General features: G+C 41.3%; 1 protein-coding gene across 1 annotated transcript; it reads left to right on the top strand.

Annotated features, from left to right (window-relative positions):
- The first annotated feature begins 32875 nt into the window (after positions 1-32875).
- On the top strand, positions 32876-134539 carry LOC136876161 (cytochrome P450 4C1). Its single transcript, XM_067149880.2, has 11 exons — positions 32876-33065; positions 45333-45442; positions 48094-48184; positions 73820-74005; positions 77104-77173; positions 92616-92742; positions 96891-97064; positions 102646-102714; positions 108436-108604; positions 121143-121322; positions 127025-134539. The coding sequence occupies exons 1-11, from the start codon at positions 32894-32896 to the stop codon at positions 127183-127185; spliced, it is 1509 nt and encodes a 502-aa protein (XP_067005981.2). The 5' UTR covers positions 32876-32893; the 3' UTR covers positions 127186-134539.
- The last annotated feature ends 9640 nt before the right edge of the window (positions 134540-144179 follow it).

Genomic DNA, 144179 nt, shown 5'->3' with positions numbered 1-144179 from the left:
ATTATAGAATGGCTCACTGTATGTCTCGCTGCAGTGAGCCGATAAGGAGCCGTGCGTATCTTGTGTCTCACTGAGCCGGCTCGTTCACGATTCTTTCGGTGTGCCATGGCTCACTGTATGTCTCGCTGCAGCGGTAGCTCGGCTCTCCGCGTGAGCCGAATAAGGAGCCGTGTGTTTCTTGTGTCTCACTGAGCCGCGCTCGTTCACGATTCTTTCGATGTGCCATGATTCGCTGTCTCGCTGCAGCGGAAGCTCGGCTCCCCGTCAACGTCCAGTGAGTGCGCCTCTCAGCACTGTCCGCTGGGAGTAAGTTGAATCGTGTGCCGTGAGCTCGCCGTTCCTGTGAATCGATTCACTCGGACACTTGAATGAATCGATACACTGCTTCGAATCATGCATTCATTAGCCAACACCACTAGCATGGCATGGCGTGAAGTGGTGAACACCGAGGTTTCGTGATTGAGACTTATTTCAAAAATGCCGACTCTGTTAACACAACACAGCGTTTGTTTCGCATACACTTTGGCTTAGGACGACATGAGAAAGTTCCGAGCAGGAACAATATTCTGTTATGGGTAAATCGTTTGAGAAAAAGTGGCTTGAGTGTGAAAACGAAGCCGCCTCGTAGGCCTCTTAACGTCCGAACATCAGAGACCGTCCGTGCAGTGAGACGCGCCGTTACGCAACCTCCTCAACGTTCGGTGCGTAGGCATTCACGTGCTCTGGCACTCTCGGATCGCACCGTGAGGAGGATTTTACACGCGGACATAAAGTTCCATCCGTACAAAATGGTGGATGTTTAGAAACTCAGTGAACGTGATTGGGCCAACCGCAGAGCGTGTTGTGAGACTATCCTGGAAGCTGTAGCAGCTGACACCAGTGTCCTGGCAAGTGATGAAGCGCACTTTCATTTGCCAGGTTACGTTAATGAACAAAATGTTCGGTACTGGCCCGCAACCAATCCTCAACAGATCCATGAGCGACCTCTCCACAGCGAGCGTGTTGCTGTTTGGTGCGTTGTCGCTGATTTTGGAATTGAAGGCCGTTACTTTTTTGATGAAGAGGACAGAACTGTAACAGTAATATCGGATTGTTACGTACAGCTGTTACGCAACTACCTGCAGCCGACACTCACCGACTTAGGGAATCCTGCTGTGTGGTTCCAACATGACGGTGCCACTGCACACACAGCCAGGGCGTCGATTGGTCTCCTCAGAGAAATATTTCCAGAACGTCTCATGTCCTTACGGGGTGACGTTCCATGGCCAACCCGTTCCCCTGACCTCGCCCCGTGGGATTTCTTTCTCTGGGGATATTTTAAGGATCGCTTCGTCAGACGTAAGCCGCGAATACTAACTTACATGACCTGAAAGCTGCCATCCGTAAAGAAATCGAGGCAATACCACAAGACATGCTCAAGCGAGTCATGCGGAACTTCAGGGAGAGGCTTCAGAGGTGCATAGAACAGGACGGTCGGCATTTGGATGACATTATTTTCAAAACCTAGTGTGTATGTGGCGCAAATGGCAAACACTATTTCCAACTGTGCAATAAATCTTTAAATGGCTTGTTGCGTTGCCGAATTATTTACGTTTTAAATTTGTCGGGTATTTCTGCCACATTCTGTATTTTTGCTAGATTTGATTGTTTCGAAATAATTGAAGAAAGTATATTGTACACTTTTTATGGACACACGGATATTTACCGAGGGTCCCAGTATGAAAAAATAGACGTATTCTGCGTCAAACTGTCGATAGTTTTAACGAATTTGGAGATAGTCGAGGTGGATGGCCTTATTTACCCATCCTGTATGTAGACCTGAAGTGAACAGCTGAGATGAACAACCCTCTATACACCGGCGACCATTTATTTTGTAGTCGCTTACAGCTGTTCCCCTGTAATCCCAGCTATTATATTTAATCTGAGTGTGGTTTTATCCACTCGCTAATCCTCTCCAAATGTGGGAGGGCGGAGCGTGTCCTCTCGACTTCATTACCCCGCTGGATGAATACGCATTCAATTCATTGCCCACTTGTAATTATGTGTAAGCCACAAGGGACGGCAACAACCACACTGCACTCGTAAATCCACCCCAATTGTAATAACAAACCACTAAACACGCCAGAATAAACAAATCAAAAATATTTAAGGCCTCTACAAGATATGTACTAAACTAGTTCAACTAGAAGTCCAAAGAGTAAAATGCATCAGAAACTTGGGTTATATCAGGGATCAGTATTTGGCCCATTAATCTTATAGTTATAACAAACATGTTGGTTTAAGGTATCTATAAAGATACGTATTATTTCCCTTCGTTCATACTGTATAATAACTCTAGTAATGTGCCTACCAGAAACGATAAACGAGACCATTGTAAGTCAGTGAGAGATGAGTCAACTTCAAAATGTGAGGGAACAAAGTTGGTTTCTCGACAGCGGAACGTGAGAATTGTGATTCATATACCAAGTAGCTCCTATTGGACTCGAAAAATAGACCAAATTGGTATGTTATCTGAAGGACTTCTTCTATCATTTTATGGTTTTGAGGAAAAAGCCATACTAATTTCAATAATGTTAATAATACATATGACCTCACCTACTATGAGCAGTAGTGATGGGACATTCGATTCATTTTACTGAATCGATTAATTTGATTCCGTTCACGTTACTGAATCGATACAGTGATCCGATTCACGGCACTTTAGTCACCGCTCCTACTGCATCCGTGTAGTATGTACCGGTAAGACAGCAGCAACAGCATTCAGTGCTCGCAGCTGCCATCTGGGCTATGAACTCCTTTCTTATAAAAAAAATGCTAGTCACTCTAATACATCGAAGGTTTCCGGCGACGCAGGGTGGGAAAGGTTAGGATTAGGAAGGTAGCAGCCATGGTCTGAATTAAGGTACAGTCCCAGCATTTCCTGGTGTGAAAATAGGCAAACTACGGAAAACCATCTTAACGGCTGCCGACGGTGGGATTCGAACCCATCATCCCCCGAATGCAAGTGCATAGCTACGCGATACTAACCGCACGACAACTCGCTCAGTCATTTTTGAAAATATGTATTTTTCTATCACCTGAGGATTTTTTTAAATCGTCATATTTTGTATAGGCTACCCGAGATGTAGAGTAGCCCGCTGGTTTTCTGATTCAACATACTGTTGGTTAAGTTATTGCGTCTGTCCACATATGATTGAAGTCTTGAGCAACGGTGTGACATATGAACTGAGAGAATACTGAGCCGTTCTTCCCAATATAAAACAGGTACTATTGAGTGGTAATGAGCATGATTCATAGTCGTAGGGCAGGCTAGGGTCGAGTTTAATTGTCAAATGTCAACTAAGTTATAATACTAAGATTCATTAAACTAATAAATGGTATAACCGAATAGCCTACCTACTTACTAGCTACTTCAGAATTATGTTTTGACTACCTTTTTAACACTGCAAATAAATCCATCTATTATTTAAACCTCCCTGTAAGAAGAGGACAGTGAATGCAAATGGGTATTATTTTCAAATGAGCTGAGTCTGAGCTTGAGAGTCCATTATAGCATACGATTCTTTCAGTGTAGCATGGCTCACTGTATCTCGCTGCAGCGGAAGCTCGGCTCTCCGCCAGTATCCAGTGAGTCGATAAGGAGCCGTGTGTATCTTGTGTCTCACTGAGCCGTGCTCGTTCACGATTCTTTCGGTGTGCCATGTCTCACTGTATGTCTCGCTGCAGCGGAAGCTCGGCTCTCCGCCAGTGTCCAGTGAACCGATAAGGAGCCGTGTGTATCTTGTGTCTCACTGAGCCGTGCTCGTTCACGATTCTTTCGATGTGCCATGATTCATTGTCTCCCGTCAACGTCCAGTGAGTCACTCAGCATTGTCCGCTGGGAGTAAGCTGAATCGTGTGCCGTGAGCTCGCCGTTCCTGTGAATCGATTCACTCGGACACTTGAATGAATCGATACACTGCTTCGAATCATGCATTCAGTAGCCAACACTAATGAGCAGGCATTTTGATTTTAATCTTTTTAGGCTCCCTGCCGATTTTTATTTTAATCCCATACACATTATTTGTGCCGCGTTTAACAGTGTTTTTACAGGTATGCTGTAGTATAGTATTTGTATTTAACCTGTGTGTTCGGCAGACTGGAGAACATTTAAGTTGTAAACTGAGTCGACCTTGGAAAGTATGGCTTCCTTCTTAACAGATGTCATAGATTTAATGTGTGATCGGAGGCGGCCTAATCGAGGCAGTACTGAGAGAGATGGCTACGCGGTTCTGGATGCGTAACTGTGAGTTTGAATTCGGGAGATAATGGGGTTCGAATCCCACTGTCGACAGTCTTGAAAATGTATTTCCACTGTTCCCCATTTTCACACTTGGCAAATGTTGGGAATGAACCTTTATTAAGACTACGACCATTACTTTGCATCATCTGGTCTTGTCCCGTTGTTTAGCAGCCAAAAACCTTCAATGTGTTAGTGCGAATTTAAACCAGTAGCAAAAATAACATACCGAGGCAGTTCACCTAGAACGACATGCAGTCGATTCCTTTTCAGGAAGTAGGAGAATTTAGAAACAAGACTTCCACATTTGGAGAGATGTATAACCCTAGGTCTTACTCAGTCTGCAACAGAAAGGAGATCAGCAAAATTTTCCCAAGTCAAAGGTGGCTATCCAACCTATCCCTTTTAGTGCCGAGGTTATGGATTGTAGAAGACTTGACCTTATACGACTGTTTGGCTGAATGGTCAGCGAACTGCTCTTCGGTTCAGAGGGTCCCGGGTTCGAGTCCCGGCCGGATCGGCGATTGGGTGTTTATGTCTGTCCCAACACTCCCCTCTTCGTATTCAGACAACATACCCCATTACCAACCACCACACAAACACGCAATGGAGATAATATCCCTCTATACAGGGTTGGCGCCAGGAAGGGCATCCGGCCGTAAAACATGACCGAATCCACATGTTCGGCGCAGTTCGCACCCGTGACCCGACTGGTATGGGAAAAGCGGTGGAAGATGAGGTATTTACTTTCCACTCCTCCAGGAGCCTTCATGGCCTGTATAGAGATTGCTTTGATGAATTTCTAATTAATTTTGCGTATTAAACACCTTAGATATCAACAGTGATCTTTTTATATGCCGGCTTCGAAAATGTCAAGTTGATTTTTTACGTACTCAGAAAATCTGACTACATCTGCTGGATTTGACTCTCGACCTTGCAGTTCGGAGTTTGACACTCCATCACTGATTTACAGAGAGAGAAAAGTTACTGTAGGAGCAATAAATCGCTAGCACCCCTAAACGAATGGGTGAAATGGAATGAATCCCAAAGGTTGTGAAGAGTTGAAAATGAATGTAAAAATAAACGAGATTATGGATGTATATGGATATGTTCCGCTATACCACTTAACCAAACTTCGTTCACATTTGACTTAGTCTAAGATCTGGAAACAAATACTGTGGGTTAGACACCCCTAGGGGAGGGAGTAAAATGTAAAAACAATCGAAAACGACCTATATTGCTGTCGAATCCATAATTATCGGGGTTGCTGAGATGAATAGTGACACTCCAGTTACAGTCAAAGTTCAGTTCCCATAGGTATAGGGGTTGAGAAGAAAAAGAATGTCCAGAGTGGCCGAGATCATAGGTGTGTGTGTGTGTGTGTGTGTGTGTGTGTGTGTGTGTGTGTGTGTGTGTGTGTGTGTGTGTGTGTGTGTGTGTGTGTGTGTGTGTGTGTGTGTGTGTGTGTGTGTGTGTGTGTGTGTGTGTGTGTGTGTGTGTGTGTGTGTGTGTGTGTGTGTGTGTGTGTGTGTGTGTGTGTGTGTTCCAGCATAGCTCTCATCCTAACTTGGTACACATTTGAATCAATATCTAGAAAAAAATTACTATGGATGTGAGACACCCCTAGGGGTGGGGATTGTAAGGGGATGACTTGTAAGAATAATCGAAAACGACCAATAAATACCCATAGTTTTCGGGGTCGTTGGGATGTCGTCCAAGTACAATCCCATCGGCATGGGGACTGAGAAGTGATGAAAACAGAAAACACCAAAAATAATCAAGATTATGGATATATGTTCCAGCATAGCTCTCAACTAAGCTTGGCACACGTACGACTTACTATCTGGAAAAGGAAAAACATACTACGTTCAGCCTCCATTGGGACGAAAGCTGAGATGAGGTAAAAAGTAAATAGTCTAAAATGACCAAGATGAGTGTTGAATTCACAGTTTTGGGGGTCGCAAGGCTGATTGGTGACAGTCTTAATGACAGTTGGTATTGTGTACACCATATCCATAGCACGACGGGTAAGTAATTGTAATTGTAATACATATCTTCATTTCCACCATAGTACATACCATCGGTTAGGTAATAAAGATAACAAGCCACTACTTCCCCGTATGTCTAAATTTACAATCTATTAAATCTACTCTGTAGCATCCCACGCATGCGCGGATATCCAGCACCACATGTAAGATGCTACCTTAACTACAGTCTACACTAAAATCCTAACTAGGTATTCTACTGCATTAACTAAATTAAAAGAACTGGCTGGTCGTGGTATCTCCCCTGGTAAGGAAAACTGCCCGTCCAACCCGAGACACCATTCCCAGCCCCGCCTTGTGTAGTCAGATATCGGACCTCACAAGTAACTAGCTGGCAATGTATTTTCCTCCCATTCTTTGCGTGCCAGATCACATGAGGCGGAAGCCAGTCCATCATGTGACCACGACGGGTAAGTACATATATATTATATTTTCAAAGGATCAAGTATTTTCCGGTCAATTCGGGCTTCCATAAGGACAAAGTTTTACTCGAAAATGAACTAATCTAAAACTCTAAATCGAACATATATAAGTAACTCTAAAACTACATAATAAATCGTAAAATATCAATCATCGTCTCAATAAAGAATTCTATAAAAATTCGCTTCACACATAATTAACAGGCAATATAAATCTCCGTGGCTCAGGTGGCAGTGCACCGGCCTCTCACCGCTGGGTTCCGTGGTTCAAATCCCTGTTACTCCATGTGAGATTTGTGCTGGACAAAGCGGAGGTGGGGCAGGTTTTTCTCCGGGTACTCCGGTTTTCCCCGTCATCTTTCATTCCAGCAATACTCTCCAATATCATTTCATCTGTCATTCATTAATCATTGCCCCAGAGGAGTGTGACAGACTTCGGCAGCCGGCACAATTCCTATCCTCACCGCTAGATGGGTCTTCATTCATTCCATTCCTGACCCGGTCAAATGACTGGAAACAGACTGTGGATTTTCATTTTCATAAGTCTTAAAGGTAAACATTCAAAAACTATCCGGGCAACGCCAGGTACTAGCCTACAGCTAGTTGTTTATAAACATGCCATAATTTTTTAAGTATTTACTGAATTTGAACGAGCATTTTCAGGTTTTCTTAATTTAAAATATACCAATCATCTCCTAAAATTTCGTATAAATCGAACAGAAATTATAGAAAGCTTAAATTTCAGTAGGGCTCCCTCTTAGTAGGTTAAACTAAACGACTGTACGACTGGTATTCACCTGGTTAGCCTTGACCAAGAATAAGCCGGCAGTTTCTGGGCTAACTTCGTTATATAATCAATCAAGATATGATTGTCTTCAGTAGCTGCAGAACTCTGCAGAATCCCAGATGCAGTATCTCTTTATATCCTAATTATTATTATTACATTATGGAACAAAGCGAGTTCCGCAAAGTCGAATCTGGTTCCTAATAAGATCTCCTAATAGATTCGTTCGCCTCAATTCTGCGAGACTGCTTGTGTCTTGTAGGGTGTGGGTGCTCGCATCGCAACAAAAGCCTGGAGTAAGAACAGGGTTAGCGCAATTACCCGTTCTTCACATGTGGGTTTCCTTTGTTAATGAAACTCGTGAGGAAATAATTCGTCGCCTGTCATCATCGTTTCACAAGTTCAATCGAAGACTACATCCGAATTGTTTCCCACAATAAAATATGACGTCCGAATTGGTTTCCACATAATTATTCTTTTTCGAATCTGTTCCCAAGGAAATAATTAGTGTCCGAACTGGATCCGAAAGTTCGCCCCATTGCATCAATATTTTACTTCTCGCCTGAACAGACTTTGGACTGTCAACATAAGGTAGATCTGTTTAAAGATGTCTTTAGAATTGTGCAGCACTTCAGCCATTGGCTTCGTCATTTTTAATTGTTTATTTCTGTACTGACTCTAACTGTGGCACGGACAGACCCATCATTTTGTTTTAATGGGGCATGTTATGGAAGAATAGAGAACATGATACTACACCTAGCCTACGCAGTTTCTTTTAAAGTCTGTTTTAATTTTGCTGGGATAAGTGGCTCAGACGGTTGAGGCACTGGCCTTCTGTCCCCATCCTGGCTCAGTCCGTTGGTATTTGAAGGTGCTCAAATACGTCAGCCTCACGTCGCTAGATTTACTGGCGCGTAAAAGAACTCCTCCGGGAGAAAATACCGGCATCTCGGCGTCCCCGCAAACCGTAGAAGTAGTTAGTGGGACGTAAGGCAAATAGCATTATTATTATTATTATTATTATTATTATTATTATTATTATTATTATTATTATTATTATTATTATTATTTACACATGTTTACACAAGTGTCATTGATGCCCTATTGAACTAAAATAGTAAACCCTGCGAAGTTTTTGCACTTCACCACTTTTGTATTTCCTTTTAATAATTACTGATGGGCACGTTTAAGTTATTGAATATCTCAGTAAGAAATAATGTATTAGAAATCACTGCACCGAATCAGAACACACAACCGAGTGAGTTAACCATGCTGTTTGAGTCGCGTAGCTGTGAGCTTACATTCGGGAGGCGATGGATTCGAATCCCACCGTCAGTAGCCCTGAATATGGTTTTCTGTGCTGGAGTTGTACCTTAATTAAGGTCACGGTCGCTACCTTCCCAATCCTACTAGGCCTTTTTCATCCTTGTGTTGCGGACAAACTTCGATGTGTTAGTGCGAGGTTAACCTTTAAGTGCACAGCATTGCATATGTGCAAACGAGAATTTACTTGGTTGTTATATCTAATTTATGATTTTACTAGCCATGATTCAGTAAGGTTGTAGGTTGTACCCTGTAATTAAGCGTCGCATAACAGGTTGCTAGGAGAAAGCAACAAGGAACTTGAAATGGTGCCCTAAGATGTAACGGGACGCCATTTTAGCCCCAGCTAGAGACAACGAATGGCATGGCTACCTATTATCAGAACCATTAGAGAGTAATTCTTTACTGTTGCCATTCGTTGTTCCTAGCTGGGGCTAAAATGGCATCCCGTTTACATATCAGGGCACCATTTCAAGTTCCTTGTTGCTTTCTCCTAGATACCTGTTATGCGACGTTTCATTTCTCCGTTGTCTCCCGATGAAGAAATGCAAGGTTCCTTTCGAAACGCGTTGACTGTGTGTTATAATTAACTACACGGCATAAGCCCAAAAATATACCTCATGAATACTTACACGGGCCGTGAAAGTCTAAATGATAATATTATTGTTCTGTTTACCCTCCAGGGTCGGTTTTTCCCTCGGACTCAGCGAAGTATCCGACTTCTACCGCCTCAAGGGCAGTGTCCTGGAGCTTCAGACTCTGGGTCGGGGATACAACTGGGGAGGATGACCAGTACCTCGCCCAGGCGGCCTCAGCTGTTATGCTCAACACGGGCCTTGGTGGAGGATGGGAAGAGTGGAAGGGATAGGCAAGGAAGAGGGAAGGAAGCGGCCGTGGCCTTAAGTTAAGCACCATCCAGGCATTTGCCTGGAGGAGAAGTGGGAAACCACAGAAAAGCACTTCCAGGATGGCTGAGGTGGGATTCGAACCCGCCTCTACTCAGTTGACCTCCCGAGACTGAGTGGACCCTGTTCCAGCCCTCGTACCACTTTTCATATTTTGTGGCAGAGCCGGGAATCGAACCCGGGCCTCCGGGGGTGGTAGCTAAACACACTAACCACTACACCACAGACGTGGACCACGGACCACTGCTGTTACCTAGCTTTATTCAGGAGGTCCCTGAAATAGTAGAGCAAGCCAAACTCCAGCTCAAATTATATTGTCTGGCTGACACAACACAGTGAAACCGCTATCAAGCTGCATAAAAAAACGGCCGCTGCTTAAAATCGAAGAATCTGCCACATTAGAGACCCACCAATCAGGGTAAACCTGTACAGCACTGGCTATGAAACGAAAGCATACGTAGTTTGTGGCTTGTAGAGATCACTGAGATCCGATTTCTAGATCGACGCATAACACATAAACAACAAATAAAGCAGGAAATTGTTTCTAGTCCGCCTCTGTGGTGTAGTGGTTAGTGTGATTACTGCTGCCCCCGGAGGCTATGGTTCGATTCCCGGCTCTGCCACGAAATTTGAAAAGTGGTACAACGGCTGGAACGGGGTCCACTTAGCCTCGGGAGGTCAAATGAGTAGGGGTGGGTTCGATTCCCACCTCAGCCATCCTGGAAGTGGTTTTCCATGGTTTCCCACTTCTCCTTCAGGCAAATGCCGGGATGGTACCCACCTAAAGACCACGGCCGCCTCCTTCCTTGTCTATCCCTTCCAAACTTCCCCATCCCCCTCGTCTCCCCCCACAAGTCCACTGTTCAGCATACCAGGTGAGGCTGCCTTGGCGAGATACTGGTCATCCTCCCCAGTTGTATCCCCCGACCCATAGTCTGAAGCTCCAGGACACTGCCCTTGAGGCGGTAGAGGTGGGATCCCTCTAGAAGGTAAAGGATAAGCCCGTTAAAAAAAATTAAATATCGTATGACGTTAACTGCCGGAAGTGTCCGAGGACATGTTCGGCTTGCCAGGAGCAGGTCCTTTGATGTGACTCCCGCAGGCGACCTGCACGTCGTGATTAGGATGAAATGATGATGAAGACGACTCATTCATCCAGTCCCCGTGCCAGCGAAATTAACCAATTATGGTTAAAATACCGGACCTTGCCGGGAATCGAACCCAGGACCCCTATGACCAAAGACCAGCACGCTAACCATTTAGCCATCGAGCTGGACATAAACCCGTTAATAACATACCTCATCGCTAAGTAAAGGTTATGCAATGCGACTTGTTGAGTGTACTTTTATCATATCTCCCCGTGACCTATAACACTGTCAGATTTAATTAATGTAAGTTTTCGTGCTGAAAAAGCGGCTCTCCTTCGTACGTTATTTACTATGGTGACGCTGACAACCGCCTTAAGAGAACTGACAACATCCATGAAGAAAAACGGCTATACATCTGGAAACATAGCAAGAGCTGTGACGATCAAGGAGCCTAATAAGGATACTACAAATCAGGATTTCAGAAGAAAGAAAAATGTATGCCTTCCTTATGTGGCAGGTGGGTTCGATTCCCGGTACTGCCAGAAATTTAAGAATGGCAGGAGGGCTGGTATGTGGTTGGAATGGTACATGCAGCTCACCTCCATTGGGGGAGTACCTGAAAAGAGCTGCACCACCTCGGGATGAGGACACGAGTTTGCTTGCTTACTGACATAATAGGGCGCATTCTTAATAAATACAATATAATTCCAGTTTTCACCACAGACCGAAAGCTCGAATCCCTGTTTCGACTAGTCAAAGAAAAACAACCCCTTGGAACACCGGGCGTCTATGAAATTCCATATGGTTGTGATCGCTCAAGTGGCATGGCAAAAAGGCTTGTTAGCACCAGGGTGAAAGAACACATCAGGTCAGTCAAGAATGTCCTCTTCCATCCTCCAGAGAAAATGCTATAAGACAGTCTGTCATAGCAGAACAGTTGTCGACAGTTCCTGGACGCGCTGTGCCAAGGTGGTGTTATGCATGTTTTTGTGGAGAACAGGTCTCCATGTATTCGATAATTTGAAGCCGTCTTCCCTGTAGGGATATGAACCACGGAACTCAGCGGTGAGAGGCCCGCTCGCTGCCGTCTGAGTCACGGAGGCTGATTCTAGTTATAATAATTTCAATTTCCTTCTCCAGGATGTCCATTGCGGTTTCGCTGAATTCATTCTAGGTGGAAAAAGTATTCTTCACTTTTTCTGTCTTAATCTGTTTACCCTCCAGGGTCTGTTTTTACCTCGGGCTCCGCGAGGGATCCCACCTCGACCGCCTCAAGAGCAGTGTCCTGGAGCGCGAGACATTTGGTGTGGGATACAACTGGGATGGAGGATTAGTACCTTGCCCAGGCGGCTTCACATGTCATGCTGAACAGGGGCCTTGTGGAGGTATGGAAAGATTGAAAGGGACAGTTAAGGAAGAGCGAAGGAAGCGGCCGTGGCTAAGTTAGGTACCATCCCGCCATTTGCCCGGAGCCCGGAGGAGAAATGGGAAACACGGAAAACCACTTTGAGGATGGCTGAGTGGGTGTGGTGGTTAGTGTGATTAGCTGCCACCACTGGAGGCCTGGGCTCGATTTCCGGCTCTGCCACAAAATTCCAAAAGTGGTACGTGTTGTATGTCCGGCGCTCCCTTCTCGCTCCGCCAGCCAGCTACACGCGCGCCAAGTGTCATTCTTCTAGCCTCAACGCGCAGCCCTCAGTGCGCGTGCCTGAACTGTCGTGTGTGTACTATAAAGAGGAACTCCCAGCCTGTCCGGATGCCCACTTGCCCCGGTGTCCAGCTCCAGAATACACCCTACGTCGAGCACGGAGGCTACTCCTCTTGAAAATGTGCTTCGACCAGGTGGACTGAATTTCTGGCAGTACGAGGTCTCACCTCTGGTCACCGCTCCTCTGCCTATTCCGCTGCCCATATCCAGTCATACTATTACATACCGTTATATTTCCCTCATTAATGCAAGCTCCCTTGGTTTCGCCAAGTAAGAATTCTTCCAACATTGAATTTGCTTTTATGAACTCAGCAAGGAAGGACTTTCCAAAACATTTATGTCAGTACTTCTGATAGTTTTCGACTATCGACTTTTCATATCAAGGACTATCTTTTCGAGATAGAAGTGGATGTAAATACTGCAAACTTGTATATAGTGTACAAAAGATAGACTCTTTCTCAGGATTCTTAATTCATTTTGCTTCAAGTTAAATTTCAGTTTTATTTGTGTAAATAGTGTATTTTGCATTTGAAGCGAATAATAAAGTTGTGTTTTGTAAATCTCAACCTTGGTTACAACACAACTCTATGGCGACGAGGTAAAAAAAAAGAAGAACGCAACAAACACTCCAATTCATCGGCCCCAGTCACCAACTCTGTGGCGACAGGATAATAACTTGCAATTCATCCACTCCTTCACAACGAGGTACAACCAACTCAGTGCCCTCATACACTTAGACATTGGCGACGAAGTCAATCAGTGCTCAGTGTGTCGCCCACTCAACAGACATTCCACAGCTCTCTGTCGTGCGCTCCACCTGTGTGGCACGCTCCAGCGTGTTTGCTTGCTCTCTCTCTCTCACTCCCAGCATATACCGGTCAAGGTCGCGCCTACAACCAGTTCTGACACACAGCTCTCCTTGCTCTTTATTGCACACATCTCGCAATGGCTACAGCTGAGCAACTCGCTACGGTATTCCAAGCCTTACAGCAGCAACAACAACAGTTTATGCAACAACAACAGGCAGCATTAATTCAGGCTATTCAAGCTATTTCTGTCTCTACACAGCCATCAGCTATTCCTCCGTTTTCTGCTTTTGATCCGGCTAAGGAAAAATGGTCAGTTTATTTAGCACGCTTACAACAGCATTTCATCTGCCATTCTGTCACAGATGATCAACGCCGCCGAGCACTATTTCTTAGTTCGGTTGACAATGCTACGTGTGAATTACTACGTAAATTAGGTCCAGAAGAAAACCTTTCTGAGGTACCATTCGCACAGCTCCTGGCCCGTCTCACTGAACATTATGCCAAAGCTCCTCACATAGTGGCTGCTCGCTATAAATTTTTTCAGAGCAGAAAGCAACCCCATCAGACACATACTGAATGGATAACTAAATTGCGTGGTCTAGCTAAACCCTGCCAGTTCATATGCTCCAAGGACGGTTGTGGTTCACCCTACACTGATTCTCTCATTCGGGACATGGTAATTTTACATACTCCTGAGGACAAGATACGTTTTGACGCTGTCAAGCAGAGTAACCCTTCTTTAGAAGACGTCCAGCGTATTGCTACGGTTTATGAGCTTACTACCAAGACTGCCGCAGCCATAGCTTCTCCACACGAAGTTGCTCAAGTCTCGACTCAGGCCCGCAAGTCCTCTGCTACAGTAAACCGTCCAGATAAGGCTCTCTCTACCAAGCATTCTCGCCAGGTTCCCTCTCGTAATGCTACAAGGAAGCCCAATGCTAAAAGCACCTCGAAACTCCTGCCTTCCTGCCGAGGCTGTTTCAAGCATCATGAACGTCGTGACTGTCGTTTTTTCAAAGCCACTTGTGAACGATGTAATAAACTTGGACACATTAAGACTGTATGTCGGAGTTCGCTCCGCCCTGCTAAGACTCCTGCAGCACGCCCGAAGCATATACAGCCCCGCCAAGACATGGAAGTTGATCAGATCAATCTTATTCTTCCCACAAGGAATTCTCACAAGATCATCGTTCCTCTCTCATTCTCTACTCGATCTGTCGATTTTCAATTAGACACTGGATCACCTGTCTCTATTATTAACCTGGCTACCTACCACGACTTAGGTTCCCCTTCATGCTCTCCAGCTGACATCCAGCTTGTGACGTTTAACAAAAAGAAAATTGACATTAAAGGTCAAATCCAACTTCAGGCTAGTTATAAAGGAATTCAGAAGGCCATTCCTCTTCTCGTAGTTAACAACTACACTGCATCCAACATTATGGGCATGGATCTATTTAACTTATTTGGTTTCCAGATACATGACAACATTAACGTTGTATCTACATTGCATCCTACTTCTGACGTTACCGATCTCCTAAAGCAGTTTCCTGACGTCTTCGACTCTCAGCTCGGAACAGCAAAAGACTATACAGCTCACATACAGCTGAAATCCGGAGCTAAGCCTCGCTTCCTCAAAGCACGTCCAGTACCCCTAGCACTTCAAGACCCGGTCACGAAAGAATTAGAAAGATGGATACAAACTGGAATTGTGGTACCAGTTACTTCTAGTCAATGGGCTACTCCACTAGTGGTAATCAAGAAACCTGATGGTAATGTTCGACTTTGTGGCGATTTTCGATCTACAGTCAACGCACAACTCGACACAGATATCTTTCCTATTCCACGTCCTGAAGACTTATTCCGTCGTCTCGCTGGTGGACAATTCTTCTCTCGAGTTGATCTTAAAGAAGCATATCTCCAGCTACTTTTAGACGAAGACTCTAAGAAATTTCTAACACTCAACACTCCTCTCGGACTGCTCCAGCTCCAGCGGCTCCCATTCGGTGTTTCATCCTCAGCGGCTATTTTTCAGCGCTATTTAGCTCAACTCACTGCCTCCATTCCCGGTTGTGCTAACTACCTGGATGATATTATTGTTACTGGAAAAGATCATCAGGAACATCTAAACAATCTACGCCTCCTTCTCCAGAAATTAAAAGACAATGGCCTACGAGCGAATCTCGCTAAATGTACATTCTTTCAGCCTCAACTTCACTACCTAGGACATATACTTGATAAGACTGGAATTCGCCCTAGTGCACAGAATGTCTCAGCTATCGTCAACATGCCAGCACCTCAGAACCTCAAGCAGCTCCAGTCCTTCATAGGCAAAGCGAACTACTATAATAAGTTCATTCCCCGCTTCGCTACAGTGGCAGCTCCATTAAACGCTCTACGTAAAAAAGGTGTTAAATTTCAATGGACTCCGCAATGCCAACAGGCATGGAAAACCATCAACAACGCCTTAATTCAAGCTATACAACTCACTCATTTTCAGCCCGACAAGCTCATCACGCTAGCTACTGACGCTTCAGACTACGGTGTCGGTGCCGTTCTCTCCCAGAAGGATCGTCATGGACGGGAACGCCCCATCGCTTTCGCTTCGAAAACACTTAATGACCATCAACGTCAATACTCACAGATAGAGAAAGAAGCTTTAGCCATCATCTTTGGTATTCGCCGTTTCAATGAATATCTCTATGGCAACCATTTCCTGATCATTACTAATCATAAGCCTCTCGTACACTTATTCCATCCTGGTAATAAGATCCCTGAGAATTCCCTCAGAAAGCTTCAAAGATGGTCCATGTTCCTTTCTGATTATTCCTATCAGATTGTCTATCGAGCCACATCCCAGCATTGTAATGCTGATGCCCTCTCACGCTTACCAGTTGGTCCTGATACTGCCTTCGATTCTCAAGAATCTGAATGTCTTCAGTTGGACATAGAACTTGAAGATACTGTCTCCAGTTTTCCTATTGATGCTACCTGCATAGCTAAAGCTACGGATAAGGACAGTACACTTGCTACTGTGCGTACTTACATCCGCAACGGTTGGCCTCTTCAGAGCAATCTTCCCGCCCACCTTGCACCTTATCATCGTATGCAGCATCGTCTCACGACTCGTGCTGGAGTCGTACTCCTAGAAGCAGGCACCATCTTCCGAGTGGTTATCCCACTTAGCCTACAGAAACAAGTTCTCGAATTATTACACCAAAGCCATTGGGGTATATCCCGAACGAAGCAACTAGCACGTCAACACTGCTACTGGCCCGGTATTGATGCCGCCATCGAAAAGCTCATCCGTCATTGTGAACAATGTCAACTGAATCAGAACGCCCCGTCTTCTGATCTAGCTTCATGGCCTCCTGCTACTACTCCATGGGAACGAGTTCACATCGATTTCGCAGGTCCTTTCCTCAATTCCATGTGGTTAATAGTCATCGCTTCACTATCGCACTTTCCATATGTAGTGGATATGCATTCGACTACTACGACCGAAGCTACCATTCGTGCTCTACAGAAAATATTTACTACAGAAGGCTTACCTCAAGTACTCATTTCGGACAACGGACCTCAATTTACAGCTACTGCTTTTAAGAAATTTTGTACATATAATGGCATTCGTCATATCCTAGCACCGCCTTTTCACCCTCAATCTAATGGTGAAGCTGAACGCTTTGTACAAACATTTAAGAGAAGTAAGAAAAAAGCTGTCTCTTCAGGCTTAACTAAAGACCAAGCCTTGCTCCAACTCTTAAGCAACTACAGAACTCTGCCCGGCGCTGATAATATCACTCCTGCACAGAAGCTCCATGGACGACCTCACAGAACTTTACTTTCTCTGTTGCAGCCTCTTCCGGCCCAGTCTCTGACCTCACCAACGAAGTTCTCAGTCAACGACAAGGTCTACACCCGGACATTCAGGTCAAACCCACTCTGGATACCTGGAGTCATCTGCAGATCTTTGGGTCATCGTCTCTACGAAATACAGACTACGGAGAAACGTATCTGCCGCCATCAAGACCAGATACGTCTGCGCTACCGCCCATGTCCAGCTATTGATTCTATTGCTCAGCCAGATAAGTCTATTGCTGAACGAGCTTTAGACCATTTAATAACAATGGGTTCCTTTCAGGACGAGACAGCGCCACTCCGCCCGGTCCCCGCTCCGGACAATCCAACAGAGACATCAGCAGCTCCGGCCCAGCATCACAGCCGCCGCCAGCGCCGCCGCCGTTTCACGCCGTACCGGCGTATTTAGGAGGGGAGGGTGTTGTATGTCCGGCGCTCCCTTCTCGCTCCGCCAGCCAGCTACACGCGCGCCAAGTGTCATTCTTCTAGCCTCGACGCGCAGCCCTCAGTGCGCGTACCTGAACTGTCGTGTGTGTACTATAAAGAGGAACTCCCAGCCTGTCCGGATGCCCACTTGCCCCGGTGTCCAGCTCCAGAATACACCCTACGTCGAGCACGGAGGCTACTCCTCTTGAAAATGTGCTTCGACCAGGTGGACTGAATTTCTGGCAGTACGAGGTCTCACCCCTGGTCACCGCTCCTCTGCCTATTCCGCTGCCCATATCCAGTCATACTATTACATACCGTTATATTTCCCTAATTAATGCAAGCTCCCTTGGTTTCGCCAAGTAAGAATTCTTCCAACATTGAATTTGCTTTTATGAACTCAGCAAGGAAGGACTTTCCAAAACATTTATGTCAGTACTTCTGATAGTTTTCGACTATCGACTTATCATATCAAGGACTATCTTTTCGAGATAGAAGTGGATGTAAATACTGCAAACTTGTATATAGTGTACAAAAGATAGACTCTTTCTCAAGATTCTTAATTCATTTTGCTTCAAGTTAAATTTCAGTTTTATTTGTGTAAATAGTGTATTTTGCATTTGAAGCGAATAATAAAGTTGTGTTTTGTAAATCTCAACCTTGGTTACAACAGTACGAGGGCTGGAACGGGATCCATTCAGCCTCGGGAGGTCAACTGAGTAGAGGTGGATTCGATTCCCACCTCAGCCATCCTGGAAGTGGTTTTCCGTGGATTCCCCTTCTCCTCCAGGCAAATGCCGGGATGGTGCCTAACTTAAGACCACGGCCGCTTCCTTCCGTCTTCCTTTTATATCCCTTCCAATCTTCCCATCTCCCCGCAAGGTCCCTGTTCAGCATTGTAGATGAGGCCGCCTGGGCGAGATACTGGTCATTCTCCCAGTTGTATCCCCCGGCCCAATGTCTCACGCTCCAGGACAGTGCCCTTGAGGCGGTAGAGGTGGGATCCCTCGCTAAGTCCGAGGGAAAAACCAACCCTGGAGGGTAAACAGATTAAGAAAGAAAGAAAAGACAATTAAGTGTGATTTTCTAATCCGCGATAAGTGTAAATTGTATGTGTTTCCACAAAATAAAAGTGAAATCACATTTTCCTGAGACATTCTCGCGTATGAGAAGAAACTATATCCATGATGAATGTGTTCGCTGTGGGTCTGAAGGTCTCAACGCTGACAATTCAGCCAACGAGCCGGGCAGCCGTAACGAATTGAACTGCATACAGAGTGTCCCAGGATAAATAGTCAATATTCAGAGATATGACAGAAACGATCATTTGAAGCTAAAAAAAAAAAAAGTCATGTGGGTTACTGTAGTCACATCCTAGTTCGTGAACCTTGGGCAACGACTGAGTGGCCTAGTAAGTGGTCCTGAGAGTCGGGATACCAGTTGCTATGGAATGGGAGTGGGCATCTCGGACATATTCTGAGTCCTGGCCATCCTTGTGCTCAGGCGGCTAGGACTATACAATTCACCGGTGGTCCATAACCCGTTAGAGGAAAGATCCTCACTTGGACTATGTGCAAGTAGGGTAGCATCCTGCTTCATGAATTTACCGAGCTCAGAACATTTTAAGCAAGCCTCGGACCTATGGGAGTAATGGAGTCGCACTCCCATTTGACAGGCGAGGGACTCCTTGGAAACAACTTGGCGAACGAAATGGAATTCGATGGGGAGCTATCAATATTAATGGGGCTTATGGAAGAAAGAAAGTAGAATTGGCTGAGTCAGCAAAGAGGATGCATCTGGATGTGCTAGGAGTAAGTGATAATCGGGTAAGGGGAGATAACGAGGAAGCTATAGGAGATTATAAAGTGTACTTGACGGGTGTTAGAAAGGGAAGGGCAGAGTCTGGGGTAGGGATCTTTATCAGGAATACCATTGCACGGAACATAGTTTCTGTTAGGCACGTAAATGAGCGAATGATGTGGGTAGATTTGTCAGTTGGAGGAATTAGGACAAGAATTGTGTCCGTGTATTCACCATGTGAGGGTACGGATGAGGATGAGGTTGACAAGTTTTATGAAGCATTCAGTGACATCGTGGCCAGGGTCAACAGCAAGGATAGAATAGTGCTAATGGGCGATTTCAATGCGAGAGTTGGGAATAGAACTGAAGGATACGAAAGGGTGATTGGTAAATGTGGGGAAGATATGGAAGCTAATGGGAATGGGAAGCGTTTGCTGGACTTCTGTGCTAGTATGGGTTTAGCTGTTACGAATACATTCTTCAAGCATAAAGCTATTCACCGCTACACATGGGAGGCTAGGGGTACCAGATTCATAATAGACTATATCTTAACAGACTTCGAATTCAGGAAATCTGTTAGGAATGTACGAGTTTTCCGCGGATTTTTCGATGATACAGACCACTATCTGATCTGTAGTGAACTAAGTATCTCTAGGCCTAGGGTAGAGAAAGTGAAATCTGTCTGCAAAGGGTAGAAAATCTCCAGGACGAGAACATTAGACGGAAGTACATGGATATGATTAGTGAGAAGTTTCGAACAGTAGACAGTAAGCAGGTTCAGGATATAGAAAGTGAATTGGTGGCAAACAGGGATGCTGCAATAGAAACAGCAAGGGAATGCCTAGGAACAACTGTGTGTAAAGATGGGAAAAGGCGAACATCTTCGTGGAATGATGAAGTGAGAGCAGCTTGTAAACATAAAAAGAAGGCTTATCAGAAATGGCTCTAAACAAGGGCCGAGGCAGACAGGGAGTTGTACGTAGATGAAAGAAACAGAGCGAAACAAATAGTTGTTGAATCCAAAAAGAAGTCCTGGGAAGATTTTGGTAACAACCTGGAAAGGCTAGGTCAAGCAGCAGGGAAACCTTTCTGGACAGTAATAAAGAATCTTAGGAAGGGAGGGAAAAAGGAAATGAACAGTGTTTTGAGTAATCCAGGTGAACTCATAAAAGATCCCAGGGAATCACTGGAGAGGTGGAGGGAATATTTTGAACATCTTCTCAATGTAAAAGGAAATCATCCTGGTGGTGTTGTGAACAGCCAAGTTCATGGCGAGGAGGAAAATTATGTTGGTGAAATTATGCTTGAGGAAGTGGAAAGGATGGTAAATAAACTCCATTGTCATAAGGCAGCAGGAATAGATGAAATTAGACCTGAAATGGTGAAGTATAGTGGGAAAGCAGGGATGAAATGGCTTCATAGAGTAGTAAAATTAGCGTGGAGTGTTGGTAAGGTACCTTCAGATTGGACAAAAGCAGTAATTGCACCTATCTATAAGCAAGGAAACAGAAAGGATTGCAACAGCTATCGAGATATCTCATTGATTAGTATACCAGGCAAAGTATTCACTGGCATCTTAGAAGGGAGGGTGCGATCAGTCGTTGAGAGGAAGCTGGATGAAAACCAGTGTGGTTTCAGACCACAGAGAGACTGTCAGGATCAGATTTTCAGTATGCGCCAGGTAATTGAAAAATGCTACGAGAGGAATAGGCAGTTGTGTTTATGTTTTGTAGATCTAGAGAAAGCATATGACAGGGTACCAAGGGAAAATATGTACGCCATACTGGGGGACTATGGAATTAAAGGCAGATTATTAAAGGCAATCAAAGGCATTTATGTTGACAATTGGGCTTCAGTGAGTATTGATGGTAGAATGAGTTCTTGGTTCAGGGTACTAACAGGGGTTAGACAAGGCTGTAATCTTTCACCTTTGCTGTTCGTAGTTTACATGGATCATCTGCTGAAAGGTATAAAATGGCAGGGAGGGATTCAGTTAGGTGAAAATGTAGTAAGCAGTCTGGCCTATGCTGACGATTTGGTCTTAATGGCAGATTGTGCCGAAAGCCTACAGTCTAATATCTTGGAACTAGAAAATAGGTGCAATGAGTATGGTATGAAAATTAGCCTCTCGAAGACTAAATTCATGTCAGTAGGTAAGAAATTCAACAGAATTGAATGTCAGATTGTGATACAAAGCTAGAACAGGTCGATAATTTCAAGTATTTAGGTTGTGTGTTTTCCCAGGATGGTAATATAGTAAGTGAGATTGAATCAAGGTGTCGTAAAGCTAATGCAGCGAGCTCACAGTTGCGATCAACAGTATTCTGTAAGAAGGAAGTGAGCTCCCAGACGAAACTATCTTTACATCGGTCTGTTTTCAGACCAACTTTGCTTTACGGGAGCGAAAGCTGGGTGGACTCAGGATATCTTATTCATAAGTTAGAAGTAACAGACATGAAAGTAGCAAGAATGATTGCTGGTACAAACAGGTGGGAACAATAGCAGGAGGGTACTCGGAATGAGGAGATAAAGGCTAACTTAGGAATGAACTCGATGGATGAAGCTGTACGCATAAACCGGCTTTGGTGGTGGGGTCATGTGAGGCGAATGGAGGAGGATGGGTTACCTAGGAGAATAATGGACTCTGCCTTGGAGGGTAAGAGAAGTAGAGGTAGACCAAGACGACGACGGTTAGACTCGGTTTCTAACGATTTAAAGATAAGAGGTATAGAACTAAATGAGGCCACAACACTAGTTGCAAATCGAGAATTGTGGCGACGTTAAGTAAATTCACAGAGGCTTGCAGACTGAACGCTGAAAGGCATAACAGTCTATAATGATAATGTATGAATGTAATTTGTTTTTAGGCTAGTGGCGCCTACGTATGTGTCTTACCCACCCAACCTCTTTGACGAGTTATTCTAGCCCAACCTTACCTCGTTGCTTTCAACCTCTTTGCTCGGGATGTCTTTATCACACGTGGTGGCTAAACATTTTTAAATTTGGAATTGGCATTACGTCGCACCGACACAGAGAAGTCTTATGCGACGATGGGACGGGAAAGGCCTAGGAGTGGGAAGGAAGTTACCGTGGCCTTAATTAAGCATTTGCCTGGTGTGAAATTGGGAAACGGCGGAAAAACATCTTCACGGCTGCCGACAGTGGAGTTCGAACCCACTATCTCCCGGATGTAAGCTGGCTAAAATGTCACACATTTATACACATGAAGAACAAGCAGATATGCTGTATGTTTGTGCTCCTGCTGCTGTCGAGGAATACTGTCGGCGCTTTCACACGTCGAATACCTGGTCGTAGAATGTTTACCACAGTTTTCAGCACATTGCGTGAAAAACAGGTATTATTTCAAGTTCCCATTCTTCTTCTGAACATGTAGTTCAACAACCAATGCAGAAACACCAACACATTGTTGAGATGGTGCAGTGTAGTCCTACTACCAGCACACGGCATCTTTCTGCACGCCGGGCTGAGTGGCTCAGACGGTTAAGGACACCACGTACTCTTACACGATGAAAAAGTAGATTTTTTGGCATCACTTTAATAAGTATTTTCTGGGTTTTGTGCTAATGGTACAGCTATGATTCTTGTAACATATAAAAAGCAGTATATTCTGAGCTGTTTATGACCATGTAGTACTACTTTTCTTTTATAGGATGTGTGAAATGAATAAAAATTTGGACAGATACGTTTTTTTGTATAAGTTACTTCAGGTACACATTTCTCAGTTGTTTTTTATTCAAATACTCTCAAATTTTGTTCACATACAGGGAATAGACGTTGGCAGATGAGTAACCACTTTGTTTCATTATTACTGGGACAGAATGCAAGAAAAAAATTCCGAACGCTTTCTTTTCAAATTTATTCAAAAACATGTATCAATTTTTCTCTTCCCAATCCAGGCCTACTATTTTTTGGAAATGAAAATAGGTTAACGTTCAATTACTCCATTAGGCAAGTTAATGTACAAAAAATTAGCCCTCTATCTTAAATGGTTTCGTAGTTATTGGTACCTAAACATGAAAAATGAGTATTAATGGGAAACAGCTGGCAAAGTTAAAAGTATATTTTTCAGAGAGTTACCTGTATTTTAGAACATCCCAACTGCAAAATCATGATCTTTCTCCAGTTCTGATTCTTCCCTCTTCCTATTTCTATTCCTATATCTCATCCTGGCCTCTTTGGTGATCTGTTCAGCATACTTTTTGGCATCTCGTGCTCTCCACCTTGTCAACAGTGATGACACTATTTTTTATGTTAGGTCCACATTTTATCCCCAAGTTCTTCAATACATTCATTCCAGCTGTTAAAACTCCATTGAAACAGATTACTGCATCTAAAACACTCATCTTGAGAGTATCATGCCAAACGAGAACATTTTTTGGTGCTCATCCCCAAATACAATGGTTCAAACTTGCATTAGGATTCTGAATGCCAAAATGTAAGCCAGGATAGCCAACCAAGGAATTCATGCATTTTTCAAGATGCTAAACAGGGGACCTTCTGTGTTATGTTTAATGATAACCAACAGTACACTGATGACATTTAAAGTAGGCGTGACGCTTGGGACGCTTATTTAGAAAACACGAATTAACTTGGCAGGTCCGATCCTGGCTCAGTCCCGTGGTATTTGAAGGTACTCAAATACGTCAGTCTCGTAACGGTAGATTTACTAGCACGTAAAAGAACTCCTGCAGGACTAAATTCAGGAACCTCGGCGTCTCCGAAAACCGATAAAGTAGTTAGTGGGACGTAAAGCAAATAACATTATTATTATTATTATTATTATTATTATTATTATTATTATTATTATTATTATTATTATTATTAATTATTATTATTTTCTTTCTTTCTTTCTTTCTTTCTTCCTTTCTTTCTTTCTTTCTTTCTTAATCTCATTACCCTCCTGGGTTGGTTTTTCCCTCTGAGTCAGAGAGGGATCCCACCTCTACCGCCTCAAGGGCAGTGTCCTGGAGCGTGAGACATTGGGTTGGGTGATACAACTGGGGAGGATGACCAGTAATTCGCCCGGGCGGCCTCGCCTGCTATGCTCAACAGGGACCTTGATGGGGGATGGGAAGAGTGGAAGGGATAGGGAAGGAAGCGGCCGTAGCGTCAAGTTAGGTACCATCCCGGCATTTGCCCGGAAGAGAAGTGGGAAACCAAGGAAAACCACTTCCAGGATGGCTGAGGTGGGAATCGAACCCACCTCTACTCAGTTGACCTCCCGAGGCTGAGTGGACCCCGTTCCAGCCCTCGTACCACTTTTCAAATTTCGCGGCAGAGCCGGGAATCGAACCCGGGCCTCCAGGGATGGCAGTTAATCACACTAACCACTACACCACAGAAGCGGATTATTATTATTATTATTATTATTATTATTATTATTATTATTATTATTATTATTATTATTATTATTATTATTATTATTTTCTGCAAGTATCAATGTCCCATTATATTACATGCGGAAAACTTGTACCCCATTTCAAATCGTCAAAGAGGTTGGGTGGGTAAGAGACATACGTGCACGCCGCTAGCCCAAAAACAAATGCACATTAAGTGTGTTCTATTTCGGAAGCAATTCGGAACAGGGCATATGTCCATATGAAGTTTTTGCTTCAAATGATCGTTCCTGTCATATCCCTTAATACCGACCATTCCTCCAGAGACACCCTGTATATGGCTTATTTGCTGGAATAACTACGCTATTGGTTTACAGTTTTCAATTTGCGCTATCTTAAGCGTCCGCCCGATTATCCGGCCGACCTAGTGAATAACATCGCATTGTACTGTTGTTTTCTCGCTACTTAACTTGTATATTATTTTTTAAATTGTAATTTATTGTAATATTGTTTGATCGCTGTTTAACTTCCACATTTATTCGTTTCATTAATTATAAGTGATATCCATGGTATTGAAAAGAATATACTAAAATCCCTGACTTCGCCACCTTATGAAAAATAAATTAAATAAATAAACGACGGCTTCGTAGGACGAATTGAGAGCATCATTTCAGTACATAATAGAACAAACCATCTGCCAACTTCATGAGTTACAAGAGCTAGGATTTATATGTAATACTAGCAAATGTGCACGTGCTTCGCTACGGTATTCTACATTGTAACGGATATCGAAGTAAATTACTGTACATGCAGTGAAAAAGATTTCTTTTTAATTGCATGTCGCTTAGCATTATCCGTGAAACAGCATGGGGAGGTCCCAATACGTTGTTTCCAATGTAAAGTATGAATTGCGGAGTTGTGATAATAACAGCAGGCTCACTTGCCTACTGCCATTCACAATGGAGTTGGGAAATTTACATTATAATGGCAGGCCCCATTGCCTACTGCGCGGACACAATCAATTTGGGGAGTTTTCGTTTCAATGGGAGGCCCCCTTTCCTACTTCCACACAGATTACAGTTGAGGATCTTTTATTATAATGGAGGGAAACTTCCCTACAGCCAGTCAAAACTGAGTTGTGCTGTTATAATTATAATGACAGGCCCCTTTTCCTAATGGCAGCCAGCTTACTGCCAGTCACACCGAGTTCATGAGTTTTCATTAAAATAGCAGGCCACTATGCCTAATGTCAGTCACATGGGTACATTTGTTCATAATGGCGGGCACCCTTGCCCACAGCCGGTTACGTCTCAAAACTCACGAGTTTCAAAACTCAGGGGCTAAAATTAGTTACAAATAGTATCAAAACTCACGATTACAAACTGCTAGCTGAAGAAAGTATTCCAATGAGTCTCAAAATTCACGACTGTGGATAGCAGATGCTTGCGATGACCGCGGGGGGATGAGGTGCCGGTGACTCGTGCTTCCCTTACGACAAGCAGGGGATACTGTGGAAGTTATTCTGCCACACCAACCCACAGGGGAAGAGTAATGGCTTGTGAGTGAAAGAGACCGATGTGTATTATTATTATTATTATTATTATTATTATTATTATTATTATTATTATTTCACATAAATTTATATAATAATGACGTGTGGCCTCCGGAGAGGTCTGGTGCAGGTCTTTAGAATTGACGCCGTACAGGTGACCTGCACGTCTGTGAGGATGAGGCCCTTCCTAAGATGAAGGCTAATGCTGAAGACGGCACAAACACCCAGTCCCCGAGTCATAGGAATTAACTAATGAAAGTTAAAATCTCCGACCCGACCGGAAATCGAACCTGGGGCCCCCTGGACCCTTTGGGCCAAAGGCCAGCATGCTAACAATTTATGCATGCAGCCGGACGACATAAAATTAAAGTCCGTATATTGCCAGTTGCTAGTTAAAAGAAACTATCAGGTGGTAGTACTGGGGCTTAGTTCCATTTTGCAGCCAGAAGGCGACATTTACTTGAATAAGGAACTTTATTTAGAGATATTAAAGATCAAAACAGTTAATTCACTCATTTAGTTCCAACAATTGCATATTTATTCGGGAAAAAATGCGTATTTCTATTTTTAGTAAGAGTTCATCTCTTCGCTTATTTCAATAGATTGTGTACCCGACACACTTAAACTGAAAAAAAATTACTCATGACGCATCCGATTATTCTGTGCGATATAACTGAATGATGTTTGAAACTCATTCGATTATTTAAATAATCGGATGGAAGTTATTCGGTTATTAAAAGTATTCCACTCTCCCATGACTAATAGGGTGGACATTTACCCATTCAAAGAAGAACTGGCCCTGCTCGTGAGTTTTGAGACTGGCCCAGGTACAGAAAACTGTTCTTACTAATCCTCTTCCTGGAATTCGTGAATTTTGGGACTCGTGAGTTTTGAAACTCGTGAGTTTTGAGACGACACGCCACAGCCAAACACAATCGGGTAGGGGACGTTTGAACGAAATTGCACTCTCCCTTGCCTTCTGCAAGTGAAATCGAGAAGGGAATGATTCTTTCCAATGGTGGGCCCTCCTTACTAATGCCACTTACACAGGAGTTGGAAAAGGACTCCATGCCTACTGCCAGTTAAAGTCGATGTGAGAAGTACTGATTACAATAGCAGACACACCCTTTCTTGATCGCTACAAATCGTCATCAATTTATATCGACTTACATAAGCATATGCATGTTTTAAATATTGCAGACCTTCATTAACAGATTAACTGCTGCTAAACGGTACGTCATATCGACAAACGGATTGTTCCATGAGACGCCGTATTTAGCGGTCTAAATGACTGGTCCTATGATATTTCCTCTATCTCATCTACACGTTCTGTTTCGAGCAACAGATTTAGGAACTGCTGTTGTTTTTTTGGTTGTTTTGTACTCGTACCCCGTACCTGTGACTGGCGAAGGGTCCAGCACGTGACCAAAAATGTATACAGACCTGAGCGCTGTGTAACGTCATAGCGCGGCAACCATGTGGCTGCCTTTGCTCTACAATGCAAAGTAGAGATAAGATCTTACCGGCAGACTAACAATTATGGAAGCGCGTCACCCTCAGGAAGAGCTGGACATTTTGTCGTTTTTTCATTTATGACGCACAGCTGTTTACTGACGCTACAAACCGAAAAAGTTACATTACCAACTGAAGGAAAAGCCTACGCCTATTTAAACATACATTTTCATTGAACTGTAAAATATACAGTCTTGCATTTTACTTCAGGGCATCAGAGATCGTATTTTGGTTTCTTTCCAAGGTCTTCAAATCTAGCTGGCATTTGATATGTTCTGCAGAGTCTGAGTGCTTATGTAAACAACGTGTTATGTTCAAAAGGGCTGAAAAACCTGTTTTTATTCCAAACATTATTTTTATCGCTAAAAGGCAAGCAGGGCCAACAAAACAACTTCTGTAGAGCTGCAGAGGAGCACAACCATGGAAATTCCTTAAACCACGATCGTTTGAAACTAAAATTGTAAGATTTACCGGATTATTTCACTTCTTTTGTAGCACAAATTTGCAGTTGTTCAGTAGGACGACCAAAACGTAGAACTTAATTCTGATCTTCGTTTCTCCAACGTAAAAGTGGTGTTTCTTATAAAATACACACTATGTCATAAACATTATACATGTTTAAACAAAACAACAGAACACTAGGAATGAACCACGATGCGTAAATACTCGTACTTCACACAGGATGACGCAGGGAAGACGAAACATTCCAATATTCCGGCAACTTCACTTGCACATTCCGCTATGAGGAAAGTACGCGGGTGACGTCACGGTTGTCATGGCAACGCCAAAGCCAAGCGGCACTTGGGAGGTAGAGCTAGCTGCGGAATCTCTCGTCTTCACTCAGTCTCACGCGCCGTACTGTGGGTGGCCGAATGCCGGCGCTTTCGTGAGTTTCCCTAGTTCTTATCAAGTGATGCGAGATCTTGGTGCTCCAAACGCCGTAAAAAAAATTTCTTTCCGTAAAACCAACAAATGTCATAAGAATAATATTTTTTTAAATCATTCTGGTAAAAACAAATGATGAAGTGGCACTTCACCTACTTTACATGAAAAGCCGCCTCTAGGACAGATTGGGTTAGAAACGGTGAATAGAGTGAAATTTGGGTTTGTCTCACAGTGCATTACTTTTCGGATAAATATGTGACAGCTACAAACATAGCATTTAGCTCACATATGGCTACTGTGTGTGCCAATGATCGTGTAGAATTTGATCATTCTATCTTTCCTATAAGTGATTCAAAGTATGAATTATACGTATAAGAAGTGAAAAATTTACTTTCTGTTGAGAAATAGAGACAAATCTAACATAAAAGGGATAGAGATACGACAAAAATCATAGGACCAAAGTTGTAGATCACTCCAATTTGAACGGAGATTGTGCCATCCGTTTTGTGATATGACTTACCGTTTAGCCACGAAATACCTCGAAACGAAGGTCTGCACCGTCATTAGAATTACCTCGATATTTCGATGAAAAAAAATGAAATGGCGTATGGCTTTTAGTGCCGGGAGTGTCCGACGACAAGTTCGGCTCGCCAGATGCAGGGCTTTCGATTTGACTCCCGTAGGCGACCTGCGTGTCGTGATGAGGATGAAATTATGATGAAGACGACACACACACACCCAGTCCCCGTGCCAGCGAAATTAACCAATTATGGTTAAAATTCCCGACCCTGCCGGGAATCGAACCCGGGACCCCTGTGACCAACGGCCAGCACGCTACCCATTTAGCCATAGATCCGGACGATATTTCGATATTCTTCGGGGATAAAAAGTTAAAAATGTAAAGATCTTGGAAGTTTTCCGCCAGTTACAGGCTAAAACGTCCAATTTTGCCAATTTTCAATTTTCCAGCTCGTCTGGCGGATTGTGCCGCATTCTTGATTTTGGTGAAGGGCGGTAAAAATTAGGACTTTCAGGAAAGTAAAGGCAAAAAATATGCAGATGTTCATTATTACCCTTTATACGGATAGCTGTACAAAAATTTCGTCAAAATAATCAATGTACAGACACACGGTCGTTACAATTTTGTTTATATAGATGGATAACCAATCTGCTCCACGTACAACACATTTGGGCTATGTCCGCTGGACTTAGCCTGAAAAACCAACCGTTCATGTTATCTCCCTTATTAATCCTCCTGTCGAAATGATGCATATGAGAAAAAAGTTTTAGAAATTGATTTCCAGTAAGGTTGCTAGATTTCCATTAATTTTGTATGTGCATGTTTTGCGGGAGTGCAAAATCATGGTTTCTTTTTCGAATAAACCACCAGTAAATTTAGGTATACAGAAATAATACTGGCCCTAAAACCTACCCAAGGACAGGTGGATTCTAAATATAGAGTTTGGTAGAAATATATCCAGTAGTTTTCAAGTTATAAACATTCAGACAAACAGACAAACCGATAGACTCCAACGACACCAACGCTAAAAAATACGCAGATGGTCATTATTACACCTGAAACAGATAACTGTAGGGAAATTCTCCAAAATAGTCAATGTACAGACACACGGTCGTTACGATTTTATTTATATAGAAAAATGGCTAAATCTGTACAATTATATGGCCTAAATGTTTTCAAATTTTGGAGTGAAATATGGGCTAAACCTTTTCAACATGGTGAAAAAGAATGTAAAGGCTGCCAGTGCTGTATCAAATTTTAATACACATAAAAAAGAAAACATAACAGTCACAAAAATAAAATAAAAATTGTATTTAAATCACAGAGCACTAGCATTTTGGTACAGGTCACAGCGGGTTGAGTGAGAAGGCCAAATCCAACAAGAAAGAAGAATGTGCGTAGAACAGAAATGTCTTTCCATATTTCATAGAAATATTGTACCGTAATTCGGTTTCGAATTATTGATGCTAAAAAAATTCATTTTGAATTATTTTGTGGCAAAAATAACTTTGAAATTTTAATATATGGAAGATATTTGAAATAAAACATTTAAATTATGTAAATATATATTAGTTTTCCGCCAAGTATCCTAATTCATAAAGATATGACAAAATGTTAATTGTAAAAGCAAAGCAAAGTCACCTCCGTAGAGGCCATGAAGGCCCTTGGTGGAGTGGAAGGTAAAGGCTTCCACCATTGTTAATCTCGGCACGTGATGGGGTAGAGTGGTTAGCTCTACGCCCGGCCGCCTTTGCCACCAGGAATTAACCTGGTACTCAATTTTTGGTGTAGGCTGAGTGAATCTCAGGTCCATATGCACCTCCGGAAGTGGAAATCTCGTTTCTTAAATTTTACGACTTCCTGACGGGGATTCGAACCCACGTCCTTCCGGGCGAACCGAGCACGCCTTTACCGCCTCGGCCAGGCAGACCCTAAAATATGAATTGTACCTAATGAAAATGTTTGTATATACATAGAAATCCCAGCCCCATTAATTAATATCAACAGTCATCATCATCATCATCATCATCATCATCATCATCATCATCATCATCATCATCTGTTTACCCTCCAGGTTCGGTTTTTCCCTCTGACTTAGCGAGGGATCCCACCTCTACCGCCTCAGGGCAGTGTCCCGGAGCTTCAGACTCTTGGTCGGGGGATACAACTGGGGAGTATGACCAGTACCTCGCCCAGGCGGCCTCACCTGCTATGCTGAACAGGGGCCTTGTGGAGGGATGGGAAGATTGGAAGGGATAGGCAAGGAAGAGGGAAGGAAGCGGCCGTGGCCTTAAGTTAGGCACCATCCCCGCATTCGCCTGGAGGAGAAGTGGGAAACCACGGAAAACCACTTCCAGGATGGCTGAGGTGGGAATCGAACCCACCTCTACTCAGTTGACCTCCCGAGGCTGAGTAGACCCCGTTCCAGCCCTCGTACCACTTTTCAAATTTCGTGGCAGAGCCGGGAATCGAACCTGGGCCTCCGGGGGTGGCAGCTAATCACGGTAACCACTATACCACAGAGGCGGACATCAACAGTCAATTAGTAAATTGTAAACATTTTCATGTAGCCTATAGGTACTTATTAACCGGCCCCGCGGTGTAGGGGTAGCGTGTCTGATCCTACCCGGAGGCCCCGGGTTCGATTATCGGCCAGGTCAGGAATTTTTACCTGGATCTGAGGGCTGGTTCGAAGTCCACTCAGCCTAGGTGATTACAGTTGAGGTGGCGGTCCCGGTCTAGGAGACCAAGAATAACGGCCGAAAGAATTCGTCGTGCTGACCACACGACACCTCATAACCTGCAAACCTTCGGGCTGAGCAGCGGTCGCTTGGTAGATCATGGCCCTTCAGGGCTGTTGAGCCATGAGGTTTGGTTTGGTATAGGTACTTATTTCTTACAGCTTCCATACTTCAAGTTGTTGTTTGAAGTTTTCATGGAAGGGCGTGGTTTTGATTCCTTATCAGGAAGTCGGAACATTTAGAAATATATCTTCGACTATCTGGATTCTATCAAAGACTGCTGCAGGTAATTTGTTCCAATACCTTATGGTCCTGTATCCGCGTGCTGGTTTCTGACCTTAATTTTATGCTTGTGATACCTTCTCGATAAGTACGAGGGAGGTTCCAACCTATTCCTAATACTACTCCAGGCAATCCTTTTCGTTTAGCTAAAGACCACACAGGCGAGCTATAGTTCTTCTAAGACTTTCCCAGTTAATGACATTCCTCCTATTCCCGTTTACAAAACGCACCGCTCTTCTTTGAAATCTGTTTCTGGTTGAGTTGGCACGAAACGTGCCACCAGAGATGTTTTACATGCCGATATCGTGCGACATGGATTGCTGAATGAAATACTTTCTGTCCTTCAAAATTCTGACCTCCTATGCCGAATTTGAACCAGCAATTTTGAAATTCTGGGGCTGTTGTCACTCAATGCAGTGCTCTGAAAGTTTCCATCGAGATACCCACAAGTGATCTGAGATAAGTTGAGATGATCATGTTCTTATCTGTTACGCTATACTATCACATGCTCTTATTGCATGAAGGTCAGATAAGAGCAGTTGACCTTCCTTCATCCCACTCTCACCACGATGTTGCGCTATCAGGTCTTCAGTCGCCTTCAAGATGTTGTTCTTGGTGCTGGTGTTTGCTCCTTTGATCCTCTTGCTTATTTTGCATTTCTTCGTGCCGTACCATTTTTGCTCGCTACGAACCAGAATACTCTCTAACAAGTTACCAGGATTCGGAGGATATCCTTATTTTGGAAGTGCATTGGAATTCATCGTTCCTCATGAAGGTGAGACTGAACACATCATGTTTATCATGCTTCAATGCCCACGATGTCTAGTATTTAACCGTATTTACTTGGAGCGTGCTGGCTATCCCATGAGGGCAGTGGATAGACCGGTACGGGGGCGCCGACTACCGGAGGATGTAGGACCAGTGTTGCCAACTTATATTTTCAATGAATATTGAATTTTCACGACCGCATTGTAATCGAAACCGACTTTCAACCTAAACGCACTCTACAGTGTGATGGTAGTAGTACCAGACCTGTAGCTCAGATACTTTCCAACAGAACAAAGATGGCCTAGGCCACCATAGCTCAATTGGTAGAGCAACCGACGCGAAATCGGGAGGTTGTGGGTTCGGATCCCACTGGTGTCTGGTTGGCCATTTTTGTTCTGTACTTAACATCTCTTTAACACGTACTAAAATGTACGTAGCACGACCTAATAGGTTGAAAGTCGGTTTCGATTATATTTTCAAGATCCTAAAAATACTACTAAAAATCCGCTAAAATTCCGCGAAGAAATCCGATCTCAAATAATGAGCAATAAAAAACGAGCAATAATAATAATAATAATAATAATAATAATAATAATAATAATAATAATAATAATAATAATAAATGTCTACACTCACCTGATCAGTGAGTTTCACTGGGGTTAACCTCCTGCCTCCGAGCCGCCGAGCTAAAACTTGTAGGCGTTTTACTGCCGGGTGCAAACTAGGTGAATCCCCTACCTCAAGGGCCACACACAGATAGGCCAGTTTATGAAACGGTCTTCCTTCATAGCATAAATATGAAATGCTACTCTCTCACAGTTTCATTATCTGTCGTCATTCGTCAACTAAGAGATAAGTACCCTTTCCCCATGCACTACAAATTGATGATACCATGATCTCATAACATCAAGTCCAAATAACATATTTTCCTTATGTGACTGCTAGCTCCTGACAAGAAATACGAAATAGCTCGGAGACAGACTGGAGTACATTTTTTTTAAACGTGAAATGGATTAAACATTAAATTCCGCAATAATAAATCTAGAATTCCGCCAAAAAACCCGCTATCCGCTAAATGATATATTTCTCAGCCGACAGTCTTCTAATTCCGCCAAATTTAGCGGAAAATCCGCTAAGTTGGCAACACTGTGTAGGACAGAGATGGCAAACCTATGACACGCTTACCACTAGGTGACACATGGCATGTCAGATAACATACGAACATGTAACAAATAGGTCAAAAATCTTACAACATAGCATACTTTAACACTGCGCTTTAATAAAGAATTATGTATCCAATTAATTCTATGGACATAATTTTACAACTTTTATTAGGTTAATGCAAAAATGTACCTCATTCTTAAATTTAACCTCTTTTGTAAAACGAAATTTTTAGTGACGTTTGCAAAATAAAATCATGAACCATTCAGTCGAATGGATTTATAAATAATGCAATCTAATACCTAAATTAAGTCAAATAAGGAGTTTCATGGTGATTTTTATCACGCTAACCACTACACCACAGAGGCGGACATATACGTCAGTACAAGGCCGTACCCAGAAATTTTTTCGGAGGGGGTTAGTATTTCGGGGAGGCTTCTGAAAAACAAACTACAAGTTTTGTAACAAATATGATTTACTTGTAAACAGAATTTATGGAAAGAAATGTTTGAAATAGTTTTAGAGTAGTATCTTTTAAAACTCAACGGGTTAGATAGAAAGATAAATTCATAGCGGTTCGGTGGACAGAACACGCTTTAACACGTGTGTGCAGTGCGACACAAAGATTTGTTTAAAAGTGGAGAAAACAACATAATTCACTGTAAGTATTAAAACTATTTAGAGGTTCGATTCAGTTTTGAAAATCTTCTAGCGGCTCGATGACATGAAACTATTTCTACATGCTTACTGATATTGATTTTGATGGTGCAAAATGTAAACAATCCGTTTATCTCACCAAAATTATTATGTTTTCAGTAAATTTGTTTACATTATTCACAGAGAAACATTTAAAGATGGCACAGATAATATAGGTTAAATTCAATTGTTTATTTCGGAAATTCTTATTTTTATAATATTTCTGAGTTATTGTAAGCTATTTCAAACCTTGGATATGCCGTTTAAATTTGTCAAGTTGACTTTTATTTCGGAGGGGTTTTGAACCCCCATAACATCCCACCTGTGTAGGGCCTTGCGCCAGTAGGCCTAAATACCAGGGACGTGCTGGCTCACAGGGACATGTCCCAGTGCATTCTCCTCTCATGGCGTCCTCGGTGCCCTGCGCTGTCGGCCTCATAATGCAATGTAAAATATTCCTGTTGGAGAAAGTATTAGATTTACGAAAATTTGGGATATAACCAAATAATCGTAAAATCACTTACGTACTTAAAAAGCAAAATATATGAATATACTGAATTAATGTGGGGCTAATTGATACGATTAATTCGGTGCAGAAAACGGTACAAACGCCTACTGCATTTTGTACTTTTTATTTCATGATGTGTTCAACAAATTATAGCAACGAAATTCGTGATGTTATTTATATCTCCCTCTCTCCATATTTAAAAGTGTTTTGCAACACCGACATTTAGAATGAAAAAAATAAATTAAAATGGCGTACGGCTTTTAGTGCCGGAAGTGTCCGAGGACATGTTCGGCTCGCGAGCTGCAAGTCTTTCTACTTGACGCCCGTACGCGACCTGCGCGTCATGGTGAGGATGAAGTGATGATGAAGACGACACATACACCCAGCCCCCGTGCCAGAGAAATTAACCAATGGCGGTTAAAATTCCCGACCCTGCCGGGAATCGAATCCTGGACCCCTGTGAACAAACGCCAGCACGCTAACCATTTAGCCATGGAGCCGAGCATTTAGAATTAATGTTTCGAAATAAAAAAAATGAACTTTCTCATCTCAGGTTTTAAGGTTTTAAATAAGTAAACACACAATAGTCAGGATTACGTCGACAATTCTGACTGTGCTGTGAAAATAAGGAGGGCCAAACAATTCTAATGAATTCTAATGAATTAACTACATCCCTTATTCTAATGCCAACGGTCGTAGCCGTGTTGAAACACCGGATTCCGTGAGATCTCCGCCATAAGACCTATGTGTGTCGGTGCGACGTAAAGCAACTAGCAATAAAAGCCAATTGTAAAAAAAAGTATTTATCTCCTTTTCTTTAAAGAAAGGCGATCGGCGGATGCAGAGGGGGGTCTCGGCCCAATAGTGGCTACGGCTGGTCCGTGGTCCGACAGCTCTGCACTAGGATCGACCAACCGAACAGAGGAGGGGTGGCCACTGCTCTACCGTGGGGCTGTACGCCTCTGTATTCGGGAGACGGAGAGGGGCTTATCCCCGCCGTCGGCTGTCCTGAGAGTGGTTTTCCATGGTTTTCCATTCTCATGCACACGAGCGAATGCCGAGACAGTTCCTAGTATAGCCCACGGCTGCCAACCCTCTCACCTTCTCCGATACAAATCTCCCGGCCTGAGAGACGGCGTTACCGTCTAGGAGGCCCGCCTCCCCCTTCATGAGAGGAATGAAAACATTTAGTAGTAGTAGTAGTAGTAGTAGTAGTAGTAGTAGTAGTAGTAGACGAAAGGCAGGTGGATAATTCTGGATCTTAGGCTATCCCCTTACCTTGATGGAAATGGTTGGGAACACTTGCACGGAACCAGCTCCATACGGAGCTAACTTGACAGAGTGCCAGATCGGGTATGAAACTTGTCCGCTATGACGTGGGGCAGTGTAAATCACTGTTTTAATGTTGAAAACATTTCTTAGAAGACAAAGTAGGAGTCACCATACTAGGAAAAAATGTAAAATTAAGCAATTTCCTCAATTATGCCATTAGCTGAAGGGCTAAAGGGCCGGGAAAGGTATCAACTTGTAAGACTTAGATAGCTCTATAAAAATAAAAATCGCATTCGCTTCAGTGCGGCCAGTATCCAGAATTCGGGAGACAGTGGGTTCAAACTCCACTGTCGGTAGCCCTGAAGATGGTTTTCCGTGGTTTCCCATTTTCACACCAGGAAAATGCTACGGTTGCACCTTAATTAAGGCCACGGCCACTTCCTTCCCACTCCTAGCCCCTTCCTGTCCCATCGTCGCTATAAGACCTACCTGTGTCGGTGCGACGTAAAGCAACTTTTTGTCCGACTCGTTAGCTGAACGGTCAGCGTACTGGCCTTCGGTTCAGAGGGTCCGGGTTCGATTCCCGGCCGGGTCGGGGATTTTAACCTTAATTGGTTAATTCCAATGGCACGGGGGCTGGGTGTATGTGTTGTCTTCATCATCATCATTTCATCCTCATCACGACGCGCAGGTCGCCTACAGGTGTCAACTAGAAAGACACCTGGCGAGCCGAACCCGTTCTGGGATATCCCGGCACTAAAAGCCATACGACAATCGAAATATCGAAAATTACTTCCAGCCTAAATGCAGTTCCGGAAAAACAGCATAAATTCGCTTGTTTCTTTACTTGCTTTCTTTTTTATTCAAATCGTAGCCAAATTAACTTACATAATTCTTTCTGTAATGTGTTCCTTGGTTCAGTACCCTCGGAGTGTTTTTTTTTTTTTTTTTTTGTTTTTTTTTTTTAAATGTCCACACCGAATACAGTTATAAGGACTTCAGTGAAACTCTGCATTGACTCACATTAGCGCTGGTAAACCAAACCAAACCAAACCCTATGGCACTACAGCCCTTGAAGGGCCTTGGCCTACCAAGCGACCGCTGCTCAGCCCGAAGGCCTGCAGATTACGAGGTGTCGTGTGGTCAGCACGACGAATCCTCTCGGCCGTTATTCTTGGCTTTCTAGACCGGGGCCGCTATGTCACCGTCAGATAGCTCCTCAATTCTTGTCACGTAGGCTGAGTGGACCTCGAACCAGCCCTCAGGTCCAGGTAAAAATCCCTAACCTGGCCGGGAATCGAACCCGGGGCCTCCGGGTAAGAGGCAGGCACGCTACCCCTACACCACGGGGCCGGCACATTAGCGCTGGTAGTGGTAGACAAAGGCAAACTGCTAATCTAATCGACTGGATAACGATGATTAAGAAAAGGATTGATTTTTTTTTAGGAATAAATAAATAATAAACTCTCATACTTTAAATTATTTACCTATAATTCGTATCTCATATCCCTAGGATTTTTCCAACACTGAATTGCTTGTCTATCCACTGTTCAACATTAATAATATTAGAAGGAAAGTTAAATGATCAAATCTTACCTGAAATTCCTTTTAGAGGAGAGATGTGTTCATTACGATAGCCAGGGACCCACCAACCTGCCTGCATTGGAGTGCAGGCTAAATTTATAGCAGTTGAAATTGAAGCTGTGTTTGTGCACTGCTTGGCACATTCTCTGAATCTTTTATTACAGGATACCCTAAGAGGAATACCGGAATGTCGCAGTGTAATAGAAGTGATGAAAGATTCATTCAATTTTGGGAAGGCTTCTCTCAAAAGGGTGTTGTACCTCTTCACTCATTTAAAATCTGATGATATTGGGATTCTTAAACCATTCTGCCCTACTAGATAGAAAGAAATGTATCTTGCATTGTCTATACTTTTAGCCAACTATACGGAACAGGAATTGTTTCATACAGATTGTAAGGATGATACATCTGATGGAGGCTATAAAACAGTGATGGCGAACCTATGCCACGCGTGTCACATAGTGACTTCGGTGGCATGCCACATGAACATAATAATGTTTTTATATACGTCTTGTACTACAGACAATACACATCTTATAGTGTTACACGTATCTAAAATCTAAATACTAGTTCCCTCCTGACGTACAAAATGGCAACACTGCTAGACTGATAGGTCCGAAAGTCAAGTGACATAAGTGTCGTTTTCTGGTGGTTTTGTATACGGACCTCGCAAACATGTTTTCGGTGCCGAAAAGAACAGAAACTTAACAAAGGTAGTGACCGGATTTTTCAAGAACAGTGGACAAGGGAATTCGGACTGATAGAATGATGTGTTCCCTGTGTTTGAAAACAATTGTATCCCTCACATTTAATCTAAAGCGACATTTCGAGACTAATCATTCAAATGTTTGGTCTATGCCAAATGCAGAAAGAATAGAGTTCGTGTCACAAAATATCGAACATTACTCAAAACTAACTAGTTCTTTCGTATCATCTTTTCGGCCAAGGAATAATATCAGTGCGGCTGTTTCCATCTGTTTCACTGCATAGCACAGCATGCATGAGAAACCGCTTCCTGACGGTGATTTCTTGAAATAAACTTCCTTATGGATGCCCGACACATTATTTGAAAACTTCCTTAACAAACAACAAATAACTAAGAGAATGAAAGAAATGCCAGCCAGCTGAACTGCTGTCAAGGATAGAATAATCAATCAATCAATACTGATCTGCATTTAGAGCAGTCGCCCAGGTGGCAGATTCCTTATCTGTTGTTTTCTTAGGCTTTTCTTAAATGATTTCAAAGAAATTGAAAATTTATTGAACATCTCCTTTAGTAAGTTATACCAATCACTAACTCCCCGTCCTATAAATGAATATTTGCCCCAATTTGTCCTCTTGAATTCCAGCTTTATCTTCATATTGTGATCTTTCCTACTTTCAAAAAAAGACACCACTCAAACTTATTCGTCTATTAATGTCATTCCACGCCATCTCTCCGCTAACAGCTCGGAACATACCACTTAGTCGAACAGCTCGTCTTCTTTCTCCCAAGTCTTCCCAGCCCAAACTATGCAACACTTTTGTAACGCTACTCTTTTGTCGGAAATCATCCAGAACAAATCGAGAAGTGAAGAAGTTTCGGAGCAATCGAAAGCTAATTTGGATAACTCCCAGATGTATGCAGTACAGTATGTTTTGATGAAAGCATGGCTGTGACCTTACAAGCAAGGATAGCTGCGCGCCCCTAACCACGCGGCCAACTAGCCTGCTAATAATATTTAATGATGAAGTGTGTTACAATGGGAGCTTATTATTTATTTATTTACAAATAATATTATGAATTCTCAAAACTTACACATTTAAAAATGTATTTTTGCAGTATTTGCAAAATAAGACCCCGGAATTTGGAAAGGAAGTCACGGGGCTGGAGGGGGCGGGGGGGGGGGAGGTGCTGGGTGTTGTACGTTGTAGCCATTCCTTAAAGGAAAATAACAAATGGCACAATCAACAGTTTAGAATAATAAACCATACGTAAAGTGGCACACTAGTTGAAAAAGGTTCGCCATCCATGCACTAAAGCAAATGATTTTTTTAATGCGACGCAAGGATGGGAAAGGGCTAAGAATGGAAAAGTTTCGGTCGTGGTCTTAATTAAGGTAAATTTCCCAGGATTTCCTGGTGTGAAAATGGAAAATCACGGAAAAGCCTCTTCAGGTCTGCCGCCAACTCCGAATGCAAGCTCACAGCTAGGCGACCGTAACCGCACGGCCAACTCGCTGGTTTATGTAGAACGAGATGACACATCTCATTAAATTGAATGATTCACTGACCGCCCCCTCCCCCCACCCCCGCCTCCTGTCACTAAGAAGCAACTTTGCTCTCTCGGTCGCCGGTTGAAGGGTGGGCTTCGGCTGGTCCGAAGGCTCTGCACTCCGACCGACCAACCGAGCAGAGGAGAGGTGGCTGCGGCTCTGCCGTGGCTCTACGCTTCTGCATTCGGTAGGCGGAGAGGGGGGTTGGCCCTTACCGTTGGCTGTCCTGATAATGGTTTCCCGTGGTTTTCCATTCTTCTGCACTAAGGCGAATGCCGGGACAGTTCCGAGTATAGCCCACGGCCGCCCACCCTCTCACCTTCTCCGCACATCTCCTTCACCGTAACCATTCTCCTGGCCTGAGAGACGGCGTAACTGTCTAAGAGGCCCGCCTCCCCCTTCAGGGGAGGAATGTAAACATTTTAGTAGTAGTACTTTCCTGTTTATTATTTTCGTAACGGTAGAACTAGGAAGGATATTGTTGGATATTCGGCTTTACAGGTTTAAAACTGTAACCATACCAGCTGGGTGGTACATTCTGCCCAAGTGAACCAGCAAAAGTTGATAAAAATAGCCCTAGGCGGGGTAAAAATATTGAGTAGCCTAAGGAAAATGCTGAAATCGCCACAGCATGTTGTGGGCCACCTTCTCATGTCCATTACAATGCTACCTTTCTCTGTGTCTCAGGTTACACTTCAATCTCGCATTCACTCTATCCTCCTCTCTCCAAAACCTGCCTCGAACCAGCGGAACAAAAGCAGTCTTCTTCTCTGCTTTGTTAACACAGTGGGGAGAGAAGTGGCCGATGTATTTCGAAGAATGTTGTTCTCGCTAGTAAGTTACCAACCCCCTCATTAACTTGATGGTTCACTGCCACCCCACACATCCCTCCTGTCACTAAGAAGGAACTTACTTTCCTATCTCGGTATCCCCTGCCTGTCGTAAGAGATGACTAAAAGGGACCCCAGGGAGTCTCAACTTGCGAGCGTGGGTTGCGACCACGGGGCTCTTAGCTGGGTCTTAACATTACTTCCACCTACTTGTGCCAGGCTCCTCACTTTCATCTATCATGTCTGACCTTCCTTGGTTAACTCCTGTTCTTTTCTGACCCCGACGATTATTAGAGCATTCGAGGCCTAGGGAGTCTTTCATTTTCTCGCCCTTCGTGGCCTTTGTCCTTCTTTGCCCGGTACTGCATTTTTCTATGCGTCGAATCCCTTCTTTTCCTCTCTCTCTCTCTCTCTCTCTCTCTCTCTCTCTACCCCCTGTGGGTGGGGGACGCAGACGAAAACTACACCCACGGTATGTCCTGCCTGTCGTAAGAGGCGACTAAAAGGGACGACCAAGGGTCGATGACATTAGAACCATGAGACTACTTGTGATTAGTACCATTACGTGCGGAACACCATGGATCGACGTTACTTACGACTAGTACAACCTAGCGAGGAAAACCATGGTTCTATTTTACATAGGAGCAGTATCGTTGTGCGGATCTGGGCGTTGCTTGTGATAAGTGTCATCGTTTTCCACGGCCGGTTCCACTGTATTCAGAATAGGTCTGCGTTACCTATGAACGGTACCACTTTATGAGAAACACCATGGGTCTACATTGTCTGTGATCCCACTATGCGAGCAACATCACGGGTTTGGCTGGCGCCCTGATTAGTACCATTATGTGAGGAAAACCATGGGTTTGCGTTGCCTGAAAATAGTGCCATTATGTGAGGAACACCATGGGGTCCTGTTGCCTGTGGGCATTTCCATAATGTGTGATACACTGTGGATCTACATTGCCTATGATTACTACCACTATGTGAACAACACCATACGTATTAGTCTTGCTACTCGCTAGTTACTTTACGTCGCACCGACACAGATAGGTCTTATGGCGACGTGGCCTTAATTAAGGTACAGCCCCAGCATTTGCCTGGTGTGAAAATGCGAAACCACGGAAAACCATTTTCAGGGCTGCCGACAGTGGGATTCGAACCTACTATCTCCCGAATACTGGATACTGGCCGCAATTAAGCGACTGCAGCTATCGAGCTCGGTATGCGGTATGCGTATTAGTGGCTTGTGAATAGTTCCACTAAGTGAGGAACAGCACAAGAATACCGGTGCCGTGATTAGTCCCACTATGTGAGGAACACCATAAGTCTGCGTTGCTTGTGAGTAGTACTCGTATGTGCGAAACACCATGAGTTTGTGTTACCTGTGAGTGGTGCCTTCTATAAGGCCATCTAGGTAATCTACTTTGTGTTGATGTTATGCAAAATAGTTTGGTTTTCAACTGTGAGATACCTCTACCATCGGTCTAAGTGCCCCCTCTGGCAGGATCAACGATAATTAATTCTTACGGGAAAGTTTATTTTTACTACTGGCTAACCTTGGTTTTTGAAGATGGTTTTGTTCATGTATCAAAGTTGTGAACACTTTCACTGCTTCCTTCTTCAATAGCTACCAACCAATAAGAAATTGGTAAATATTTTCGTTAGCCAATTCAAATTGGGGATGTGTACTGAAATCCAGCCTATCTGTAAAGGTTCTGGAAACTTCTCCTCGAGATACTATAAAAGCTGGGTGCTTTAGCGCCATATTGTCATCTTCATCGCTCCAGTTTAGTGAGTGTGGCGCGTTCTTCGGGGGCAGGAGCCACGGTCGGCGTTCGGAAGGCCCAGCAACTCATGGTAATGGCAGAATTTTCATAACATGTGATTGCTCCGGCAGATAGCTTGAGGGGAAGGTTCAAACCTCTTTCATTTTCTGTAAATTTCTAAAGCTGTTGATTTAAATGTACAATTTTCGGCCGGCCCGATGACTCTGTTCTATTCTCTATTGGGAAGTATGTAATGTAAGAGAAAAAAGAGTGATTACTCTCTCTTCCCATTCAACTTGGTATGGAGTGACTAAAGTTTCTAATCATCTTAAATTCTTAACACCCTTTGGAATGTAATGTTTCTCATTTAGTCACGCCGGCGTGGAATAGGCTTAGCCTCTGTATCTTTGAGCCATAAGCCCAATTAGGATTTTAAAATATTTAGAAGGAGTACAAGGGTTTCGCCTCCTAGCCTTTTGTTCATGGCCAGTCATGTTCAAACTTTTTCCTTTTTTTTTTTTTTTTTTTTTTTTACATTAAGGCCATTTAGTATGGGCACTCATTGCCCCTGTTTATGTTTCTGGAAAAGAAAGTGAAAAACTGTTGAGCAGAAGATAAGCCGAAACCAGGGCTGCGTGACTGAAAATGCCTTATTTGAAGATCGTCAGGTATAATCTTGTGCGCTGTAAGAAACTTATGCCTCTGAGAAGCTGGACTATATTAACTCTTGGAGCTCAGACTCCTAGGCTATGTAAATTAGTGGGGCAAACATGCTGTTATAAATAGTGTACCTGTTCAGGACTATAATGCTCATCCCCTTGTATACTATCATGTTGATAATTCTATCAAGTTTTGTACCTGATATTTTGGACTTAAATAAGTCATTGTTGTTGGAGCTGACGAGATCATTATAAGTTGTTATTGTTCATTCAGATCTTCTATTTATCAAATTTTAAATTTAAAGGAAAGGAATAAAATTTCGAATTTCATTGTGTTGACTTATGTTCTAGTTAATTCCTTGTCCGCCCATTCACCCCGGCAGCTTTTTACTACTCTGTGATCCACGAAATTCCCGTAACAAGTACTACCATGTGAGAAACACCATGAGCCTCCGTTACCTGTGATTAGTACCACTATAGGAGAAACACCATGGTTCTGCTTTACGAGCGATTAGTACCATTATGAGGGGCCGTTGACCTGGATTTTGGACCCAGTTAGATAATAAGTATCATCCCATTAATTAAGGCATTGTGAATTGGATCCAATGATGGTTTATGTTTTTTTCATCATTCGTCTTAGATTCTAGACAGTGGATACATTTTGAAGTTTTATTTTTCATTTCGTTCACCTAGTACCATTATGGGCTAATGACCTAGTTGTTAGGCCCCTTAAACAACAAACATCATCATCATCATCATCATCATCATAAGTTACACGGTTGCGTTGCTGGTGTTATTGGGAATAGGTTTTACGTAGGTATGTCTGTAAGAGTAACTGAATAAAGCGTGTGATTTTTCAATGCAGACACGCTATTATGTGTGAGTGCTTGTCCTAATGCAACACGATATTTCAGGGGAACACAGGATCCATCAGGTTTCGAACATTAGTCGTCTGGATGGAAAACAAGCAGCAAAGTGACGGCGCCATTCGTTCGTTCGTTGGTTCGTAATCTTTTTAACCTCCAAGGTCGGTTTTTCCCTCGGACTCAGCGAGGGATCGCACCTCTACCGCCTCAAGGACAGTGTCATGGAGCTTCAGACTCTGGGTCGGGGATTCAACTGGGGAGGATGACCAGTACCTCGCCCAGGTGGCCTCACCTGCTATGCTGAACAGGGGCCTTGTGGGGGGGGGGAGTTTGGAAGGGATAGACAAGGAAGAGGGAAGGAAGCGGCCATGGCCTTAAGTTAGGTACCATCCCGGCATTTGCCTGGAGGAGAAGTGAGAAACCACGGAAAACCACTTCCGGGATGGCTGAGGAGGGAATTGAACCCCCCTCTACTCAGTTGACCTCCCGAGGCTGAGTGGATCCCGTTCCAGCCCTCGTACCACATTTCAAATTTCGTGGCAGAGCCGGGAATCGAACCCGGGCCTCTGGACGGCGGACGACTGCGCTATTCACGCCCCCAAAATAAACTTAGAACATTTTAAACATGTTGTAGCTGTTAACATTTAAAGTGAAGGAACTGTGTGTCTATGTTTCAGATTTATTGAAAAAAGTACGTGAGGTGTATCACTCAAACCGCCCACCATTGTACAGATTATGGTTTGTCGGACTGCCAGCTGTATTTCTCAAAGATCTGGACTATATCGAGGTAAGGTTGATTACCAGTTATGTCTGCCATATTTCCTATTCCCCCCACCCCCAGTGATTAATCTATATTACGTACTTGGTCAAAAACTAAATTATCAATGGCATGCTAGTATTGTATATCTTTACTAGCTGCTGAGCCCAGCTTTGTAGTGATGGGTAACTTGTAAATGAGTCGGTTTTTTTTTTTTTTTCAATATGACTGTTGTGTTGACTTTATATCGTTTTGTGACTATTAGGTTCTCGTTTTTTATTTTGTTCTTAACTGTTTCAGTGTGGAGTACTGAGTTAAATCATTTGGTTGATCAATGGAATGTGTTTCAAATCTAATTATGTTTAGGGCTCTACGTCAGTGGTTGGTTGCTTTATGTTGTTTTCGATATGACGTTTATGGCAGTTGAACTGGAAACATTTTTCTAGCAGATTTATTTCCTTGTTTGAAAGGTAGTGTTTGATCTTTCTTTTGCCGATACCGTCATTCTTCGAAAGTTCAGTCCTCTTCCTTTTTCTCCTCTGATCATTGTTAATAAATGATGGTTACACAGTTTTACTTAATTTTTGAAACAACAATTACCACCACCTCGGTCATTTGTGCTGCGATAACTGAAATAATTTAATGCTGCCACACGTGAGAGACAGGTAGAGGTCGGAAGTAAGTGAGTAAAACTAATCGAATTACTTCGAATACATTTTTTAGTAATGTTTCCTTATAAACATTGCCATTTACAAAATGTAACTTTTACTCGTGATTTATTCTTGAAATAGAAAGAAAGGAAACAAATTATGAAGAAGGTAACTTTTCATTTTTACTACAGCAGAACTAGTAGTTTCATCACTGCTGGATGAGATACTTTCTTACATCTCGAATACATCAAAAGACATCAGACGAATCCTACAATATCCATCACTGTTACGAATGTTCGTAAAATGAAACACGGGTATTCCTTCAAGTGTGAAGAATGCCTTTTCAGCAAATGTAAAGTTATACTCTGGTTTAGCAATGAAAATTTTAAGGCCCAGATATTCTGTTAAGCAAATAAGGAAAATTATTTTAAATATTAGAAGTTGGTAAATAAAATTATAGAAAAATAATTTCGGAAGTTCCAAGATACCATGTTTTGTCTCATCTAGTCATGATAGCCACTTACTGTATCCATGTAGTAATATTGTTTTCTTTGTAAGCTTTAGTATCATTCAAGCCCTATGCGAAAACAGCGACAGTGATTTTCGTAAGACTGGCGTTTTGTGAAGTTTTGTGAAGTAATTGTAATGTTACTGATTACTTGTTGAAAAATAATTATAAATAAAATAATTAAAATTATAAAATAATTAAAATAAAAATTATTATAATTTTCAGGTAACTGTAATTCAAGCCACTTTTTCCTATCATTGGGGTCATATTACCAGAGATGGGTAGTCCCATGATTCTCTTGAAAAAGTAGCATTTCCTTCAATTATCAAAGAAATCAAGAAAGTTCCATGAGCAAAGAACTGCAATCACAGATAAGGCTATTTGCGCATGATGTTATACTCTATAGAGCAGTAAATGAGTCGCAGGATTGTGAGCGACTGCAGGGGGACTTAAACAGTGTTGTGAGATGGACAGCAGAGAATGGCATGAATGTGAATGGGATGAAAAGTATAAGTTTCACCAAGAGGAAAAGTCCTCTCAGTTTTAATGATTTGTTGATGGGGAACACTGTTAAGTACCTAGGTGTTAATATAAGGAATGATCTTCACTGGGATAATCATATTAACGAGGTTGTTAAGAAAGGTTACAGACCTCTTTACACGGTTATGAGAATATTTAGGGGTTGTAGCAAGGACGTAAAGGAGAGGGCGTGTAAAGTTTCTGGTAAGACCGAAGTTAGAGTATGGCTCCAGTGTATGGGACCCTCACCAGGACTGCTTGATGCACGAACTGGAAGAAATTCAAAGGAAACCAGCACGGTTTGTTCTGGGTAATTTCCGACAAAGGAGTAGTGTTAGGAGAATGTTGAAAACTTTGGGCTGGCAAGACTTGGGAGTAAGGAGACGAGATGCTCGACTATATCGTACGTTCCGAGCTGTCAGTGGAGAGTTGGCGTGGAATGACGTAAGTGGAAGAATAAGCTTGAGTGGAGATTTAAACATAGGAAAGGCCATAATATGAAGATGAAGTTGGAATTCAAGAGGAAAAGCTGGGCCAAATAATCATTTATACGACGTGGAGTAAGGGATTGGAATAAATTATCAAGGGAAATGTTCGATAAATTTGCAAGTTCTTTGAAAATGTTAAAGAAAAAGCTAGGTAAACAATTCATAGGAAACCTGCCACCCGGGCGACAGCCCCAAATGCAGATTGATTGATTGATTTGATTTGATTTGATTTGATTTGATTTGATTTCATTTGATTTGATTTGATTTCATTTGATTGATTTGATTTGATTGATTGATTGATTGATTGATTGATTGATTGATTGATTGATTGATTGATTGATTGATTGATTGATTGATTGATTGATTGATTGATTGATTGATTGATTGATTGATTGATTGATTGATTGATTGATTGATTGATTGATTGATTGATTGATTGATTGATTGTGGTGAGGAGCAGTGTATCAATCTTTTTATTTATTTTACGAATTCACAGCATTATTGTATTTTTTCTAGGCTCTAATGAACAGTCGTGTCCACATCACGAAGGGACTCGATTACTTCCTGCTTCATCCATGGCTCCGACAAGGTCTTCTCACCAGCACAGGTTTGATCACTGTAATAAAACTTGTAACTGTCTTCAACTTATCCTAGTTATGTCTGGGGTCACTGCAGCCACCCACACTCACTTTCGTTTTGTCCAGGTGCTTAACGCCGGATGCTTTCCCTAACGCTACGTGATTTTTGAGGTAAAATTTCAACCCAGGATCTACCAGGACTCCAACCTCAGTCTTCCAGGTGGGAAAGCAGTAGCCAAGCCACTGAGCTAATCAGGCCTCCAGTGACGACATTATGTCGCCTCCAAAGAGGCCTGGTGCAGTTCGTTGTCACTGATGCCCATGGGTGACCTGCGCGTCTGATAGATTGATATGTGTGTGTGATGATAACGAGGTAGGGAGAGGGTGAAAGCGGTGCTGCCACATAGCCTACTCCTGTCAATAACCTCAAAGGGTCTGCTGAAGCTTTAATGTCTCCATCTGACGGACGTCAATATCAACAGTGTCATATGCCTTCATTCAATGCGAACATTGCGGAGATGTTAAGAATTGAACTCAGGCTTTTGGCGCACTAACTAGTGATTAGAAATTACACACCACCACTTCTCCTACCCTGCCGGCCAACAAACATTCTGATGGTGAAAACATTTTCCACCAACGGGAGTCGAACCAGTTAACCACGGTGTCAGACCATTTTTTACATACGTGACGCCTTAACGTTCATGGGGACCAGGCGGGCTGCACTCCCAGTAATAAAACTTATGTTAAAATCAAATATTGAAACAAGACTCCAGTATCAGAACAATGTTACGACGCACTGAATTCGGGCTGCGACTGAACACCCGAAAGGCTTAATATATCGAATGCAGCCTCCGAACGCATAGAACCATCCGCATTGGTGGAGACGAGCTGAAGAAAGTGGAGCGATTCAAATACCTCACTTCTCCCTTATGCAATGACGGTGATGGTCCTCCAGCTGCGAAGAACTGAAGTGGACTTACCTCATTTCGTGCGAAAAGTAATGAGGTCTTAATTATGTAATGAAGATGACCCTTGTTTGCTTCCAGACTGAACTGAATACGGTGTACCATATTTTGGTAAGTCCTTGCCTGGAAAATTGCGGTTTCTGCCTAAATCTATTCGGTAATATTCGCTTTTAAGGTGTCTACGATTCGCAGTTTGTTCTGGTAAACTCTCCATTTCATAATGGCATGTGGTCTCCAGACAGGTCTGCCTGCAGATCTTTCTAGCTCACGCCCAGGTGGCATCTGATCGGGCGATTATAGTTTAAGTGATCTGGTCGTCGGAAAAGGACTGAATTTCAGCCATGTGTTGTATGTCTCTCCGTCATGCTGGAAATATCCAACGGAGAGTTCCTCGTCTCGAATTGATTTGCAAAGGTGTTGAAGTTTTTCATATATTCAGCTGTTACGATGGTAGTATTGAAAAAGATTCCACCAATTTTGGCCTGCTGGGACATCTCACACCAAACACTAACCTTCTATGAATGAAGGGATTCTACATACATAACCTAAATATTCATTTTAATATTTTTGACTTCAAGATACAAAAAGGTGTCCGGCAAGGCTGTATATTCTTACGCATCACTAGAGCTGCGCTTGAGAAATGGGATGATGAATTTCCTCCTGGTAGTAAGAAAATATCCAACCTACGTTATCAAGAAGATAATGCACCCATTACCACTGATGAAACGAAAATGGCTGAGCTCATGGCTCAAGTCGAATATATCGGTGTTCGAATGGGACTACAAATTAGAAGACTTGGGAGTAAGGAGACGAGATGCTCCACTATGTGGTACGTTTCGAGCTGTCAGTGGTCAGTCGGCGTGGAATGACATAAGTAGAAGAATAAGGTGGAGTGGAGCTTTCAAAAGTAGGAAAGATCGGAATATGAAAATAAAGTTGGAATTCAAGAGGGGTCATTTATAGGACGAGGAGTAAGGGATTGGAATAAATTATCAAGGAAAATGCTCGATAAATTTCCAAGTTCGTTGAAAATATTTAAGAAAAAGTTAGGTAAACAATTATAAATAAATGTAAATATGAGATAAAAAATTAATAGCGAATCTGCCACCTGGCCGACGGCACTAAATGCAGTTGATTGATTGATTGATTGATTGATTGATTGATTGATTGATTGATTGATTGATTGATTGATTGATTGATTGATTGATTGATTGATTGATTGATTGATTGATTGATTGATTGATTGATTGATTGATTGATTGATTGATTGATTGATTGATTGATTGATTGATTGATTGATTGATTGATTGATTGATTGATTGATTGATTGATTGATTGATTGATTGATTGATTGATTGATTGATTGATTGATTGATTGATTGATTGATTGATTGATTGATTGATTGATTGATTGATTGATTGATTGATTGATTGATTGATTGATTGATTGATTGATTGATTGATTGATTGATTGATTGATTGATTGATTGATTGATTGATTGATTGATTGATTGATTGATTGATTGATTGATTGATTGATTGATTGATTGATTGATTGACACAAAAATAAATTATTGTCCATAAAGTCGAGGAATCAGCCAGCACAGATATCTTGAAGGAATTGGAGAATGTCTCAGAAATGCTGTCTATACCTTGATTCAGTCATTTCCAGTTCCTGAGTTTAAAAAAAACACCTATGGCCAAAAATGTAATGACGAATTTGTCCCTTTTGTAGAAGGATCGCTATCTTCTCACCACCGAAAATGGGAGTACTATCCAGTCTGGTATTTTCATTTTCCCTCTATGGCGCTGAATCGTGGACTCTTCGTGCTACAGATCTGAACAAAGTCGATTCTTTTGAAATATAGTGCTGGCGAAGAATGTTAGAATGTTACGCATACATTGGACAGCATTTAGCACTAATGATGCCATTATAAAACAGCTCAACGTCAGAATCAGATTATCATCAGTACGTAAACAAAGAGTTTTACAATTCTTTGTATACACTATGCGAATTAACATTCTTGGAAATGGATCAATCAATACTGATCTGCATTTAGGGCAGTTGCCCAGGTGGCAGATTCCCTATCTGTTGTTTTCCTAGCCTTTTCCTAAATGATTTCAAAGAAATTGGAAATTTATTGAACGTCTCCCTTGGTAAGTTATTCCAATCCCTAATTCCCCTTCCTATAAATAAATATTTGCCTCAGTTTGTCCTCTTGAATTCCAACTTTATCTTCATATTGTGATCTTTCCTACTCAAACGTATTCGTCTACTAATGTCATTCCACGCCATCTCTCCGCTGACAGCTCGGAACATACCACTTAGTCGAGCAGCTCTCCTCCTTTCTCTCAATTCTTCCGAGCCCAAACTTTGCAACATTTTTGTTACGCTACTCTTTTGTCGGAAATCACCCAGAACAAATCGAGCTGCTTTTCTTTGGATTTTTTCCAGTTCTTAAATCAGGTAATCCTGGTGAGGGTCCCATACACTGGAACCATACTCTAGTTGGAGTCTTACTAGAGACGTATATGCTCTCTTCCTTACATCCTTACTACAACCCCTAAACACCCTCATAACCATGTGCAGAGATCTGTACCCTTTATTTACAATCCCATTTAAGTGATTACCCCAATGAAGATCTTTCCTTATATTAACACCTAGATACTTACAATGATCCCCAAAAGAAACTTTCACCCCATCAACGCAGTAATTAAAACTGAGAGGACTTTTCCTATTTGTGACACTCACAAAATGACATTTAACCCCGTTTATCATCTCACAACATTTTCTAGGTCACGTTGCAGTTGCTCACAATCTTGTAACTTATTTATCACTCAATAGAGAATAACATCATCCGCAAAAAGCCTTACCTCCGATTCCACTCCTTTACTCATATCATTTATATATATAAGAAAACATAAAGGTCCGATAATACTGCCTTGAGGAATTCCCCTCTTAATTATTGCAGGGTCAGATAAAGCTTCACCTACTCTAATTCTCTGGGATCTATTTTCTAGAAATATAGCAACCCATTCAGTCGCTCTTTTGTCTAGTCCAATTGCACTCACTTTTGCCAGTAGTCTCCCATGATCCACCCTATCAAATGCTTTAGTCAATCGCGATACAGTCCATTTGACCTCCTAAATCAAGATATCTGCTATATTTTGCTGGAATCCTACAAGTTGAGCTTCAGTGGAATATCCTTTCCTAAAACCGAACTGCCTTCTATCGAACCAGTTATTAATTTCACAAACATGTCTAATACAATCAGAAAGAATGCTTTCCCAAAGCTTACATACAATGCATGTCAAACTTACTGGCCTGTAATTTTCAGCTTTATGTCTATCACCCTTTCCTTTACACACAGGGGCTACTGTAGCAACTCTCCATTCATCTGGTATAGCTCCTCCGAACAAACAATAATCAAATAAGTACTTCAGATATGGTACTACATCCCAATCCATTGTCTTTAGTATATCCCCATAAATCTTATCAATTCCAGCCGCTTTTCTAGTTTTCAACTTTTGTATCTTATTGTAAATGTCATTATTACCATATGTAAATTTTAATACTTCTTTAGCCTTAATCTCCTCCTCTATCTGGACGTTATCCTTGTAACCTACAATCTTTACAAATTGCTGACTGAATACTTCTGCCTTTTGAAGATCCTCACATACACACTCCCCTTGTTCATTAATTATTCCTGGAATGTCCTTCTTGGAACCTGCTTCTGCCTTAAAATACCTATACATACACTTCCATTTCCGGCAAGGGAGATTGTGGATGAGTTCCCATTCAATGATCGAACATTGTTATGAATATAACTGGGTATAACCTCATTGGTGCAGCACGTCTGGTCGAGGACCGCAATAGATTGAGACAACTGATCGATAGCCTCCGCGAAGATCACGATCCTCAGAGGGAACGATGAGAGAGACTGAGACTACTACGAGTATTTTAGTATTTAGTATTTATTGAACCAAACAGACCTTCGCCCTGTACAGTGTTCAGTTCCTCAATAAGCATGAACGAAATATATAAACTCCCCCATTTAAGAACGATAACAGAATAACCCTCTAGTACTTAGAAACAAATGACATACGGTCGACCTACTAACGAAGACCCATTGGCCTTGGGTGTAAATCAAAACTACATTTATAAATACTAAACCAGCTAAGTGTATTATAGTGGACCCTTCACGCCGTGACCACTGCACAGCGTAGCGTAGGCCCACCATGCAATGGTCACCGCGTAAAAGTATCTGGTGCTTACCAGATGTATGGTGATGCCAGGAGCATGAGGCTTCTCATGATACTATTATCTAACAGAAATAATAATAATAAAAGCACCTCCCAGTGGTGCTAACCGCTGAGTGGCGTCTGATGCAAACCAGAGAAATAGGAGGTAAGAAATGTTGCGCGTCCTGTTAAGGTTACGCACATGTAGAGGTAAAACTAAGGTAATGAAAACTGCTACTGCATGCGGCACCTGGCACTGACCCACATTAACGTTGCCTTAGTTGGCTAGTCTGGTATTGCAATACCACTACTAGCTAGCATCCTACTTTCTGTTGGGTGTACTAACTTTTCTGCTGCCTCAGGTCCGTCCTCAATACAGTTTAAATTCCTCTCCACTTAAGTGTTTGCATACTCATTTCTTAATTCACTATCACATGCTGACGTCACTTTTCTTTCACACAGTTTCATCACAGCACTTAGGAATGAGTTTAGATTTCCCTTGCTGTTCTATTCCTTGGAGAACCATGCAATAATGTTTGGCTTAACACCAATTCTACACATTTCTTGCTGTTTAACACTTAGGAACTTATTCCTCGGTTTTCCTGCCTCTACACATTCTCCTACTAGGTGTAATTGATTCTATCTATTCCCACATAGAATGCACAGCGTATTTCCATTCCTCCTTGTCCACCCCTTGTTCTTATGTAACCCCAAAATCCACCAGGTTAAACCTCTTCTCCATCTTCTCTCTCCGAATCTTATGCTAATATTGGAGACCTGGACTACCTCATAAAATAAACTCAGAGATGCTTTTTTCTTAGATTCCTCCAACCATCGTTGCCTTTGTATATCCTTTATTCTAGTCATCAGCGCTCTCTGGCTTCTGCTCCCTTTCCCTTTCTAAGTCTTGAACCAGATACAACTCATGCCTACATTTTGAAGATAGTTTTTGATTTCTGCTACCCAACTTCCTTTATACATGTGTTTTTCTTGCTGTTTAAATGCCTCCTGCACTACTCTTCCACCTCCCCCATTTCAATCTTGACCAGTAGTCCATTACTCCTCTGACTCACTCCACTTCCACGTATTCCCCGCATAAAAGCAACGCCCCCATGTTGGGTGTACATTGAACCCATGACCTTAGTGCCCTAAGAATGTTAAATATTAATTTATTACAGGAGGCCCATGCCAATTGTAATAAGAATCTCGAGCATAGATTTTTATATATCTCAGAGGCGACACGTGGCAAAGGGGTGGCTACTTTCCTTCCCACGCTATGATATGTGTCGTCATCCGTACGTGTCGAAAGTGGATGGTCACAGAAGAAAGTTTATGTTGAATAAGTTATTTAAACAAAAGAATTAGTAGTGAACGCATTATAATGAGGGTTCTGTATTGATCTATAAGACATTTGGTCTTTAGTAAGACGGATTTGAGACTGCTAAGCCATTTCTGTGGATTATTTCATAATGACGCGCGTGTCTGTTTTACCCACGCTAAGTCGACAGAAAATAGTGCCTATCAAATGAGGTCATTTAACCAGTTAATTTGGTAAGAATACATTTTAAATGTTCATGAACACTGCCGCTAGCAAGGTAGCAAGTACGTGGTTACAGCAAAAACTCTTTTAAATACAGTTCCATTAAGTCGGAAAAAGTACGCAAATTTCTTGGCGGCAAGGGAGAGATGCTTGGAGAGAGGGGATAGCTCCTATAAAATAAGAAGGGACGCCATATTGAAAACCCTGCATTTGTATCAATGAACCGTGACAGAGAGGGTTGAACTGTTCAGTAAATCGTTCGTCAAAAAGTAGACTAAGTACTAAACCTAGATTTTGCCGATGTGGCTGGGTCTTGACTCCATGTGGAGATAGTTGTTCATAGAAGAAGTAATCTGATAACCGGGCGAGTTGGCCGTGCGCGTCGAGGCGCGCGGCTGTGAGCTTGCATCCGGGAGATAGTAGGTTCGAATCCCACTATCGGCAGCCCTGAAAATGGTTTTCCGTGGTTTCCCATTTTCACACCAGGCAAATGCTGGGGCTGTACCTTAATTAAGGCCACGGCCACTTCCTTCCAACTCCTAGGCCTTTCCTATCCCATCGTCGCCATAAGACCTATCTGTGTCGGTGCGACGTAAAGCCCCTAGCAAAAAAAAGTAATCTGATAAAAGACGGTCAAGATACCGAAGTAGTTTTTGAAAATTTATAGTATTGTGTGTAAAGAGGAGTAATTCGTGTGCGGGCAACAAATACAATCAGTCGAGTTCGATCAAGGAAACACCAAGTGAAGGACATTTATTTTTTATGCTTTATTTTTCAGGGAAAATGACTCAAACAAAATCCGAAACCAGAAGTGTAACAATGAATAAATAAATATAGAAAGGTTACTGATGAGTCCAAAGATGGAAGCTGACGTAAAACTAAGGTAGGTGAAAATGCCACCTTACCGCATACTATATCTCGTTTTATGATGTCAAACTTATATGTATTTGTAATGGGTATTTATGACGCAGTTGGTCACCCATATGTTGTGCATATCAGAAATATGACGAAAGGTCATTTGTTTTATTTTCTGCTTGGATACATTTTTAAAGTATTGCGAGTGCCGTGTAACATGTTGTAAAAAGTTATTAGTGAGGGTTTCGAAGTGATATCACGTCCAAAGTAGATCGTCATATCCGTGAATTTATTGCCTATATTTTGCGATGTCAAATTAAGATGTATTAGTCGACGTAAACATTTTATGTTTGAATTTTGATTGAATTGGTGCAAGAGATCCGTGGTTACCATTTTCAATCAGGTGGAAGCGCGCTGTAGTGTTGAGCAATGCAGATCGGTGAATTTTGTCACGAAGTGTAATACTATTCTATGTCCGTTTAAACTGTGTCTGATTGACAATAAACAACAGTAAAATATGTCAGTCATTTTTTGTGAAAATCCAGTTTTAAAATACGAGATCATTTTATGCGAAGTTGTACATTATTAAAGTATTTGTGTGTAGTTATGCGTCGTGGATTCTAAGGATTTTTATTCCAGTCTTTTGTCAGTGAGAGTTGTCGAGTTTGAGGTAAGAGATTAGATTTACCATATGAACTGAGATAGGATTTGTGAATCAGGTGATTGGAAGCCTGTAGATGATGCCGGGATATTATGTGAGCCCGAGGAAGATTTTGTATAATGTTTGGGATGGAAGAGTGCGAGAGAATCCACGCAGGTATTAATTTGCGACGTGTACAATTATTGAAGGACATTTAAAAGTAAAATCTATGTGCATATCTGTTTGGCAGGAATATCGTATTTTAATTATATTTGCGAAATCGGAGATTTGATTCTGAGAGGCCAGTCAGGCATGACGAAAGAACATGTGTTTCATATCAAAGCTGACAGCAAGGAGGGTCGTGTGTTTTCAATGCCGCCAGCTCATCGAGATGGGGCAGTTCGAATAACGGGGTTGTAAAAATGAGATTGCATTTCTTGGCAACGGATATCATTAATTGCGTGAACTGGTTGAAATTTCATCCGGGAATAACGTGCAGGTTATTAGATACTGTGAATTTGTTTAATTGAGATCGTAAGGTGTATTTGAAACCACGAAGTTAGAGTGTAATGAGCGAGGTTAGCCAAATTTCAGGGTTTTGCAAATTTGAGAGTGATGGTAGTGATGACTGATTTATTTTTGAAGGATGCGCAAAGCTTTACGGAAATGTTATGATGAGATATTACATCGTAATCGGCTTAAATTGTACGGCGAGTTACTCACGCGGATTTTTGTTTTGTGCTTAATTATTAGGGTTATCCAAGTATTAATAATGGCTAGTATTAGATTAGATTTAAAGTGTGATGTCATGAAAAAAGATATAATACTGGAAATAAATGATGTAAAATTTTTCCAGCTGCTCGATAACAGATAAACATCAAACGGATTAAAATTAATTACGTCAGAATTTGAGTAGGGACTTGTGAAAGAACCATTCGTCCGCGGAGATAGAATTTGTTGTTTATTAAGATTCATTAAATCATTTCATTATTAAATTCAGTGGAAACCGTATTTGCGAAATAACTCTAAACCAAGTGAATAACTTGAAGACGCATTCTGGAAATATTAGTTTATTTTCCTGGCAATATTCAAATGTTAACGTAACGATTATGGGGACATATCTGAAGGTAATGGATTTGTCTGCCACAAAGTATTGTGAGCGTTGTTGTTGTTGTATTATTTTACTTTGATTGAGCATTAAATGTGCTGGGTTTAGTAAAGTGAAAACTTTGGTCATCAACCGATATAACTTAATTGTGTTTAGCCTTCAGCTTAGAAACTTGGATGGTCTTGGGGGTCATCAACCTCAGTGACTTAGATTAGGGCCATATGCCACTGTAGCATTATTTTCCTTGCAGTCATCATCCACAATGACTCTAAAGCAACTTAGAAGTTTAGATGTTGGTCCATGACATAGTCGCAGGTCACATCGATTCAATTAATGGTCCATGCCGTACAACCACTTTGTGGCACACACCAATTGGACTGCCTTAATTATACCCAGAGTTCAGAGTTCGTGTAAATAATCTTTATGATGGTACATGCAGTCTCACATGGAGGCCGAATTTCAGGATCTCCAGACTTTCTTTTATGTATTTAATAAATGAGACAATGGTTTCTAGTGAGGGTGCCCATCAGGCAGTTAAGTCAAAGGCTCAACCAGTATTCCTCTCCTTTGTGTTAAATTATTGGGGTGTCAAGTTGACAAGATTGAATCCAAAATATTGATTAAATATTTCTTCCGTAATTTCCGAAATAAAATACAAATATTTTGTGAATAGACCTGTCATTCAAGTAGATAGATTAGGATTACTTAACCCTACCTTTTACCTCAGCAAATGACGAAGAACCCGAAACGACCCAAGAGACAGATCTCATGAAAATTGCTGATTGGTAAGGAAGGTAGGTATCCTTCATAGTGACCCAAGGGTTCAACACAGAGGTAAACCCATAATAATCTTGCTAAACCTATGGATGATTTGATTCAATGTGTCCTTTTTCCGATCGAGTCCGCATAATTCAGACCCATATAATACTCTGCTTAAGACTAATGATCTTAGAACCATCCTCAGAATCTTATAATCTATCCCCGGAAATTTAACTACTAATGTCTTAACTGCAGCAGGTGCTGCGAGACCTCTCCATTTTGCTCTCTTAATACGGTCTTCCTCCCCCTGAATCCACCATCTCCTCTCCTTATTTCTCCTTCTTTTCTTTTGAATAATCATCACTTTCGACGTTTCGCTGTTAATTTTTAACCCCCATTTCTCCTCGAACTCCGACACCTCATACAAACTCTTCTGTAGACCCTCTCCTGTTAAGGCCATAAGAATTACATCATCTGCGAAAATCATTCCTGAGATCTCTAGCTTCTGTACTACCTGTACCGCCCGTTTTGTTCCTCCGTGCCCTTCCAGGATATAATTTATAAATAACGGAAATAATAACGGGGAAAGTTTGCATGCTTGTTTCAGACCAATCTTACAATCTATCGGCTCACTGATTACATGCTTTTCTATCATAATACAACTGTATACCTTGTGGTAAATCACCTGTATCGCCCATATCATCTTCCTGGAGACTCCCAATCTACCTAATTGCTCAAACAGTGCCTCCCTACTGACCGTATCGAATGCTTTCTCGAAGTCTATGGCGGCAAAGTATACACAGCCTTTTTCCTTCTTAAGTATTTGTCCACTATCGTCTTCACCATCATAATATTGTCTATAGTCCATCTTCCTTTTCGAAATCCTCCCTGTAGTATAGATATTATTGCATGTTCTTCTGCCCAAGTTTAACCTTTTTGCCAAAACCTCTGTATATACCTTGCTCAGTGAGTCCAATAGCGTTATCCCTCGATAGTTACCCGGCAGATTTTTGTTTCTTTTTATATATAGGGGAGATGATCCCACCTTCCCACTCTTTGGGTATTTTACCACCATTAAATATCCTGTTAAACAGTTTTCTCCCTCATTTGTCTGTATTTGCCAATTTCCTTCCATACCCTGTTATTTAAACCGTTCAGTCCCCCCGCTGATTTACTTTTAAGTTTGTCCAGCACAATCTGTACTTCCTCTATGTCAATCTCTTTGTCGAGTTCATAAATACCGACCTCTAGGTTTCTGCCTGGTCTCCTTAACCCCTCTTTCGACATCCAGCAGTCTTTTCCCCCTAATAAACCACTGAAGTATCTCACCCACTGGTCCTGGCTTGGAACCCCCCCATTCCCTCCTTTGCTAATTTTATTTATTCTTTCCCGTACTCTCTCCCTCTAATTTAAACTACATTCTTTATTAATCAACTCTATTTGTTCCGTTGACCATGTATCTTTCTTCTCCGCAATTTTCGTTTTATACTCCTTTCTGAATCTACAAAAAGTTTCTCTTTATTCGTTACTTTCAGTTAATCTGTACTTTTTTAAGGTCTCCATTACTGCGCACCTTAGTACCTCGCATTCCTTATCGTACCATACACTCCCTCTACCTTTACTTCTCTTTCGTTCTCGCTCTATCCTAGCCACCCTCCTTATAGGGTATTCAATTAGGTCTAAGGCTCTGTCTATATTATTTTCCCTCACGGCTACCTCCTAGCCGCATCTAATTAATTCTATCTCATTCTTAATGAGATCCTCAAGTTCTCTTAGTGAGTTCTCAGTCCATCTGTATCTATTATATATCTTACCCTGCTCTCCTGCCCACATTTTTACTCCCTCCCTTGCTTTCTCTCCATTTCTTTCAATCCACACCCCTACCGGGGCGTGATGTGATTCAATCCAATCTTCGATCTCCAACCTTACTATTTTTTCTAGCATATCTTCTGTACACATCACTAAGTCAATCGTACTTCCCCCTTGTTCCGTAATGTACGTCAATTTACCTTCTCGGTCCCCCTCCCAGGAACCATTTAGTATATAGAATTTTCCTGCCTCACAGAACTCCAAAAGCCTTCTTCCGTAACTGTTTACTTCCTTGTCTTTACTTTTCCTTACTACTTTTCTGCCTGTCCCTTTACTAGACATTGGGCATAGCTCCCCTACTCTAGCATTCCAGTCACCTATTAGTATTGTGCCATATCATATATGCCCCAAATATCAATTATATAATATGTTGTAATATTTTTCAGTTCATATTCGAAGGGAGTCATGATGCGACCTAGAAGTTGCGTAATGCAGTATTCCGTCATCGGGTGACATCAGTAATAGCTTCTTATCTAAGCATAGCAACAGTGAATATGTCGCGTACTCCGTATGAGTCACTCGGGGATGCACGAGAGTGTTTGAGAGCGGCCGATCATAAAAGAACCAATGACAGCCCTGGAAGCGATATGGCAGAATGAAGGGATTTACAAAACAAATTAAGTCAGTCTTACCAACTTCTAAATTTACAGTGCTGTACTACTCTTTATTTTATCAGGCAATTTGTTATAAAGCTAGACTCCACGGTTTTAATATAAAATAGAAGCCAGTTAAACATTAAAAGAACTACCTGTAGACAGTTGCAATACTTAATTTGAATTAATAAAGTAATCAACATATTTTTATTGAATCAGCGCTTTGCAGAGTAGTGGGTGAGCAGCAACGTCATCGCGTCAGTGGAATCCCCTAAGACATGACTAATACCGGGAGCTTGGTGTATATAGTAGCCTCTGGAAATGGAAAGTCACTCTGCTTTTGAAGTGTGAACCGCGCGGGTCGGTGTTTTTGATATTAAGCCAGTGGTATAGGAAAGTAACCTTTTTTTAAGTGACCAGTTTGAACATATGAATAGTAAATTTGTGAAGCTGAAACGTTTTCCTTTCTGAAAATATGCATTACATGAATGCAAGTGTTAGATTGCAGTTACGAGTGTGCATAGTATATTAACAGAGCAAATACCTTTGCTATATAAATAATATTAGGTATCACGTATGTCAAAGTGCGGTGGTGACACGGGATAATATCAATAAAACGATAGTTACTGTCGATATTTCCGTACCCGCGTATGCGTAATTTGCATACGGTTTGTGCAAATACCGTGTCCGGTACGCGTTCGGTTTCGCGAAGGACTTGTACGAACCGTCGTCATCGTATCGGTACAATTAAATGGTGTGTGCGAAGCACTATTACATAATGATGAAGAGAGAAGAAAAGACTTGCAGAGTATTTGATGACGCCATGCAGTTTGGTGCAATAATGGCGTAATTTGCTGGACGCTGTGGCCTGGAATCATGAAGAAACTGAGACGCTACCAGTTAAGTTCATTTTTAATTATAGGCATGCTTAGATAGAAGGAATTAGGCTAATTCGATCCCAGTGTAATGTAATGTAAATGTAAATGTCAGTCTTGTTGTGACTGAGCTATGTTGTATTTTTATAGATTAGTGTCATGTTTCAGGGAAATGCATGTTTGGAACCCTGATTTTTATATTTTACTTTATTACCTTTTTATTAGATGGGAAAGAGGGAAATGATTAGGTGTAGATGAGGATATATATGTCTAAAGGTAACTGTGTATTCCATTTTGGTACAAGATGTAGACTCTTTTAGTATGAAGGCTACACAGCCTAAAGTTTGGTCTGGGAATAAAATTTAGTAAGGTATTTTTTTTTCCCTGCATGTAGCACGTTTATAGGAATACATGGCAGTGATGACCAACGTATACGTGCACCGTCGAACTAATATCTTCTAGATCCGCAGAGAGAACTAGCTAATTGGTATTGAGTTATGTTTTTACGAGAAAAAGGCAAGATTAGCCTGTAACTGAGATTACTATATGTGAATATCGGAAAGATATAATGGTGTCAGCTGCATGGAAAAAGAGAGGTTTGATTTGCCTCAAGTGTTCATTATGATTGTGAGAATCGAACTCACGGACCCCAAAGTGCTAGGCCAGATGTGTTGAGTATCATATCTGCAAGCCGTGTTATATTGGAATATGTAGTTAAGGCCATAGGAATGTGTATGGGTCCCATTGTTTGAGTTTGAGGCCTTGTATTAATTAAATGAACAGAGAAGTGAATGGCAGCGTAATTTATGTTTTCAAACATATTAGAATTTCTCAGGCAAGATTTACCAAACCAATTAGTTAGAGTCTTTTCTGGCGAAGTAAGATGTTTCATAGCAGGCGCATAGAAGTGTTCCGTGATTTATATTACAGCGTGCTAGTGAAAGATCAACAGACGGAAGGCTGAGCCTGGAGTTCGGCGTTCTTTTTATATGAAGGAGTCTAGTATCTTATTGTTTATATTTCAGATATTGAATACACAGATGATATTATTTTTTTTTATTGCATGTCATTACAGGTTTCTCCGAGAGTGTTTTTTTTTGTATTCATTTGTGTTACTTGGATTGTTGTTGATTATGTCATGGCCAGCGTTGAAAAGGATTTGTTCTTAAATATGAGTCCGAAACTCATTCTATTGGGAAGCAGGCTTCTAAGCCATCCAATTTATAACAGAACGGTCTGTTAAGTAAATTCAGTGTAGATGTAAGCTAAGGTCCCTGAAATATTGATTTGATGAAAAGTGATGTTTATATAGTTTTATTATGGATCGGATTTAGCATAATTTTATTCTGTCGCGGTATGTCCTGTAATTATAATTTAAATGATATCCGTCAGGATGCGTTAAAATGAATTTAACTGCGTAGGTCGAAGCGAAGTGTGAATTACTTCCCCAGGTCGTTGCGTTGATTTTGTAAATGTTTTCATTTTGAAACGGGACATTGCCCGTCCTTTGTAATTTGTTGTAAATTTATGTTAATTATGTGCTCGGCACATATTAAATTTTTTTTGGCATTTATTTGAGCCATATTTTAATTATTTTTTGTTTATCTCGAATTTCAATAATGTTTAATAGTCAATAAATCCATCTTACCCCTTTATTTTGTATTTTATTTCGGAAATATGATACTGTTTCCCGTTCATATACCCATGGTATTTATTTTATCCTGAGATTTTTAATTTATTTTAGCCCGATCAATTTTTAAGAACCGAACACGCAGCTCTCCGATTGGCGCCGGTGGACTGTATTTCAGACGGGAACGGTACATATTTATCTTATGGCTTCCGTATGTGGGGCGGATTATCATGTTGATTGGGTAAGCTCCATAGCCAGGATAGCGCATTGTTGTCGCCCATTATCATTGCTATGTCCGGATATTATTATTCAGGAACGGAGTAGTATATTATTTAAATTTGTATTGTTAACCCTGAATGTGCGACTTAATATTTAATGTAGGCAGACGTTATATATTTTTGTTAAGGCTATTATATGGATATTGAAACCACAAATAGTGAAAAACGTCGCACCTATTTGGAGCCAACAGAATGATGCTCTTCGCACACATAGCAAGTTGTTATATAGGCTTTTATAGGATTTTGGAATTCGAAATTTTGGGAATGTCCATAATGGATACCTGAGCTTTAATATTTATAAATTTAGATAGGTAGAGATAATTTCGAATGGGCGGATGATAGATGATGAAGTCTGAGATTCTTATTCGATACCCAGACGGAGTCATGTGAACTGGCAACCTAACGTAGTAGACAGTTGAGTCTAAGGTCCTGTGTTCAATATTACTAGTTGGTATGAGAATACAAGAAGTCAAAATATATTTAGAAAAAATTAGTAATTACTGAATATATTAAATTACGTTGGGAAAATATCGGCATTTATATTTTTTATATGGTAGATATCGGGCATAGAATATGATAGCCGATGAGAAAGGCATGTCAAATATCGAATGATTCCATTGGAATTCGTGAACAATAAAATGATTTCACGTGAGGCAGATGCTGTTATATCCTTCAGATATAATTGATCGTAGACATAGCATGAATAATTTGTTTGTATAGCAAATTTTAAATAGCCAGTGCGTTGGTAGGTTTGTAATTTAGATTCAGTCAGGGACACGAGATAGCCTCAATCTCGGATGGAAAGGGATAACTATAGTGGCATTGTTATTGAAGGTTGAAGGTGTATGGACCATTGTAACGGGAAATATCATCCTTTAGCTGGAGATAATATGCAAATATAGTTAGGCATTGTTGTCTAATGCATAGTTTTGAGCCCATATTAGGAAAAGCCTATATTTATTTAAAATATTTCGGGCTATGGATTAAATTATTTTTCTTAATACTTGAATACGCGTGGATTTTATTTTGATTACGCGTGATGAAAACATTATTGACATTCGGTAGGTAGTTTCTGCATGGCGTATTGTGAAGCCATATTGTTTGTTTTCCTTGAGTAACGTAAATCGCAGAAACTGATGAAATTAATCTATAAACCTGGGGAACACACTTAAAGTTTTCGGAAGTGATTCTAGGCCGCGTAGTCGTATTTGATTTGGTATTATGGCAGTAACCTTAGCTGACCTGTTGGCTAAGATGGACTTGGCGGAGAAAGCAGCGGAAAAACGTGAACAGGAGCGTATGCAGCTGATTACGGAGAAAATAGACTTGGTGTCTGCGGAAGCGGAAAAACGTGAAAGGGAGCGTAATCAGGAAAACCTGGCTAATATCATGGAAACAATTGAGTTAGCAGCGGTTGAAGATGAAAAACGTGAACAGGAGCGTATGCGGCAGATTACGGAGAAAATAGACTTGGTGACTGCGGAAGCGATAAATCGCGAACTTAAAAACATTAATGAACTTTCTGGTAAAATAGTACAGGGGAATTGTAAACTGGAGGAAAAGATTGATCATGTTCAAAAGTGCTGTCAGGAAGGGATGATACGTTTAGAGAAGCGTATGGATGATATAGAGAATAGAAATGAGGAACAGGTAGATCGGATTAGAAAAACCGTTGAGGAGTTAACTGGCAAAATAACAGATGGAGCCGTAAAGACTGAAAAGCAATTGGAGGAAATGACAAATAGCTTAGAGGTGGCGCGAACTGAGATAGGCAAGAATCGAAGCGCGATCGACCACTTAAGCGAGGCTACAGAAGAAAGATTTTCTAATATTACGGAGGAAATTAGTGCCCAGATAGCCGAAGTACAACGGAAGAATGCGGATCAGTTGGAAGCGAAGTTAGGTGAAAAACAACGGGAAACTGAGTCGAAGATGAGGACGATGGAAAAGGAATTGAGAAAAGAGGTTGTAGATCAAATTGCAGGCAAGGGTGAAGTGTTCAATGCAGAATGATAGTATTGAAAGAGAAGCGAGTCAAGCTAGTGAACCAGCTCTACTTAGCGATCTGTTGAATTTACCAAGACCGGAAGAAAAATCATCTACGCCAAGAGAGACGAATGGAGGCCAAATTTATAACATATTTCGTACATCTTCAGAAGATAAACCCCGTAAATTTAGTGGACTAGATGATAGAACACCAAGGGCATTTCTTCGAGAGATAGAAGATTATATGACAGATGCGAAGGTACCAGCTGATAGAAGATTACGTACAATTAGCAAATTCTTATCTGATTCGGCTTTAGAATGGATGATGGCATTCCAATATACATTCAGTACGTATGAGGAATTTAAGGTAGCATTCTTAAAGAAATTCTGGGATGTATCTATACAGCAGTCATTACGTATGGAGCTTTATTCAAAAAAATATCCTGCTACCATTCCAACAAGGTTTGCGAATTATTTTATTTCCCAAATTATCAAATTCAGAGATTTGGACACACCACCTTCCGAATCCGAGATGATCGTAGCGATATCTAGACAATTACCGTTGGAAGTGCAGAGAACTCTAATAGCAGCAAATGTTAGAACAGCGACTGAGGCGGAATTGACTTTACGTCAGTTGGATTTAACTTCTACACAAAATCAACCAAGGATCAGACATTCGGAGACTTTACATACGATTGATTTAACGGAAGATAGAAGTCCACCACCTAAGATTAGGAAGGGAGGTCGAGTGCAAAGTTCAGGAACGCAGACGATATCACAGCAAGCTAGACCAGTTGAAAATGAGCAATCACGGAGAGGTGAATGGAATTTCAATAATTATCCAGATGATAGGAGAGGACAAGGATATACCCACGATAGGAATGATAATAGAGGAAATAATTATTCATATGGAAGGAATGGACGAACATTTAGATATCGGCATAGAGGTTATGCAGGTCAGCGGCGACCTTACAATAGATGGGAGAATAGAAGGAATATGGATTTTCGGAATGATTTCAGACAAAGACCTGATTATCAACAAAGGAATGCTGAGTCGCAGAGATACGTGACGGAGTTGAGAAGTAAACGACAGGACGAAGATCAATGGCAACAGGCCATACAGGGAAACATGCGTGGCCAAAACCATGGTGCAGAGAGCAATGCTTACCGCGAATTCCGGGAAGCAGAACAAAATAAAGGATTGAATCCACATGCAGCAGATTACAATATGACGAATACTGGAGCCATTAGGAAAATGACTCATTTATAGCTATTGATGAAGTACAAGAAGATGATGACTTAGGAGATGACGAAGATAATGATGACATCGACGAAGAAGATGACCCAGTAGAAGAAGACGTGGATCAAGAAGACGGAGAAGAAGCTACAGAGGATGTAAACATGGCAGATATAGAAGACACAGACCCATTACCAGCAGAAATTTGTCATCAATGTGACGGAAATGAACGCAAGTTCCAAGCTCTTTTGGAAATATTTTTTGAAGCTCAGAAAGAGAAGGAGAGATTGCTAGCTGAACGTGAAATATTATTATCCGAGAGAATAACTGAAATGGAGCCATAGTAGTGAATCATAAAAAAATACGTTTTCACATATTTTTTACGGGGTATGGGGAGAATGTGCCATATCATATATGCCCCAAATATCAATTATATAATATGTTGTAATATTTTTCAGTTCATATTCGAAGGGAGTCACGATGCGACCTAGAAGTTGCGTAATGCAGTATTCCGTCATCGGGTGACATCAGTAATAGCTTCTTATCTAAGCATAGCAACAGTGAATATGTCGCGTACTCCGTATGAGTCACTCGGGGATGCACGAGAGTGTTTGAGAGCGGCCGATCATAAAAGAACCAATGACAGCCCTTGAAGCGATATGGCAGAATGAAGGGATTTACAAAACAAATTAAGTCAGTCTTACCAACTTCTAAATTTACAGTGCTGTACTACTCTTTATTTTATCAGGCAATTTGTTATAAAGCTAGACTCCACGGTTTTAATATAAAATAGAAGCCAGTTAAACATTAAAAGAACTACCTGTAGACAGTTGCAATACTTAATTTGAATTAATAAAGTAATCAACATATTTTTATTGAATCAGCGCTTTGCAGAGTAGTGGGTGAGCAGCAACGTCATCGCGTCAGTGGAATCCCCTAAGACATGACTAATACCGGGAGCTTGGTGTATATAGTAGCCTCTGGAAATGGAAAGTCACTCTGCTTTTGAAGTGTGAACCGCGCGGGTCGGTGTTTTTGATATTAAGCCAGTGGTATAGGAAAGTAACCTTTTTTAAGTGACCAGTTTGAACATATGAATAGTAAATTTGTGAAGCTGAAACGTTTTCCTTTCTGAAAATATGCATTACATGAATGCAAGTGTTAGATTGCAGTTACGAGTGTGCATAGTATATTAACAGAGCAAATACCTTTGCTATATAAATAATATTAGGTATCACGTATGTCAAAGTGCGGTGGTGACACGGGATAATATCAATAAAACGATAGTTACTGTCGATATTTCCGTACCCGCGTATGCGTAATTTGCATACGGTTTGTGCAAATACCGTGTCCGGTACGCGTTCGGTTTCGCGAAGGACTTGTACGAACCGTCGTCATCGTATCGGTACAATTAAATGGTGTGTGCGAAGCACTATTACATAATGATGAAGAGAGAAGAAAAGACTTGCAGAGTATTTGATGACGCCATGCAGTTTGGTGCAATAATGGCGTAATTTGCTGGACGCTGTGGCCTGGAATCATGAAGAAACTGAGACGCTACCAGTTAAGTTCATTTTTAATTATAGGCATGCTTAGATAGAAGGAATTAGGCTAATTCGATCCCAGTGTAATGTAATGTAAATGTAAATGTCAGTCTTGTTGTGACTGAGCTATGTTGAATTTTTATAGATTAGTGTCATGTTTCAGGGAAATGCATGTTTGGAACCCTGATTTTTATATTTTACTTTATTACCTTTTTATTAGATGGGAAAGAGGGAAATGATTAGGTGTAGATGAGGATATATATGTCTAAAGGTAACTGTGTATTCCATTTTGGTACAAGATGTAGACTCTTTTAGTATGAAGGCTACACAGCCTAAAGTTTGGTCTGGGAATAAAATTTAGTAAGGTATTTTTTTTCCCCCTGCATGTAGCACGTTTATAGGAATACATGGCAGTGATGACCAACGTATACGTGCACCGTCGAACTAATATCTTCTAGATCCGCAGAGAGAACTAGCTAATTGGTATTGAGTTATGTTTTTACGAGAAAAAGGCAAGATTAGCCTGTAACTGAGATTACTATATGTGAATATCGGAAAGATATAATGGTGTCAGCTGCATGGAAAAAGAGAGGTCTGATTTGCCTCAAGTGTTCATTATGATTGTGAGAATCGAACTCACGGACCCCAAAGTGTTAGGCCAGATGTGTTGAGTATCATATCTGCAAGCCGTGTTATATTGGAATATGTAGTTAAGGCCATAGGAATGTGTATGGGTCCCATTGTTTGAGTTTGAGGCCTTGTATTAATTAAATGAACAGAGAAGTGAATGGCAGCGTAATTTATGTTTTCAAACATATTAGAATTTCTCAGGCAAGATTTACCAAACCAATTAGTTAGAGTCTTTTCTGGCGAAGTAAGATGTTTCATAGCAGGCGCATAGAAGTGTTCCGTGATTTATATTACAGCGTGCTAGTGAAAGATCAACAGACGGAAGGCTGAGCCTGGAGTTCGGCGTTCTTTTTATATGAAGGAGTCTAGTATCTTATTGTTTATATTTCAGATATTGAATACACAGATGATATTATTTTTTTTTTTATTGCATGTCATTACAGGTTTCTCCGAGAGTGTTTTTTTTGTATTCATTTGTGTTACTTGGATTGTTGTTGATTATGTCATGGCCAGCGTTGAAAAGGATTTGTTCTTAAATATGAGTCCGAAACTCATTCTATTGGGAAGCAGGCTTCTAAGCCATCCAATTTATAACAGAACGGTCTGTTAAGTAAATTCAGTGTAGATGTAAGCTAAGGTCCCTGAAATATTGATTTGATGAAAAGTGATGTTTATATAGTTTTATTATGGATCGGATTTAGCATAATTTTATTCTGTCGCGGTATGTCCTGTAATTATAATTTAAATGATATCCGTCAGGATGCGTTAAAATGAATTTAACTGCGTAGGTCGAAGCGAAGTGTGAATTACTTCCCCAGGTCGTTGCGTTGATTTTGTAAATGTTTTCATTTTGAAACGGGACATTGCCCGTCCTTTGTAATTTGTTGTAAATTTATGTTAATTATGTGCTCGGCACATATTAAATTTTTTTTGGCATTTATTTGAGCCATATTTTAATTATTTTTTGTTTATCTCGAATTTCAATAATGTTTAATAGTCAATAAATCCATCTTACCCCTTTATTTTGTATTTTATTTCGGAAATATGATACTGTTTCCCGTTCATATACCCATGGTATTTATTTTATCCTGAGATTTTTAATTTATTTTAGCCCGATCAATTTTTAAGAACCGAACACGCAGCTCTCCGATTGGCGCCGGTGGACTGTATTTCAGACGGGAACGGTACAGTATCACTCCATCCTCTTCGTACTTTCCCATTATACTACTAAACTCTAAAAATAGCTCCTCGAAACACTTACCGTTAGCGTATGGATATCCCCTAGGGTGACAGTACACATATGCTATACATACCTTCTTTTCTCTACCCTTTTCTCTCCCTAATTTCAGTCTCAACCAAACACCTTCGTCCATTCCGCTCCCAATTTCTTCTACTAGCTCCTCAATCTCTTCCTTGATCAGTACTACTATTCCTCCTGCCGATCGCCCTTTGTTACTTTTTTATTGCTTTGCATTTGACAATACGCCCACCACAGGTTATCTCTTTTCCTTTTGGTCACCAAGTCTCCACTAGAGCAATGATACCGAAACTCTCCACCACATTTATCACCTCAGCGTTACTCATTTTACTTAGTGACCCTTCAAAATTCACAAAACCTACCTTCAAGTCTAGTTATAAGTTACTATATCTACTTTCTCCATTACCTTCCTTGTTTTTACTCCTTGTCACCACCACCCTCTCCTTTTCCTTTCCCTTCCCTCCCTGATTTGGTGATTTGTGGCGAATATTCGTATCTTTTTCCTCTGTACCCCTGTTTTTCTTCCCCCACAAATCCTTTAAGCTTCTACTTCTCCCTTTCATCAAATTTCCTTTCCCTTCCTTAAACTCCCTCACTCCACTTCCCTCTCTATTATGCTCTTCACTCCCAGGTTCTGCGGCAGGCTTATCTTGGGCCTCTGTCACCACCTCGCCGCCCTGATCCCTTTTTTCTTTGCTAGGGGCTTTACGTCGCACCGACACAGATAGGTCTTATGGTGACGATGGGATAGGAAAATCCTAGGAGTTGGAAGGAAGCGGCCGTGGCCTTAATTAAGGTACAGCCCCAGCATTTGCCTGGTGTGAAAATGGGAAACCACGGAAAACCATCTTCAGGGCTGCCGATAGTGGGATTTGAACCTACTATCTCCCGGATGCAAGCTCACAGCCGCGCGCCTCTATGCGCACGGCCCTGATCCCTTTGGTCTAGCCGCATATTACCTCTCTCATTAACTTCTTGGTTTTTTCTTCTTACCTCAAACCTTTGTTCCTCTTGATCCGCAATCTTCTTCTCGTCTTGCCTTGAACCCAGGTCCTCTTCCTTCTTGAGCTCTTCATCCATAGCCTTCAAATCTGCTATACTCCAAAACCTCTTCCATTTTTTCGTTGGAAACCACCAGCTGCAGCCCGCTTAGATCCGCCTTCAGCCATTTTGCTCTTGCTCTCCCCTGATGTTTCCGTAGTATCCTCAGGTTCTCGTTGCCTTCTCTTCCCACGTCTCTCCTAATCCACGTTTTCTTTACTTTAAGGTTGCTTGAATTTCTTAATATTACCTCCGCCATAAGGGTAAAAAACAGTTGCACTCTTATTGGCCTATTACCCTTTGCTTTGCCTACTCTTTCCACATCGTCAATATCTACCTCACTAAAATTAATCTTCAACTTATTTTGTATGAGTTCCACAACTTTATAAATAGTCTCTATTTTTGTTTCTCCCACTTCTTCTTGCATCCCGTATAAGAAGAAACATTTCTTCCTCCTCTCCTGGCCGTAGGCTATTGTCTCTCTTTTCAAACTGTCCACCTACTTTTCTAAACTTCTAATTCTCAATTCTCTCTCTTAAAACTGCGTCTTCTTCTTCTTCGATATTTCTCACCTTTGCTATTGTTTTGTCTACTATTGCCTGAACCCATTTCTTCATGTCCTCGCGTTCCTTCGATTGCTCCCTCATCCTATTCTTCATTTACTCGACCTGATAAACTTCTTCTGACACCTCCTTTACTATCTTTCTTATTGCTTCCATATCTTCCCAGCCCATGCTTCCATTCAAACTCGGCCCGGGGTTCAATTCCACACCCCCAATACATAGCAATACAAAAAAAAAACCTGCTGTCAGCATCATCTCTATCTTCGATCCCATTTCCAAAATACTTCCACTGTAAACTACTTCTTTCTTAACTCTCCCCTGCCATCTTCCTGTAGTTGCCCTGTATTGTTCAAGACCAATCATTTTCCCGACACTCTTCACTTCACTCTCGCACTCCCCTCCAGCACTTCTCTCGTACACTACCAGCACGCTCCTCCCAGTACGTCTATGCTTGTCGCTTGTTCATGCTTGACTGATGGAGACTACTACTACTACTACTGCTACTACTACTACTACTACTACTACTCAATTTTTTCATTCCTCCCCTGAAGGGGAAAGCGGGCCTGATAGACAGTTACGCCGTTTGTCAGATCAGGAGATTTGTATTGGAGAGGGAGATTCGGGGTGAATGTGAGAGGGTCGGCGGCCGTGCTGTATACTAGGAATTCTCCCGGCATTCGCCTTAGTGCAGGAGAATCGAAAACCATGGAAAACCATTCTCAGGATAGCCGACGGTGGCGACCAGTCCCTCTCCGTCTTCCGAATGCAGAGGCGTAGAGCTACGGTAGAGCCGTGTCCAACCCTCTTCTGCTAGGTTGGTCGGTCGGAATGCAGAGCTGTCGGACCATGAACCAGGTGTGGCCCCTGTAGGCCGAAGCCTACCTTGCAACCGCCGACCAGTGAGTGAGTGAGTGATATTCATTGCGGGAGGTTGATATAGAAATCACTTAATGACTTCCAAGACCTTAAGAGTGAGTGGCTTTACTGTCAAACATGCTCACAGCAGTCAACGCTCGAATAAAGGTCCATTTGAATCATTGAAAATAACTTTAGTCCACCTCTGTTGTGTAGTGGTTAGTGTAATAAATAATAATTAATAATGCTATTGGCTTTACCTCTCACTAACTACTTTTACGGTTTTCGGAGACGCCGAGGTGCCGGAATTTAGTCCCGCAGGAGTTCATTTTCGTGCCAGTAAATCTACCGACACGAGGCTGACGTATTTGAGCACCTTCAAATACCACCGGACTGAGCCAGGATCGAACCTGCCAAGTTGGGGTCAGAGGGCCAGCGCCTCAACCGTGTGAGCCACTCAGCCCGGCAGTGGTTAGTGTGATTAGCTGCCATCCCTGGAGGCCCGGGATCGATTTCCGGTTCTGCCACGAAATTTGAAAAGTTGTACAAAGGCTGGAACGGCGTCCACTCAGCCTTGGGAGGTCAACTGAGTAGAGGGGGTTCGATTCACACCTCAGCAATCCTCGAAGTGTTTTTCCATAATTTCCCACTTCTCCAGACAAATGGTGGGCCCTGCTCAGCATAGCAGATGAGGCCATCTGGGCGATGTATTGGTCCTCCTTCCCAGCTGTATCCCCGACCAAATGTCTCATGCTCCAGGACACTGCCCTTGAGGCGGTAGATGTGTGATCCCTCGCTGAGTCCGAGGGTAAAACTAATCCTGGAGGGTAAGCAGATTCAGAAATAAAGAGAGAAAGAAAGAAAGAAAGAAAATAACTTCAATAACGAAATATTGTTCAGAAAAAATTTGCTGTTCTTTTCTAAGCAGATAATTTTTGTTATTCATAAGCACAAAATGTAAATACAAGTAAGAATAGGTTCTAACTTCACTCTAGACATTTTGATCATTTAAGAACCACCCATTTTAATTAGATTTTACATAAATCCTGTCTAATCTTTATTTGTATGTAAATCAATATGAAACACAGCAGGTTCGTACCTACATATCTTAGGTCTGCGTTATGATCCAGTTAACATAGCTATTATAGTGTTCTTCTACATTAGCTTGCATCCTTAAGTTCACCTTCCTTTTCCAGGCAGCCAATGGCACTCCCGCAGGAAAACTTTAACACCTGCATTTCACTTCAAGATCCTAGAGGACTACATACCAGTGTTCAATCATAACAGCGAGATCCTCGTCAACAAACTAAAGGATTTGACCCATGAGCCCTTTGTTAACATCAACAAACTTGTTACGTCATGCACTCTCGACATCATATGTGGTAAGTTGTATTATAAGTCAACAAGAGAACTGACCAGTCAGTACCCTTCCATCTTAGACATTCTGATTCAATGCATGCGTGGAAAGTGGTAGTGCTTTTTTGTTAATAATAATAATAATAATAATAATAATAATAATAATAATAATAATAATAATAATAATAATGAAACGAAATGTCGTATGGCTTTTAGTGCCGGGTTATCCCAGGACGGGTTCGGCTCGCCAGGTTTCTTTCTATTTGACTCACGTAGGCGACCTGCGCGTCATGATGGGGATGACATGATGATGAAGACAGCAAATACACCCAGCCCCCGTGCCACTGGAATTAACCAATTAAAGTTAAAATCCCCGACCCGGCCGGGAATCGAACCCGGGACTCTCTGAACCGAAGGCCAGTACGCTGACCGTTCAGCCAACGAGTCGGACATAATAATAATAATAATAATAATAATAATAATAATAATAATAATAATAATAATAATAATAATAATAATAATAATAGTAATAATAATTGTAACAGGAAGGTACAGGCAGTAGCGGCGATTGGGAATTATAAGTCGGGGTGGGGGGATACAAAAATGTACAGACAACAAAAAGTACCCGAGTCTGCAGAATATATCTGGGAGGGGTTGGGGGGCTGGTGTATATACACCAAAACTGAAAGAAAAAAAAATCCTACAAAGTTGTAAGTTTCTTTTTCTCTGAGCGAAAAGGTAAAGGTTGACAGTTTACCAATTTAAGTGCGGTAATAATAGTTTCTTTTAGATTAAACAATAAACCTTTCACCAAAGAAACGTGTATTATTAAAATGAAATATTCGTGCGGCGTGTTCATACAATTAAAAATCACTTAGTATTTGACTACGCACTAAGAAACTAACAGATGTCCATGACCTTGCCAAAAAATATACCCCTGTTACCCTTCCTCAGAGCACATGCAAAGTCTCCACTACTTGTTGTGGCGCTATACCAATCGGCTAGCCGCGGCGAATTTCCGGTGTATTTCCGCTAATAATTTTGTTAATAATTCAATAAAATAAAGGAAAGAATTAGCTTATAAGACAACACGAGTTCTACAAATTGCTTTTTTTTAATAATTCCTATAATTCCTCGTTTCAGCCGGCTAAAATGGAATAAAAATGAGTACCAGGTGAATTCCTAGGGGCAAAGGCGGCCGGGCGTAGAGCTAACCACTCTACCCCACCGGGTGTCGAGATTGCCGTTGGTGGAAGCCTTTGCCTTCCGCCCCTCCAGGGGCCTTCGTGGCCTGTGCAGAGATGACTTTGCTTTGCTTTGATGTAGATAGATAATATTAATCATTAAAAATAGCCATTATAATCAGTTATAACATTACTCTATTAACGTAGGTAGTTTCCAGAGACTGTTAACAATATTATTTTTCCAAATCATGTGACTGTGTACTGTATGTTGTAGCTAAGTGTAAGAGAGGGCCGTGAGCCCTAACTTCGCCACATACAAAGGCATAAAATAAATAAATTAATTCATTAATTAAAATGTAATGTATATAATAGTGGACAATCATCTGGCAGTGTTATTTTCTTAGTGTGTAGTCAAATGGTAAGTGATCACGCCGCACTAATATTTAATTGTAATACATGTTCCTTTGGTGAATGTTTTATTGAATAGTAGAATGAAAATCTCAACCAAAAATACGTTAATGCCCCCCTCGCCCTCCCTAATCGCCCCCAAGCTCAAATTAGACCCTTTAACACCCCAGGGGCTCTCAACTTGAGAGCGTGGGTTGGCGCCTTAGCTAAGTCCTGGCATTGCTTCCACTTACTTGTTAGCTAACAAGGCGCTCGGACGACCGTTTTTTCTTCGACTTGCTGCATTTAAATCGTTACTCTGAGATAAAAACATTTATAGTGAGCTATATATTAAAGATAGATGTATCTTTATTCTGAATAATGCTTACCCTTATAGTATAGATGTATCTTTAACGGTTTAGCCAACGTAAGCTAAAAGAAAGGCGCACGAACAGCCGTTTTATTTCTTCGCCTTGCTTCACTGAAATCGTTATTACTCGGTTTTCTTTGGTCTTAGATGAATGTTCGTACACACAAGCCTTTCTCGAGAAATGTTTAATAGAATGATGAAAACCGCATCAAAATTCGTCCAGTGATTCTTGAGATTAGCCCTCACAAACAGACAGACTGGATCGAGAACTTTATTTTATACTAAGTGGAGATTTTCAGTCTGTAGAATACGAATATAATACTTAGAACACTGTAAAATACATGTGTGTGTATATAACCGGTTCAACATACATCTTTATGATGGTAGCAATTGTGCGCGGTAAAAGCTGTCAAGCTACTCTTTGTCTCCATGACAGCCTGCATTTGATGTAGAAAGAAATAAAAAATAAAAAATGAAATATGAGGAAAAATACATTTTCACGGTTACATGGAAAACATACAATCAGTAAGTGAGATTGAACCAAGGTATAGCAAAGTTAACGCAGTGACCTCTCAGTTGCGATCTGCGGTATTCCGTAAGAAGGAAGTCAGCTTCTGGACGAAACTATCTTTACATAGGTCTGTTTTCAGATCAACTTTGATGTATGGGAGTGAAAGCTTGGTATACTCAGTATATATTAATTATAAGTTGAACTGACAGACTTGAGTAGCGAGAATGATTGCTGGTACAAACAGGTAGGAACAATGGCAGGAGGGTACTCGGAATGAAGAGATACGTTAGGAATGAATCCAACTGATGAAGCTGTACGCATAAACCAGATTCGACGGTGGGTCATCTGAGGCGAAGGGAGGAGGTTATGTTACCTAGGAGAATAATGGATTCAGTCATGGAGTATAACGGAAGTAGAGAGAGACCAAGACGACGAAGGTTAGACTCAGTTTGAAACGATCTAAGAATAAGAGGTATACAAATAAACGAGGCCAAAGAGTTAGTTACAAACAGAGGTTTGTGGAGGCGTTTAGTAAATTTACTGAGACTTGCAGACCGAACGCTCAAAGGCATAACAGTCTACAATGAATATGTATGTATTTTTGTATGCTACTCACTAATGTACTGTATATTCGTAATCTAAACAATGGGAATGAAACTTGTGCTGTTGCAGAAACTGCGATGGGAACAGCTGTAAATGCCCAATTAGGTGGAGAAGCTGATTACGTAAATGCAGTTCACAGGTAAGTAAAATATTTATGTATTTATTTATTTATTTATTTATTTATTTATTTATTTATTTATTTATTTATTTATTTATTTATTTATTTACTCTCATGGCGACGATGGGTTAGGAAAGGGCTAGGTTAGGGAAGGAAGCGGCTGTGGCCTTCATTAAGGCACAGAACCAGCACTTTTCTGGTGTGGAAATGGGAAACCATCTTCAGAACTGCCGACAGCGGGGTTCGAACCCACTATTTCATGGCGATTTCCTGGCATGTTAGTACAGATCGATTTACTTGCACATTTGCCGGGTTGAGTGGCTCAGATGGTTGAGGCGCTGGCCTTCTGACCACAACTTGGCAGGTTCGATCCTGGCCCAGTCCGGTGATATTTGAAGGGGCTCAAATACGTCAGTCCCATGTCGGTAGATTTACTGGCACGTGAAAGAACACCTGCGGGGCTAAATACCGGCACCTCAGCGTCTCCGAAAACTGTAAAAGTAGTTATCGGGACGTAAAGCCATTATTATTATTATTATTATTATTATTATTATTATTATTATTATTATTATTATTATTATTATTATTATTATTATTATTATTATTATTATATCGGGGGGTACACCCCAACGCCGCGCATTGAAATCTAGCGCCTAAAAGAACTCCTCTACCGGGGAAACAATGAACTTGAAACTAGACCAACTTATAAATTTACTCTGAAGACGTCACCACTAAAAAATGGTATAATTTTGTTATTGTGAAGTTTCCTGAACTGACTGTATTTCTACTTGTTTCTGTTTGCCATTTGTCAAGAAGTTTGGACATTCTTCCACAGGTGTCACTACTAAAAACTATGATCATGCACCCTGGTGCGAAGTGAAAGAACTTTTAATAATAATGTTATTTGTTTTACATCCCAGTAACTACTTTTTAAGGTCTTCGGAGACGCCGAGGTGCCGGAATTTAGTCCCGCATGAGTTCTTTTACGTGTCAGTAAATCTACTGACACGGGGTTGTCGTATTTGGGCACCTTCAAATACCACCGGACTGAGCCAGGATCGAACCTGCCAAGTTGGGGTTAGAAGGCCAGCGCCACCGTCTGAGCCACTCAGCCTGGCTGAAAGAACTTTTGATTTGAAGAAGTGTTGTATTCATAAGTTTGTTTGTTTGGTTTTTTTTTTTTTTTTTTTTTTTTTTTTTTTTTTTTTTTTTTTTTTTTTTTTTTTTGTAATTGATATTCATTTATTTTTGGGTTGGCAATATTTACCTTTTCTTTCCGCCAGTTTTGAATCTAGCCAATCCCTAATTTTGTAATTAATTTCCAACCAATCCCGTATTTCTTCTTCGATTTTGAGTGTAACTTTTGAATCGACCAATAAATTGAGAGGGTGTGGCTGGTTTATTCGTGAAAGGTCTCGAACTTTCTCCGAGGGTTTGTAAACCGCGGATTTTCTCGTCTTTGGGCCAATTGATCGTCATCTAACCTAGTGTGTGTATCAAGCAGGAGGCGGGAGGCGCCTCTTACATCAGGCAGCAGCACTCCGACAAGATAATGACCACATAACATCTTTATTTCTTGCTAGCTCCGCAGTTTAACCTGAGTGAAAGGTCCGAATCTTTAACTATGTAACCTAGTTTTCCTACAGATGTAACTTCTGCCGGGTTATGTAATAACTTCATAAAATCTTTAACTGTAAATCGGGGATAGAGGGTGATGTACCCTCTCGAGCTTCCCTTCATATTGGTTTGAGGTGACTACGTTTTGTAACTGGTTTTCTTCCTCTTCGTAATGTCTTAATTTGTTCTTATACGAGTCACCTCCATAGTTTGGGAATAGCCCCTGTTTCGTCGGCCAAGTTCCCTATAGGTCTTAAAAATGTTTGGAGCTCAGTCTTCAACTCCATTCAAGTTATACTTGGGCCGTTTATTTAACCTGTTCTTTTCACTAAGTCCCTGTAGGTTGGGTACTAGATACCCCTGTGTAATAAGATTTCTATTTGTAAATAGTGCCTTGTAAGGCCAGTGATTATTAGATTTTCTTGATGTGTTGCCTTGAGTAGGCTTGGAATACCGAGAGCACTTTAGCTCTTTTTCTGAAAAAGTGCCTCTGGAAGGCCTGATATTGTAGTTTAAGTTCTCCACGTATCAGGGGATTTATGCCCGTGTGTAAATTTGTGAACTTTGTAAATTTGAGCTAGGAGCTCAAGAATTGTAAAGCGAGGGGCTTGAAGCCCAGGACTTGTGGAATTCACTGCATTGTATTTTCCTAGACTTGTTCCAAATTTGCTAATTGTACCTGTTATTTGTTGATTTTTTTAAATTCAAAAAAATATAACCTTTTTAAAGTTTTAAATTAATTTAGATATTGTAGTTAAACCCATTCACCCTAGCACCTTCTTTCACCTCTTTCTGCTCCACGGGTACCCCTGGAACAATTATTATTATTATTATTATTATTATTATTATTATTATTATTATTATTATTATTATTATTATTATTATTATTATTATTATTATTATTATTATTATTATTATTATTATTATTAGCAAATGTACCCTGCTTCGGTACAGTATTTTACAATTTATACGGATTTATCCGTAAATTACTGTAAAGGCAGTGAGTAAGGTTATATTAAATTGCATGTCTCTTAGCACTATCCAAGAAACATAACAGGGATGACACCATACGTTGATTCCGATGTAAGGTAGGCAATGGGAAAGTTTTGCTGATAATGGCAGGCCACATTTATTACTACCAATCACAATCGAGTTCGGGAGTTTCTACTAGAACGGCGGGCTCACTTGGCAACTGCCATTCACAGTAGAGATGGAGCGTTTTCATTATAAAGACAGGCCCCTTTTCCTAATGCCAGTCACAGTCGAGCTGGAGAGATTTGATTATAATCGAGAAATGCAGTGCTATCTAACGTATCAGCAATCGAGACACGACTATAAGTCATAGGACCAAAGTTGTAGATCTCTCCAAATTGAACGGTGATTGTGCTATCTGTTTTGTAAAACGACTTACCGTTCAGCACCAACTACCCCGAAACGACCTTCTGCACCGTCATTAAAATGCATTCATATTTTGATACTTTCCAGGGCCAAAAGTTATACAATGAAACAGTTTGGAAATTTTCCTCAAGGAAAAGTGTGTCCAGGTTTCGGGATTAGCACTCGCATACATACGGAGTAATTAAGGAAGAAAGTAATACAGTTATGGAAGTTGAAATTAATAGAAAATAGGATTATAACTGAGGACAGCCGGATATTACATATATGTAAATACCAAGTGGATGTATTTGAAAATAAAATGCCCCTCAATAAATTGTGATGGTATGAGTTATGGATATAAGAAGGCGGTAACAGAGGTGAAATTTAGGTGCAAGGTTTCTTAGGTAAACAGATAAGAAGAGGACTTATGATGTTATTACTTAAGCCTAAAGAGGCAAGGTTAAGGCAAGAAATTAAAGCGAAAAACAGAAGTAGAATAGAAATACAGTAAAAATTATCTCAAATGCCAGAAAACGCCTTACGGTGTGAAATAATGGCCTCCACTCCGTGGTACTGTTCAAATATTAACAGAGCTCCTTAGTGCTATTCGAGAACGAATGTAACCTCCAGCGGTATTTCGCCAAAATCCCGCAGAATAGCCTATTGACGTCTTTCTCGCTTTCTACCCAAGGAATAACCGGCGAAAATATCAATGCGTTACTTCGCTGCTGACGAGCAGTCAGAGACGTTGTCATGGTAACCTGTAGGTTAGTAATTTTCTCCGTCATTTGAAGAGTGGTGGTGGTGGTTATTATTGTTTTAAGAGGAAATACAACTGGGCAACCATCCTCTATATAACACTAATCAGAGAGAAAAAATGGAAGGGGTCCGACACTTCGAAAAATGAAGGTATCGGCCAAAGGAAGACAAGGGCCACGAAGGGCGTGAAAATGAAAGACACCCTAGCCCTCGCAAACCTAATAGCGTCCGGGTCGGAAAAGAATAAGAGTTGAGCAAGGGAGGTCGGATAGGATAGATGAAAGTGAGGAGACTGGCACAAGTAAGTCGAAGGAATGCCAGGACTCAGCTAAGGGCCCCGTGGTCGCCAACCCACGCTCCATAGTTCAGAGCCCCTGGAGCCCCAATTAGTCGCCTCTTACGACAAGCAGGGGATACCGTGGGTGTTATTCTACCGCCCCCACCCACAGGGAGTAGTCATTTGAAGAGTAAGCGAAATTGTGTACATAACAAAATTTGTTTATAATGAGGGATTGTTTCACATATACTCCACGGATTCTACAGAAAATCAATAGTATAAGAGAAAATGGAAGAAAACAGTTCTGGTTTTCGTATAAAACACCCGTTTATTCAGAAACTTTTTAAATCACATGCATATCAAAACCTTCGCCGGCATGAGTATACTCTATATATGAAGTTTAGTCCAGATCTATCCAGCCGTTTCGCCGTGATGGTGGAACAAACAGACAAACAGACACGAAAAGAAAACACTGATACGGTCTTGAGTTGACCTAAAACGGATAAATATTTGAAAAACTTGCAAAAACAAAATTACAGACAGGGGAACCCCTACAACTTTATTTATATAGATTAGTAGTAGTAGTAGTAGTAGTAGTAGTAGTAGTAGTAGTAGTAGTAGTATTTGCACATTGCTATAAAAGAGTATTTCGAGACTTTTGTTACAGGTTTGAAATGATATTATGCGCAACAAATTACCCTAAATGCTATTGAATCATCTAATCAAGAGAATCCGGACACCTATCTATCCGAAACTGTCCTCTAGGTGTACTGCCTTGTACTGGACAATAATACGTGGTAGGACCTCACTTATTAATTATTTACAGCTTGAATACTGTGGGGAGAAACACACTGCCAGATGTCAAAACGTCTCCGGTACAATGACAGACTATTCTTCATAGAACGCTGTAGCAAGCGTAGGTAGTAATGAGCGTCTTGTGGTCTGGAGCGTGTCGCCGTCTCAGTTCAACCCATTCGATAGGATTGACGTAGAGGCTCTGGGCTGGCCAGTCCATTTCTAGAACCTTATCATCCACAAACCACCCATGAACAGATCCTGCTTTATAGCAAGGAGCATTACTATGCTGAAGAAGATAGTGACCATCTCCGAAATGCTAGCTTCTACCATAGACAACACACGGCTGATCGAAATATCCTTATAGCCTACCCTCATTGAACTCCTCTTAGTGTTCCGAAAGGACTATGTCCTTACCATGAAAACACACCTACACTGTCACCTCATCTCCACCAAACTGCCAATGCCAATACTATACAGCAGGGCCTCTCAAACGCCCAAAATCTCACAGAGTCCCTGTGCACAGTGCATCGGTCCCACTCGGCTCGGACCAACGCTTCGTCTCTGGGCTACTTGGCTAAGCTCGGCTCAACTCGGCTCATCTCGGCACGGATTTGAAGCGCTACGGTGCAAGTGAGGAAGAGGGAGACAGGCGGAGCGAGCGGGACAGGCGTGGGGAAAGAGAGAGACAGCGCTATTGCTCCAAATCGAGGAGTGGGGGTCTGAACTCTGGTCAACCAAGCGAAGTCGTCTTTTGCACCGTGCACAGTGCATGCACCCTGAGAAAGGCTCTGCTATACAGTATGGTCGGAAACAACGTGAACCGGATATGTGAGCGTTAGAGGGTATTACTTGAAATGAAGCTGTTAAAGCTCGTTACATGTAACGTTAGAGGGTTGGTCATACTGATAAATAATTTGAAAAAATAATTCGATACCTCGCGCCGTTCTCATTTTATCGACCACTGAATTCAGCCACCAGATCGCTTCGTGGATGAATTCAAACGGGCTTTGCGAGGCAATGATGCTAAGCTTAAGACGGGCCTGAGGGTACCAATCGAAGACGACTTTGGTTGCAACTTGAGTCCTAAGTCCATTATACGCATGCCACATGGCTGCTTAACTAGCTTTTCCGTAAATGACCGATCGCCTAGTAGCTACCGATGCCGAGAAATCAGCATCAAACACAACACAACGTGGGTTTCAGCCGCTGTCAGCGTAGCGCACTTGCTATGACGTGATTCTGTCAGCTCGGAGGTCCGTCTTCAAATCCTTCACTTGGAGAAGAATTTTTATTTTTATTTAATTGACCTTTATTGTAACAACACTTCGTCATCCTCCTTGTACAATGAACACTCACAGCACACATACAAAAATATATTGTCAGTGCAAAGTACTTATAAGAAATAAAAACCAAATCGTCAACATTCATCAAGTATATAAAACCACACTGAAGAATGTCTTTTTCCGAGAGGAGAGGGGAAGAACACGCAAAACACTGGCAACAATGCAATGAGCACAAAGTCAAATTCTTACATCCACGGTTCTCAAGACGTCCATCAGAGCATTGAGACCTGAATTGTTTTCACCTTGCAACACCAATGCAGCGCTGGTCGGGAACGGACTTGTAGATGACATAGTGCAGTTAGAAAATGGCATCGTAAGGGCCACACTTAAACCAAATGTGGTAGAGATCGCCATCCTCCGCATAACGACATCGACACCGTGGTGAATCCAAAACCCCTATGCGATGTAGATGTGAAGGGAATGATCCATGATTTAGCCTCATTCGGAAAACTGAAACCGTTAGACCTCGTGACCGATGAAACTTATAACACCATGGCTTAGGAGGGACGTTGCGTTGTACGAGAGCTTAAGCTCTACCTTTATGAAGTTGAGGTGTTTCCCATTCCGTAGACCACTTGTAACGAATTTGTTGTCGAATAGTGGGAATAAAGTCCATCCATGGGAGTTGCAGCGCTGTAGACCTTCCGATGCACCACGTTTGCCCAGTGCGTCAGCCTTATCAATGCCAAAAATTCCACTGTCCCCTTCGACCCAAAGAAATGCTAGGGAGCAACCTGAAGAGTAAATATTAAAAGCACGCTCCGCGATGTCATACAAGTAACCATGGGTTTGGAGATTGCACTGAAGTTTTTGTCATTTCTTCATAACACTTCGAGAGTCCGTAATGATGAGAGTGGAATCGAATCGCTTGTTTTGACAAAAACGAAGTGCAGCACATACAGATAAAATTTTCGCTGTATAAACAGATGTTTCGGGCAGTAGTTTGAAGATACCACATTCTCCCGTTTGTTGGCAGTAATATGCATATCCCACCGAGCCATCGAATTTGGAACCATCCGCGAGGATATAAGTACTATTGGGGCACATGGAGCGAAACAGTGCCGGAATGTAGTCCTGTGTATGAGCTTCTGTGGTGAGATATCTAGTTAGATAGTATATGGCCAGTTGATCTGAAGAACACTGAATCTGGCTTCAAATCCTGGCATGTTTCGTGTTTTACAATTTTTCTTCGATAGTGCTCTCAAGCCGGCATTAAGCTATATGCAGATTTAACAGCACCGCTTCACAAAGCTGATATGAATTCACCCACGAAGCGGTCTGATTGGCTAACTTCAGCAGCAGCTGATTAAATGACAACAGCGTGAGATATCTAGTTATGTTTTTCAGAATTATTTAGCAGTATCATCAACCCTCTACCGCTCATGTACCCGTTCACGTTGTTTCCGACCACCCTGTATAATTGCATATGTATCGTTAGCTTAGCATTCATCACACCCAAATCCACCCATCGACTGCTGCGTGGTATAGCATGAATCATTAATACAATTGAATCGTTTGTTTCAGAAACGACACTTCTCCAACGTACCAAATTGTTCAGAAAACAGGAAAAACTGTCTGTAGTGTGTAATGTCATATCTATCCTTCCGATATTTATTATGCTTATTCTACTGTTGAAATGACTATGACAGATAGGTTGTTTGTATGAATTAGTCCAATACGTTCCTTTACAGACTTTGTTAAAAATGGTGGAGACGTGCTGTTTCTGCAACAAACACCATTATTGAGAATACAAGGAAGTGTAACATTGATTTTAACGTCATTTCAATTTCAAAAGGAACTTTATTAAATAAAGTACAAATTTTGTACTGAGGAAATACGGTATTTAAAGCCATTATTTAATAGTCATTTCTAAGACTTACTTATTTGCACATATTATGATTAGACCACATTGTATAGAAAAATAAACAGAAGAATACTCCTTTTATGTCCCTTTCCAAAGTTCGTAAAACAAAACAACACAATATAATACAAGTAACATGTAAGTCTCTTATCTTTGAACAATACTTCTCACTTCTATTGCGCTGATGTTGTTCATGCAAACAGTTCATTATAAAACTCATGGTGTTCTTCTGGTATGTAAGATTCCAACTTCTTTATATCTGCTAATTTCTTTTCATTCAATGGAACACAGCCTTGTGGATAAGCAAGTCCAGTTGGTAACACAGGGGGATGGGTTGCAGAAATAAGAAACTTGAAAGTATGAATGCACAGTCCATCAATACAGTATTTTCCTAAGACATGATTTGCCTCATACTGGAACTCCATAAATTGATTTATATGAAACACGACTTTTGCATCTTTTTTTACACCTCTTCCTAGCGACTCAAGTGAAGTAAAAACAACACCTCTCCAGGATGTGTTCTTTCTGCACAAAACGGAAACTTTCATTCGCGACTGACAGGCAGAGATATATGGTAGAAGTGTTTTTTCTGCACAAAATGGTAGCCCTTCGTGCATTAATCATGGCAGTATTAATAACTCATATAGTGTCAAAAAGTGGAGAAGTGCTGTTTCTGCAACAAACGATTCAATTGCATGTCTCCAGTTGTCAATAGACCAGTGACCAGACACCTTCGAATACGGCGCTTAGCGTACATCGGCGATATCAGCCTTGAACTTCAGTCTGATACACAGCAATGGGTGTTAACTACAAATTAGCAGCATTGGGAAATTCCTAGGTAATGGCACTTTGCTATAAAAGAGTGTACTTTGAGGCTTTTATAACAGGTTTCAAATTATAATATACGCTACAAATTACCCTAAACGCTATTTGATCTTCCAATCAAAAGAATCGACATGTGATTTTCCCGTCTTATTTAATGTTCAATGGCTCTTGTCCGTCAACATACTTGGCCTACCTAGCCGTGATTTTGTGCTGGTTGTGTCTTCTCGTTTCCACTTGACAATCACGTCCCCAACAGTAGTCTTGAGCTATCTAAGGAAGGTGGATTGCTTATTGATTTGACAACCTGTAAATCATTCTACGTTCGAAATCACGAAGTTCTCTTGCTCCAACGATGCTGTAGGGATCTCACAGCACTGAACATTAAGCTCTCAGCCCACTTTTATAACCGTAGCAGTGACAGTAGTGGCATCTAGGCTCTAGATTACGTGTACAGGAATACTTTTACTCAAATAGTGTATGGAGTAAATTATGAATAATTTATCAAAATTAGAAGTAAAATATTACGACAAAGAATATGTTTGACTTACTGTATTAGTGACGTGTATGCAATGCAGGTGCTATTTTCATTCTTGTAAAACAATACCCGAAAGGTATAGACAAACACAGATGCAGCGTTACCTTATATCGGAGGCTGGTGATCGAATCTATATGATTAAATGTTAACTGTGTATTGCCCCCATTTTTCCCGAGCTAAGCCCAGCCATCGAGCGAGAGATCCCAAGGTGGACCGTTCGATCGTTGGCTATCACTTTCTAGAGGCATTTAAGGGTTGTTAGGGATTGATGACCAAGCAGGATAAAAAGAAATGTTAAAACAACACTCTGACATTTATTCACATAAGCAAACAAACAAATGAAATACTCTTGCTGATGTGTTTACAAAAATAGAACTTTCATAATATTGCATTTCTTCCTCGATTTAGAGTGACACGTGTTCTTAATCTCCAGCCTTACTGTGCTGTAATGAAACCAAAGAAAAATTAGGCCACTTGCCTTTTCAAATCAAAATATTTGACTGAAAGAATTAAATAAATTAACATAGAACTTGAAACAAAAATTGATTAACAGCTGTCTTGCGAACGAGGGTTTTACAATAAATGTGTTCAAAGCTTTACCAATTCAAAGTAGTCTCAACACGTGGTTTTAAGATGTACTCAACTGAATTTGTCATTTACAGTAGTTAATAATAGTCAATGACACCAACATGAACTTCAGTAGAAAATGAGAATTGATTTCGAAATTCTCAAATTAATTAATTATTATTATTATTATTATTATTATTATTATTATTATTATTATTATTATTATTATTATTATTATTATTTTCCCATCATTTAATTCACCTATGTTTCATTCTCACACGATCGTGTTCTTATTAATTTTCCACTGCATCATTTACCTAATGATCGTCATTAGCATTTCAGAATAATTATTTTGAATTAATTATTAATGACTTATTTTCTCCATAACTCCAATTAATCATGCGGCTAACAAATTTCTACCTCTGATCTTTGTGTTGCATTTCTATTCAAATTAATCTTAAGGTATTTTAAATTTTAGAAATTTACATTACCAACGTGTGAGCTAGTTAAATAATTTTTATTTACAAATCGAGTGCCTTCATAAAGTAACGAGATGATCTTTCCTTTTAAATCTGGCTAATTAAGAAAATAAATTCTTCCTAGTCTTCCTCGACTTAACTTAATCAAACTTTCCCTTAAGGGCATGAAAATTATTTCTTAAGGCAACACACAACGATGAGTGTAATCTGCGTCACAGCGAGTGCGTGACCAGATCAAAATTAAATGAAACCAACATGGCACAAGAGAAATATACATATTTACATACACACACACATTCACACTAGGGAAACCCGTTTTTATGTACATTATTTACATCGAATCCTGTTTGGCACGTTTATTTATGATTTTTATTGGTGGTCGGGACGCGTAATGTCTAGCAGAAATAATCCGTGTACTGAAATTATCCTTCATTTATAGTGGCTAGTGATCGAAGTCATGGGTATCACTTGGTAGAAACGCATTTCACATATCAATGTAAGTCCATCTAACTCATGAAATTATAATGGAAGATTCTAGTAAAATCCATAAGCACTACCATCATTTGGGCTACAGGTTGAAATTACCGCAAGCGTGAGCCTTACTTGTATTACTTTTATTTCCTACCTGTGAAATACACTCGCAACACGTGCTCCAATAATTATACTCTATCTTGCGCTCCCAATACACAAGAATAAGTCAAATATCATCATTAAATCATCAACTGCACAATTATACAACAAGTATCCCTCAGGATTGGCCATATTCCAGACCCTTCATGAACAGAGCACATTCAATCTCACATATAAGGACTCTACAGTAGTTTTATGGCTCACGAGCGTTTACTTCTGTTTTACCCGATCTTTAGTTAATATTATTATTATTTAAGTGATTATTACATCTACTGATCTTCATGGAATATCGTAAAATTAGATGACTTCATCATAAATGCAACAAGTGATCTTGAAAGACACTAGGTTCGACCCTATTCACTCTAAATGTACACGCAAATTTCCATCCAGTAACTTTCAACATTACAAGGAAAGTAGATTTATCGTGTGGTCAGTGATTATTAAATATAAAGTTCCTTAAGCATGGGAAATCATTCAAAGACAACCTACATGTCTACTCTAATAGATTCCAAAATTTCATTCACACGTACCTAGTCTACCACGACACCTTAAGAAGTGGAAAAATGAAATATTTCTAACTACAACAAACTAATAGATCTACGACTTAAGAAGAAAGACCTCTAGTTGTACAAAAGGTAAGACAGATACATTAAATTAAAAAAGGTACTCAAGTTTTGATGGGGTTCGATTCTCGTCGACAGTCAGTTATTCCAGCATACTCCTCCGGTCAGTCTCCTTCCAATTACCAGATACGCCTCACATTTTACAGCTCCATGGAGGCTCTGCAACAGGTGTCCCTCGATGAAATGATGTTGTCGGTGGTTGCGGAATTATCCATCTTGAGATGTTCAATTCTAAGATGACTTCCGTAGAATGCCGGTCACAAGCTGTAACTGAGATGACAAAATTAAGTATTTTGCACAAGCACACGCCGAATATAAATAGCTTGTCTACACTGTCACACTTAACTTGGCTCCTAGGCGTCTTTATTCCATAGAGTTCACTAATGGTTTCTCTAAATTCTAGCAGAACGGCGTCGACTTGAATTGAAATTACTTCTCCACGTGGTCTGAGAATGTGGTGCAGCACAACACGACAAAGGATATCCAGAGTAAGAGCTTCAAGAACATTAAGAGCATTAAGAGAGCGATTTACTCGAAACAAGGCCTTTTATCTAATTAGCCAGGGAGGTGTGATCTTCAGCGAGAATGGTAATTGGCTGATGGTCTCATTTAATTGGCGCAGACTATTCCAGAAACAAGCTGGGTTGCGCGCGTGCGAAGGCAGTCACGTGGTTTGCTCTGACCTTGGCACAGTCTTGCCGGTGTGTCACCCCTCTGAACGACGAAAAAAACTCGTTCTCAGCTCGCCACAACTCCCCAAATGATATGCTGCAGTTACAAGCAGACAATAAAAATTTTCACTTTCCACTTGTTAAAATATTCGTAATATCGCCAATTTTAACGGGGACATCATGACTGTGCATTATGAACATGACATTTTGTTTTACTGAAATAATGTTCTATGTATATTAGGATGTACAGTGTCTACTGTGAAAATTGGAGATGGGTTGAGACTACGGGTGTCTTTTTCATGGAAGGAACTTGGTTCTCTCCTAACACTGCAAAGCATGTTAAATGTGGAAGGTTATAAGGACATTTTGACCAGTTCAGTGTATGTATAGGGGCTGCCTGGCCGAGGCGGTAAAGGCGTGCTCGGCTCGCCCGGAAAGACGTGGGTTCGAATCCTCGTCAGGAAGTCGTAAACTTTAAGAAATGAGATTTCCACTTCTGGAGGTGCATACGGCCCTGAGGTTCACTCAGCCTACACCAAAAATGAGTACCAGGGTAATTCCTGGGGGCAAAGGCGGCCGGGCGTAGAGCTAACCACTCCACCCCATCAAGTGCCGAGGTTACGGATAGTGGAAGCCTTTACCTTCCACCCCTCCAAGGGCCTTCATGGCCTGTAGGGAGATGACTTTGCTTTGCTTTGATTTTTTCAGTGTATGTATGCCATTCAGAAATTAAGTTTCCCTATTTCTTTTCTTGTAAAGTAAACGTATTTACCCGTGAAATATGAGCATGCGTGACAGATCTGTGACGTAGCAGTCATATACTATCGGGGCAAGTCCACCTGATGTCAGTAGCGCAGCAGCAGTGGCTCGAAATGGCGGCTCGTATTCTTTCTCCTGGCACCTGCCAGATTCGGCCCGCAATGAAGTACAGGTAAACCCAGTTATACGCGGATTCGTTATCCGCGATTTCGCATATATGCGACTTTGTTTTTATGTATAGTGCTGCCATCTGTTAACAGTATGTGGAAGCTATAACGCCTTAAGGCGGATTCAGACATGCGTGCCGAACCAGTACCTACTAATACTACAGGCCTCACAGCACGGCTGATGACGTCACAAGGATAGGGAGTCACTCCTGAAGCGCGCAACGGCACTTCAATGGTAGTTGAACTAATTACTTTGATGATAAGAAGATGCTCTTTCAGGGTATTAAAGCATATTGGTAACACATTTATTTCAGTTGTACCGAGACCAATTAAAGCAAAAGAAAGGCGGAGAGATGGCGAACTCCGATTTCTAGAAATATGGTAAAAGTTCAGATTGATAGTAAATAGCAACAAGGGGTTTTCATTTGATTGTTACTATTTTTTAGTTAATAATAATTTTATGACCCTTGGTGATTAGTAATTAACCTACATTTTACTCATGTATTAGTAGGTACTGGCCGAACTCTGTAACGTACACTACTTCGCAGGCCAAGGTTAAACGGGGCAAGCGCAGTTTTGGCGACAGTTTAACATTAAGATGGCGATTTATATTACTGGGCACGCACGGACTGACATTACTCCAAAATGTATAAATGCTGTATGGAGGAAACTGTGGTCTGATGCTGTGTCAGTGATAGATTATAAAGTGATCAATGACGTCACCGGTGCAACGAGAAATTATGGACATGGCACGGCAGATTGGATTCATTGATTTCAATGAAGAAAATGAAGATAACGTGAGTGACCTCCTAAAGTCTCATTCCGAAGATCTGAGCAACGAAGATTTGATCATTTTGAGTGAGAATAGTAATAAAGAACCAGAAGTCGAGGAAGTTCAGCCTCTTAAAAAGCTGAGAGCGAAGAAAATGGCGAAGCCCTTCAGAATAATCGACGCTGTAAGGGCAATTTTGGAAGAACATAATCTTGAAGAAGTAAGGAATGCAATAACACTTCAGCTGCAAAGGATTTGCACGATAGGAAATCCGCGACGGAAAGGACTGAACCGACTACAGCATTATCAGATTCTTCCGATGTAGATGATCCAGTGCCTATTTCGGGTACGTAGATAGACTTAATTAAATTATTGTAGTTTATTATTGGTGTGCTTCAGCGTTAAATTTTTACTGTATAAATTTTGCATTAAAATGCGTTTCAGAAACGAGATTTTTTTTTTGTAAAAATACTAAGAATCTCTACTAATTTAAACTTAATACGTGAATAAACGGAAACCTAACCCTGTATTTTACATACAAAATGACTCTCGATTTACGCGAATTCGGTATGCGCGGCAATTCCGCGGAACGTAATTATCGCGTATAACGAGGTCTACCTGTAGCTATGGAAATTGCGATGGGCCATTCGAAACAAGAGGCGTGGAATGCTCAGTGTAGGTGTTGTGCTGATCCATTCCAATGCTCGCCCATATCCGGCTCGGCGGTCAGCAACTGTTCTGCAGGAATTCGGCTCGGAGGTGTTTGAATATCCGCCGTGCAGTCCTGATCTTTTTCCGACTGGTTTTCATCTTTTCTTGCACCTCAAGAAATGTCTGTCCTCCTGTCAGCATTTTCACACGGACGAAGAGTTCAAGACGATGTCACACGCTGGTTCCATTCCCAGGGAGCAGTCTTCTACGACAGCGGCATACAAAATTTGATCCCACGATATGACAAGTGTCTCCATTCTGAATTCCAAAAATAGCTCCAACATTGCTGTATTGCTGTATCATGTAACTATGTTGTCTTTCTTTAATAGGGAAACTTAATTTCTGGATGGCCCTCGTATGTATGTAAGCCATGCCACCTTCTGACACGCCTCGCTTGTCCAGTGCGGCTACGGCGATGTGAGCGTACAGAGCGACCAGTTTGTTTCATTCAACTGATTAATTGATTCCGTGACTTGTAAATAAATTTGTTACATTCGATACATACGTTCATTTCACTTGACTCAGCACGGAGGCACGACCATGACAGTACCCTGAAACCTGTGAAACAACGGCACGGTCATTCTCAGTAAACATCCCACACAATGCTTTCCTTGCCTTCAATGATCACGCATGCAAGTTTTTTTATTTTTTGGTTTTGTTTTCTCCAAAATGTTTCACTTGTCTCCTTACAGGATGAGTTACTTGTTCCAACATCGTCTGCTAAGTTCCTGGTTACACCGCCCATTTAACTTCTTCATCAGTCCCACGGGCTTCGAACAACGGAGAGTCCTCAGAGTATTGCATGGATTCACGAGAAAGGTAAAATTCATAAGACTTCAAAATAAAATAAAGACGATTTTTTTACGGTAAAGTAAAATATAATCTTCATTAATATTTACTCCATGGCCCTACTCCTTGAATGAATCGTCAGCATCGGAGCCTTCGATTCAGAGAGTCTCCGGTTCCATTCCCGGCCAGGTCGTAGATTTTAACTCCATCTGGTTAAGTTCTCGCCTTGGAGGCTAGATGTTTGTGTTTGTCACAACGCACTCCACTTCATATATACAGCGTGTACTTGTAAAAGGTTTCAATATTTTCAGTGAAAGCAGTACGCAACAAATGAAGGGGAAAAGGTCCAATAAACATTGTTCGCAAACCTAGTATCTTCGGAGTTATGGACTATCAACAATGATCACCATGCCTTTGATCTACTTTTCACAACATGTGCTCGATGTGACCACCCTCCATTGCAATGCAGCCTTCCACCCTACATCGCATGGGATCACGCATTCGTTGGAACACCGCTGGCTGTTTACCAATTGCATCACAGACATTAAACACGCATTCTCGTAGTGTATCCACATCGTTTATGGAGACCGCATATACCATGATCTTATATGTCCCCAAAGCTAATGATCTAAACGGTTAAGTTCAGACGAATAAGCAGTCCAAGGTATTGGTCCCCCCCCCGACCAATCCATCGCTCATTAGAGGTGTGACAATTTCTTATTGTCTGTGTAACTGCTGCATCTGTCACTGCTACAATAATATAACTCTGAAAAGGAACAGTTAAAAATAACGTACAGCGTTACTCATCTTTTATTGGTTAGAGCCTGGTTACGGCTTCAAGCTTGTCTCCTTACAGCTGTGTTGCGTTCACTCGCACATGCGCGCACGCATCACTACACTGTTTAAAGTCGGTGCAGCAAAACACGCATTCCTATTTGCTATAAAGTTAACGAAAGGCAGACAGCGGATGAAACGAGAAGACAACATAGCGTCTTTTCTGAAATCTAGTGGAGTGAGTTGTACAAAGCCCCAATCAAGGATAGAAGACAAGAAAACATGATGATCTGTCTGCCACACCTCGACAAGAGGATCGATTAAGTAAAATGAAGTAATGTTTTGTTATCTATAATATGTTATCTATAATGTCAATATGGAAAGTAAGCATACTAATTTATTTATGGTACAAGAAAAATTATACGGGTGAAACTTATAATAATATTATAATGTAGGTAGCCCTGCGCGATGTCTGAGTCAACTATTACCCCTGAATAGTTGAATATATCATACTCATAACAGTTTACACTTTAGCTACCAGATGACAGCAGCAACTTAAAAAAATACACTATAGAGTATATTATACACTATAGTGAGAATGAAAACCTACAACCTGTTTTCCAGTCATTGACAGGGTCAGGGATGGAATTGTGCCGGCTGTCGAAGCCTGTCGCACTCCTCTGGGGCAATGATTAATGACTGACAGGTGAAATAAAATGATAATGGAGAGTGTTGCTGGAATGAAAGATGACAGGTAAAACCGGAGTACCCGGAGAAAAACTTGTCCCGCCTCCGCTTCGTCCAGCACAAATCTCACTGACCGGGATTTGAACTGCGGAACCCAGTGGTGAGAGGCCGACGCGCTGCCGCCTGAGCCACGGAGGCTTCTTATACACTATAGTGTATTTGACTTAAAGCAATCTCCTACGAAAGCGCTCTCACTTGGAAGACATGCATACTATCTGAACTCTGAAGGTGACATTGTGTGCTGTAAGCTGCTACTAGTCACAGTTCCCACTTCCCAGTTACTGTTTTCACTAGTGCGTTCTGTTGTCGTTACTCGGTAACCTGTTGTTTTTTGTCCTCGTTACACTTATAACAGTGACAAGCATATAACTGTGACAAAGTAACTGCTACGTTATTTTTCAGCCATCTCTATCGCTCATGAAAGACCTGTGTTTGGTATCGCCTAACCCTACAATGAAAATGGGCCGGTGCCTCATCATCCATATACCACATTTGCAGTCGTTCCTGTAGTGGTACATTGTCCAGAAACACAGGTAACTGGTCGCGAAGGAAGGTATGATAAGTAGAACCATTCAATTTGTTGTGTAGAACATACGGACCTATCAGTCTGTCCCCGTGAATGCCTGCGCATACGTTGATACTAAATTTGTGCTGGTGTTGTCTCTTTTCCACAGCTCGATAGCTGCAGTCGCTTAAGTGCGGCCAGTATCCAGTATTCGGGAGATGGTAGGTTCGAATCCCACTGTCGGCAGCCCTGAAAATGGTTTTCCGTGGTTTCCCATTTTCACACCAGGCAAATACTGGGGCTGTACCTTAATTAAGGCCACGGCCGCTTCCTTCCCACTCCTAGCCCTTTCCTGTCCCACCGTCGCCGTAAGACCTATCTGTGTCGGTGCGACGTAAAACAACTAGCAAAAAAAAAAAAAAAACCATCTCTCGTGAAACCCGCCTCGTCTCTAAACAAACCCCTCACTGTGAAATACAGATCATGGGCACATGTTTGGAGAAAACACTGGCAGAAGTACAATCTGGCGGGCCGATCGTGTGGTAGCAGAACGTGGTCGTGCTGCACTTGGTACGGGTAGAACAACTGTTCGTGGAGGAGATATCATATCGGCCAATACTTTCAATACTTTTAGCAATCAATTCAGCTGCGGCTATTCTTCGGTCACTCGTTCCAGGATTGACCTCCACATGTTTTAATACCCGTTGCTCCATATTAGCTGTGCGAATTTTATTGTTCAGGGTCTGCCACGATCGCTTGTTGGTGGTGCAAAGGATCCCGTTTCCGAAAGGCGCTGGAACAGGATACTAAGCAGCTTTACAGATGGTGTGCGGCGTGTTGGATATTTGTCAGCATACAGATTACGTGCCCGTAGGTTGCTTCCATTTGCTTGTCCGTAACATATCGGCCATTTCCCGTGTTGAATAATAGTCCTCCATTACGTGCTGTAAAACCGAGCAATTTGGCCGTGCGGTTAGGAGTGCGCAGTTGTGAGCTTGCATCTGGGATATAGTGAGTTTGAACCCCATTGTCGGCAACCTTGAATATGGTTTTCCGCGTTTTCCGTTTTCACACCAGGCTGTACCTTAATTAAGGCTACGACCACTTCCTTCCCACTCCAAGCCCTTTCCTATACCATCGTCTCCATAAGACCTATCTGTGTCGACGCGACGTAAAGCAAAGAAAGTTGAGCAGTACCATACACCTGACGAAACCAACCTACCTGACTGCGAGAGCAGTACGATCCGTAGTACACAAAGGAATACTGTATGTAGACTAGTGTGTTTCGTTTCTTCTTGATACAGTACAAATGCACGCACACCATGCACGATGTACTGCATCAATTGTCTACGTACATTTCGCATTTGTTTCGTGGTTTTCCATTTTCCTGCTCTAAGGCGAATACCGGAACAGTTCCTAGTATAGGCCACGGCCGCCAACCCTCTCATCTTCACCGAACATCTCCCTCACCGTAACTCACCTCCCTGGACTGAGAGACGGCGTTACCGTCTGGGAGGCCCACCTCCCCCTTCAGGGGAGGAATGAAAGTATTTAGTAGTAGCAGTGACCAAATAAGGTGAAAGTTTATTTTCAAGTACAACACGGTCATGAAAATTAAATACTGTGTTCACTTGAAGTAGTGAATAACGGGTGACAAGCGCATACTTTACAGTTGTTTTAGCAGTAATTGTTGTTCAGATCCTTTCCAACTGAAGAAATATGGCCTAGGACACCATACTTCAGTCGGCAGATATCGAACATGCAATCGGAAGGTTGTGGGTTCGATAGGTCATTTTCGTTCTTTATTTAACATTTCTGCGGCATGCACTCTAGTCTATGTACTCTGGAGAGGCCCGATGCAAATCTTTCGAGATGGCGCCCTATAGGCGATCTGCACGTCAGTGAGGATGGTGCCCTGCCTAAGACGATTTCTAACGTCGAAGACGGCACAAACACCCAACCAATTAATTAATTAACCAATGAAAGTTAAAATCACCGATCCGGCCGGGAATGGAACCCCTTGGACCAAAGATCAGCACGCTAACTATCAAGCCACAGGACCGGACACCTGAACCCTACCTAATAAGCAGAGTTAATTTCGAGACAAAACGGTCGTGAAAAATTATTCACTCTTAATTGTATCTTTCTACAGGTGATCCAGGAGAGGAGGGCAGAATACCGACGGGATAGGAACATGAATATGGACTATGAAAAGTCTAAAAAGAAGAGGCTCGCCTTTCTAGACCTGCTCATTGATGTGTCTGAGAGAGAAGGTGAACTGACAGACGAGGACATCCAAGAGGAAGTGGATACCTTCATGTTTGAGGTACGTATATAGCTGATAAACAATTAACTGAATATTCCATCATTCTTAGTAATTTCTACTTCCAAAATCGCCTTTGGATTTTTCTTTCGAGATTGCAGGGTTATACAAACAAACAAACAAACAAACAAACAAACACTCGAACAACAAGAATTTATGGAAAGGTTACAAAATCAGTAATCCCTGCATGCGTATTACACACAAATAAATTAGACCTACCAAATAAATTACAGAACAGTAACGGAAATTGCCAGAGATATAGCGAATGCGATACGGGTTCACCTGCCAAAAACATAGCCCCCCTCCCCTCAAATAAAATGTAAACACTTATGAATAAATAACATGAATTTAATTACAGGTACAAGTAATGCAATATATTATCAATTTACAAAAACAAAGAGATTATCTGTTATCTTAAGATTATCAAAAAGTAAATGTTTAATAGGTTTTATTTGACTGCCTCCGTGGTTTGACGGCTAATCTGCTGAACTGCCAACCATGCACCACTGAGATGGTTGAACTTAACTTTAATTGGTTTAATGTCCGACTCGTTGGCTGAATGGTCATCATACTGGCCTTCGGTTCAGAGGGTCCTGGGTTCGATTCCCGGCCGGGCCGGGGATTTTAACCTTAATTGGTTAATTCCAATGACTCGGGGGCTGGGTGCTTGTACTGTCCCCAACATCCCTGCAACTCACACACCACACACAACACTATCCTTCACCACAATAACACGCAGTTATCTACACATGGCAGATGCCGCCCACCCTCATCGGAGGGTCTGCCTTACAAGGGCTGCACTCTGCTAGAAATAGCCACACGAATTTAATTGTTATTAGTTTAATTTTTTGTTACTATAGAATTATGCTCTGTGGCTAATACCGAAGTCTCTGTTTTAGTAATTAAATCCAAAAATGTTCAAATAAAGGTTGAAAAATATCAACCCGCACAACTGATAAGCCTAAGTTATTATTAACTTCGAGCAGAGAGAGCTCGTTTGAAACTGGGTTGACTGATTGTTACTACAACTACACCAACTTATTAGTGGCATTAAATATTGTTGTCCAATAAATGTGTGACAAAACTTAAATGTTCAAGCAAACTTTGTGCATGGTACGATCTCAGGTGCACTACACATCATAGTATAATTTTCTAACTGAAATATATTTTGGTATAAATTTTCATAGCTGTAGTTATTTTTAATAATTTGGAGCAGGTCTTTTGTAAAGACGGTGTCGCGATGTTGCGAGAGAATTGAATTGAATTGAATTGAATTTATTGATCATGATTTACATGCCACTGAGACTGAAAAGCCCCTTTATGTGGCGTCTTCTTATAATACAATGCAGATTTATGAAAACAGTAACTACATTTTTGTAATATTAAAGTATTAAACTAAACAAGAAACTTAAAAAAAAAATGAAAATACAGATACCAAATCCAGTAAGGTTAAGACATACATTATATAATAAGTAAGAAAGTAAATCATTAAGCCCTTCTGTTATTCTGGACTACATGAGTTTAAAGAATATAAAGCTAAAGCAGAGAAACAATTTTCTTCGAAATATACATATTCCTGATTGTTCGACACAAGAATGCCTGATCTCAGCCTCTTGCGTACTCCTCCAGAAAGATAGATGTTAAGAACTGCTTTAGTTGGGTACAGTTAGTGTTACTTGCGAAACGGTGAAGATTGAAGACGTTAAAGATACGTGATGCAGTACAAACAAAGGATTTGTTAAATTGAGTGGTACGATGAAGGGGAATTTGAAGGGTGGTTTTTGTAAACCTATTATCTCTGTTATGTACCGACTCCATAGGTTTAAATGCATTATAAAGGTAGGATGGTGTCTTCAGTTTGAGAATTTTCTGCGTAGTAACAGCTACTGAGATTTCCCGACGTAGAGAGAGAGAGAGAGAGAGCAGTTTTAATTTTGTTCTGTTTTTCAAATCGAATACATTATTATAACCGAGACTTCGGTATTAGTCGCAGAGCATAATTCTATAGTTACGGTTGCTGTGATACATTCAGCACAATAAACTTCTGCTCAGCGCAACCAAGTGACAATTCCTCAAGGTACATTTTTTAAATCGACAATTTCTACAAAATCGCGCTGATCATTTCCGGGCAGAGTCACATTAGGCTAGATAAATATTATTTTTAGTTATTTGCGAGGAGTCTGCGGGACCCTTACAGGCCCTAACGTTACGCTCCTGGAAACTGCCTATCCGACTACCGGGGAAGAGATACGTCCCAGATTTTCCAAAGATGTCTTTCCTTTTACAATTTTCTGTACGTCGCACCGTCACAGGTAGGTCTTATGACGACGATTGGACAGGACTGGGAAGGAAGTTCTTTTTTTGCTATTTGCTTTACGTCTCACCGACACAGATATGTCTTATGGCGACGATGGGATAGGAAAGGCCTAGGAAGTGGAAGGAAGCGGCCGTGGCCTTAATTAAGGTACAACCCCGGCATTTGCCTGGCGTGAAGATGTGAAACCATGGAAAACCATCTTCAGGGCTGCCGACAGTGGGGCTCGAACCCACTATCTCCCGATTACTGGATACCGGCCGACAGCGCTCTTCCACTCGATTGAAAATGGGTAACCATGGACTTCTTACATTAATTCCATCAAATTTCAAACAGAAAATTCTACGTCAGATAAAATATCTGAATTTGACTTCACAAAATTATAGGCAATAAATTCACGGAAATTGACGATCTACTCTGGACGTAATATCACTTCGAAGACCTCACTAATAACTTTTACATGTCACATGGCACTCACAATATTTTAAATTTATCCAAGCAGAAAATAAAACAAATGACCTTTCGTCATATTTTGACATTCGCCAAAAACAGATAGGAGTGACCAACTGCGTCATAAAAACCCATTTCAAATGCACATAAGTTTGACATCACAAAACAAGATATAGTAGGTGGTAAGATGGCAAGGCACCTACCTTAGATTGACGTTGGATTCCATCCTTCGGCTCACCCGTGACCTTCCGTCGCTTTATATAGCCATTTTACATTTCTGGCTGTATATCATAGTATTCATTTATTTTCTTGGAAATAAAACATTAAAAAAAGAAATACCCTTCACACGTGTCTCCGTTGATCGCACTCGACTGATGGTAGTTACTGTGCCCGCACATGAATTACTAACTAAATCCACTTGGATTTTAAGTCACCAGCCACATCAGCCAAAATCTGTTCATCGGACTTAGTCTACTTTTTGTCGCTTGATATACAGAACAGTCTAACTCTCTCGCTCAAGATTCAATAACACAACGCAGGGGTTTCATCATTTTTTTTTCGGGGGGGTGCCCCGAAGCCCGCTCCCCCCGCGCGACCATCGACTCAATCTACATGGCCTCCGACATGCTATTATTTCTAAGAAGAAGAAAGAGATAGCAGGGAGGAGTGGGAGGTGATACAAGGAGTATCTGCCAGTTTCCGAGTCAGACTCGCTACCACGGCAAGAGTTTGTGTTAGGTATATGGTGTTGAAGTATGGTATTGAAGGGTCAGGGAAAAACCATTCTATATTTATAGCCATTACCCCCTCTCTTCAGGCATTTTCCGTTTGCCGCCAAGAAAATTTGCGTAACTTTTCTGACCTAAATGAACCGTATTTAAAAGAGTTTTGGATGTAACCATGTATTTGTTAACTCACTAGCAGTAGTGACCCTGAACATTTAAAATTTATATTTATTAATTTAACTGGTTAGATGACCTCATTTGATAGGCACTACTTTTCTGTCGACTTCGCGTGGGGACGCTAGACACACGCGCCCTCCTGAAATAATCCCCAGAAATGGCTTAGCAGTCTCAAATCCATCTTACTAAAGACCAATTGTCTTAAAGATAAATACAGGACCATCATTATATTGCATTCGCCACTAATTCTTTCATTTAATTATATTTATTCGACATAAACTTCATTCTGTATCCTTACACTGCCGACACGTGCGGATGACGTCACGTATCCCAGCGTGGGAATGAAGGTAGCCACCCCCTTGCCACGTGTCACTCCCATGATATCAAGAAATGTTCAGAAATGTAGTAACTTTTCATACTTAAAATTCTTAGGGCACAAAGGTCATGGATTCAATACATACATACATACATACATACATACATACATACATACATACCAGGCGCGGTTCCATAATACGATCTGCAGAGCTGCAGAACCACCACAATGAAAGATATACGGTAATATATAGCGATTAGCGATCCTATCCTTCATATTGAGTGTATATCTCGAGCCAAAGATCGATACCCATAAGCTGCTGGTGATCTGGCAACCCTGTTTAGATCTGTGAACGACAGAACATTAGGAGAGCACACTTAACTACAGCTTTCTTCCGGTAGATGGCTAAGAGTCGCCCATAAGGTTCTGTATGAACTGCACGCCTTGCAGTACCGCTGGCCTATTCCCGTGACAACAGAATTAGTAAATAATACGCTAGAGGTAGCACCAGCGCCACCGTCCGTGAGAGATTGGTTGCAGCGAGCGAGCATGTTGAAATCTCAGCTGTTTGGGAAAAGCTCCCTCCATTGTATTCATCAGTGTAAATAGAGAACTTTTAAAATGTGTGGATATTGACATGGTTTAAAATTCTTACATGTCAACATTCTCACATACTAAAGTATAGTTGTGATGCTTCTCTTCAGTAGAAAGAAAGCCCAAATGGCGTAAATACAGGATAATTGCGTGTTAAAAGAGGATGGTTGTGATTAAGTAACACAAAATCAATTTAATGTTCATGTCAAACAATGTAACATAAGATTGGGGGTATGTATATTTCTCTATCTTTTGTGTAAATGACCAGGACTTCATCATAATTCTATCCAACGACCGAAAACATTCTCCCTCGTACGAAGCGAATGAGCGAGTTCTTGGGCCTACAAGTAATCATGACTGTGTTTCTCCATAATGGTAGTGAATTCTTCTAAGTTAGATGGTCATGAAAATGAAAACATAAACGCTAGTACCATTAGGTGATGTTCCCCCTCCATTAAGAAAGCTGGCTCCCAAAGATGTATGCAGGTCTCGGAACCTTTGTAAATATGAATGTGTCGGTAGGTCAACATTTTTTTTCAACAAGGGGAAGAGGGGCTTTTTTGTAACTTTCTAATTGTTGTTTTTTGTACAAGTCAGTTATTTATATTGTCAATGTCCCTCGAAATCGGAGTCTTCCAAATTGAGATGAACGTCTACCTGTATTATTTCGGTAGATTTTCGAGGACTTCACACTGATAGGACATGGAGTAACGGGCTCAGCTGACACTTCCCGTATGCAATATGATTTTAGATTTCTCTATTACACTTAGGCCCCTACTGCAATGGACTATGCATCACAGAGCAGAACCACCAACATTATTCAGCACGAGCCGCCACTCATACATACATACATACATACATACATGCATGCATACGTACCTACCAGAAATAGATGTGGACCAGCTAAGTATCCATTTTACGAGTTTGTGTGTAGTGAGGTCAGTGTAATACCTTCGTTGACCAATGTTTTAATTCCTCCCTTGATTCATAACATTCTTCATGTTACAGGGCCATGACACCACTTCGGCCGCTATTACCTGGGCTCTCTTCCTCCTTGGATTGCATCCTGACATACAGGTACGTTGTTTCCCTTCAGGGAATGATCAACTTTCGGGCTACCACAGGGCCTCTAGCTGAGTCTGGTAATGTTTCCACTTATTTCTGTCAGACTGTTCCCTTTCATCTTTTCCATCACTTTCCCACGTGAATTTTTTTTTGTTGATCTTCTGTAAAAATGTATTTTTGGGTGGGTACCACATGATGTGGAAGGGAGAAAAAATATTTTAAAATCTAATGAGTATATATGCTCTGGAAAGGTACTTGCATAATCGTGTTGGTTAGGTGATTATCGAGGAAATTTAACTCAAAGATGATTCACTATCACTATCACTATCAGCCATATTCAATCGTTTTTACGATGTGGCCTCTTTAAGTCCAAAGCAAGGTAGGTTTTCATGAGGTCTCTCCATCTGGGACGGTCTTGAGCGATGTTCTGCCAATTGATCCCAGTAATCTTCCGGATGTCTTTATCCCATCTGTCCGGTGGTCTTCCCCTTGGTCTGAGATGATCTTTCGGACACCACTCAAGCACAAGCTTTGTCCACCTACCATCAGTTCTCCGAGCAACATGGCCTGCCCACTGCCATTTTAGGGTAAATACCCTTTCTAAAATGTCACTGACCTTTGTGACTGACCTGATGTAATCTGCTCTCTTCCTGTCTTTCTTCGTCAAGCCTAGCATGAACCGTTCCATAGCTCGTTGGGTTGTTCTGAGTTTTTGCTTAACAAACTCGCTCAATGTCCAGGTTTCACAACCGTAAGTCAGTACGGGGAGAACACTCTGGTCAAAGACTATCTTCTTTAGGTGGGGTGGCATGTTGGATTTGAAGACTGAAGAATTTCTTCCGTAGGCTTGCCATCCTAGTCTGATACGTCGGAAGATTTCTGGTCTTAAGTCCCCTTTCATGTTTACAAGTTGCCCAAGATAGACAAATTCATTGACCTGTGGCAAATATTTATTTGAGAAGCGAATACCAAAATATGATAAATTGCTAACAATTTTGGACATCAGTGAATAAGACAAACACGTTGTAAACTCCCATATAGGTAGATAGAACATCATTACCGTATGCAACGGATTATGTAGCCTTAAAACAGTTAATTCCGTCAGGAAGTCGTAAAATTTAAGAAACGAGATTTCCACTTCCGGAGGTGCATATGGCCCTGAGCTTCACTCAGCCAATGCCAAAAATGAGTACCATGTTAATTCCTGGGGGGAAAGGCGGCCGGGCTTAGAGTTAACCACTCTACTCACCAAGTGCCGAGGTTATGGATAGTGGAAGCCTTTACCTTCTACCCCTCCCAGGTCCTTCATGGCCTGTACGGAAATGAAGAGAAGAGAGAGAACAGTTAATCGCCTCCAAGGACAAGATGGAAAAAGAGATTAAGAGAAGACTATCACTTGTTTGGATGCCTTTCTGGTCTCTGTAGTTTATTCGACTACATATTTGACACACTGGAATCTTATGTTTACCGAACACTATGCTATGGATGCCAAACGTGGTCACCAACAAGCTGTCCGACTCGTTGTATGAACGATCAGCGTACTGGCCTTCGGTTCGGAGGGTCCCGGGTTCGATTCCCGGCCGGGTCGGGGATTTTAACCTTAATTGGTTCATTCCAATGGCACGGGGGCTGGGTGTATGTGTTGTCTTCATCATAATTTCATCCTCATCACGACGCGCAGGTCGCCTACGGGAGTCAAATAGAAAGACCTGCACATGGCGAGCCGAACCAGTCGTGGGATATCCCGGCACTAAAAGCCATACGACATTTCATTTTTTACCAAGAAGTTGACAAATTATCGCACTACAAAAATGTCAAAGGAAGATGGAACGCAAGGTATTAGGAATAACAAGAAGAGGTAGAATTTAAAATGAGTCACTATCACAGATATCAGCAACAAGAGGCATCGCAGAAGGAATGTAATGAAATGGCGTATGGCTTTTAGTGCCGGGAATGTCCGAGGACATGTTCGGCTCGCCAGGTGCAGGTCTTTTGATTTGACTTCCTTAGGCGACCTGCGCATCTTGATGAGGTTGAAATGATGATGAAGACAACAAATACACCCAGCCCCCGTGCCAGCGAAATTAACCAATGATGGTTAAAATTCCCGACCCTGCCGGGAATCGAACCCGGAACCCCTGTGACCAAAGGCCAGCGCACTAACCATTTAGCCGCGGAGCCGGACAGAAGGAATGGAACTGCGGAGGGTCATATTATGAGGATGCAAGACGACAAGCCATCATGAGGGACACACACTTTGTTGAACGTCACAGAGGCAGACCGAAACGAAGATGGGGAGACTTCTATATATTACAAACAAGTCCGCAATGGTCAAGAATAGCAAGAAAGAGAAGTACATGGAAAACTCTGGGAAGTCGGCTTCATCAACATTATTATTATTATTATTATTATTATTATTATTATTATTATTATTATTATTGCTATTTGCTTTACGTCGCACAGACACAGATAGGTCTTATGGCGATGATGGGACAGGAAAAGGCTAGGACTGGGAAGGAAGCGGCCGTGGCCTTAATTAAGGTACAGCCCCAGCATTTGTCTGGTGTGAAAATGGGAAACCACGAAAAACCATCTTCAGGGTTGCCGACAGTGGGATTCGAACCCTCTATCTCCCAAATACTGGATACTGGCCGCACTTAAGCGACTGCAGCTATCGAGCTCGGTCATCATCATTTTAACAGGTCCACTTTCCCGGGTACTGTTGGCGAGCCTCTTCCACTCTGGCGAATCGAAACCGGAGCCTCCCTACACCGCGGTGCCGCCAAAAGAGTTGATACTAAACTTCAAAGAAAATTAGCCATGTTGGCTGCTCTGTCGCTTAGTATCGGTACGTTTCTTCAGTGCTCGACAAATGTGATTCTAGAGCCTCTTGTACAGACAGCAAACATTATACCGTCATGTTAACCAATCTTCGTTCTTCATCCCCAACCAGGGACTTAGTCAGGGGGCGTTACTGGGGGATTAGAACACCCCACTCCATGGATTTTGTACAAAAAGAAAATAAACAGAAACTGTCAATAAACAATAGGCTAAAGAAACATTCAGAGACATAATTGTAAAACCAGTTTCTAAAAAGCCTTGAAAATTGGATTTTAGATTGTAAACTGAACATACAATTCGCTGTAAAACTGTTGACCTTGATAGCATTGTTCTTGTTCTTTATTATGTGCATGATTTTGTAGTGTACTACAATCTGAATATCAACATAATTCACTTGTATTAATGCTTTTATAATGATAAGTCATTAATCCGTGCACCACACACGCACCTTCAATATGTTCTATCAGCATTTTATAACTATACCCACCCACCACCCCCACCCCACTACCATCGGCCGAACCTGGCTACGCTACTGGCCACAGCAATACGTGCCTTCACATATCTCGGGGATTCGTTACCCTAGATAGAGAACGAGGTACAGGCACTATTTCCCTGTTTCGGCACACTGTGCCGGTGCACAGTTATGTTCCGTTGTTCCGGAACACAAAATGTGAGTTGTTTCGAAACATTCTCAAGCGAGACCGAGACAGTGACTCGCTGCCCCATCGAAAGCACCTCAATGCACAGCCCCTCGCTTACTAACTGACTGTGTGCTACCACGTGCTGGAATGTTCTGTTTTTTGCCATGTCCTCTTTGTTCTGTGAGTCCCGTTGAACCGGCCACTGGCCTTCGGTGCAAGCGAATCACTTAATGTGTTCTGTTTTGTTTTCAACTGTTCTGTAAGAGTGTTTCCATTGAAGCCTAGTAACATACTGTATACCGTACATAAGACGATAAGCTTTGCAGAATGTCACACCGGAGTTCTGCTTGTGATATTTGTAAACACATCTACTATCGGTGTAATTGTGAATGAAAACGTTCTTATCCTAAAAGCAACATTTAAACATGATTTATTTTCTTTGGGAGGCGGGGAGGTTACGTATTTCAGAGTTCCGGCTGCTTATTCACGTGCCGTGAAGCTTTATCCTGGACCTAATTACTCACAATACAAGCCTATACATTTCAATTGGTGAAAATATCCTTGGAATCGTTACTTTTAAACACCTGTACTGTTGCTGTAACCATGATATGTGTATTTCATATTGACTGCAAAATCTTAACCTAAAAGCAGCAATTAAACGTAATTATTGGGCGCGAATTTCAGTGTTCCGACTGTTTCTTCACGTTCCGTGCAGCTGCACGCTGGCCGTAACTACGCACAGCACGTCCGGTACAGGCATTCTTCCGCTGACGCGGAGCATGTCATATTGCCTCACTCCCTTCCGCGCAGTTACAGTTTCGTGTGTCGTGTGCCGACACACCTCAAGCTCCTAATGTTTCGGAACAGCTGACTGTTCCGGTCTGCCCAACCCTAGTACAGTGCATATGACCTCACCCACCAAGTTATCTGCAGAGTATTACACCAGCCGGAAAGGGGAACGTGAGCTTTTGTAACGTATCGTGGGTCCCAATTGGCTGCATTCTATCAGGAGAGGACATTGTCTCGGCAGATTTATCTTCTAAAAACTAATTTAACCATTTTCGAAGACGCCGAGCTGCCCGAATTTCGTCCCACACGTTTTCATTTACCTGCTGGGAAACCTATCGAAACGAGACTGGCATATTCTAGTACCATCAAAATATTACCACAATGAACCGGGATCGAATCCACAAACTTGGGCACGGATGGCCAGCGCTTTGCCATCTGAGCAGTTTAGTCCGGCAGACTAATCTTCCCAGCTGCAGTCAGGGATCGAGCCTCGATCATAATCCTTACTCAAAGCAATGGAACGGGGATTATTGTTGCTTGGGGGAAAATAACTGCTTAAAATAATGAGAGGGGGAAAGCTACCCCAGCAATGCTGGTACTGATGGGGTTCAAAGCACGCCACTGATTTATAGGATTAGAATACGGTATTTGGAGACTTGACATCAAATATTTTTTGTCTGGTTACTGTATCTTAAAATTCCACGAAACATCATAGGTATTGTATTATTTCCGTTGTAAATGTCACTTAATTTACGCAGAAACACAGTCAATACGTAGAAATGAGGTATCAGTCGAAATATGTTTTCACTCCGACTTGGCGAATTTAGATAGTTTTGTTTTAATAAACATTTTTGCTAAAAAAAAACTAATAAAAGAAAAATACCCACAGCAGTGGTCGCTTGGTTGGCCATGGCCCTTTGGGGCTGTTCCACCATGGGGTTTGGTTTGGTTTATTCTAAGCTCCGCAAGAATACCTATAGGTTTCAAGCACGCCAAGCGAGTTTTGCCAGGGGTGAGAATTATTGTTTTAAGGTGTAGGACAATTAGACAACCATCCTCTCTTAATGCTAATCAACAGAGGCAGAGGCGTCAGCAAAATAAAGGAAGTGGCCCCGAAGGCTGTGACTCCCTAGGCATAGCAGACCTTAAACGCGAGGGTCTGAAGAGAACAAGACTTCGCCAAGAGAGATCAGATAAGCAGACTGGCTCAAGTAAGTGGAAGCAATGTGCCTCAGCTAGGGACCCCACACTCCTAAGCTGAAAGCCTCTGGGATTAACCACTTTTAGTCGCCTCTTAGGACAGGTGCGGGATACTGTGGTTACATTCCGCCACCCCTACCCACAGAGGGTAAAGTGAGTTTACCGCCTAACCTGGGACATTTAGGTGAAGTAACAACAAGCCATTATTTCTCAATATTTCCTGTTTATTAAAAAAAAATCTTAATCGCTATTTTCTTTTCAGGATCAAGTGTTTCAAGAGCTGGATGAAATATTTGGTGACTCATCTCGCTCTGCTACAGCTGAGGATCTCGTGCGCATGCGCTACTTGGAGCAGGTGATTAAGGAAACCTTACGACTTTATCCCAGCGTGCCCATAATAACTCGTTACCTGGAGAGTGATCTGCAAGTTGGTTCGTACCATTCATAAACATCATTTAACTTCATGAAATAAAATGTAACAATATTTTGGATTTAACTAGCCTAAATTCTAACTAACAAGTTCCTTGTATTGATAAGTGGTAGAGCATCGACCTCTGGATCCCAAGATCACGGATTCAAAATCGGCAGTAGTCTGATTTTTTATTGTGATTTTCGAACGGTGTAAAGAACATTTTTCACTCAATGTCGTACGATGTTGACATGTCACATCACTGGTGGAATTTGGTGTTTATCCACAAATAGAGAACTGTTTTCCTGCGGACTGGTAGAGTAAAACGGAACGTCAAAATTGACAAGCCTAGTTGCGTCCAAAATGCCCACACACGGTAGTTGAGGCCAAACATTCAATTAATTAATGGAATTAACTCTCAAGGAAACTTTGTGTCATTTGATGAAAAATGAAATGAAATGGCGTATGGCTTTTAGTGCCGGGAGTGTTCGAGAATAAGTTCGGCTCGTGATGAGGATGAAATGATGATGAAGACGACACATACACCCAGCACCCGTGCCAGCGAAATTAACCAATTATGGTTAAAATTCCCGACCCTGCCGGGAATCGAACCCGGGACCCCTGTGACCAAAGGCCAGCATGCTAACCATTTAGCCATAGAGCCGGACATTTGATGAAATGACGTTTGATCTAACAATACCAAAAGGTGTAAATTTAAACACCTGTAGTAGCTCCACTGTGACACAAATAAGCGTAATTTTGCGACAACATACTCGATTTTCTGCCGCTGAACTAGCGGAGCACACCCATTTTCCAGCTGCTCCTGTACTATTGTAGTCTTACGTGGGACTCGGAGAGGCACATTTTGTTTAACCTGTGACACTGGAAATAATAATAATAATAATAATAATAATAATAATAATAATAATAATAATTTTAGCCGCCTCTGTGGTGTAGTGGTTAGCGTGATTAGCTGCCACCCCCGGAGGCCCGGGTTCGATTCCCGGCTCTGCCACGAAATTTGAAAAGTGGTACGAGGGCTGGAACGGGGTCCACTCAGCCTCGGGAGGTCAACTGAGTAGAGGTAGGTTCGATTCCCACCTCAGCCATCCTGGAAGTGGTTTTCCGTGGTTTCCCACTTCTCCTCCAGGCGAATGCCGGGATGGTACCTAACTTAAGGCCACGGCCGCTTCCTTCCCTCTTCCTTGCCTATCCCATCCAATCTTCCCATCCCTCCCCAAGGCCCCTGTTCAGCATAGCAGGTGAGGCCGCCTGGGCGAGGTACTGGTCATACTCCCCAGTTGTATCCCCCGACCAAGAGTCTGAAGCTCCAGGACACTGCCCTTGAGGCGGTAGAGGTGGGATCCCTCGCTAAGTCCGAGGGAAAAACCGAACCTGGAGGGTAAACAGATGATGATGATAATAATTTTAGCCGGAATGAGTGGCTCAGACGTTTGAGGCGCTGGCCTTCTGACACCAACTTGGCAGTTTCAATCCTGGCTCAGTCCGGTGGTATATGAAGGTGCTCAAACACGTTAGCCTCTCGTCGGTAGATTTACTGGCACTTAAAAAGAGCTCCTGCGTCAAAATTCCGCCACCTCGGTGATAAAATAACACAAAAGACTCAATTTATCAATGGAAAATAACAAAAAGCAAGTGAATCATCGGTGATATAAAGTGGAGTAAAAATAATGTCCCATAAATCTTTATATTCTTTATTCTTTTTTAGAGATATTATTCTTTATTATTTTTCTCCAGATCTACAGTAACAAATACCCATTTGATCTGTTAAATGAGAAAAATAACAGTTACAACCTATACTCAAATAAACAGAAATTAACAAAACAAAATAATAATAATAATAATAATAATAATAATAATAATAATAATAATAATAATAATAATAATAATAATGGCCGCCTCTGTGGTGTAGTGGTTAGCGTGATTAGCTGCCACACCCGGAGGTCCGGGTTCGATTCCCGGCTCTGCCACGAAATTTGAAAAGTGGTACGAGGGCTGGAACGGGGTACACTCAGCCTCTGGAGGTCAACTGAGTAGAGGTGGGTTCGATTCCCACCTCAGCCATCCTGGAAGTGGTTTTCCGTGGTTTCCCACTCCTCCTCCAGGCGAATGCCGGGATGGTACCTAACTTAAGGCCACGGCCGCTTCCTTCCCTCTTCCTTGCCTATCCCTTCCAATCTTCCCATCCCTCCACAAGGCCCCTGTTCAGCATAGCAGGTGAGGCCGCCTGGGCGAGGTACTGGTCATACCCCCCAGTTGTATTCCCCGACCAAGAGTCTGAAGCTCCAGGACACTGCCCTTGAGGCGGTAGAGGTGGGATCCCTCGCTAAGTCCGAGGGAGAAACCGAACCTGGAGGGTAAACAGATGATGATGATGATGATGATGATAATAATAATAATAATAATAATAATAATAATAATAATAATAATAATAATAATAATAATAATAATAATCAAATGTACTCCTTGGGTATGCCATGAAGTCCGTCGGATACTCCGGAAACGTGACCCCCCAAACTGAGGGTCACCACAGCAGCCATCCTCGCACCCTTCATGCCAATAAATCTTTATATCGAAATAGTTCTTGGTGGCATAATGTTGACATCAAAATATTTATGAACAAAAAACAATATTTTAAATATCATAAACTGTCCGCAATTCATGCATACATACATTATCATTATAGACTGTTATGCCTTTCAGCGTTCAGTCTGCAAGCCTCTGAGAATTTACTAAACGTCGCCACAATCCTCGATTTGCAACTAGTGTTGTGGCCTCATTTAGTTCTATACCTCTTATCTTTAAAACGTTAGAAACCGAGTCTAACCATCGTCGTCTTGGCCTCCCTCTACTTCTCTTACCCTCCATAACAGAGTCCATTATTCTCCTAGGTAACCTATCCTCCTCCATTCGCCTCACATGACCCCACCACCGAAGCCGGTTTATGCGTACAGCTTCATCCATCGAGTTCATTTCTAAATTAGCCTTTATCTCCTCATTCCAAGTACCCTCCTGTCATTGTTCCCACATGTTTGTACCAGCAATCATCCTCGCTACTTTCATGTCTGTTACTTCTAACTTATGAAAAAGATATCCTGAGTCCACCCAGCTTTCGCTCCCGTAAAGCAAAGTTGGTCTGAAAACAGACCGATGTAAAGATAGTTTCGTATGGGAGCTGACTTCCTCCTTACAGAATACTGTTGATTGCAACTGCGAGCTCACTGCATTTGCTTTACTACACCTTGATTCAATCTCTCTTACTATATTACCATCCTGGGAGAACACACAACCTAAATACTTGAAATTATCGACCTGTTCTAGCTTTGTATCACCAATCTGACATTCGATTCTGTTGAATTTCTTACCTACTGACATCAATTTAGTCTTCGAGAGGCTAATTTTCATACCATACTCATTGCACCTATTTTCAAGTTCCAAGATATTAGACTGCAGACTTTCGGCACAGTCTGCCATTAAGACCAAGTCGTCAGCATAGGCCAAACTGCTTAGTACATTTCCACCTAACTGAATCCCTCCCTGCCATTTTATACCTCTCAGCAGATGATCCATGTAAACTACAAACAGCAAAGGTGAAAGATTACAGCCTTGTCTAACACCTGTAAGTACCCTGAACCAAGAACTCATTCTACCATCAATTCTCACTGAAGCCCAATTGTCAACATAAATGCCTTTGATTGATTTTAATAATCTACCTTTAATTCCATAGTCCCCCAGTATGGCGAACATCCTTTCCCTCGGTACCCTGTCATATGCTTTCTCTAGATCTACGAAACATAAACACAACTGCCTATTGCTCTCGTAGCATTTTTCAATTACCTGGCGCATACTGAAAATCTGATCCTGACAGCCTCTCTGTGGTCTGAAACCACACTGGTTTTCATCCAACTTCCTCTCAACGACTGATCGCACCCTCCCTTCAAAGATGCCACTGAATATTTTCCTGGTATACTAATCAATGAGATACCTCGATAGTTGTTGCAATCCTTCCTGTTCCCTTGCTTATAGATAGTTGCAATTACTGCTTTTGTCCAATCTGAAGGTACCTTACCAACACTCCACGCTAATTTTACTACTCTATGAAGCCATTTCATCCCTGCCTTCCCACTGTACTTCACCATTTCAGGTCTAATTTCATCTATTCCTGCTGCCTTATGACAATGGAGTTTATTTACTATCCTTTCCACTTCCTCAAGCATAATTTCACCAACATCGTTTTCCTCCTCCCCGTGAGCTTGGCTGTTTGCATCACCACCATGATGATTTCCTTTTACATTGAGAAGATGTTCAAAATATTCCCTTCACCTCTCCAGTGATTCCCTTAGATCAATTATGAGTTCACCTGAATTACTCAAAACACTGTTCATTTCCTTTTTCCCTCCCTTCCTAAGATTCTTTATTACTGTCCAGAATGGTTTCCCTGCTGCTTGACCTAGCCTTTCCAGGTTATTACCAAAATCTTCCCATGACTTCTTTTTGGATTCAACAACTATTTGTTACGCTCTGTTTCTTTCATCTACGTACGAATCCGTGTCTGCCTTGGCCCTTGTTTGGAGCCATTTCTGATAAGCCTTCTTTTTACGTTTACAGGCTGCTCTCACTTCATCATTCCACGAAGATGTTCGCCTTTTCCCATCTTTACACACAGTTGTTCCTAGGCATTCCCTCACTGTTTCTACTACAGCATCCCTGTATGCCACCCATTCACTTTCTATATCCTGAACATGCTTACTGTCTACTATTCGAAACTTCTCACTAATCATATCCATGTACTTCTGTCTAATTTCGTCGTCCTGGAGACTTTCTACCCTTATTCGTTTGCTGACAGATTTCACTTTCTCTACCCTAGGCCTAGAGTTACTTAGTTCACTACAGATCAGATAGTGGTCTGTATCATCGAAAAATCCGCAAAAAACTCGTACATTCCTAACAGATTTCCTGAATTCAAAGTCTGTTAAGATATTGTCTATTATGGATCTGGTACCCCTAGCCTCCCATGTGTAGCGGTGAATAGCCTTATGCTTGAAGAATGTATTCGTAACAGCTAAACCCATACTAGCACAGAAGTCCAGCAAACGCTTCCCATTCCCATTAGCTTCCATATCTTCCCCACATTTACCAATCACCATTTCGTATCCTTCAGTTCTATTCCCAGCTCTCGCATTGAAATCGCCCATTAGCACTATTCTATCCTTGCTGTTGACCCTGACCACGATGTCACTCAATGCTTCATAAAACTTGTCAACTTCATCCTCATCTTCACCCTCACATGGTGAATACACGGACACAATTCTTGTCCTAATTCCTCCCACTGACAAATCTACCCACATCATTCGCTCATTTACGTGCCTAACAGAAACTATGTTGCGTGCAATGGTATTCCTGATAAAGAGCCCTACCCCAGACTCTGCTCTTCCCTTTCTAACACCCGTCAAGTACACTTTATAATCTCCTATCTCTTCCTCATTATCTCCCCTTACCCGAATATCACTTACTCCTAGCACATCCAGATGCATCCTCTTTGCTGACTCAGCCTGTTCTACCTTCTTTCTTCCATAAGCCCCATTAATATTGATAGCTCCCCATCGAATTCCATTTCGTTCGCCAAGTTGTTTCCAAGGAGTCCCTCGCCTGTCAAATGGGAGTGGGACTCCATTACTCCCATAGGTCCGAGGCTTGCTTAAAGTGTTCTGAGCTCGGTAAATTCATGAAGCAGGATGCTGCCCTACTTGCACATATTCCAAGTGAGGATCTCTCCTCAATTCAAACCGAGAAAAATCAAGACAATAATTTGCCCATGTGAGCCCCTTTGTACCTCCCGCTTGAGGCGCTGTACCTATCTTAAATTATCCTTTGTTACACCCTTCTCTCCTAAGAAAACTTCTAAAATATTTTGCTGTCAATGTGCTTCAAATATTGGTTTAGATTAAAAGAAACAGAAAGAGGAGATTGTTTAGATATAGCTTACCGTCACCAAATGAGGTAAAGGGACGGGTACTAGGCTCGTAATGTTAAAGAAATTATTAGAAGGAAATGGAATGGGGAACTATTGGAACAGAAATCAAGAAGAAAGAAAAGTCTGTAGGAAAGTGGCACAGAGAGTAGCAGATATAAAAATAAAAATGCTAAGAGCACTCAAAGATAACTATGAAATGAATGAATATATATATATATATATATATATCAAGGCATGAGAGTAACAAATGACAAATTAACAAAAAGAGAATATAGGGAAATGATAGGTTTTTAAAGAAGTTGGGAAAGAAAATATCTTTATTTGGTGAGCGTAGAGATAGAAAACTCACATTTTGGGACAATGTGAAAGAACAAAGTCATCACGGATTACGTATTTAGAAAGGGAAGAGAGAAACAAAATAGTCGAAGCCCTGAAGATGGTTTTCCGTGGTTTCCCATTTTCACACAAGGCAAATGCTGGGGCTGTACCTTAACTAAGGCCACGGGCGCTTCTTTCCCAATCCTAGGCCTTTCCTATCCCATCGTCGCCATAAGACCTATCTGTGTCGGTACGACGTAAAGCAATTTGTAAAAAAGTATTACCATATTTACATTCGTCGTGATTATTTCACTGTAATTTCATTATTGGTAGGCCTACCTGTGGAGTAGCTAAAGTACGATTTTTTTTTTATTTTTTTTTTTTTGCTAGTTGCTTTACGTCGCACCGGCACAGATAGGTCTTATGGCGACGATGGGACGGGAAAGGTCTAGGAGTGGGAAGGAAGCGGTCGTGGCCTTAATTAAGGTACAGCCCCAGCATTTGCCTGGTGTGAAAATGGGGAAACTACGGAAAACCATTTTCAGGGCTGCCGACAGCGGGGTTCGAACCTACTATCTCCCGAATACTGGATACTGGCCGCACTTAAGCGACTTCAGCTATCGAGCTCGGTATATATATTTTTTTTTAACTCTTGCGTTAATGTTATTAGTTTTACGTTCCAATACTTCTACGGTTTCTGTGACGCCGAAGTGCCGGAATTTTTTCCCGTAGGAATTGTTTTACGTGTCACCTTCAAATATCACCGGACTGAGCCAGGATCGAACCTACCAAGTTGGGCTCAGAAGGCCAGCGCTCTACTATCAGCACTACTCATCCCGGCAAACTCTTGTGATGTATTTCCTTGTTCTGTTGAATGGTTTCTATAGCTGAGACGGTCAACCCGTACTCAGCGGCATTCAAACAGTTCGGCAAACGTTTGATCCCCCTGGCCACTCACTGTCCTAGCAGGGAGAGATTTATGACGGCAGTGGGCTTTAAAACGGAAGTTCGCATTCCCCTTCAGAAATCCTCACAGCTCTGTTGCCAATGCACCTCTTGTTAAATAGTCGTCAGTCTCTTTTTTTCAGCTACGACAATTCACACTTGCTTTGTTCGCTGTTTGAAAGTTTTTGGATTATTTCTTTGCTTCGTTAATTAATATTCGTGAAGTGTGTTGCTTTTCACTTCGTTTCATGCAGTAATGTGGATGCCGTGGGAATCACACCTGGAAATTATCGCATCAGAAAATCCCGAATTAAATCTGCCAGTGCACGCAAACGATCTTCAACCGAGCACCAGTAACAGTGATATTCGACCGAGTAGTACTGGTTCCGTGTCCGCGAGTGATATTCAGCCGGGTAGTAGTCGTTCCGCGGAGAGAAAAGAAAGGCGACTAAACTTTATGTAAGAAAAGTCAACGGCTGGAACGATCGGTCCTGAGAGGTGATCTGATTGTGTTCGCAGCACCATAGTCATATTTCAATATGTTATGAATAAATTTGAGCCTACAGCTCTTACTGATACTCAGGTTCATGAGATAAAAAACAAAATTAAGTTGATATCCCATAATATTTTTAAAAAATGGGAGAGTGCAAGAAGAAGAGAACAACGATTCCGGGAAAAATTCGGTGTGGCTTTGTATGTGAAACTATATGCGTGGTATTATATGCCCGTAACTGTGCATTAAATTTTAGTACACAGTACTCAAGTAATTGAACATGTTCTTGTGCCAATAGGAACTTTATCTGAAAAATCTCAAGAAGCTAGAAATAGAGATTGTCGGAGGTTTCGTCAACATCATACTCGAAAATGTAGCAGGGATTCAACGAATAGAGACTTGCTTAACATGTTGTTGATTACATCAGATCCCTTAATAAACAAGGTACCGAACAATGCCACGTAAAACTCCTGGTAATCTAGCTATGTACGCTATTGAGTTACTTAATGACTCCCAAGATCCTTTCACATCAAATGAAGAAGACCAGTATAGCAATGACTACGATGCTCTGGACTCTACCGACGGATCAGGGGACGAATGAACATTAGACATATTGTTATTATTAACGGGATGAGGTTGATGAGACAAATACCTGTAAATAATATGATCCTTTCACGTCTTTTATGAAATGTTTTTAGTGTAATCTTACCTTTTTAATGTGCAAATACAATATAATATATAATAATATTGCTTTCGTGTGTAAGGTGAGTTTATTAAAACTACGTCATTAACCGGACTGGATAATAAAATTTTGTTATAAAGAAATATTGTTGTTTTGATTTTTACGAATATATTTTTATTTTTAAAAAAATATTGTTATTTTGTGCATATTTGTTGTTCTATGTTCAATACCAATTTAAAATACGTTATCAGTCTGGAGAATTTACATACAGTGCCTTCGTTTATTCTCTCAAATAAGGTGTAACAAGAATACTGGACTGAAATTCTCATTGTTATTCATATTTTATCCAGTTTTAAACAGTATGTTTACTACTGTCCGCCTCTGTGGTGTAGTGGTTAGCGTGATTAGCTGCCACCCCCGGAGGTCCGGGTTCGATTCCCGGCTCTGCCACGAAAATTTGAAAAGTGGTACGAGGGCTGGAACGGGGTCCACTCAGCCTCGGGAGGTCAACTGAGTAGAGGTGGGTTCGATTCCCACCTCAGCCATCCTCGAAGTGGTTTTCCGTGGTTTCCCACTTCTCCTCCAGGCGAATGCCGGGATGGTACCTAACTTAAGGCCACGGCCGCTTCCTTCCCTCTTCCTTGTTTATCCCCTCCAATCTTCCCATCCCTCCACAAGGCCCCTGTTCAGCATAGCAGGTGAGGCCGCCTGGGCGAGGTACTGGTCATACTCCCCAGTTGTATCCCCCGACCAAGAGTCTGAAGCTCCAGGACACTGCCCTTGAGGCGGTAGAGGTGGGATCCCTCGCTATGTCCAAGGGAAAAACCGAACCTGGAGGGTAAACAGATGATGATGAAATTAGAGTTCATGACAGTAGTAAACATCATCATCATTATCTGTTTACCCTCCAGGTTCGGTTTTTCCCTCGGACTCAGCGAGGGATCCCACCTCTACCGCCTCAGGGGCAGTGTCCTGGAGCTTCAGACTCTTGGTCGGGGGATACAACTGGGGAGAATGACCAGTACCTCGCCCAGGCGGCCTCACCTGCTATGCTGAACAGGGGCCTTGTGGAGGGATGGGAAGATTGGAAGGGATAGACTAGGAAGAGGGAAGGAAGCGGCCGTGGCCTTAAGTTAGGTACCATCCCGGCATTCGCCTGGAGGAGAAGTGGGAAACCACGGAAAACCACTTCGAGGATGGCTGAGGTGGGAATCGAACCCACCTCTACTCAGTTGACCTCCCGAGGCTGAGTGGACCCCGTTCCAGCCCTCGTACCACTTTTCAAATTTTCGTGGCAGAGCCGGGAATCGAACCCAGACCTCCGGGGGTGGCAGCTAATCACGCTAACCACTACACCACAGAGGCGACCCATGAACTCTAATTTACACATCCAAATCGTGATTTTTACTCCCGTAAATGGACGATTCTTTTGTTGCTTTCGGTCATTTTTTAAACCTCCCCTTGCCCCGTACTCCTATATATTTACTCCCGAAGATCGTATACTTTAGACGATGCCAGACATGAATTCAGCGACCTCGAAAACGGTTTACTGCCAAATTTAAATAGGATCCGAGCACTATTAACGGCGTTCTTAATTTTTTCCACCTAGAATTTGGATTCGACACACTGTGCGTCGTGCCGACCACACGACACCTCGTAATCTGCAGGCCTTCGGGCTGAGCAGCGGTCGCTTAGTAGGCCAAGACCTTTCAGGGCCGTTTTGCCATGTTTTTTTTTTTTTTTTTTACTTTAGCCAACAGCCGTAGCCGTGTTGAAACACCGGATCCCGTGAAATCTCCGAAGTTAAGCAACATTGGGCGTGGTGAGAAGTTGGATGGGTTGCCACGCGTTGTTGGTGGGGGGTAAGGGAATGGAGGAGCGGAAAGGAACTGGCCACCCTACCGCACGTAAACTCCGGTTCAGGAACACCTCTGCGGAGGTTCGGACCTGCCTTCGGGCAGAATAACCCTTACCTTACCTTTTTTACTTTCTCGTTTCGTGTATTGTGGCTCTGCATATGCTTACCACTACACAACTTTTGTTGTTTATTTCTATTTTTTTTTTTTATATATATATATATATATATATATATATATATAAGTTAACTCAGCCAGTCAAACCCAAACACGATTTCAAGGGAGTTTTTATATTTGCTTTACTCGCATCGATACAGAAGGTCTTGTGATGGCAATGAGATAGGAAAGGGCTAGGAGTGGGAAGGGAGTCGTCGTGCAGACCGAGAATTTTATTGGAGTGAAAACGGAAAACCAACTTCAGGATTTCCGACGGAGGGGTTCGAACACGCTGGCTCACGAATGCAAGCTCATAGCTAGATTAACCAAACAGCGCAGCCTCTCGCTTGGTCAAGTGTTAGAGTTCCGGGGCTAGTTGAAAAGACATCGAGTATAAGAGACAAATCCGTACAGTCTACACGAACTGAAACAAGATATCCTCAGGAATTTGACAACACTACGTAACGTGAACTACGGCGCATGGCGTATAATTTCTTAGAGAGGTGGAAGAAATGTGTAGACAATGAACGCGAGCAGCTCCTTTTCATAAAGTTGGTAAGTAACGAACATCTTATGATACTACTGTGTAGTTGCATCACCACCCCTCAACTCTACCGAAACATGGCATCAACTGTCGCGCTCACCGATAGGGAAAACACCGCACGGTTGGTTCTTAGTTCAAATGCTCTTAGTGTAGTAGATCATTATTATCTCTAATTGAACTTATATTAATAATGTTATTGGCTTAACGTCCCGCTAACTAATTTTACGGTTTTCGGGGACGCCGCGGTGCCATAATGTAGTCCCGCAGGAGTTCTTTTACTTGCCAGTAAATCTACCGACACGAGACTGACGTATTTGAATACCTTCAAATACCACAGGACTGAGCCAGGATCAAACCTGCCAAGTTGTAGTCAGAAAGCCAGCGCCTAAACCGTCTGAGCCACTCAGTCCAGCAAGAACTTGTATTAACTCTGTTGCTATAGAATAACAAGATCAAATCAAAGTAGGGGAAGTCCGTGTGATTTGGACCACTTAACTATAAACGACAATAAGTCTTTTGACCGTAATAAAATTTTCTCCAATTTTATACACGATAATTAGTACAATGTACCAAATGATTTTGTGAAATTAAATGTTAATATTATCTCTAGAATTTGTTTGAAAGTAATATATATTCTAATATTTGTCGTCGTGTAATTTGGGCCGATAGCGTGTAACTTGGACCAGGTGCTCATGTACCTTGGACTGGTATATATAAACACTAATAGGTTATTTAATGAAGTTACTGTTAAATACTAAGCAGTAAACTACGACACTGTAAATTTTGTGGTCGTCACTTTTGGCATGTAGGACAATGATAAAACAATTCATCCTGAATTTTGGTGCAGTTTCCATGACCCCAATGTTTGCAACTATTACACTGAATCCAATCGTCAACATAATACTTGTCACATACAATGCCGTCAGATAGCTCCTCAAATGCAATCACGCAGGCTGAGTGATCCTCGAACTAGCCCTCAGATTCAAGTAAAAATCTCTAACCTGGCTGGGAATCGAACCCGGGGCCTCTCATTAAGAGGCAGGCAGACTACCCCTACACCGCGGGGCCGGCCTCAAATTATAAAACCAGTTCTTTTAGAATCACCAGTAAAACTACAAAGAAACGTAATTGTTACATTGGTTTCAACGGTCCAAATTACACACTCCTGGGCAGTCCAAATTACAGTACACGAAATGCAAATATTCAATTTAAAAACTATTTAAAATTTATTAGTGAAACTATGTTCAAACTGACCTAGATATTCCACCAGTGCTTGTAAAAACTTGAACACCCTCTTGTCTGAAATATCTACTTCACAGTACACTTACTTGTCAACGTATACGCTTATTAAGATTGTTTTCCTCTACCCCCGTTCAACTTTTAAGTCCATTAGCGAAAAAACTTCTAGGGACAACTTCCAGCAACCCTCGGCTGTCTTGCAGACCTTGCCTCAAACAGTGACCAAACTTGCAAATAACCAAAAATGTTATCGGTTCAAATTACACGGACTTCCCCTAAGCCTCCCAACATCTACTGTTAATTAACGTTATTTTAATAATATATCGTTTCAGGAAAACATCTGATTCCATCTGGAGTTAATGTTTACATTCCGACTTTCCTAATCCATCGGGAACCGGAGTTGTACCCACAGCCAGACAAGTTCGATCCTGACCGGTTCCTGCCGGAGAATGCGAAAGGACGTCACCCGTATGCATATATTCCATTCAGCGCTGGTCCACGGAACTGTATAGGTAAGTATTGTGTCTCTATGTTCTGACAGATTGGGACATATTGGTAACTTATTGGGGCTAGCGCTGGGAAAGAAGTGACCGAGCTCAATAGCTTCAGTCACTTAAGTGCGGCCAGTATCCAGTATTCGGGAAATAGTGGATTCGAACCCCACTGTCGGTAGCCCTGAAGATGGTTTTCCGTGGTTTCCCACTTTCATACCAGGAAAGTGCTGGGACTGCACCTTAATAAAAGCCACGGCCACTTCCTTCCCACTCTTGGCCCGTTTCTGTCCCACAGTCACCTTAAGACCTATCTGCGTCGGTGCGACATAAAGCAAATTGTACCAAAAAAAAAAAAGAAGTGCCCGAGGTGTGTTCTTCATTTTCAGAAGAACGCAAAGACATACTGACACCGAAAATGTTTATAATTTACATTCAAACAGTTTTACTGTTTGTAAGTTACCGGCTGCTTCAGAAATATGCCCAGCAGTATGTTCGGTTGCCGCACTTAGTAGGCGCATGTTTCATAGTATGTTCGGTTGCCACACCCACCTGGCGCATTCGTATGGAAAACGAAGTGAGAGCATAATCACATTCCTCTTCTTCCTGGCCTTTTCCCAGTTTATTGGGGTCATCAATTGTGGATTTGGCGTATTTTTACGGCCAGGTACCCTTCTTGACAGTATTCCTACAGTCCAGAGAGTATTCACTACTGCGCGTTTTGGTGGTGGTTGGTACTGTGGTGTGGTGTGCTGTGTGTAGATGAAGAGAAGTGTATTAAGACAAACACAAACGCCCAGTCTTCATCTGGGAATCGAACCTGCGGCCCTCTGAACCGAAGACCATTCAGCCGGAATATTCGCGACGTGGCTAGAGACGGAACAATCACGTTGCACCTCCCAGAAAGCACGTGGGAAGACCAGAAGTAGAGAATAATATACGGAAAGACCGGCCACGCCCTCAGGCTGGGAGCTCCCACTTGACTCACTAGTTCTTTTCAGGAAGTACCGAAGAGGGCTAAGATAGTACCGAAGAGGGCTAAGATAGACCTGGCACTAACAATACTAATGTTATAAATGTGATGGCACCAATAATGCACTCTGGAGGCCGTTCTAGATGTTACAAATATGTTCCCTTAAACACCCATCAGTGGTATGCACAGGTACCAAATTATGTCTAAATTGGACCATTCATCCTGTGTGTATGTTTCTTTTCTCACTGAGTGTACTATGAAATCGTCGCCATACCATTTACCCACGTTTCAAAATCTAACAGTGAAGTCAACTAGACAACAGGAGCAATGTAAGAATATTTTTACCTGCAGTCTCTCTCTCTCTCTCTCTCTCTCTCTCTCTCTCTCTCTCTCTCTCTCTCTCTCTCTCTCTCTCTCTCTCTCTCTCTCTCTCTCTCTCTCTCGCATCCTCTGCCATCTCTAGCCTTCACGAAACTCTCCTGAACACTCTGATCTCAAGTCTCCTTCCCTCCCATAAATCGATCTTCTCCGATACAGATACTCAATTACTGTAACTCCAGCATAAATATTGTACATTCCATTACAGAACTCTCGTCTGATCATACATCAAATGTGATCCGAAAAGTTGTGTCAACCATGCATATTTTGAAATGCAACGCCTCATCTGTACCATGCTAAAACTGCTTGTTCAAAGTCTTACATTCGCAATCATTGACTATGGTTCAGTCGTATATAATGACTTACCTGAATCTTGAAACATCAAAATACAGAGGGCACAAAACGCATGTGTTTGTTACAAAACAAATGCCAGGCGTGATGAACACGTAACATGCTATTACATACAGCTGCAATGGCTGAAACTCCATACACGTCGCGAGATCTCAGTAGCTGCTGATCAAAACCAAACCAAACCCCATGGCACTACAGCCCTTGAAGGGCCTTGGCCTACCAAGCGACCGCTGCTCAGCCCGAAGGCCTGCAGATTACGAGGTGTCGTGTGGTCAGCACGACGAATCCTCTCGGCCGTTATTCTTGGCTTTCTAGACCGGGGCCGCCATCTCACCGTCAGATAGCTCCTCAATTCTAATCACGTAGGCTGAGTGGACCTCGAACCAGCCCTCAGGTCCAGGTAAAAATCAATGACATGGCCGGGAATCGAACCCGGGGCCTCCGGGTAAGAGACAGGCACGCTACCCCTACACCACGGGGCCGGCGAGCTGCTGATACGATAAGTAATATTAAAGTCTTTGGCTGCTACGCACAAGATTATCAAACTGAAGACCCCATTATAACTTTTTTTTTTTTTTTTACAAGTTGCTTTACGTCGTACCAACATAGATAGGTATTACGGCGAGGATGGGATAGGAAAGGGCTAGGAGTGGGAAGGAAGCGGCTGTGGCCTTAATTAAGGTACAGCTCCAGCATTTGCCTGGTGTAAAAATGGGAAACTACGAAAAACCATCTTCAGGGCTGCCGACAGTGGGGTTCGAACCCACTATCCCCCGAATACTGGATACTGGCCGCACTTAAGTGACTGCAGCTATCGAGCTCGGTCATTATAACTTTGTAATGCTTTTAAACCTATGGAGTTAGTGCATAATAGGTTTACAAAGTCTACCCTACAAATTCCCCTTCATCGTACCACTAAATTTAACAAATCCTTTATTTGAACGGCATCAAGTATGTTTGACGTCTTTAATCTTCTCCGTTTCACCAACTGTACTCAACTAAAGCAGTAATTAACATCTATCTTCCTGGAGGAGTACGCAAGGTGCTGAAATGACGCAATCTTGTGTCTGTCTATCAATCAGAAAGATGTATATTTCTTAGAGAATTGTTTTACTCGCTGCTTTCAGTTTAGATTATTTAAATTCTTATAGTCTAAAATAATTAATAGGCTTAAGAGATAGGAGATTATAAAGTGTACTTGACGGGTGTTAGAAAGGGAAGGGCAGAGTCTGGGGTAGGGCTCTTTATCAGGAATACCATTGCACGCAACATAGTTTCTGTTAGGCACGTAAATGAGCGAATGATGTGGGTAGATTTGTCAGTTGGGGGAATTAGGACTAGAATTGTGTCCGTTTATTCACCATGTGAGGGTACAGATGTGGATGAAGTTGACAAGTTTTATGAAGCATTGAGTGACATCGTGGTCACGGTCAACAGCAAGGATAGAATAGTGCTAATGGGCGATTTCAATGGGAGAGTTGGGAATAGAACTGAAGGATACGAAAGGGTGATTGGTAAATGTGGGGAAGATATGGAAGCTAATGGGAATGGGAAGCGTTTGTTGGACTTCTGTGCTAGTATGGGTTTAGCTGTTACGAATACATTCTTCAAGCATAAGGCTATACACCGCTACACATGGGAGGCTAGGGGTACCAGATCCATAATACACCATATCTTAACAGATTTTGAATTCAGGAAATCTGTTAGGAATGTACGAGTTTTTCGCGGATTTTTCGATGATACAGACCACTATCTGATCTGTAGTAAACTAAGCATCTCTAGGCCTAGGGTAGAGAAAATGAAATCTGTCTGCAAACGAATAAGGGTAGAAAATCTCCAGGACGAGGAAATTAGACAGAGGTACATGGATATGATTAGTGAGAAGTTTCGAACAGTAGACAGTAAGCAGGTTCAGGATATAGAAAGTGAATGGGTGGCATACAGTAGTAAAATTAGCATGGAGTGTTGGTAAGGTACCTTCAGATTGGACAAAAGCAGTAATTGCACCTATCTACAAGCAAGGGAACAGGAAGGATTGCAACAACTATCGAGGTATCTCATTGATTAGTATACCAAGCAAAGTATTCACTGGCATCTTGGAAGGGAGGGTGCGATCAGTCGTTGAGAGGAAGTTGGATGAAAACCAGTGTGGTTTCAGACCACAGAGAGGCTGTCAGGATCAGATTTTCAGTATGCGCCAGGTAATTGAAAAATGCTACGAGAGGAATAGGCAGTTGTGTTTATGTTTCATAGATCTAGAGAAAGCATATGACAGGGTACCGAGGGAAAAGATGTTTACTATACTGGGGGACTATGGAATTAAAGGTAGATTATTAAAATCAATCAAAGGCATTTATGTTGACAATTGGGCTTCAGTGAGAATTGATGGTAGAATGAGTTCTTGGTTCAGGGTACTTACAGGGTTAAGACAAGGCTGTAATCTTTCACCTTTGCTGTTCGTAGTTTACATAGATCATCTGCTGAAAGGTATAAAATGGCAGGGAGGGATTCAGTTAGGTGGAAATGTAGTAAGCAGTTTGGCCTATGCTGATGATTTGGTTTTAATGGCAGACTGTGCTGAAGCCTGCAGTCTAATATCTTGGAACTTGAAAATAGGTGCAATGAGTATGGTATGAAAATGAGTCTCTCGAAGACTAAATTGATGTCAGCAGGTAAGAAATTCACCAGAACTGAATGTCAGATTGGTGATACAAAGCTAGATCAGGTCGATAATTTCAAGTATTTAGGTTGTGTGTTCTCCCAGGATGGTAATATAGTAAGTGAGATTGAATCAAGGTGTAGTAAAGCTAATACAGTGAGCTCACAGTTGCGATCAGCAATATCCTGTAAGAAGGAAGTCAGCTCCCAGACAAAACTATCTTTACATCGATCTGTTTTCAGACCAACTTTGCTTTATGGGAGCGAAAGCTGGGTAGACTCAGGATATCTTATTCATAAGTTAGAAGTAACAGACATGAAAGTAGCAAGAATGATTGCTGGTACAAATAGGTGGGAACAATGACAGGAGGGTACTCAGAATGAGAAGATAAAGGCTCGATGGATGAAGCTGTACGCATAAACCGGCTTCGGTGGTGGGGTCATGTGAGGCGAATGGAGGAGGATAGGTTACCTAGGAGAATAATGGACTCTGTTATGGAGGGTAAGAGAAGTAGAGGGAGACCAAGGCGATGATGGTTGGACTCGGTTTCCAACGATTTAAAGATAAGAGGTATAGAACTAAGTGAGGCTACAACACTAGTTGCAAATCGAGGATTGTGACGACGTTTAGTAAATTCTCAGAGGCTTGCAGACTGAACGCTGAAAGGCATAACAGTCTATAGTGATAATGTTATGTATGTATGTATGTATGTATGTATGTATGTATGTATGTATGTATGTATGTATGTATGTATGTATGTATGTATGTGTGTGTGTGTGTGTGTATGTAATTTTTTTTTCTTATTTATGATGTATGTTTTAATTTTACTGAATTTGGTATCTGTATTTCAATTCATTTTTAAGTTTAATGTTTAATTTAATGTTATAATCATTTAGTGTGTTTATAAACCTGTATATTATTATTATTATTATTATTATTATTATTATTATTATTATTATTATTATTATTATTATTATTATTATTATATGAAGATGCTATATAAAGGGCTTCTCAGCCTCAATGGCATGTAAATTAACAATAAATTCAATTCGATTCCCCTTTGGCCGGGCTGAATGGCTTAGATGGTTGAGGCGTTGGCCTTCTGACCCCAACTTGGCAGGTTCGATCGTGGCTCAGTCAGTTGGTATTTGAAGTTGCTAAAATATGACAATCTCGTGCCGGTAGATTTACTGGCATGAAAAACGAAGGAAAGAAAGTTGGTGGAACGTAAAAACAAATAACATTACTATTATTAAAATTCTCCTTGCAAAATATCTCTGTTTTGTGAAATGGAACTCAGGCACATTGAGCTTGTTTTATTCCATTGTAAAACTGATCTTAATTTTTGTTACTTTGTTGCAGGTCAGCGATTTGCCCTCATGGAAGAAAAAGTCGTTCTTTCGACCATACTCAGAAACTTCCGTGTAACGAGCTTGGATCGACAAGAAAACATCAAGCTTCTAGGGGAACTAATCCTGAGGCCCAAGGATCCTTTGAAACTTAAGTTCTTACCCAGACGCTGATGTCAGCGAACAAGCCACTACCCTAAACTTGCACTGTTAATATGACGGCGCTCCTAGAATTAAGCGTAGCACACACCAAAGTGAATGCGAACGTAAACTATTTTATTCAAGCATCGTCAACTGGCATGTAGTTTGTTTTTTGTTTTTGCTTTCTTACAATTTGCTTTACGTCGCACCGATGCAGATGGGTTTTATGGTAACGATGGAACAGGAACGGGCAAGGAGTGGGAAGGAATCGACCGTGGCATTGAATTAGGTACAGCCCCAACATGTGTCTGGTGTGAAAATGTGTAACCACTCACATCGAGGCAGGCTTCCAAAAGAAGTTAAAATCAACAGCTGTCTTTATTGATCTGACAAGTGCATATGATACTGTCTGGCGACATGGACTAATTCTTTAAGTGCTGGAAGTAATTCCCTGTTTGGAAATTGCAAATGTAATTTCCAACATGCTCTGTGAGAGAGAGTTTGTAGTATTCCTAGGTGATACTAAAAGTCGCAAAAGAAAATTAAATAACGGTCTGCCACAGGGATCAGTATTGGCCCCAGTTCTCTTCAACCTCTACATCCATGATTTACCACCAACCACTGCTACTAAGTTCATCTATGCAGACGACATTGCACTGGTAGCTAAAAGCAGAAATTTTGAGGATGGAGAAAGCATTCTTTCAGCAGACTTGGTCAAAATGGCAACATTCTTCAAGTCTTGGCGTTTGATCCCAGGTGCTTCTAAGACCGAGGTTTCATGTTTTCATCTCAGCGACCGACTCGCAAACTACGAGCCATCTGTTTTATTCCTTGGTGAAATACTAAAGTACAACCCATTCCCGAAATATATAGGAGTCACTCTGGACAGAACTCTGAGCTACAAAGAACATCTCACCAATCTCTCTCACAAAATCGTTACAAGGAATAATATCCAGCACAAGCTTTGTGGCAGTTCCTGGGGAGCCTCGGCTGACTGCGTACGATTAACGGGTATCGGTCTTGTCTACTCTGCAGCGGAATACTGTGCCCCGGTATGGTTGGAAACTGCACATGTGCATAAAGTGGATACTAACCTGAATGATACCATGCGCTGCATAACTGGTACTGTAAAATCAACACCCCGCCACTGGTTACCCGTACTTAGTCATATCCCACCATCCCACCTGAGGAGAAATGAAGCCCTGCTGAGAGAAGCAAAGAAGATCTGGTCATCTCCCTCATTACCAGTTCACCAGGAATTTTGTTACCCATCCCCACGACGACTTCGATCTAGGAGACCAGCAAGTATACCCGCCGGCCGACTCTTGAGGGACAATTTTAATCTAAACGAGAGCTGGCGGGATAAGTGATCAATTTCAACATCTGGAACAAATGCTCATGACCCAAATCAAACCCAGAAAATGAAGGGATTCGGCCTCCCAAGAAAACTATGGTGTCGCCTCAACAGACTGAGAACTGGGCATGGACGCTGCAATTTCTTACGCCATAAGTGGGGTTGGATGGATTCTTCAATGTGTGAATGCGGTGAGGGGGAGCAGACCATGTACCATGTCATCCTGTGGTGCCCTCTTCATGCCTACTCCGGAAGCCCCAGCGACCTGTATCATCTTTCAGAAAGTGCTCTAGAGTGGCTGAAACACTTGGACCTGGACTTATAAATTTGTAGTTATAATCACCATACGATTAAATAAATAAATAAATAAATAAACTACAGAAAACAATCATCTGGGCAGCCGACAGTGGGATTCGAACCCACTATCTCCCGAATGCAAGCTGACAACTACGTGTGAACCAAACCGAACAGCCAGTCGCTCGGTATAATTTTGTTTTGTGCACCGAGTCGACGGTTGAGCAACGATGTTTGTGCATTCATTGCAAGTGCGCAGGGAAGGGTTGGTTGGCCAAAAATAATCCCTAATAGTTGAAGGTATTTGAAATTAGTTTTATCTTTAACCAAAAAAATAAATGTTGGTGCAGAATGTAAAAAATTGTATTTTGTATTTATGTTGAAAAACACCACTTTTTTATGATTATTGTTGTTGTTATTATTATTATTATTATTATTATTATTATTATTATTATTATTATTATTATTATTATTATTATTATTATTATTATTATTATTAACAAATAAATCGCAATTGGGAAATATGCCGGTGGCAATGACCACTTACAGTAGTGTGATAATAAAGTAAGGTTACAAGAGTACAACAAAGAAAATATTACAAGAAATAATACAAGTTTAACATTCTAAATCCAGCATCATATACAAATTCACACATACCTTAAATTTTTATCAGATTTTATCACCGTTTCATTAACATATGACACCATCACTTTTTAAGTTTTTGCCTGTTTTCTCCATCAAGAGTTTTTTCATAGTTCCAACTCGCGATCCACTTGGTTGCTTAAGAGAGATTGTCTCTTCCTTTGAGTGGGCTTTTAAGATAACGTTTAAGGCCATCTTTCCACTTATAGTCAACGTCGGTAGATGCAGAGTGGGCCTCGGCCCATTATTGACCACGGCTGGTCCGTGGTCCAACAGCTCTGCACTCTGACCAGCCAACCGAGCAGAGGAGGGGTGGCCACGGCTCTACCGTGACTTTAAGCCTCTGCATTCGGGAGACAGGACAGGGCTGGACCTCACAGCTGGCCCCAACTGTCGGCTGTCCTGAGAAGGGTTTTCTATTCTCCTGCACTAAGGCAAATGCCGAGATAGTTCCTAGTATAGGCCACGACCGCCAACACCCTCACCTTCAACGAGCACCTCCTTCACCGTAACAAATCTCCCGGCCTGAGAGACGGCATCACCGTCTAAGAGGCCCGCCTCCCCGCCTACATTTTAGTAGTAGTTATAATCAAGGCGACACTCGCAATAGTTCCTGACACAATAAAACTTATTTGAATTCATTTTCCTTATCGGATAAGGAAACCCCTACTTTCGGCAAATTACCTGAACTCGTATCAGTATCAGGCCGACCCTGTGGTGTAGCGTTAGCGTACATGCCTCTTACCCGGAGGCCCCGGGTTTGATTCTCGACCAGGCCAGGGCTGGTTTGAGGTCCACTCAGCCAATGTGATTACAATTGAGGAGCTATCAGACGGTGAGATAGCGGCCCGGGTCTAGGAAGCCAAGAATAACGGCCGAGAGGATTATTCGTGCTGACCACACGTCACCTCGTAATCTGCAGGCCTTCGGTATGAGAGTGGTCGCTTTGGATTTGTATCAGTATCATGCAAACACTTTGCGGCATCGCGTTCACAATGAAGGACCCGAAGCATCCGCCCACCGCTTGTTCAAGAACAGCTGTGGAAGGAGTAACAGCCAAGCGCGTTGCAAGTTTCTCTCGTGATTTTAATTTATCCATGGATGGAGCTTAATTCACGATTATTTATATGTTTTGTGTGTTGCAAATTAATTGATATTTATTCACTTTCTTTCTTTCTTTCCTTCTTTCTTTCTTTCTTTCTTAATATGTTTACCCACCAGGGTTGGTTTTTCCCTCAGTCTCAGCTAGGGATCCAACATCTACCGCCTAAAGGCCAGTGTCCTGGAGCGTGAGTCATTGGGTCGGGGAGATTAAACAGGGGAGGAGGACCGGTACATCATCCAGGCTGCATCATTTGCTATGCTGAACAGGAGCCTTGTGACGGGGATGGGAAGATTGGAATGGATAGACAAGGAAGAGGGAAGGAAGCGGCCGTTGTCTTAAGTTAGGTAGCAACCCGGCATTTGCCTGGAAGAGAAGTGCGAGACCATGGAAACCCAGTTCGAGGATGGCTGAGGTGGGAATCGAACCCCCTCTGTACACAGATGATCTTCCGAGGCTGAGTGGACCCCATTCTAGCCCTCGTATCAATTTTCAAATTTCGCTGCAGAGCCGGGAATCGAACCCGGGCCTCCGTGGGTGGCAGCCAATCACATTAACCACTAAACCACAGAGGCGTACTATGTATTCACTTATCTTTTATAAATAAGAGAAAATTCGTTCTATCTTTTAAATTCGAGTTACCTACTATGCTTTATCGCTGATTGCAAAAAACGAACATCTCTACTAATAGTCGAAAGTTGGTGAAGGTAAGACGAATTCAAAAGTCAAGAAAAACTAGCAGTAATGATAGCAGAAAGCTACTTTTATTTGTAGTTGCCAGAAAGTGTAACTTCTTATTAACTTCATTTTTTCTAGAAAATTTTAAAATTTCATTTAAAGACAAGGTCATGTTACAAACAGAGCTAGAAAACGTATTGTTAATTATATCACATCATTACTGACACTATTTGTAACTAGCTTATCAGAAATTATGCTATTTGTACACTAAAATGAGATTTATTGTGATATTGAGGGGGAAAAAATTCTGTTACTTAATAAGTAAAGTAAACAATTATAATTGTTATCTCAGTAACAGTTTAATGATAGTTTATTCATTTTTACTACTGGTAGTGTAATTTCTTTTTGCATTTTAACATAATTCAGTTTGCTGTTGTTAAAACAAAGATCCCAGTCCTAGCTATGCACTCAGTGATCTGGTACTACAGACAGGACCACCACGTGCTGCTCTGTTCCCAATCCTAGCTGTGAAATTAGTCACCTGGTTCTACAGATAGGACCACCACGTGCTGCTCTGTTCCCAATCCTAGCTGTGAAATTAGTCACCTGGTACTACAGATAGGACCACCATGTGCTACTCTGTTCCCAATCCTAGCTGTGAAATTAGTCACCTGGTACTACAGATAGGACCACCATGTGCTGCTCTGTTCCCACTCCTAGCTGTGAAATTGATCACCTGGTACTACATATAGGACCACCACGTGCTGCTCTGTTCCCAATCCTAGCTGTGAAATTAGTCACCTGGTACTACAGATAGGACCACCACGTGCTGCTCTGTTCCCACTCCTAGCTGTGAAATTGATCACCTGGTACTACAGATAGGACCACCACGTGCTACTCTGTTCCCAGTCCTAGCTGTGAAATTAGTCACCTAACACTACAGATAGGACCACCGCGTGCTGCTCTGTTCCCACTCCTAGCTGTGAAATTAATCACCTGGTACTACAGATAGGACCACCACGTGCTGCTCTGTTCTCACTCCTAGCTGTGAAATTAATCACCTGGTACTACAGATAGGACCACCACGTGCTGTCTGTTCCCAGTCCTAGCTGTGAAATTTGTCACCTGGTACTACAGATAGGACCACCGCATGCTGCTCTGTTCCCACTCCTACCTGTAAAATTAGTCACCTGGTACTACAGATAGGACCACCACGTGCTGCTCTGTTCCCAATCCTAGCTGTGAAATTAATCACCTGGTACTACAGATAGGACAACCACGTGCTGCTCTGTTCCCACTCCTAGCTGTGAAATTAGTCACCTGGTACTACAGATAGGACCACCACGTGCTGTCTATTCCCACTCCTAGCTGTGAAATTAGTCACCTGGTACTACAGATAGGACCACCACGTGCTGCTCTGTTCCCACTCCTAGCTGTGAAATTAGTCACCTGGTACTACAGATAGGACAACCACGTGCTGCCCTGTTTTCAGTCCTAGCTGTGTACTCAGTCACCTGGTACTACAGATGGTTATGAGAGTGTTCAGTGGTTGTAGTAAGGATATAAAGGAGAGGACATACAGGTCTCTGCTAAGACCTCAAATAGAGTATGGTTCCAGTGTATGCGACCCTCACCAGGATTACTTGATTCAAGAACTGGAAAACATGCAAAGAAAAACAGCTCAACTTGTTCTGGGTGATTTCCAACAAAAGAATAGTGTTAAGAAAATGTTGCAATGTTTGGGCTTGGAAGATATGGGAAAAAGGAGACCAGTGCTCAACTAAATGGTATGTACCGAGCTGTCAGTGGTGAGATGGCATGGACTGGCATTAGTAGATGAATAAGTTTGAGTGGTGCTTTTTAAAGTAGGAAAAATCATAACATGCAGATAAAGTTGGAATTCAAGAGGACAAATTGGGGCAAATACTTGTTTATAGGAAGAGGAGTTAGGGATTGGAATAACTTACCAAGGGAAATGTTCAATAAATTTCCAATTTCTTTACAATTATTTAAGAAAAGACTAGGTAAAAACCAGATAGGGGATTTGCCAATAAATGCAGATCAGTGATTGATTGATTTATTCATTCATTCATTCATTCCAGCATTTTTTAATCCTTTGTCTCCTGTCAGAGTTGTTTCTGAGTACTTTTGGGTATGAAGGTTGAAGTACCGGGCGAGTTGGCCGTGTGGTTAGAGGCACGCGACTGTGAGCTTGCATCCGGGAGGTAGTGGGTTTGAATCCCACTGTCGGCAGCCCTGAAGATGGTTTTCTGTGGTTTCCCATTTTCACACCAGGCAAATGCTGGGGCTGTACCATAATTAAGGCCATGGCCACTTCCTTCCAACACTTAGGCCTTTCCAATCCCATCGTCGTCATAAGACCTATCTGTGTCGGTGCGACATAAAACCATTAGCAAAAAAAATGAAGGTTAAAGTCCATTTCAGTTTAACATGATAAAAAATGAAGATTGGATTTTCTTTCCTTGCCCTAGAGGGTGTATATCTTCTTCTTCTTCTTATTCTTATTATTATTATTATTATTATTATTATTATTATTATTATTATTATTATTATTATTATTATTATTATTATTATTATTATTATTATTATTATTATTATTATTATTATTATTATTATTATTATTATTATTATTATTATTCTCCTTCTTCCTTGATGATGGCAATCACATGTCAGAATTTTATCTGGTAACAGGCTTGAAGTAGTTCACCATCTGTTTTCATTGATGTACAATCTTGCAATTATTTGAGCCAAGTGATTTCTCCCTTCATGCATTTCTTTAGACAACTTGCCTTGAAGAATTTGCTGAAGCATATTATATTTTAAATTCTTCATTATGTGGCCTAAATAAGGTATTTTTCTGTGTGTAATTGTCTGGACAATTCCTCTCTATTCCTCATTCTTTTCAAAATGTTAGTATTCCATATTCGATCGGTTTAGGGAATTTTTAATAGACGACGGTGTGTCCACATCTCAAAGACTTGTAATTATTTTATTTTGAAGCTTTCGGCATCCTAGTTTCCATCCCATGCAGTAACACAGGCCAGACACAGCATCGCAAATGATGCATCCTTAATATCAAATTAATTTCACAGGAGTATAAAACCTTTTTGTACCCATATCTTGCAGAAAGAATTTCTAGCCATTCCAATCCTTATTTAATTTCTTTTGTGGAGTTCCAACATTCTTGAATCCAACTTCCCAAGTATTTAAGTATAGTAACATGTTTGATATCAGTGCCGTTAACTTCAATGAGTGCAAATTTTTGTTTCATTTAATAAAATACATATAAATAAATATATTTCATCTAATTAATATTTGTATTAAGACCATAGGCTGTAAGGACGTGTGTTATTTCTTCAACAATCGGGCGAGTTGGCCATGTAGTTAGGGGCGCGCAGCTGTGAGCTTGCATCCGGGAGATAGTGGGTTCAAACCCCATTGTCAGCAGCTCTAAAAATAGTTTTCCATGGTTTCCCATTTTCACACGAGGCAAATGCTGGGGCTGTACCTTAATTAATGCCACGGCTGCTTCCTTCCCACTCCTAGGTCTTTCCTATCCCATTGTTGCAATAAGACCTATCTGTCTTGGTGCAATGTGAAACAAATTCTGAAAATTAAAAAAAATTAAAAAATTCTTCAAGCAATAGATATTAGCAAGCAAATGTTAAGCTAAAATCAATCTATTCATAACAACATACTTAAAAGTAACAAATTCTTGGTAGAAGTTTCTATGTTGATAACCAAGTGGTCTTTCCTCTTAAAACAGGAATCTCTACTGCGAACAAAACACCCATTTTTTAGTACAATGGTACCAAAACCTTTTCTTAGGATGGATTTAAAGAACATGGTGGAGATGATATGAAAGAATTTGTTACAAATTACTTCTGTATTCTACTTCATCTTTCAGATACATACACCAGTATATTTCCTAGTATTCCAAGCTGATGTTAGCCTTAGCCTAAGAGATATAACTTCTAGGAGGGGTCATAGATGCCTATTTTATAACTGAAAAATTTGAGCTTCTACTCTACACAGGAAAAATAGGTAGAACTCAGCAACTCATCCATTTTATACTTATGATAACTGTTTTAAAGAAGTTTATTTTAAAATATTTACTTCAAATAGCAAAACACAAAATCAAACAATAGATTAAAATTTTGAACTTTACCCAGTTCTCTTGCAAGTTATTGCACATTAATTTTGTAACAGGCTGATCAAGTGTATTACTAATCATTTCTAAACAATGCCAAGTGGAGTTTGTCAATTAATCAAAGGAAATAGAAAACAATAAAATAAAATACTTTTCAAGGCTAATTAGAAGCATCTAATTACAACCTCATGGTGGAGTGGAGTAGTCATTTTCATGTAAGGAAAGTTTTACACGTCTAGTTATCTAAACATTTGTAAAATGAAGGAAAAAGGAAAAGTAATAGGAACTACAAACAACTACTACTACTGAAATGTTTTTCTTCCTCCCCTGAAGGGGAAAGCAGACCTCTTAGATGTCTCTCAGGCCAGGAGATATGTAACAGAGAAGAAGATGTGCTGAGAAGGTGAGGAGGTTGGCAGCCCTGGCGTATACTAAGAACTGTCCCAGTATTCGCCTTAGTGCAGGAGAATGGGAAACCATGGAAAACCATTCTTAGGACAGCCGACGGTGGGGACCAGCCCTCCTTCATCTCCTAAATGCAGAGGTATAGAGCCACGATAGAGCCACAGCAGAGCCGCAGCCACCCCTCCTCTGCTCGGTTGGTCGGTCGGAGTGCAGAACCAGCGAACCATGGACCAGCCGTGGCCACCTGTAGACCAAAGCCCACTCTGCAACCACTGATGAAACCACAAGACTTGTTTCCTAAGCGTATGGTGAGGTTAATGCAGATTGACTAAGTGAAGTTATTTCTACAATGACATATCACAGAAGACTTATAATTACAACCAATGTTGGAGTACTAATGCATAGAGCAATAATACTATAGCGACCACCATTCTTGATACCAATATAAATGGTCCGTTATTGGACATATATTGGTATTATAAATTTACTCATTCGGAATAAATATTACAGATTCCCTATGGGAATCAACATCTGTATCACCATTCTTGATTCAAGCAAGGCATGCATAACAAGCTGATAGGAAATACAAGCTGTATTTCCCCACTCAAAATGACCAAGGAGCTTACCTGGTGGGAGACAACAGCTTCTCTGTCCCATCCTCTGTCAAGGTTCTGTCATTAGTAGAGCTCTATACTTGTGCTACTGAAACACACCAGTTTACTTGATGAATAACTGCCGTTATATACTGCACACTAACAATTGAGCAGTAATGTTTTTTGTTGAATCATAGCTTTTTAAAAAGTAATCATATGATAGGTGTGTGTAGAAGTATTGCTAACAAGTTTCAGAAAGATCTTTACCATTGAAAGCAAATGTCCATACTTTGTTTGAAAAGTGGCTTGCAACTGGATCTGTCTTATATAGAAAAAGGCATTTTAATTGAAGAGTCTTAACTGATGAAAATCTTGAAGATGTATGGACCAACCTTCAGACATTAAGGAAAGAAAAAGAAAATCATTGCCTGCCTTTCATTTCTTTCCTGATTTTTGTGATAGTGAGGCTGTTTCCTAATTCCTCCTTGTTGAGGAGTACAGGAAAAAATCCAAAGAAAAGTGCACAGTTTGTTCTGAGTGATTAACAACAACATAGTAGCATTACAAATATGTTGCAAAGTTTTGGCTGGGAAGACTTGGAGAGAAACAAGACGAGCTGCTCGACTAAGCAGTATGTTTGGTGGGTTTCTGGGTGAATACAGCCTATCCTTTCTGTCAGCTTGCTACGCATGCCTCGCTTGAGTTTGCCGTAACCTCTTGTTTGAAGGTCACTGTATTTCCAGCCAAACTAATTAGAGATATAAATAGGCCTACATAGAAGGCAGAGAAGCATCGGAATACAGGAAGATGAACATATCTGATTCACTGCCTGTTCTTCACCACAGATGCACTTGGTGTCTTCTGATAAGAAATATCACAGCTTAAGAGCAAATATTGATCTTAATATCGCATAGTTTTTCAGTGATGCATAGATGGGTAAGGGCTAAGGTTGGGAAGTTTGCAGCTGAGGCCTTTAATTAAGATACAGCCCCAGTATTTGTCTGGTGTTAAAATGTGGAACAATGAAAAACCATCTTCAGGGCTGCCAATGGTGGGATTCAAATCTACCACCTCCCAAATGAACGTTCACAGCTACGTGACTCAAGCCGTATGGCCAACTTGCTCAGTACACCAGTTCCTAAATGGTCAAATGACCTCCATACAACCCAGTTAACATTGTAGCCAGCCGGAAAATGTTTGTTACATCCAGCCTGGATGATTTAATTCCTACAGAAAAGGTCTTGATTTACCAGAAGCTCCTTCTGAGGACTTAGAAGTATGGATGGAGGAAACATTTTCTAGATTAGACTTTAGCCTAAAGTGTGACAGTGGATGGGTTTTGTTCTTGTTAGCCTTGAGACGTTCAGTCAGCAGCAGCTTCTTGAATGCTTGAAAGTGCAGTTTTAGCAAGACAATATATCTTCTCCACAAGGAGTTGCTTTCAAACAACCTGTGAATATCCTACATGTCTCCTTGAGAGCAGTGACCACATTTCTCATATGAGGTGATTTATATCACATAATATATATCCACATGATTGCACTGAAAGCTTTCAGACAGTTTTGCCAACTTGTTTCTCACTATGTACCTACAGACTAATAAGAATGCTCCTAGAAGCATTCCACCACGTGCAGATTATGCACACATTTTTTCTAAAATAATATAATAATACTGTATTTCTTAATTTTTCAAGAGATGCTTTATTTGCAATGATTATAACAAAATTTGGCTATTCAAAAGACATAGCATATATCATAGAAAATGTTATCTACCAATATTAGCTTTCCAGAATATTTCTGTGTTATATGCAGGACAAAGAAAAATACATGCTAAGATAAGTACCTAATGATAATCGGTCTTGAATTCATGTGAGTTAAGAGTTTACCTATATAAATGGACCATTTGTCACAAAAAATACCACAACAGGATGTAAATTGATCAGTGAAGAAAGAGAGGACCTGAAGGAAATAGGCGTTACAATGGAAGACACCACAAATAAGATAAAATTTAATACAAAACTCAAGAATACAAACCTCTGCTTTACCCTTACACGAAACAAACCAACAACATGCATATTTTCAACTGAGGAAAGGGCACGAAGATGAAAGCATATGAAGAAGTACTGGGAGGACCGCAAAGCCTGAACAATCCCTTCAAAGAGACCTGAACAATAGACTGGCTAAAGTGATCCTATGCGGTCATAAAAGAAGAAGAAGAAGAAGAAATGGACTATTTCTTTTTTCTGAATGTTGGAACTTCTGAGTATCACATAAGCCTTGTAATTTTACAGAGCCCATCAAAGAGAAAAAGTAATTTTCACTGAAGTGTCACGAATGGGACATGTCCATCATGTGTGAGATATCTTAAAAATTAACAGTTCTAGACATACAGAAATGAAATCTTGAAAATCCTCTTAAACTTCTAGGATTGTACATCAGTTCATGTATACAGTCTGTCCTTACGCATTAAAATGAAAATAATAAATACGGATGCATTTCATTGTAGTTATGTGTATGTTCAGTTCTCAGCCCGAAGGCTGGTTGGATCTTCAACATACCCATCATTAGCTGACATAGATGGCCTAGGCATCACTGAAGAGGCATACTGGGTAAATGAGGAATGATGTAGTTTCCTGTTGCTTTCCTTATTGAGTCAGGAGAGTGGTCACCATGATTGTCTGCGAACCTCAACTAGGTAAATTTGAGTCTCATTGCAGCTATATGTTTTATACAAAATAAACTATTAATTGAGGGAGTGTGCAAATAAAAATACGAATAAGAATATTAGGCAAACTGCAGAGAGAGAGCGAGATCCAGATCCAGCAGTAACTATGAGAATGTTTGGGCCTATATTAATTTCAGGTAGAAAGTAAAGTGTACTGCAATTTGCATAATATTTTTTGTTTGCATTCTTTTATCTTTACGTTTCCTTGAATATTAATTTATTTTGTACAAGGAATATAGCTGCGATGAGACTCAAACTCATGTCTTTGAGGTTCGCAGACAAGTACGGTGGCCACTCAGACATCACTCATGTTGACTGCGGTGTAACTCTCCAAGTATATATGTGTTGCATCGAAATCGGGGATTCATCAATTTTTCGGAAATTATTAGGTTGCGTACCTAACATGTTTAAGTAAAATTTGTTCACCTTTTACTGTTCTACCCCCTCCACTCGATCTGAAGCGGATCCTGTGTCATGAGATTTGACCTCATTTTTTTAGAAACAAAAGCTTATAGACCTAAACCCCCATGCTGTTGTTACTGCTGATTATCTCCCCACAGGTACATTGAAGCTCGTTGAAATTGGTTGGACGCAGGGTCTGGCCTCTCCTTGTATGACAGACAGATCAATGGAGGTAACAAAATTGTTTTAGCCTATACCAGTACTGTTTTATACCAGTTTTAGTACTGGTACACTAATAGGTCTCCCCAGCAAAGGCAATTCTCAAAACTTGTAAATAGTTTCACAACGAAACTGAAATGCAATGAACAGGAGCATCATTTATTTTTTTAAATCACATCCCAACTGGAATTGGATGTACAATCATGAAGTTGTGGCCACATGTAAAGGTGTTTTCTAGCAGAAACCATAAAAGTGACTGATATAGTTAGTATTCATGAATTTTCACTACAAGGGCAGGGTAACCAATTCCATTGTAGCTCACTAAGCACCCCATTATTAATGTCCAACTGTGCCTTAGGCTTTACAGTTTTAGACGTGATGTCAGCTTTATCATTGTTTACCATTGCATGGTACTTGAATGCAGAGTCACTCCTTGGTTTCACTTCAATCACATGGTACAATGCAATACCCAAAATTGGAGTAACTTCTTCCAGAGGCTTATCCTGTTCCACTGTATGCTTTATTTCCTCTTCTGAGATGTACCAACAACAAGGCACAGCTCATAGGCAAGCTGTTCAAAATCCTCACCATTTTGTACAATCCTTCCTTCACGATGTGACTACTGCTGATCTCATTATTTGCTCTATGTGTAAATGGATTAATCAAGGGTATGTAAATTTGAAGTGTTCTGTTACTCAGGGAACTTACATTCCCTTTTGATTCGTTTGTGACCTTTTCGGCTTAATACATTTTTTTACTTGTTTGTTTTGTCATTTATTTTGAAATTCCTTTGTTGGATGAATTACTTTATTTTATTTTAAATTTCTTTTCCACTTAATTTGTTCAGAAGGGATGATTACCTAATTGTACTTCCTCTTAAAACAAATATCACCACCACTACCACCACCAACTTGAATCATGTATTTCTGCTGCACTAATGTCTTTATATCCCCTCCTATGCCATCAACAACATCCTTTTCATTGCTAGTGGCAAAATACTTCCAAGAAAAAGTTTACAATATATTTTTTTAAATATTTCAGACCCTTCACCAATAAGTCGAGTGGCCATGCATGTTAATGTGCCGCGGGTAGGGAACCTAGCTCTGCATTCGGAAGATGCGTGGGTTCGAGCCCCATTTTCATTTTCAGGCAAATGCCAGGAGAGCTCCTATTCATAGGCCACAACCTATTCCTTTCACCTCCTTAACCAGTTTCATTCACCATCATTCATTTAACCATCCAGCTCCTTGGCTAAATGGTTAGCGTGCTGGCCTTTGGTCACAGGGGTCCCGGGTTCAACTCCCGGCAGGGTCGGGAATTTTAACCATAATTGGTTAATTTCGCTTGCACGGGTGCTGGGTGTATGTGTCATCTTCATCATCATTTCGTCCTCATCACGAAGTGCATGTCACCTACGGCGTCAAATCAAAAGACCTGCATCTGGCGAACCAAACTTCTCCTCAGACGCTCCCGGCACTAAAAGCCATACGCCATTTCATTTCACTCATTTAATCTTCTTTAGCTCCTCAACTGAAGTTGGCATTAGGAAGGGGATCCGGCTGTAATAACATGCCGTATACTGTAATTTCAGATCAGGAAACTGAGCTAAGGGGTAGACATACATACCGTATATTTAAGAACCTTCACCATGTATTTTATTTTTGAACAAGTCCAAACATTTACCTATCTCGGCCAGAAAATAACTGAGGCTTGAAGGAGTTTGACAGAGATAAAGAGCTGTATTGCTCAAGGTAAGATAGCTTTTATGCAGAAGAAATAGAAGTTATTGTGTAGCATTAAACTCATTCTACCTCTTTGTATAAGGATGCTACATGGATTTGTTTGGACTGTTCTATTGTACATCTCAGAAACAGGACATTAAATAAAAGTTGGGTAAAGTACTATCAGGTTTTATTTCCACTACTATATACACAAGGAAAAAGATCTCACTTCATTCAAGACTCAACAACTCTTCTTTATTTTCTTCTTTTTTTTTCTTTGGTATATTCTTTTACTAAAACAAAAACATTGTTCTGCCACAGCAAAATTGCCAACTCTTTCCTCTACACTACTCCCCTACCAGTAAGTAAATAATGTCAGGGTCACCAGTTATTGGGTATTCAGTCTCACTACTGTAATTTATTTCCACTACTATTTACAACTGCCTGCTCTCATTTCTTGATGGATACAGTACTTTTGCATCCATCTCTTGGCACAGGCCAGAGTAAAGTGTAGCTTCCACCGAAGTCCCAGTCAACATCCATGGCTGTGACAATATGGAAGTTGCTGGGGTATGGGTAGTGCTGAGTAATGACATTCACAGCATGGCTAGTGCATCTGAGTGTTATGAAAGGTGCTGCTCATAGGGTCAGTCGTGCTGCAATAGTAATTTCTGACCCAGTGAGGAAAGCAATGGCAAACTACCTCACTCCTCATCTTGCCTAGTACGCCTCATTTTGGTGCTGCCATTGGTTTTTAGGGTTTCCTTATAACCGCATAACCTTTGGTGGTGCTATTCAAGGATCCAACCAGCCTCTGGGCTGATGACCTAACAGACACAGACAGACTATTTACAAAAGGGAAAGACCTCACTTCATTTAAGACTCAACAAATCTTTTTTTTTTTTTTTTTTTTTTTTTTTTTTTTTTTTTTTTTTTTTTTTTTCTAGGAGCAACTATATAATATATTATTTTACTAAAACAAAGACATTGTTCTGCCAAAGCAATGTTACCAACTCTTTCCTCTACGTAGCCTTCGAAATGTGGTGTTTCTGAAGAATCATTAAAATTTCATGGATAGAAAAGGTGACATATACCAAGGTACTGCACAGAGTAAATCAGAAGAGATCTTTGATAGAACTGATTGGTAAAAGATGTACTTTTTATGACAATTATTATGGAAGGATGCTGGAAAGCAACCTCGAGGAAGACCAAGATATACATGTCTGAAGCAAATCCAGAAAGATACTGGAATAGGAAACTATGTAGAATTGCAAAGGGCTGCAAACAACCGTACAGCTTGGCATCACTTTGTGCCTGAATAAAGCTGCACCATGAGTTTACTTTATTTAGCATATCATAAATGGTATCTGTAATATATTCTGTTACAATTTTCACATGTACTGTGTTTCTAGAACTTACTATTGTAAACCATGTGATTATAAGCAGCTGTATTAGATTGTCACTACGTCAGAATTGGATGATGTGTACGTCATTGGGTCATGTGACCGTTCAAATAAAGCTATCTCATTGGCTACTCCTATCTCGCCTATCCACAGCCTAAGCTTTCCCTTCACCTCCAGTCAGTCATCATGTAGCCTGCACCTGTATCATTCCGACTCCTTAGCTGATGTGGTACTTTAAAAATAATGTGTACCTCTACTAATTATCTACCTCAAGGTGTTCCATACGCAAAAGTATCTTTGTCCTTCTGTAGCGAATCTGACAACAAAAGGAAAGTTTTACAAGTCCCATCCATAAGCACTGCTGCAGTAAACAAATTTATGGTAGCCCATGATCAGAGAGCACTTTGGATTTCAATTTTATATGAGCAATTATAGGGCACTGCAACTTCAATCTGAAGCAATTTCATATTTTCTGATTCTGGTCAACCCTGACAAGCATGGGACTGAATCTGCTTAATATTAACATGTTCAAAAAAAACTTAGGTACATAATGGACAACATGAGTTCATATTGCACCTCACCAGCTCAGCATTCTTTATCTTAAAGTGATAGTCTACCATCATTATTTTTCTCCCCGTTGTCTGCAAGTAATTTGTTTTTTTCATTTGGTACTTCAGTTTTTTGTTATTTGAGCACTGTTCAAATTGATTTTGCCAACACTCAGAATTAAGGAACTATCACACAATATATATTGCTCAAAAAAGATATTTGGCCACCTTTTTATATGTTCATACCTCCATGGTGCACATAAATACTGAAATGAAAACAGACACACATTGAAAAAAAAAAAAAAACCTTCTTCTTAACAACAATTTAGAATTGGAAATGAGAAGCATTCTTTGGACATTCAATACACAATATGTTTACACAGTGTATGTCTGTTCTCAAAACATATAACATATTATTTTTGTGCCACTTTCATTTTAATAGATTTTAATAGAATAGTACTTATATCAATTTCAATAAAATATAAGTCTACAATTCCACTTTGAAATTTTTTTGCTTTGGTCAGTGGCCCATTGTGCTCTCTTGATTAGGTTATATGGCCTGCACACTAGGTTTAGTTTGATACTCCTAGACTACTGGTACAAGAATGTACCAGCTTCATCAATATCTTTTTCCACAACTAGTGCATAACACTCCTATTATTATGAAGCGAACAATGGTACTGAACTTCAAAAAATATTGGAAGAAAGAATATTGAAAAAGATCTTGAACTGTCAACAGCTATATGCCAGTCCTATTGCCTTTAATCTTAT

The sequence above is a fragment of the Anabrus simplex genome, chromosome 6, assembly GCF_040414725.1.
Source record: "Anabrus simplex isolate iqAnaSimp1 chromosome 6, ASM4041472v1, whole genome shotgun sequence".
NCBI lineage: Eukaryota > Metazoa > Arthropoda > Insecta > Orthoptera > Tettigoniidae > Anabrus > Anabrus simplex.
This window is presented reverse-complemented; position numbering and strand designations above follow the sequence as displayed.

Bases quoted from the DNA above. Each gene is read 5' to 3' on its own strand.
- LOC136876161 (XM_067149880.2), top strand. From the start codon at position 32,894: ATGTTGTTCTTGGTGCTGGTGTTTGCTCCTTTGATCCTCTTGCTTATT. The intron at 48,185-73,819 runs GTTTGATCACTG...TTCCTTTTCCAG, and splicing joins AGGTCTTCTCACCAGCACAG to GCAGCCAATGGCACTCCCGC. The intron at 102,715-108,435 runs GTACGTTGTTTC...TTTTCTTTTCAG, and splicing joins GATTGCATCCTGACATACAG to GATCAAGTGTTTCAAGAGCT.